This window comes from Pogona vitticeps, chromosome 1, assembly GCF_051106095.1.
Source record: "Pogona vitticeps strain Pit_001003342236 chromosome 1, PviZW2.1, whole genome shotgun sequence".
NCBI classification, from domain to species: Eukaryota; Metazoa; Chordata; class Lepidosauria; order Squamata; family Agamidae; genus Pogona; species Pogona vitticeps.
The window spans coordinates 190,696,927-190,811,218 of record NC_135783.1 but is presented as its reverse complement, the minus strand read 5'-3'; the positions used below and the strand labels follow the sequence as shown (position 1 = coordinate 190,811,218).

Sequence of the window (114,292 nt, the reverse complement as noted above, 5' to 3'; positions counted from 1 at the left end):
TGAAACCATAAAGGTTTGAGAATGGCGGGTGGATAAAACAGAGGGAAGTGGAGAGAGAGTGAAGCAGGCAGTATCTGGACAGATAAAAAGAAGTAGAAGGGGGAGAGCAAACTTTGTGGAGGGCGAGACTTCCAGGAAGTAATAATTCTGAATGTGTGTGGACCGGACGTACCAAGATGATCCAATACATTAAAAATATATATATTTCCCCTGTATGGATGGCAGTACTGGGGTGATGTATTCAAATCTGCAACAAAAACAGACCAGAATGACCCGGAGCAACCCCAGAATGACTGGGGACTATAACACAATGTGGGCATGTCGAAAGCTGCCGCTTCAGTGGGGCAGGACAGCCTCTTTTCCCTCACCCTTGTCTTCCCCAAGGCACTCCAGGGGTCTAGATTCAAAGGCCCATATACAAATGACCACCCGAACTGCATTTTCAGATGTAACAACTATCTTCAAATCAGGTGTGAGGGCAGAAATGGAGGACAACACAAGCACTAGGAGTTGATCACCGTGGAGCCTGTGGTGGCCTCTGAAGAAGGGGGCTGCAGCACTTGAAAACGTACACCGAATAAAGAATGTTAACGTTTAAGGTGCCACAAGACTCTGTGATGCTTTTTTGGTGCGCAGTCTAGATATTCCCCATAAAAAAACCAAATCAATAATAACATTTTTAGAGGAATAATCTAGTGCGCAGAAATCATTGGAGTCCTGGGAAGTCTTAGTGTGTAGGTCAGTGGTGGCCTCTCTTGTAAGTGCTGTGATATGGTAAGACTGGGATTGCTTGAATTCTCCCAGTGTCACAGGGCGGGCAAAGTGGCATTTGAGAGGCCCTGGCATGGCTGATCAGATGCCAGAGAAGGTCTAGCCAACCAAAGAGAAGGATTATTTTTTTAAAAAAAGTATGAGGCAAATATCTCAAAAAGGACTGCATCAAGGCCAATGGGAGCCAGTGGAATCTGGATGAGAAAACTGTTTCTGGGGAAAATAGGAGAGGGGGAAACCACCACCACTACCACTACCACCACAACAACCCAGAGTTGGAGAAATATAGGCCGTTCAGAAGAACATGTATGGCCAGAAGCTACAGAGGTAAGCAGGATTGTGATTCACAAATTTATTTGATCAGTGAGATTGCTGAGTTCTGGATGCCAAGAAGTGAAGAGTCAAAGTGATTATGACATTGTTCCCTCCCCCTCCCCCCATCCACACATATAGGACTGAAAAACTGTCAAACAAAAGAGCAATAGATCTCCACAAATTTTGCCTATGATTCATTCACACCTACTACTACTACTACTACTACTACTACTACTACTACTACTACTACTACTACCACCCAGGCCACTTTGAGTGGTTTACATGGCATAATAAAACAGACAATACAATAACAAAAAAAGTATGCTATTATTCTTTTGCCTCGTGGCATTGAGTCAGGTTGAAAGAAAAAGACAAGCAGTATCATTAATCACATATGCTACACAAGGAGAGTAGTTTTGGTTCTCAAGCTGTAATGGGGATTCTTCATCATGACTAGAAAGGTGATGAAGGATCAGACAGCTGCTGCATTGCAAGCTGTGATGCAGAGAGAATTTCAGATGAATTCAACATACAGAACTAGTTAGATCAGTTCTTCCGGTCATTCTTTTCCCGACACACTTTCCCTTCTGGAAAATCAATGGGACTAGTTAAAAGATGGTTATATCTGTCCCCTCTACTGTGTTGGGATGGGTACATTTGGGCATGCTGTCCTACTTGGAAATTGCTGATCCAGGCTGTCGGGCATAATGTTGCTTCCCTGCCTGTCGTGGGAATGTGTTTCCTGATGATGTTTGGTGCATTATGATATCACTCCCCTCTCATCTGATGTAACCTGTGAATATTGCTGTTCTGGACTATTTTGTGCAATATGGATTTTCTGTCCAGAACAGGTACTGGAATGTTGTTCCTGCAGATGATCTTGCTGCATCTGGTCTCCTCTAGTCACATGTCATGAATTTGGATTGATTATCCTATTCAGAAGCTGCCATTCCAGCCACTGTGTCCTGTTCTGGTGGGTTTGGGGGGCAATAAAGGGTTAATGACTGTGGTTTTTTAAAGGTTTGAGATGTTAAATATTGTTTTGATGTTTGTCCTTTACACCTCACTATTTTTTTACATCAATTTTTATTAAGAAGTCCCCCTTCTGCCCCATTCTATTGTGTTCTGTTCCGGCTTTTACTTAGACCAATATTAATAGCTATAAAGCATAAAATTCACTGTCAAACAGCTGTTTGCTTTACAATATGCTACTTCATGTTGCATGTTGGAGACAAACTGAGACCTTATATGGAGTGTTTATAAACTAACGGTTAATCGGTCTTGCTACAAAAACAGAAGCAAGGAAAAACAACACCTTATAGGAAGGTGGCTGACTGACTCCTAAATCCGCTAGATCTCATTGATCATTTAAAAGCCTTTGCTCCCTCATTTGAGACACAGGTTTTGCCTGTCACTGAAACGCTCGTGTGATATTTTCCTCATGACATTTTAAACAGCCACCATTTGGGTCCTTCTCTTCCTCTGTAGCCACCCATGTCAATCTAACAATTAGCTGTTGGTAAAAATAGTAGCATGACACACAGCGTTCCCTTCAACACCCCCTCAAGGGTTAGATTGTGGTGTTCGGGCCTGAGCTGAGGCTGGCTGGAGACAGCAGAAACAAAAACAAGGGAAATAAGGAAGTCACGTAGTCAATGTACTTGGTAACTTAACCATTCACTCAAGAGTTGAAGTTTCAAGAGAGGTTTCAGCCAGGATTTAGGCAATCCAATAGTAAGCCGCCCTGGCAAACGTGTGGCCTGCCCCTTTCCCCAAAGGTCATGTTTAGTTCCAGACCCAGAGATACCACGGTTAGGCACCACTACAGAAAAGACCCTGATGTTGGGAAAGTGTGAAGGCAGGAGGAGAAGGGGACGACAGAGGACGAGATGGTTGGACAGTGTCATTGAAGCGACCAACATGAATCTGACCCAACTCCGGGAGGCAGTGGAAGACAGGAGGGCCTGGCGTGCTCTGGTCCATGGGGTCACGAAGAGTCAGACATGACAAACGACTACGACGACAGATAACAGCTTGGAAGTAACTCTTCCCCCCCCCCACAAAAAAAACTTTTGTAAGGAGTTGCCTTTTGCACTAGCCAACCAGAAAAAACTTTCTGTTTTTCCATTTAGGGCCATGACCTGAGTTTACAATCTCTCTGTGGCATGAGAAGAGGGCCTCTGACTGTAGCGTGTTACTGGGAGGTATCTCTGTTTGGCCTGAGCGTGTGGGGGAGGAGAACCTTTCACAAGGGTGCCTCGTTGTGTCCTGCTGCCTTGCCTGCCTCTTGGTTGTGAGTGAAGCCCGTCCGCCAGCACAAAGAGCAGACGGGACAACACCCAAGACAGAGAGAGAGAGTGAGCAGCTGGACCAGCGACCTCCATGAAGAGCCCTGGATTGGCTGGGGGGGGGGCGGGGAAGTGCCACCAACTCACCAAGCACCCCCCCCCAAGTTAACATGGAAAGAGCTGCTAGGATTTTGCCAGTTCTTTCTCTTCTCATTCCTGCCTTTCTCTCCACCCTGTTCCTCACCTGTATTTCAAAGCCAATCAACCTCTTTTCAGATAAAACTGAACAAAAGAACAATCCCTGGTTGTTAACCCACCGATATCTAAGGCCAGGAGGGAAAAGTTGTTGTGTAGGGCCATAAGCAATCCTGTCATGCCCACAGAAAGTAGCAAACCACACTCTGGAGGGGGTCAAGGAGGTTCACGTACACAGCAGCATGAAACAAGACTGACACTACAAAAGCTTTCTGACATACAAGGTTGTGAGAAGTATATTCTTCTTAGCTAGCAATACTACCTTCCCAAGATGCAGCTGGATATAAATGAGACTGGTGTTATCTTTTTTGCATTGTCAGTGCTGTTCTTCCTTTCAGCCATTTGCACCCTTAGGCAATGCAGTTGAATTTCTGAATTGTGTGTGTGTGTGTGTGTGTGTGTGTGTGTGTGTGTTACTATAGGTTCAGGTGTCCATTATTTATTTATTTATTTATTTATTTATTTGTTTGTTTGTTTGTTTGATTGATTGATTGATTGATTGATTGATTGATTGATTGAGTAATTGATTGATTGATTGATTTCTACCCTGACAGCCTCTACTCAGGGCGGCTTACAAATATCATAAAATATCACTATGAATACAAGCCTTGATTTCTCTCAGTTTGAGAGAGAGCTGTAGTTGTGATCTTTCGTTTTCATTGGGGCACTGAATTTGCTGCTGACTTACGAGACACACAGAGAAGCTTCCTGTATTCTTGCTTCAATGGGCAAAAGCCTGACATGTGCTAAGATTTGCATGTTCTGTTATCATTCACAAGTCCCCGTTCTAGTGTACCATTCATAACTGTTATACTGAGAATACATCTTTCCTTGACTTTTGTTTGCAGTGGTACTAAAGGCCTGATCCGGAAGCACACTCTGGAGGCAGCGAGGGGAGGCAGTCCTGTGCCTGCTTACCCAGCAGCATGTTCCATTCAGCTCAGTTGGACTCTGAGGAGACAAGTTTAGGTTTGCAAATGTCTAGCTACAAAGCAGGTCCTTCCAGCAAATGGGTTAATGTGAACTGACCTAAAATATAGGGCCCCAGGAACAAGACAGTTGGGCCACTTGCCTGCAACATCAGCTACAATGAAAATACAGGCATGCAAAGCACAGCCACTGGTATTAATTTATTGTCCAGACTCTTATTAATCATTGGTAGGTTTTTCCTTACTTTCCAAACTTAATCATGATCTACTAAGAGCCATAAAGAGTAGTGTTGTGTAGGGATTTAGCTTGTCCACTGGAAGGCTAAATTTGAGGGGAAAACAGGAGCACCCCTGCAACGCTTCCAATGGTTCCATGCCTCCTCCCCCACACATTCTGTCATCTTTAAAATATTTAGAATTAAGTGTGCTTTCCTCCTTTATCAGTTATTTTCTATTCTGCTCTGTTTTGTTGTTGTTGCCTGCGAACTTCATTTTAATTCAAAACTAGCACCGGTGCTCCTCCTTGCATGATTTAGGAGCCCTCAAATCTCTCGTGCTTCCCGCTGCTTCTTCCTTCTCATCTACCGAGGCATACCTGTTCTTGGCTCGTCCTCCCATGGACCCATCCGGTGACCCAGTCTTCCTCTCCACTCAGCTATCATGATTCTTTTTTCCTCCTCCCGAATTCCCAACAATTACCCTTTCTCTTTCTCTCTTCTCTTCCTTTTGTCTCCCACCTCACTTTTTCCCCTTGCAGGTCTATCCTGGGGCTAATTCAGATTTTCACTCTGCTCACTTGTCTCCCACCAGGCCGCAAGGTCTTTTCTCTTTTTCAACATTTGGAAGAGTTATGTTGTAGTCATGTCCAGGGTGATGGTTTCTACTCACCTGAGGATGATCAGGGGACTGGAAATCAAGCCCTATGAAAGATCTGAAAATGTTTAGCCTCAAGAAAAAGGGACCGAGGGCAGATATGATAGCACTTTTAAAATACTTGAAAGGCAGTTGTACTGAGGAGAGGCAGGATCTGTTCTCACTCATCCCAGACCGCAGGACACATGAAAAAAGGCCCAAATTACAGGAAGCCAGATTTAGGCTGAATATAGAGAAAAACTTCTTAACTGATAGAGCTGTATGACATTGGAACCAGCTACCTTGGCAGGTAGTGAGTGCACCTATGTTGGAGGCATTCAAGAGAAAATTCGACAACCTTGTGTCAGATCTGCCTTGACTTGGATTGCAGCATTTAGCAGGGGGTGGGACCCCATGGCCTTGTACGCTCCTTCCAACTCAATTTTTTATGATACTTTGATTCTATGAATTCCACAATCACATGTATCACATTTTGCAATGACAGGAACTACAACATTATTAATGTTTTATTCCAGAGGTGTTAACACTGAATACACTCATATTATTAATATTATATTGGGAAGCTTTGGGAATGTGAGCTCCTCAAGAACATAAGAACGTATAAGAAGAGCCCTGCTGGATCAGGCCAAGGGCCCATCTACTGAAGCTCCCTGTATCTCACTATGGTTCCACCAGATACCTCTGGCAGCACACGGGACAACTAGATACCTGTCTCCTGATACCATCCCCTGCAGTTGGTATTTGGGGGTACCTCCCTTTTAAGTCTGGAGATCACACATCCCCATCATGGCTTGTAACCTGTGATGGACTTTTCCTCCAGGAATCTGTCCAATCCCCTTTTAAAGGCATCTAGGCCAGATGCCATCACTACATCCTGTGGCAAGGCGTTCCACAGACTAACAACACACTCACTCAAGAAATACTTTATTTTGTCTGTTTTCACTCTCCCAAAACTCAATTGGAAAGGATGTCCCCTGGTTCTGGTATTGCGTGAGAGGGAAAAGAGCTTCCATCTATTAATCTGCATAATTTTATAATGCATTCCCCTTCTTGTGTCAGCAGGTGTGTGAGTTCATCTGGCTATGACTTGATTTCAGCATTTTGGTAAGGAAGCAATTTATACGTGTATGCATAACACACTATGTATGTACAAATGTTGCCACAGGGAGTGATTTTGGAACTAGAAAACACAGTTTCTGAATCAGAAAGCACAGTCAGAATCCCATATCTGCGGGGGATTGGTTACAAGCCCCCCCATGGATGCTGAAAACTGTGGATAATAGTGAACACTATAATAATAACTTGCATGGTAAAAGAGCAAAGTCCAAGAATATGTATTTTCACCTATATCACCAGAACTGGCCAACCAAGGGAGCCAGAGACCATGCTATGTATTCTCCAGCAATAACAATACCTAGTATGGTCTCGGGCTCCCTGTAGTGGCCAGTTTGGTTAAATACATTTTGAAAATACTCATTTATAGTTTTTTTTCTTTTTCTTTTACAGTAATCATTTTCAAAATTTCAGACTACAGATAAGTGAAACTGTGGATACTGATCCAGTGGATACAGGGGTCCTACTGTATGTTCAGTCTGAGAGAAACGGATGTCTACCCAACTGTCTGCAGTACCTTTGCAGCAATGTGCTCAATGCTGAAAGGGAGACAGAAAGGAAGCACTTTCTATTTATAGACATTTTAATTGGAATCCTATTGGCACTTGCATAAGATATGAGTAACTTGCCATGGCTACCTGCAGCTGGCACCAGCCTAGAATCCAGCCTAGAATGGTCAGAAGGCCAACACGGTGAGATTTAACAATTAGAGGGATTGGTGACAGGGGATACATTTATAGATCACTAATAAAAAAAAATTGAAAAAATCATGCAAAATGCAAGCTTTTGTGGGTGAATCACATGATCAGAGGGACTGTTGACATCATCTTCAGGACTCAGCCAATCCCGAGGGTGCTGCTGCTGCTGCCTTGGGAACCCAACCCCTTTTCTCCTGGGTCTTTGTGACCTCACAGGGGCCCCACCTCTCTGCTGGCAGATAAAAGGGTCTTACTGGGCAGGGCAGGAGACCAGAAGGGAGGCCAGTGGTCAGAGGGCAGTCCGGTAGGGAGAGCGGCAGTGGCTACAGGGGACCCAGCCCTTCTGCCCAAGGCAAGTTCTCTCCTGAAAGCAGAGGAACTTGCTAAGTGGGCTGGTGAGTTAACAGCTCGAGGCTGGTGGAGATCCGTGGCTTGAAGCTGGCTGATGTCGGCAATGGACCAGGGGGAAGTCGGTGGACGTTGGCAGACAGAAGCTGGTGGAATCTCCCTGCGGAAGCTGGCTGAGGCCGCAAAGCAGAGGCTGGCAGAGGTTGGCGGGTGAAACAGGTGGTGGACGTTAGCCTCCTGAAACCAGCTTGGGGAAGCTTGGTGGATATCGGTGGATGGAAGCCTGGTTGTGTGTGTGAATGGCTGGTGGACTGAAGGTGTGTCATGTGGGAGAAGCTGGTTTGTGCCTGAATGTGTGTGTGAATGGGCTGGCTGGCATTCCATGGGGATGTCACCGGGACATGAGTGTGACCCAAGCATTCGGGAGCTGGCGGAGGTTGGGTTCGGAAGTGGAGTGGAAGAGATGAATGGGTGGATATTCCTGGTGGAAGCCAGGGGATGCTGGCAGACGGAACTTTGGGATGAAGTTGCCAGAACATTGGTCGGTGGATACGCCTGGGTTGAAGCCAGTTGATGGCAGTGGACAAGCTCGCTTCTTAGTTGTTGTTTTTTCTCTCTTTCTCTTGCAGGGCCCGAAGCTTCCTCTTCCCCAGGGGGATGCAAGGGAGCAGAAGGCAGGAGTCCTTCTGGAGCTGAACCAGACCTTTGTCTCTGCTGAGGATACCCATTTATCCTCTTTTCCAAAACGAATAAAAGAATTTTTTCGGAATGGTTTTGAACTGTTGTCTTGTTTGTCAGGGGCTGTCACGGGATTATCTTCCCCATCCCCTCATTATATCCGGGGAACAATGCCTGGGGTGGGTCTTTGTGAAGTCATGGTGTGTGGCCTTGTGATACCACAGGAAATAGGAACATAATATTTCTCCATGCATGTGTGAGGGAGTGAGCTAGGCATTGTGGGCTCCCTGTCTGAGCTCCTAAGCAAGTATATTATGTGTCGTGTTGGACAGACACAGGAAGCCAGTGAGCCCTGGTGCCATTCGGAGAGGGTTGGAGATGGGTACCCAAACACTATGGCCACCCCGTAACAATAAATGAGACTCGCTCCTTCCCTTCCACCACTGCTCCTCACATTTGTTTGCCTGGCCTGGAGACTCAGGGGAGCCCAGCCATTTCCTGGCACAGCAGTTCATTCTCTGAGACCTGGCAAGCCTCATCTTCATCACCAACACCATGAGCACTCCATGGACAGCTCCTTGCAGAGCACAAGTGGGGAGGACATATGGCACTTCAAAGAAGCTTCCAGTCCAACCTCTCACGAAAGTGCCACAACCGAGGAAATGGAGATGCGCAATGATTTGGAGATGAGTGTACATTAAAATTCATGAGGACCCATGCCATGTATAGATGGCAAAAATACTGCAAAATCTGCTGCTTGAGGGCAGTGGCTGCCTCTGAGCGCCTAACCTATTCATTCCCTATGAATGTATTTCTATCATTTAAAAATAATAAAACTGAAATATATCCATTACTATAAGGAATTAATGGGTATTACCCTGGATTCTGCCAGTCTTCTAGAAAATGGATCACTAGTCTAGTCTCCGAGAATTAGAAAATCATAGGAATTCTGAAAAACTCAGACGTGGGTGTAATCTTCCTGGGCGGGTGGGAGGATTTGAGCGTTCATGCCCTAGTCTCGTGGATTTTCTGTGCGAAGTCTGTAACATGCTGCTGAAAGTTGATAGCGAGCATTCCTTCCGCACCTCAGGCAGCAGATTTTAGGTGTCATGAAAAAGCAATAAATAGTTTATTGCTCAGTTTGGTGGTGTTGGTGATCATTTGTTAAAGATAATGGCCTGAAAAGTAACTTGTAACTGAAGAGTAGTGTTCAACGTCTTCTGTACCCCATGTGCAGAGCATTCTGACTGCTGTTCCAATGCAACTTCAAACATAAAATTGGCAGTTTTATTGGTTCTGCTCCAAACTTCATGGAAGAAAATGCCTGGGAGCAGAAATCAAATGCATGCTTAGTCAGTCTCATTGGCTTCCTCTGCTGCTGTGGAGATGCTCAGATTCACAAAACTGATTCCTCATCCTTAGCTCAGGTTCTTGGTCCAATTTCTTGGCAATGGATGTACTGTAAAAGATGATCTTCATGGGGCAGGGAGCAACGGAGGCATAGATTGCCCACATGTTTTCTCCCCTCAGCTTTCCTAGATCTACATGCCGACTAGTGCTCAGTCTTCTTTCTTTCTTTCTTTCTTTCTTTCTTTCTTTCTTTCTTTCTTTCTTTCTTTCTTTCTTTCTTTCTTTCTTTCTTTCTTTCTTTCTTTCTTTCTTTCTTTCTTTATCATCATCATCATCTTAGAACTGCAGAGATGAAAATTACCTTATGGATCATTGAGCCCAGCCCCCATCAAAGAGGCACGGTGGGGAACTGAACTCCCAGCCTCTGGTTCTGGAGCCAGAGAACTAAACCACGGAGCTTCCTTCCCACTGACCTTCCTTCTCATTTCTTATTTCTTTTCCTCTTGTTTGGTTAAACAGAAGCCAACAATGGTTACTAACAGACACTGCAGTCATGGAAGCCATCTCTAGGTTCCTCTGTAGCCATGTTTACTGATCCTTTTCTTCCCTTCCTGGACTATTTTCGAATGGATTTCCAAATTAATAAGCTGTACATTTAGTAATGGTAAGGCCATGCTGTACAACTTGAACACATACTGAGCTTATCTGAGTTTAAAAGCTACGCAGGGTTGGGCCTACAGAGTTGGTGGGTGCTTGGACGGGAGACCACCCGGTCAAAGTAAGGCTCTCTAAGTAAGTCTAAAAATCATCCTGTCCAAAACCTTGGAGGCCACAGCCAGCCATCAATACTGGGTTAGATGGACCAATGGTGAGATTCAGTATAAAGCAACTTCCTACATTTCTAAGGTTTTCTGTCTTTCTTCATGACATGTATCCAGAATAATTTTTTACTTCTATTCAATAGCCATAAGCTCAGCACTAGAACACCACCCTCTGCCAGAAGCACAAATACCAAATAATCCTTTGCATTGTGTGCTGTCAAGTTGGAACTGATGTACGGTGACCCTGATACGGATCTCAAGTAAGTGAGATATCTAAGGAGCAGTTTTACCAGTGCCACCCCACTTCCCACAGAACTTCCCTGTGGCTGAATGGAGATATGAACCCTGGTCTCTTGGAGGCCCTAGTTCATCACTCCGTTCACTGCCCCACACAGGACACAAATGATCCTACTCGGTCTAAACTAGGAAAGCTACTGGATAATAAGGACGCTTGCTCACTTATCTCTTCCAAATTAACCCTAAACAAGTCCTTTCACATCTCTCTCTGTGTTACCTCCCCTCTAGGCATGGCTATTTCTCTTGCTTCAAAGAGGGGGAAGAGTCTTGTCCTTTAATTTGATCCTCAGGATATGTCATTGGGTGTTAGAATAACAGCCCAACTCTTTCAAAGGTTATATAACATAGCAAACGTAGGTCAAATGAACACAAGATAAGTAAGTAAATCTTGCTGAACATGAAAGCGGAGGACTTCAGATGCTTTTTAAAAAGCCTTGCCACAATATTTTCCTTTTATTGTACTCAGAAAATGTGTTCTCAATGAATACACATATATTAGAATATTCTCTCTCTCTTTTTCTTCTTCTTTTTCTTTTTAAAGAGGAGATGGGGGAGAGGGGAAACGGATGCCTATGTGGTAATAGCCACTATGTTCTTTTCAAAAATCCTGCAGTATCTTCTTCAAATAGTCTGCTATTTGGGCAGGTTGGTATTATTTGGACTATTAAGCTCCTGTATATTGAAGTCATTCCACCCACCCCATCCTGAATTAATTAAGCAATCAAGCAACCCAGGTTGTTTTGCAGTGTACTGTATGTAGCAAAACAGTAGTGCTAGCAAACATGGTAGCCCCGGGTTAAATCCTCCTGCTCTGAATCATATGGGCGAGTTTGGATAACAGCCTGCCCAAAGTGGTGTGCTATATGTCTACCTCAGCAGCAGCCAGTCAGACAGGGGAAGGTGGATAAACGTCACCAGCTGAATTAAGGAATGCCATACGGGTCACACCAGGGTCCCATCGTAGTTACAATACTGACCTAAGATTTAGGAGCTCTGCCACCAAGCTATGAAACTGAGCAAGGGCAGACCAAAATCTCCCAATGAAGGAGACCTACCCACAGTATTGTTTTGAGGATACGGCAAAGAAGAGTCATCTGTGCTGCCTGGAGCTCACTGGAGGAAGATGGGATAGAGAGGTCACTATAAATAAATGTTATGGAGAGGGGCTTGACGTGGGTTGCACAGTTTTTGGTAGAGCCATCCCGTGCTTTCTGCAGTACGCCTTTGCGCGTGTTGTTTGTCATAGTCGATGAAGAGGCTAGGGCTTGTTTTTCCTTTTCAACCAGGACCTTTTCAACCAAGGATCATGCGGGTGGCGGTGCTTGAAAGACGTAAGATCTCTGTAGAGCACACATATTTTTTTAAAAATGTTTTAATACTGTTACTATATACACTTCTTGTGAGATAAAGGAGCAGAAAATGGCTGAGAAATGCAGGGAGAAATACATAGATCATATTGAGACATATAATGAAAATCCCATTACAGTGGTGCCTCGCATAGCGATCGCTCCGTATAGCAATGAAATCGCTTTGCAATGGACTTTTGCCATCGCAGGAGCGATCGCTTTGCGATGGTCCCTATGGGGAAAATTCGCTTTGCGATGATCATGGGGAAGCGATCATCGCAAAGCCCCCATTTTCGCACAGCTGATCGGCAGTTTCAAAATGGCCGCCGGAAAAACAAAATGGCCGTCCGCTGTTTTGCCTCATTTTAGAGGCACCGAAAATGGCCGCCCCTATGGAGGATCTTTGATTTAAGGTTAGTTTTTAGCCCATAGCAATGCATTGAAGGGGTTTCAATGCATTTCTATGGGCTTTTTAAAATCGCTTAGCGATGAAATCACTTAGCAGCAATTTTTGCTGCATGGATTAACATCGCTAAGCGAGGCACCACTGTATAGTCTTATTAAAACATGGCTTCAGTATCCTCCCATATCACATCCCCTCTTTTAAAATTCTGACACTAATAAGATGGCGGAATTTAAACTATCATCCCACCGAATGGCGGCAGACCATGTAGAGCGGGAGCAGGAGGGGCAGAGGGAGGAGGACACCGAAAGGACCTTAGCAAGGATGCCGACAACAAAGCAGTGACAACTGAAAGAACTATTCCAATAACAATGTTCTTAAAAGTAGAGAAGTCAAGGAGCCAGGACGTGAGTTTGGACCAATCCCAATTTTCCCAGTTTTTGACATTGAAAGCATCATAAGTCCGTGTGCGGTCCATTTGATGTTTGCGGACAAGAGTCATTAGATTATTATGGTCCAAAATAAGGGCCTTAGATTCATCATGATACATACAGCAGGTTTCGTTAATGCAGGCGCAAAGGCCCCCATATTGTAAGAGCATCATGTCAAGAGCAAGGCGGTGTTGTAAAACCATGCTTTTAACTGAAACTATTTCAGACTGCAATCGGGTCTGGATATCATTGGTGATGTTTTCTAGGGATTCAATGGCCATGGACGTGTTATAGACAAAGTCAGCCAACATGTATATATCTCTATAATTTTGAGCAATACCTAGGGAGGGGAGGAGAATATGGCCAATGAGGGTTCGCAGTGACCACTTCCACCATTTGGATAAAGCCCCGGCTGGTCGATGGGTGGTGCGGGAAGAGTATTGGATTGCAGAAAGTGGCTGGGGGTGCATACCACCAGGCCAAAGCCAACTTATAGTGCATATGCCTTCCCAGTCAGGTGGCAATACTTTCAGAGCCTTGAGGCTGCAAAGCCACCAGAAGCCTGCTTCCAGGCATAAAGGTTTTGCAATATGCAGGATTTGGAGGGCTCAGGGCTGTAATAATCAGTGGTTTCGGCAATTGAGTCCCTTGGGGATATTGGAGGAATAGGGTATATAGAGTGTATTGTGTGCTATTACGGCTATGATTAAGGAAGGGAATGGGATCCTGATCTAGCATCCATGCTTGCCCATCCCACACAAAAGTTAGATTACAATTCCTCCAGAATCCCAGGGGACATGAGTGGCCGAGGGTTCTGTTAAAGCAGATGGGAGCATATTGCTGTGGGCCTTTAAGCGAAAACGGAGAAATGTCAGAGATGCCTACCTCCAAAGCCTGGATGGACTTGTTGTACCAGTCATCCAATGTCAGTGGGACCGGCCAGGACTGTAGGCCGTGAAAAGGGAAGAAACTAGCATGTTGGGAGGGAAGTGTGTTGGACAACTTCCTGGTGTAACCTAACCATGGTGTTGTCTTGGAGTCCCTCCCCCCTTTGGGTCAATGTGAGAATTTCAAGGAGAAAAAGAAGCAAAATTATGGGAGACATAACACAGTCGAATCAGAGATCAAAACCAAAGTCTAATCAGGAGTGGAAGTCGGGGGATGTTTCTTAAAGAGAAAACGTATTCCGTCATGTCCTTGAACAGCCCAGTGATTATACATAGGCCGTGTGGCAGCAGGAACCATCGGGAGTGAGTTCTGGGGAGGTGAGGCCCATTTAATCCTGGTATAGTGGATCCAGGCGGCATGTCCCTCAACTTTGACGCAGGATGGGGTGGTCAGAAGGACCTGGAACAGTCCTTTCCACTTTTCCGATAGTGATTAGTCGGACAGCAATTTTGTATATATCCAGTCTCCAGAAAAGGGATGCAGGGGACGGTCAAGACTTACCAGATCCTTCTTGAGCAGCTGCTTGTGGGTGTCCTGTAAGAGTCGGGAGATTCCCAAAAGATAGTTACATAAATCTCCCTCCCCCCTTTGGATGGCTTGGCCTGGTCACCTGTGTTGATGGTTGTGACCATGAAGGGGCGGCCATACATTGCTTCATAAGGACTGATGGCAAGGAGTCCCCTGGGCAGTATTTGAATGCGGAGCAGGGCCTGGGACAGCAAATCTACCCACCCAAGTCCCGTTTCCTGGGACATTTTGCGAAGGTGCGCCATTGAAGTCTGGTTTAACCTTTCCATCTGGCTGGAAGACTGGGGTCTGGAGGCCGCATGTAGCTTCCACTCAATGCCTAGGTATGCGGAAACTTGTTGGACAATGACCACCACAAAATGTGGGCCGTTGTTCGAGGATAGCCCCTCCCACCATGCCTGGGAATAATGTCACGGAGAAGGAGGCGAACGATCTCTTTCGCTTGAGCAATTTGAGTGGGGAAAGCTTTGGGCCAACCAGTAAGAGTATCTACAAAGACAAGGCAGTATTTGTAGCCCTTACGGGCCTTCTGTTCGGGGAAATCTACTTGCCACTTGACACCCGGCAAGTGGCCCTTTGGTTGGGTTCCCTTCGAGCCCTTTCTCAGTCCTGCGTGGGGGTTGTTTTTACAACAGATTTCACAAACATCAGCGATATCCTGGGTGAGGGAGGATACATAGTTTCGCTATCCTCCCATATCAGTAACTGCCCACAATGAACTATACGGTCTCGGAGGAGCCATCTTGGAAGAGCAGCTTTTTAACACAGAGAACGAGACAGAACCGGATCGACCGATCGGTCTCACTGAAGCGGAGGAAAACCACGAAGAGGAGAGCGAAGGGCCGGCCCAACAAAACAGTTTGCACTTTCATGGCAGGGAATTTCTCTGAGCCGCCCGCTCAAGATATGTGGGGGGGCCAACACACAGCAGCCGCAAGAGGGAGGAGATGGTCGGGACATCCTTCCCTGTGAACCAAAAGGGGCAGCCAGGACTTCTCTCAAGCACTGAAGTGCTGCTTCCTTGATTTCCCGTCCTGAGAAGGTATAGTGATTATTTTAGAATAACACTGATTCAGGAGAAAGGACATGGACTTCTAAAAAGTACTGAACTCAGCCAATTGTTCTGCCAAGTGTAGGTTTGGGATTTTTTTCATCAATAAGTGGACTGTGGGGAAAACTTGCATCCAGACAGTATCTCCGTTCACAGAGTGTCAGCCATAGAAAGATACTCTGCCATCTAAGGCAGAACAGCAAACAGCCTCCTTCCCTCAAAGTTATGGCACATTGCGCCAAAGGCCAAGCAAGTTATTTGAGTACCCGAGGCAGAAAGATGCTCAGATGTCACTTTCTTCCTTAGAAAGGCAGTAATGATGCATTAAGGACTAACAGTTTCCTACCATTTCACGATGCCCTCAGAGCTGCTCCCTGAGGTGACCGCCTCATTCTGCTTAAGGCAACAGCTGGCCCTGACAAAGAGGACCACTCTAAAGGGATGGTCACCTATCTGGCTTGATCACCTTTTTCAGCTTTTCCAACTCAGCTGAAACTAAAGCCATTCACAATTAACTGTTTTAACCTAACTTTTATACTCTAGGGTAAGTGTGTGAAATTTGCATGAAAGTAACTTGCATGGGAGTTGAAGGTTCCGGAAGCAGTTGTGATCCTGCCTGTGACTGCAGTTATCATCTTTCCTGTGTCGTCTTGTGGCTGTTTCACAACTGGCAGATAGCCTGTGATTTCCACAGCACTGCAGAATTTGATACTCAGCACAAAAATCAATATTTTACTCTCAATACTTTTTCTGAAAAATCATAGCCCTAGTTCTCAAGACAGAAAAGGTACTGTGTCCTTAATACTCTGCTCCATTCGTATACATGAGTTACTAAACAGTTTACTCAACTGAGAAAATCTTGGCACAGGTACTTACGTTTCATCACAGAGTAAACACAGTCCCACCTTCAGATGAAATTGCCTATCAATTATGAGAGTAGCCCTGTGGGCCGCACTTTATGGCTTCAAATGCCATCAACTATGTACAATCAGATTCCAAAAGGAAGGTGTAAAACCGGGGAGAGATAAAATACAACAATAGCTAAAACAGACGTCTTTAAGAGGAATATCCTCACATTGCTTGTGTAAGAGCCAAACCATATGCAGAGCTTGCAGCATAACACCCTGGAGTTAACACAATATGGCTACCCCTCTTAAAATTAGAGTTCACAGGTTAATCATCACTGTTATGTTAAGTAGATAGCCTAATCTTTTAAAATTAACTTTTGGAAAATAATGTTAAAAACATTGATTTCGAAACATTATTCTTTCAATGTGCCAGTTGAGGTCTCCTCCTGTTACTCAAAAGCGACTATTTTAATATGTTAGAAGTGTTTTTAATGAGTGCCCTAAAAACCAGTACTGTCACTTTCTTTAGGAAATATAGTTGTGGGGGCTCCACTCTGGCACACGAATGAAAAAAACCATCTGTGGCCATCTTCACCGTGTGCATGCTCAAACATCCTTCCCTCTTGTAAGGTACTATTTGCTGCTTGATAGTGACCTGGTTCATGGGAAATGTGCTAAACTTTCACAAGGCCAGGCCCTACCATTGGGCAGGCTGGAGCAGCTTCCTTCAGATGATACATTTTACAAGTAATGTTAAAAGAGGTGCCAACTGCAAACTTGTTTATTTTTTATGTCAGTATTGTGTGGTTAATTGACCTGTTGTAAGAACAACAGCACTCTTGTGGTGCTACCAGTATGAACAGCTGATTTGGCTGAAGCTTTTGTGGACTGCAGAAGACGCAGGGGGCTTTGTGTGAAAGCTTATTCCAAATAAAACTTGTTAGTCTCAATTTTTAAACATTGTCTCCAGAAGGTCTTTGTTAGCTCAGATTACTATCTCCATGCTAAAGCCATCTTTGCAGTTCAGCAATCAAGCAACCCAGGTTGTTTTGCAGTGTACTGTAGCAAAACAGTAGTGCTAGCAAACATGGTAGCCCCGGCTTAAATCCTCCTGCTCTGAATCATATGGGCTAGTTTGGATAACATCATGCCCAAAGTGGTGTGCTATATGTCTGCCTCAGCAGCAGCCAGTCAGAGAGGGGAAGGTGGGTAAACGTCACCAGCTGAATTAAGGAATGCCATAGGGGTCACACCAGGGTGTCCCTGCATGGCGTAGCCTATAACATCTCTGAATTACTCAAGCCCCTTCGCCACGACTTTGCTATATTTTTAATTGCAATTCAATGTCTCTTCAAATACAAGGGCCTTCAAGAGGCACAACTGTTTACCTGCTAGATTATATTAGAATCCGTATCAAGACAGCACAGCTGTTACTGTAACTAGGGGAAGGTGGAAAGGAGTCAAAGATTTTTAACTACAATGAAAATAGGAAAAAGAAAAGCATGATGTGCCTGGCTATAATATTTTAGAATCTCACCAAAGACGGTCTTTATTCGGTGAGATATGAATTCAGTATCCCGAGACTGTCTGCATCTCAGGTTCCTAGTCTTTGTGATCACAAATGGGGCTTGAAAAGAAATTGGCAGTGCCTGGGGAAGACCTGATATCTGAGTGTCGAGTGGAACTTTCAGAGGCCATGATTTGGGAACTTTTTCTGTGGTTCGGGCAACTATCATTACAGTGCAATTGTGTACATTCTCAAAAATAAGTTTTATTTTTATTTATTTGATTTAGATACTGCCCATCTGACAGCCAGGGCCACTCCGGGCGGTTTACAGCAAATAAAACAACAGAGTAACAAAGTAATACATATACAAAATAATAATAATACAGTACAATTGGGGCATAAATCAAATATCATAAAATGCAGTAAAACAAGCACAATACAATAAATTACAGTTAAAAGCATAAAATATTAAATATTAAGTTTTTGAGACATTCAGTGGAATATGTGTAAGTACGTGTGCATAGAATTTTCCCTAACTGTACCAAAACAAGGTTGATGTCTTAAACCGCTTAATTTCAGTCTGTCATGTTCTTCAGCTTTTCTGGTCATGGATTCTGTGTGCTACAGTCTACAGTGTATGTTCGGTATCTTTGTCTATCAATACTTGAACATATTTTTGTATTTCAAATCCATGGCACGGTGTTCAAAATGCCACTATTCTTCCTTTTTCCTTTTTTTCTTCGGTTTTCCTTCCTTTTTTTCCTTCCTACCTAGGAAAGCCATTCTTTTTTTTAGAACTGAAAAGATCCAAATCCACCATCTCACAGAAGAAGGATTTCAGGAGCAAGGTGAAACAGAGACTGCCAGAGCGTTGGAAGAACGGCGGAGGGTCTGCAGGAGTCCCCAATTTCCATTATGGGGGTGGTGGCCAAGCTGCAAAACCCACAAAAGTAAGAATGTTTCTGTTCCAATTTGACATCCTGACACTGTTTTTATGTTCTTAAATACATTAATGCATAGTTAATGTAGATATGCAAACAAAGCATGCTGTTTGCAAGTAGAAAAACATTCTTCTGGTTTAGACAGAATCTTTTGTCATTTGAAACCCTTTCCTGTGCGGAGGTGAGATACAATATTTATTTGTCAGGCAGTTTATAAGTTTATAATGTCTTTCTGTAATACTCTGCATAACAGGATGTTGTGGCACCTTTCAAGACTAACATGTTTATTTAAGTGTGATATTTTGTTGGCTTTAATCCAGTTCTTCAGGCACATGGACTATAATATTAAAGATAAAGATGAGAATTAATTAACCTTCAGTTTTCTATATGCTGTATACATGGTTTTGGGGGCTGACCAGGTGACCTGTGTCATTATTTGTCTCTGTATTCTGCTTCTCAAGTTGGCCACCCCAACAACAACAATACATGCCATGATAGACAAAGTTCTAGATACTTCACATGTAAACCTGTGTTTCAATATGGCTTTGTATATATAATATGCATATGTATACACTGTGGCCTAAATACTGTATTTTCCCTGTGACTGAGGAAGTAGATTTGAATCCATAGAAGTTCAGGTGGAACTAAATGTATTTACTCTAGGAGACGCCACAGTACTTTGGCTTGGATTGGGTTTTGGCTGTGCATGGTTTAATAAACTAACATGACAATCTTTTTGAAAACTCATGGATGAGGATTTTCAAGGCAGCATAGGTTGGTACGTAAGAGAATGAGCTGTGAACCACATTCACCTAAGCTATGAGCTCATGAAATAGCCATGGGAAATGGTTAATTCCTGAGTCTTACTAGTTCCTCCATTTAAGTCCTATATGCACAACAGGAAATAGTAACGCTCGCCAACTTTTTACAACAGAGATGGACAACAGCAAGCGCAACACGCCCACCTATGAGTGCAGGAGAGACCAGCCTGTCCCCTTCGTACTGTCCTTCCACTGGTAGGTTTTTAATATACCGACGGCTGGTGAGAAAGGGACTTGTCCTTTTGTTTTTGTAAATGTGTTTTAAGTGTGTTTTAACAAGTTTTTATTTAGTACCTTTTAGAATTAATATGTTTAAACTGTTTACAGTGTGAATTTTTGTGAAGATAACTGTTTTAATATTTGAGTTTTTAAATCATCTTAAGCCATCTTGAGTTCCACTACAGGGAGAAAGGCAGTCAGTTAGTTAGTTAGTTAGTTAGTTAGTTAGTTAGTTAGTTAGTTAGTTAGTTAGTTAGTTAGTTAGTTAGTTAGTTAGTTAGTTAGTACACAGTCATGTTTTAAACAAGTTAGACTGTTTTAGAAAGTTATTTGTTGACAACAAATAGCTCTGTGTTGATAATAAGAAAACTACCACATTTCTGCATAGTTAGAGAATTTCTGACATTAATTGGTGGACACTTTGTGCAAAGTTAACCAGAGACCACTTTGCAAAAGAAAAGGGAAAGGGAAATGAATGTCCAGGGGAAAATATGCAAGCCCGTGAAGATATATGCCTAGTCTTCTCAGAAGTAAGCCTCTTAGAATTCCCATCTGGTTTACTCCTAGATCAGAAAGTGTAGGATTGAACCCTCAGTCAGCTACCCTTTGACTTGAAGTTGTAAAGATTGGATCTGTTTCAGAAGTAGGCACATGCCTTGGCTGGAATAAGACTGGCCCAGGTGGCATCACCATCTGTAAACTGGAGGAGTCACTTCCTGATAATGACCAATGCCTCCCCTGAAATGTTTGCAAAAGAGGCTGGATTTTTTTCTCATCCAGGAAAGATCCGTAGAGTATGGTATATCAGACATCTACCCAACTGCATCCACCGCTCCTTGGAGAGATCTGGGTTCTTGTGATGCATTCTGGATTGATTTGCTTTATCATAGGAAGCAGTGATAGACAGACAGACAGACAGACAGACAGACAGACAGACAGACAGACAGACAGACAGACAGATAGATAGATAGATAGATAGATAGATAGATAGATAGATAGATAGATAGTTTTGCCCGATGGAAGAATGGAGGCAAAACTTACAGTTAAAGAAACAAGTATGAACAATTTCTGTCATCACATGAAGATATGCAAGTTATAATGATGGAGTAGTAAGCATTTTGGAAAAACAATGGGGAATAGAAGGTATGAAATTACCGTAATTTGGGAAAATGATTTAAAGATAGAAATTAAAATAGAGGATTGGATAAAAATGTGGAGGATGAGAGTTTTAAGATTAATGTTGACAAGAATAAATGAAAATTTCTTCAAAATCTGTTTAAGATGGTATTTGACTCCTGTAAAACTAAATATAATAAATCCAGCATACCCCAAAACATGTTGGAAATGTGATGAGGAAATTGGTACGTACTTTCATATGTGGTGGGATTGTAAACAGGTTAAGAAATTTTGGAAATTGATTTTTAAGGAAATATGTGATATATTTGTTAAATATATTAATTTTAATGCTAAAATTGTTCTATTGTCAATTTTTGATAATACAGATTTGGATTATTATTCGAAAGAATTAATCAATTTTATAACAAGTGCTAGAATATTGATAGCTAGGTTTTGGAAAGACAAACATGATATTAAATTAGAAGACTGGTATAGTGAACTATGGGACATTGCATTAAATGATAAATTGACTATTGAACTCAAGAGGGGAAATAAGCTCTAATCGTTTTTATGATATTTGGGGTAAATTTGTTGAATCTGTGTTAGTAAAAGGAAGGGGGAAAGCCTCAAAAGAATGATCTATACAATTCTGGAAAGATAATCTGTAATAAAAATATTGTTAAATGGGGTCCCATAGGTATGGGGTGCACATTAGAATTTAGTTTGTAATAGGCACTATTATTTATTTATTTTATTTATTTAATTTATACCCCACCTATCTGGTCGGTGAGGACCACTCTAGGCGGCTAACAACAATAAAATACAATAACAATATAAATAAGCAATTCTAATTAGTAAAAACACTACAATACATTACATAGACTGCAAAACAGAAACAGTAAAGAGGGAAGAAGGAGGTCAAGAGGAATATGATGGAAAGGCCTGCCCAAACATCCATGTCTTCAATTGTTTCTTAAAGATACCCAGCAAGGGAGACCCGCAAATCTCAGGAGGGAGATTGTTCCAGAGGCGAGGAGCCACCGCCGAGAAGGCCCGATTTCTTTTCTCCTCTTTCCAGGCCTCCTTCGGCGTTAGGCTCCTCAACCTCACCTCCTGGCTCGCACGAGTGACACGAGTAGAACTTGGTGGGAGTAGGCGTTCCGCCAGATATCGAGGGCCTAAACCATTTAGGGCTTTTTACGTAAGCGACAGCATTTTGAAGTCGATGCGGAATCGTATGGGCAGCCAATGCAATGCGGCCAGAGTGGGTGAGATATGTTGGAATTTCCTCACTCCACTAAGTAATCTGGCTGCCGCATTCTGCACCACCTGTAGTTTCCGCAGCAGCCTCAAAGGAAGCCCCACGTAGAGCGCATTACAGTGGTCTAATCTTGAGATTACGAGCGCATGTACCAAGATGGTGAGTGCCCCCAAATCAAGGTAGGGCCGCAGCTGGGCTATCCGCCTAAGGTGAAAAAAGGCGGAGCGGACTACCGACGCCACCTGTGATTCCATGGTGAGTGCTGGGTCCAGGTGGATCCCCAAGCTGCGAACCCCATCCTTGGCAGGCAGGGTCACTCCCTCAAAAAAGAGGGAGTTTCCCACCCTCAGTACCTCCGTCTTGTCCGGGTTCAGCCTCAGCCCGTTCTCCTGCATCCATTTCAGTATGGTCCCCAGGCAGCGCTGAAGGGACAGAACGGCATCTCCTGCAGAAGGTGGAAAGGAGATGTAGAGCTGAGTATCATCAGCTTACTGATGACACCGAGCTCCACATCCCCTGATGACCCCACCCAGCGGCCTCATGTAGATGTTAAATAGCATTGGGGAGATAATTGACCCCTGTGGAACCCCACAATTGAGGCTCCACGGGGCCGAGACGCTCTCCCCAAGCTGCACTCTCTGGGGACGGTCCTCCAAGAAGGAACGGAGCCAGGCCAATGCCCGACCACCTATTCCCAGCTCGGAGAGCCTCCCCAGGAGGATACCGTGGTCAATGGTATCAAAGGCTGCTGAGATGTCGAGGAGAACCAACAGGGACACTTTGCCCCTGTCGGCCTCCCTCGGTAGGTCATCGCACAGGGCGACCAATGCCGTTTCTGTACCATGGCGCGGCCTGAAGCCCGACTGAAATGGATCCAGGGCATCTGTTTCATCCAGAAGCGCTTGAAGCTGATTGGCCACCACCCTTGCTTAAGAAAGAAACGTTGGCAACGGGTCTATAATTGCCAGTTTCATCCACCGCCAAACTAGGTTTCTTCCTAATGGGCCTAATGAGTGTCTCCTTGAGGGCAGATGGGAATCTGCCCTCAAGGAGAGATCCATTGATTATTACTGTGGCCCATTCCGTTGTTAAAGGCCTGGCTGCTTTGATTAGCCAGGCCGGGCAAGGGTTCAAGGAGGAGGTGGTGGCACGGCAGCGATCAATCACCCTGGCCACAGAGTCAGGCGTGACAGGCTGAAAAGAGTCAAGTGTCACCGGGCAGGACGGAGCGCTGGACATTCAGCTCGACTCACTGTATTCAAAAAAGGAGAGAGGTCCCGGCGGATGGCCTCCACTTTTGATTTAAAAAATGCTGCAAATTGGTCTGGCGAAAAGCTAGGGGGAGGCCCATCACCCAGACCAATTCCGGATATGTCGCGTACTATGCGGAATAATTCCACCTGCTGATTGAACGCCTCGCTTATCCGGTTAGCGAGGAATGATCTACTGGCAGCCTTTACCTTGGCAACGTAAAGGTTAGTAGCGACCTTGACAGCTATCTTATTGAAATCCGTCGGGTCCTTTCTCCACTTGCGCTCTAGCCGTCTCCTGACCCGCTTCAACGCCCGAAGATCCTGATTAAACTAGGGTGCCGGGCGGTCTCTGCGGCGGAGAGGGCGTTCAGGAGCGATCATGTCAACGGCCCTAGTCGCTGCGGCAAACCAGCCGTCGACCAGAGCCTCGACAGGAGCACCAGCCAGGTCAGCTGGTACACCTCTCATGGCTTCCTGTAATCCAGTCGGATCCAGTAGCCTTCGAGGGTGGACCATAACAATAGGTCCCTGCTCCCTATTTTTTTATTTATGTATTTGTTGTTGTATATGTTTTTTGTCTTAAAAAATAAAAATATTTTTTAAAAAGGAACGAGTGTTAATGTGTGCATCAGGTCTTCTGTCAACACACAGAAGAGAAGACCTTTCCTTTGGCCTAAGGTTCTGTGGACGGTGGGCAACTGGTAGAGTCAGATCTGGAGAAATGGGCTGCGGGCCCTGGGCGCTTCACCCCAAGACAATGTGCCAGCCTCTCGAGTGCCACCAAAGCCTTTGCTGCTTTTGCTGCAACAGACCGCAAGCTCCTCTTCGTAAAAGAGAGGGTATCCGGGATGTCCTCGCCTCTGGGACACAAAGGATTTTGTTTAAATAAAAGAGGGGGATCACAAACATTTTGTGTGGTTTTTTTGTTGTTGTTGCCCTCTTTTGTTAAACCTTTCCTTCACACAAATTGCAGAGGAGATTTTCCTTGCATGGCCACAGCCGCCAGACACCCCCTTTGCCATGCCTGGCCTGCTGTTTCCTCTTCCTCTCCTTGCCTCTTGACCCTAGTCAGGTTCCTTGGGGCTTTATTGAACCAGAGCCAGAAAACAAATGGATGGGAAACGAAACGACACAACACAACATGACATTGAAGCGGTGCTCCTTTTCTTGGTAAAGGATAGGAGAGTTGCACACACACACACAAAAAATCAACAACGAAAACAAAAACATGAAAGAGGTACCAAGTAAAAGAAATTACAGTAGGACCCCATATCTGCTGGGGATAGGTTCCAAGCCTCCCCTCCCCCCGATACTGAAAACTGTGGATTATAACAAACACATAGACACACACACACTCTATATAACACGGTAAAAGGGTGGGGGGACAGAAAAAAACTATCCTCACACGCATTACTAGAACTGGCCACAAGAGGGTACCAGAGACCATGCTATGTATTATTCACTAACAAGTATTCATAGCACCATCTCTGTCTCACTCTAGTGGCCAGTACTGGTAATACATGTAAAAATGGGTTTTTAAAGATTTTTTTCTTTTAATACAGTATTTGTAATATATTGTAAGCCACCCAGAGACCTTTGCGTATTGTGGGAGGCTGCAAGAAAGTGAAGGTTCTCACCTAGAAGGACATTCTGCAGGATGGGAGCCAAAATGTAAAAGGCTTTGTTCTCAGACCCCAGTAGAACCACCACCAGGCTCACCCACTGAAAGCACAGCTCGGTGATCCAGCAGAAGGACAAGGAAGAGCGTATGTTTTCGGGCATCATGATCTAAAATGGCTTAATGCTTTAGCTGAAGACTCCCAGTTTGAGTTTAGGTCCCTTAGGCCACATTCGATGGAGTTCCAAGGTGTAACTTCTGAAATAAAAATCTCACTCTTGACCTTAAAGACCTTGAATTGACAGGAAAAGCTCCTTAAAGCTCAAAGATGTGGTTGAAAATCCCCAGAGGGACCTTCTACGTAGTCAGGGCAAATGTGATTGGAACGATGTGTCTGGTTCAGCATAACCCTCATTTCAAGTGCAAGTATATTTGGTTTTTTGTAAGGCAGAGCTGAGCAAAGTGAATGCTGTGAGGGTACAGCGAGGCTAGCCGTTTTAGCGAGCCTAGCCAGCACTGAAGGATCTGTGGAGCTGCAGTCCAGTAACACCTGTACGGTTCCCCTTTGGGCAGCCTGCAGGGGTTCCCAACCTCGGGTCACCCAGGTGCTCTTGGACTGCAGTTCCCAGAAGCCTTCACCCCCAGCTGTGATGGCCAGGGCTTCTGGGAAATGCAGTCCAAGAACACCCAGGTGACCCAAGGTTGGGAGCCACCAAGAGGGAGACTGCAGCAGACATCAGCATCGCTGAAGATACTGAATACAATCATTAAACATTGTGTTTGTCATTCTAGGAGTTTGACAGTTAGCATTTAAAATAATGGGTTTCCTGGTTACTGAGATCAGTGGCACTTTGACAGTGAAGAGTTTGGTGGGGGTTGCCCCCCCCCTTATGGACCAAAACATTTACCATCGATCTTGCCTTTTAAAAAAATTCTGGAGGCTTCTGGTCTCAGCATTCTGTGTGTGGAGGCGAGTAGCTTGCTGTCTCTTGGCAGCGACCGTCCCAATCCACACTGTCATTTAAGTAGGATACGCAGGAAGGGGGCTCAGAGCTTTCATGTTGGCGTGTGCTACTCCCCCCCCACACACACACAAGGCGCAAAGAAAAGGATAAGATTGAAAGTTACAAAATGAAAATCTCTGCAGGTTGCTGATACGATCTAAGGGACCGGCTTCGAGGCCAAACGCCCACGGCTATGGTTCAGAGCCACGCTTGCTGTTGGTCAGACCAGTTTCTCTCTCCTCCTTTGCTGCCACCTCCAGTATATTTTTTTACAGATCAAAGAACTGCAAGAAAATAAATATTTTTAGCACAATGAGGAATACTAGCTACTCAAAAAGCAAAACTGCTGTAATGGATATTTAGGCAGGGCTACCCTTGAATACAGACAGACACCTCCCCTGCATTAGAATGGAGCAGTGAAAGCTCTGATCATGTGACATTGTTTTTTTTTTTTCATCAGCTTCACTGGTTATCATCACTTTCCTTCTAAGTTCAGGTCAACATGTTGGCATTGATGGGGCCAGCTTTACCATTAAGCAGAGTAAGTCAGAGGCATATGTACCAGATCCTGAGGAGGATCTGGCAGTGACCAAGTACCAGAGGATAGAAGTGGGAGTGCCATGTGAGCACCATGCTCCCCTCCAATGCTAATCTGTTGTCTTTCAGTGCAATGGAAGATGTTGCCCTATGACCGGTGTTGAAATTGTTGCAGAGTTTTCAGTGTTTTGTTAAATTCCTCTAGCCGAGCAGCAGAAATGTAGGGATTCACGGAGCAGAACAGCTTCAAGTTCCCCAGAGTAGTCCCCCCCTTTTTTTCTCTTCAGCCGCTACTTATAGTCTCAGTAACTCACTCTGGGACATTAGTTGGAGAAAGAATTAAAAAAGGTTAATTATTTACAACCAAATAGATCAAACGGCAAACTGACAAACCGTTTTTCTTTTCAGCAAATAGACTTCAACAGACGACTGTTTCCAAAAGACTAAAGAGATTGGAAAAGATCTGAGCCGGGAGACACATCCCTCTTTGAATTCAGAGGCAGGGAAGGAACTATTGATTGCTGCTGGATAGATTGATACAGTGGGGTCTTGACTTGAGAACTTAATCCGTATTGGAAGGCGGTTCTCAAGTCAAAAAGTTCTCAGGTCAAATCTGCATTTCCCATAGGAATGCATTGAAAACCATTTGATCCGTATCTGCTCTTTTCCGTCCATAGAAACTAATGGGAAGCTGCTATTCTGCCTTCGACCACTAGAGGGGGATATTTTGTTTCTTTTTTTTCTTAGGTCAAGAAAGGTTCAGGGAAGGCAGGGAAAATACAGTCCAGGCAGTACAGTACCAGGCAGTCTAAAGACTGTCTCCCAATCCACTCTCTAAACGCTGGGAGGAGTGAGGAAGCAGACAGGCACCCTTTTCACTGGCCAACAGTTAACTGAAAGTTCAACTTTCCCTGCCTCCCACCTGGTTTTTTTTCAGTTCTTAACTCAAATCTAAGTATGTAAGTCAAGTCAATATTTTCCTATGAGAGTGGTTCTTAAGTCAAAATGTTCGTAACTCAAGCCGTTCTTAAGTCAAGACCCCACTGTAGTCACCCCAGGGCAGAAAGGTCCTTACCAGCCACATTTTCTCCAGTTTGCATGCGAGGTTGTAAAAGCTCCAACAGAAATAAGGGTCAAGCAGCAGGTGGGGCAACAGGTGGCCCTTAGTGTGCCTGCACTCTCCAGCACTCCCCCACTCAAAAAAGTTAGTCTCCCCCACCTCCAAAATGGCTCAAAACCTCTCCTTTTACCGTCTACAGAGTATGAGAACAATTTTGCCATGTTTTTAGGGCTTCCCAGAAACTCTGAGGACCTCACATGCCCTCCCCCAAATGTTTTCACAACTCTTTAAAAAAGATTTTTGGCCACTAGAGGGCATATGGGTGCTTTCTCAGTCTTTTAGAAACCATTTTTCTAAGAGAACAATTTTAGAATAGGAATTGTGAGAACACGTGTGGCCTTTCAAGGTCCAGGAAGAAGGGACAGAGTTTGCGCACCCCTGCATCATGAAGGCCGCTTCATTGGAAGAGGGCATTCCTTACATCCTGATTGACACAGCATGGCCCTTTCACACTTCCTCTAGCTTGCAAATTCATCTGCTTTGTTTTGTGCTTGGTCTTCTGGATGTAAACGTGGGCTTCATTTGGAAATGTCTGCTGGAATCATGTCTCTGCAACCCTAACATGATTTCAGCTGGAGAGATGTTTTTATCTGTCGTACTATACAATTTGGCTTTCAGAGTCAGATTCCTTCTCTATGTGGAGTAAGGGTAGAGAGTGATTTCTTACCTTTTACCTCAGGCAGCAAAATACCTTGGGCTGCTCTTGGGTTTTGCTCATGCAGGCCCAACTCGATGAGGGACCCAAATGCTTTCAGAACTTGATTTCCTCCCCTCCCCAAACGTCTTGGCCAAGACCTTCATTTTGATAGTGGAGGCTCTCCTTTGGGTCCCACCATGATGTGAAATAGAGCACATGGTTTTTCCAGCTGTGGCGTCCAGGATTCAGACCCAAATGCCGGGAGAGGCCTTGCTGGCCACATAGCCATCTGCTCTTAGCCAGGTGGTGAAGATTTGCTTTTGGAGGCAGGCTTCTCCGGTCTACTTTTAAGAATTTGTCTCTGTATTTCTGATGGCTGGGCCAAGATGCTGTTTCTGCTCCATCTTAGATGGGGTTTAATAGTTTGCACTTTGTAGAGTGTGGTTTTCACCACTTAAAATTTGCCTAGTACACTTTAGTAGAAGGGTGGACTAGAGATGAGTACGTAGTGGTTCACAAAACCTTTTATTTAAAAGGACATGAGGTTGCACTCAAGCTTAAAGGTGCTTAATCTTCCATTCCCAAAAAGGTGGAATTCCCTTCCTGGTTTTGCTCATCTCACAGTATTGGTGTTATAGTTTCCCCCTTGCCATCTCATTTGTGCTTCAGTCTTATTAAGTCACTGCTTCATACTAGTCAGGAAAGACACAGGAGGGGTCCAGAAAACAGATAAATAGGGTGGTGTAGGTGAGAGGCTGAAGGACATTCGCAAGCCTATGAAAGAGGGAAGCGTTGCTGCACTTTATTTTGGTCAAAAGTTATCTTGTTCTTCCTTCATGCCACAGGCCTTAAATGAGCAGCTTTATGTCACTCAAATTTCTTTCTTTCCCTCAGACACATTAATAGCCCTTTCTCCGTGGTGGCGCTGTGGGCTAAACCGCAGAAGCCTGTGCTGCAGGGTCAGAAGACCAAGCAGTCGTAAGATCGAATCCACGCGACGGAGTGAGCGCCCGTTGCTTGTCCCAGCTCCCGCCAACCTAGCAGTTCGAAAGCATGCAAATGCGAGTAGATAAATAGGTACCATCTCGGTGGGAAGGTAAACAGCGTTCCGTGTCTAAATCACACTGGCCATGTGACCACGGAAAGATTGTCTTCGGACAAACACTGGCTCTATGGCTTGAAGAGCGGGATGAGCGCCGCCCCCTAGAGTTGAACACGACTGGACAAAAATTGTCAAGGGGAACCTTTACCTTTACCTTTACCTTTCACGGAAACCCTCACTGGGTGAGCATGTGAGCCCAAGACCATTACGTGAAATGGGAGACCTCCAGAGATCTCTTCAGGCTTTTGTAGCTACCTCCTGGATGAAAAGCTGCTTCCAGATTGTCTTCAGAGGCTGCCCAGTTAAAAGCACATTCCAGGAATCTAACTTTCTGAGTTGCTCTGTAGGCCTCTTTGTACTCAAGTACAGAATCTGAGAAAACAGCCTCTTTCAGATGGAGCCTGTTCTATGCTGCAAATTTTTTTTTAAAAAAAGGTTTTGATAATGCACATTGTATAATGCTATGTATTCTCAGTAGTACTATATGGCATGAGATGAGGGAACTTAAACAGAGGCTACAAAAGACAGAAACATCTGGATTTATTGCAGCAAGTGAAGAGTTTCTTAGGTTCAGGGGATGACTCAAAAATTACTTTAATTTAATTTAATTCAATTGATTTAAATTAAATAAATTAATAATACTAAAAGTATGTATGTATGTATGTATTTAATGCTGCAACCTGTCAAGTTGATTCAAACTTATGATGACCTTTTTACAAGGTTTTCTAGGTACAGAGATACTTAGACATGATTTACCAGTCCTTTCTTCTGGAACTATGCAGCTTGCCCAGGGCTACACAGGCTGACTCTTTTCCAGGGAGGCACAGGGAACAAACTCCCAACAGCCAGGTGGTCAACTGACTGAGCTATCCAACCAGCTAGAACAAATGAATAAAAAAACAAGCAATCAGGAAATCACATACATTCAGAAGATTAGAATATTTCAGGCATGGAATGAAAAATGGAAAGTACGTATTCTTGCAGCTGATCATCCAAGGCAAGTTAAATCGCAGAAGAGGTACCGGAAAGAGAAGTGTGGCTTGATTGTTCAGAACTGCTGCATCCAAAATCAGGACAGCCACTGTGACATCTGACCTCTGGTAAGAGAAGAAGGAAGGGAAATGGTACCATGATTAGAAGCAAATGAAGTCAAACCAGGCTTCTGTATCATACAGGGTAAAAGAAGGAATTTTCACAGGCGCAACCTATTGTGCAGAAATTAGCAAAGGGAGGCCTACATTTAAAGGGATACATCTTTAAATTTCCAGAAGTATTATCTCTGAAAAGTGGAAGAGAAACTGACAAAGCCTCAGGGCAATTAACACGAACTCATACTAGTCTTCTGTGCAGAATCATGTCTTGATGATCAGGCAAAATCCAAAGAAACAAAACAACACAAAATACAGTAGGGCCTCTTTATCCACGAGATGAGTATCCACTGATTCACTTATCGATGATCTGAAAATATTAAAAATATCAACAGAAAAAAAATCCAGAAAAAAAATCTATTTTCACATGTATTACCAGAACCGGCCACTAGAGAGAGGCAGAGACTGTGCTATGAATACTTGTTAGTGAAGAATACATAACATGCTCTCTGGTTATACACATGAAAATATTTTTTCTGTTTTTCTGCCTTTGACCATTCTCTCTCTCTCTCTCCCATTTGCTATTATCCATGGATTTCAGTACAGTGGTGCCTCGCTTAACTATTGCCTCGCTTAACGAGGAAATCGCTTGACAAATGATGTTTTAAATGGGCTTTTTTCGCTTCCTGATGATCGGTTCCCTGGTTTGGGAACCGATTTTTGCATTACAACGATCTAAAAACAGCTGATCGTCGGGTTTCAAAATGGCTGCCGGGTGTACAAAATGCCCCCCCGCTGTTCTCTAGGATGGATTCTTCGCTTTACAGGCAGTGAAAATGATCATCCCTATGGAGGATCTTCGCTGGATGGTAAGTTTTCAGCCCACTGGAACGCATTGAAGGGTTTTCAATGCGTTTCAATGGGCTTTTTTATTTCGCTTAATGAGGATTTCGTTCTACAGCGATTTTGCTGGAACAGATTATCCTCGTTAAGCGAGGCATCACTGTACTCACCGGGGCACTCGGAACCAATCCCCAGTAGATATGGGGTCTCCTGTAAAACACGTGGCGCCTTAAAGACTAATTATTATATTTTAATATAAGTTTTCATGGGCAAGTCCACTTTATCAGACATAGGGAAGAAAATGAAATGCTGGATGAAACACCAATGCACAAGTAAAATACTGTATACGAAATATTATCTGTCTTGACTAATGGACGTACATACCATTGAGAAGGCTGGCAGATTGGAAACAATTATGTAGCATTAAATTGTATACAGTCTCGATTGCTGGGCGATTAAGGCCAGTTTTAGCCCTGGGAATCAATCATTGTGTGCAGGGTTGTAACTAGGGCAGGGCAACCAGAGATTTGCCCTCCAGGGGCCAAAACTGAGAGATAGCCAAAAGCTGGGGGCCAATCTCTTGGTGTGTGTTAAGAAAATGTATAGACATTATTTCTTCTTTTTCTTCTTCTTCTTCTTCTGAAAGTGTACATTTTCCTTTTGCAGTGTTGGCTAGTTCCACATTCTCTTTCTCCTTTTTCCTGGACAGACTCGCACTCGTGCCTCAGGGTGGAGTGAGCGGCAGATCGTGCTACATGCCTTAAGTGTCATAAATGTTAGTTACGACAATTAATTAACATGGCAACAGAACAGAAGTCCAGGATCTCTTCACTACAGCTGCAGATTTTATTAAAAACAACACCCTTCAAATTCTGTGAGGCAACACGGGGCCAGATTTTCCTTGCTGAAGGATTTGGAGGTTTCTTTGCTGAAAAAGTAGCTTTTCTAGGGTTTGGGGATTTTACATGCTCCTCCGTATGTTCTGCTTGTGGGCTTCTCAGAGGCTTCCGGTTGACCATCCTGGAAATCAAGATGTTGAGCAAGATCTTTCTCTGGTCTAACCCAACATGGTTTGCATAGTCTTGCGTTGTGGAAATGAGATGAGGCATTTAGAAAGGAGAGTTTCATTCTCTGTATTTGTATGCACCTCTGTGTTTTCTCTCTACCTAAAATAAACTTGGGAGTGTGGTTTATCTCTCCCAGCTGATATGTGGTGAGTGGAGTCCTGCCTGCCTTCATACTAGTGGGCTGCACTGAACATCTCTATGTTCTAGACCAGGGGTCTCAAACATGTGGCCCGGGGGCCATTTGCGGGCCCCCCAGATGATAGTTTGTGGCCCTCACCTTGCCTGCCCCCCCAAGCGCCCACACATCCTCTGCTGTCAAGAGTTAAAAAAAGCCTTGCCTCGCCCGCCCGCTCTCTCCCAAGACAGCACCTCTTGCACCCTCCACCCAGAACTGCAGCCTGCCAGCCAGCCCACCTGTCTGCCGGCTAAGGAAACTCCTGGGCGGCTTCCTCGGGGTCTTGCTCCGCTTGGCGGAGAATCGGATGTGGCCCAGCCTCACCCAGACTCTGTCTCTAGCGGCCCCCAGGTAAATTGAGTTTAAAACCCCTGTTCTAGACTGTCTTATTTTTGGACATACTGCAACCTACATATGATGGATCTGGGTAGATGTCAGTCAACTCGGTAGCAGCCAATAGTTGCCTCTCTACATCAGATTCTTTCCCCCGCCTTTTTCCAGTCAGAAGTCTCACTTGGAACGTTGTCAATGGGTGCTATCAGAAACGGACAGTAAGAGGGAAGTGTTCTGTTGCCAGTCATTTAGTTAGTAATGAATCTAGTTAACCAGTTAAGCTCAGTGATACAAGAAGTTAACATTTCCCCACAATATGATGCTTGTTTTTATTAATTAAGAACTGCAAGTAAGCAGAAATATTTCTTTCTCATGACCAGAGGCTGAGCGCATGATTGAGACAGTAAGTGCCAGTTGAGGTAAACTAAAAAATAAGGAGGAGTTTACTCAGGTACATTTGAAGCCAATCCACTTTGTAGGTTCCTAACTGTTTTTATCTACTGTGAAATTAGAGGAAGTTTTATTTTTATTTAAAGCCACACTCAATGGCTCTGCACACACTCTGCCTGCCACAAGACCTATTCTCTCCTACTGTTGTGATTTGTGTGTTTTCACATACTATGGAGAAGGATCACAATCGAATTCTGGTTTACATGTTTTAAGTCATAACTATTTTCTTATTTTGTTATATTAAGTATTACGTTTATCACCATCATCACCAGGTCAAGATGGGAGGAGCATGCCGTCTTCCAAACCATCGTTAGAAGACAGCATGCAGCTCCCTTCCCATCTGCCCTAGAGAACGTAGCCAAGCGTGAGCTTGTGATGTCTGGAGAGTCCTAGTCTCCATCTCAATAAACAAAATCAGTATCTTGCAAAAAGTGAGGCCATCACGTCAGTGGAAGTCAGCCCCGCACGCCCGGCTGTTTGTCCCACCATGCTGGCCCAAGGCTGATGTGGAATCTTGAAGCCCCAGCCCCTCCCCATCCATGCATCAGGGTGCCCGGCCAGATGCTTGAGATAAGCGGTCAAAGCACCTCCCTCGAAGGGCCGTTTCAAGACCCAAACCTAGGCGTGTTCACCCAGCAAGGGAGCTCCGCTGAGCGAAAGGAGAGTCTTGCCTCTGTAAGCCTCTTTTCAGGGTTCCTGGTGAATTTGGGTACTCCCCCCCCCCGCCATCCTTTGTATCTACTGCAAAATCCCTTAGTTGTTGTTTATTAAGAATGCTGTACGGAGAGCATAACGTGCATATGCAAAGACTCACCAGCCTTCTGTATTAACAAGCAAACAGTTGGGAGTGTTTTCTTCACGAGCATCAGTAGCATCTTTGGGAAATATGGTGAAGCATACCCTTTTCAAGGAATAATTCTGTTTGTGCGGTGACCTTATCTAGCAGTAGTAAGCTTGCAGAACTAAACAGACTGTACTTAGGGGGCTGTGCACCATCTACTTCAGTACTTTTACCTCTTCCTCGTAATTTTCTTTTTTTTCCTCCTCCCTCCTCCTCCTCCTCCTCCTCCTCCTCCTCCTCTTCTGGTGCCTGTCAAAAACAAGGAGGAGAACTCTCCACAAGGAACCACACCAGCTGTTCTGCTGGCAGCCTTGTGGACGCCTCTGGATCTCCCCCCCCCCCCGCAGGCTTTAACTTTCCTTACAGCTTCTTCCTGTCAGTTTTCCCTTCATTTCAAAGATCTCGTCTGTGGCAAATCGCTTTTTCACAGTTCACCCATCCTTGCCTGAAGGTATCCTGAGGTGAAGAAAGTGCAATGCTGGAGCCACCATGTCGGCTCTGGTGCTGGTTTTTGTAGCCCCCGGTAGGATTCTGGTCATTTTATTGTCATTTTAAATTTAATGATTTTTCTTAAAAAGTGAAGAATGTGCAATTTATACATATTTTTTTAAAAAAATATAACAGAAAGTTCAAATATGACCAATATCAAAGAACATGCCATTCAAAATGGATCAAATTACAAGTTACAGTTCTTTTCTCATTCTCGCCCTCTTTTGGCTATTGTTCTGATAATAAGAAAAATCGAGGGAACGAGTAAAAGTCCTAGGAACAGTGAAAAGACATGTTTTGTTTGAAGAGTAAAAAACCAACCAACCCAGGCTTGCTTTGAAGAAAGTAATGAAGTGACAGTCCTCCAAAAAGGAACTTTTTGCTATACACGTCCAGGGCATTAGCATACTGCCCCCTCCTCATTCCTAACAAAATTGTCTTTTCCAGTAAGTTCTGCTCAGGTTTTGGAAACGAACAGCTGTGGCTTCCTTTAATGGGGCAATCTGTCTCATGTTAGGTCTCCCTCTCTTTCTACTCCCCACCCCAACTTTTCCCAGCAATATTGTATTTTGTGGTCACTTCTGGGTTTTTATTATCTGCTCTCGGTAGAATAAGCCTCAGTTTACGCATGTTTGCTCTAGTGAGAATTCAAGCTTGATTTAATTGAACACTCGCTTTTCTGCCCTTCTGGCTATCTGTGGTATCTGTAAGGCTCTCTTCGAACACCACAATTCAAATGAATTGATTTTTGTTTCTGTCTTTCGTCCCTGTTTTTCTTTCACATAGTATGGATGATTTTGACCTTGATTTTCAGTGACTGTCTTTGCCAACTCCCAGCTCTCCCATTTTTTAAAAAAAATTCAAAAGGCAAGAGGACATCTTTTGGAAAACACGCACATAACATATTCATAGAGCTTTTGATCTGATACACCTTTTCTTCCTCAGGTTGCCTACCCCAAGGAAAGGGTTTGGGAATTAGAAGATAGCTGCCTAGTCTGCAATGCTGCGGAGTGAGCATGGCAACATTAGAACTACAAGAATGACAGCACTTTTGGTAGACCTGACCAGGACTTGTAAAATATAGCCTTTGAAGAACATGGTAACAACCCTACTGGTCTATTGATTTTTTTTTAAAAAAGTCCCGTTCAGTGGCAAGACTTCTCATAGGGGGCTTAGCTAAGGCGATAAAAAGTGCCATTTTCTAAACATTTCATCAGAAGTAATCCCTGTGATGAAACGCAGTGGGAGATGCTTCTGAAGAGATGTGTATGGGAGTGCAGTTTATATTACTGACATTTCTTTCCTTGCAGAATGCGCCATGATTCCTGGATGAGGCATGATGTGCTTGCATGAGTTTAAGATGAAAAGTCCATGGACTATGATGATATTTTACAGCTTTAATTATCACCACTGTACCGCCTGAGGCAATGTGGAGGGGAAAAAAACTGAGTGGGAAGAAAGAAGTTTGTCCTCTGAACATTCTTGTGGCTTTGTAGGGCAGTCTATTAACACATTTTCTCATGGGAACTCTGTATTGTTGCAGGGAAAAGTCTGCCTATACACTCAAGACTCTTTGGTGTCCTGGGGGCAAGAAAGACAGTGTGGTGTAGTGGTTAGATTGCTGGGCTGGAACTTTGAAAATTGTGATTCAAGCCCCTAGGAAATCATAAAACTCTCAGGGATAGCTTGGACCAGCCACCTTCTCACTGTCTGACCTATCCCATGGGGTTATTGTGAGGACCCCCAGCCTACTTGAGGAGAAGTGGGAAATAAATGTGATTTATTGAGTAAACATAGCACATATCTATTTAAAGATCTCCACACAGAAAGGCAGAACTTTTATGGGTCATTGCAGTGCCTGAAATGGGGTGTGTGTGTGTGTGTGTGTGTGTGTGTGTGTGTGTGTGTGTGTGTGTGTGTGTGTGTGTGTGTGTGTGTGTGTGTGTGTGTGTGTGTGTGTGTGTGTGTGTGTGTACACACACACAGTATATAAAAGAGAGAAAGGCACCAGGATCCATATAAACACGTGGGGGGGGGCTATGTGGATGCCAACGGGGGTGGCCCTGCCCACTTTTGATCATGGCCCTACCCACTACTACTATGTAACAAATATTCACACATGTTCTCCTTCCTGAGAGAAAAAAAAAGTGATTTTAAGCAAGAGGGAGTTGCAGGAAAAATGTATTTTGCAGAAGGCTAGGTGGTACCTTGGAGTACAGGATCCCTCTAGTTATATTTTGCATGCAAAACAGATTTCTTTTCCCTAAAGAAATCATTTCATGTGTTTTTTTTTTTACTACAAAAGCCACAAAATGCAATGCAATGCAATAAAAGGCACACAAAGTTTCCCAATCTTGCACAGAAAAGACAAAGACCTTTTTGAAAATCTCTGTCCTGTTGCCCTGAGAGAATGAGCCCTATGATGATTTAAATCCCTATAAGCACAATACTGTGGTGTCAGCTTGGTTCTCAGTGGCTCCTTAGAAGTTCTATGGGACAATTATGCTAGGATTAAACTTGTGAAACTGTGTCGAAAGAGAGTAAATCTCACTTTCACCTAGTGAAGTTATTTCATCTTCCATTTGAATCAATGGGTGCCACCAATTCTTAGTGGAAACTGAAATATACTTGTTGCTAACATTGTTGCAGAACCAACGAGAACATTCTAAGCGTTTTACTTACAAAATAGGATCGGGCAGAGATACCGAATGCCATGTGGTGCAATCCTTGCATCCAAATAGCATATACACCTCAAGTGAACTTATGGTATTTGATCCACGTCCTTTAGTAAAACGAAAAGAAAACCTGCCTTGCTCCCTCCTGCTTCTGGGAATACGTTTTCTATCTTAATTTTAAAAAAAACAACAGTATAGCACATTAGTGCTATCCCAATAAAGGTGTTGTTTTTTTTAAAAAAAAAATACCTTTTATTTCCTTAATTTTCCAATACTCTGAAATGGTTAAGCTGTGTTCTTAAACCACTTAACAATATTGGGGAATTGAAAGTGGAAAGAGAATTTAAAGCTGCAATCTCCATTTTGATTACTTTCCAGCAATAAAGAGATGCTGGAAAGGAACCAATACAGATCAGTCCTACTTGAACATGAATGCACGCACACTTGCACACCATTAAACTGAAAGGGACCCAGAAAGGTGTGGGTACGGAAACTCTATGGACAGGCTGGTTTGCTCTAGCAATTACATCATGGTACAAATCTGAGCAGCTTTGTAAGAATACATCTAGATCCCGATCTGTAGAGGCTAATGACACTATTCACACCCTGCCTTAACATGCTAGCTTTCCACAGGTGAGGAACTTTGGATCTGTGAGACTTTCAAATTCATGTTTCTCCCATCCACAATCTGAATTTGTACAGACTGTTGATGGATCTTCTACATGCACGGGCTTTACCAATCCTGTTGTAAATTTCAAGATATGGGCGGAAGGGCCTCCATCACAGACTAACTTATTTGCTTGCATGCTAACTAATCAGAGGGGCTTGTTTTTGCCGGGCTAGAGAAACTCTGCCCCTGTTTCTTCCCTTCTCCTCCTCACCTGTTTTGAGAGATTCCGTTTTATCTCAGACCCTTTCTTCACCTTGGAAGGTGCTAGATCTCCAGGCTGGATCTCTGCATCCTAGAGATCCTCCCAACGTGGGCTGAGGAAACAAACCTTATGTTTTTTTTTTTTTTACTATTTTCCTTTCTATCAACTTTAAGCCTAATGAGTTCCTGTTTCAGAAGTGGACTTTGAGTGAGTAAAGTACACAAAACCTTTCATACTTAAAGATCACCTCCTGAGTCTTATTTCCTAAAGTGCTAGGCTTTAGTGAGGGTTAGATACCAAGAACAATTGGGTAAAGAAAGGGACTTCTACAGCTAATGCTAATGTTAAAGAGCTGGCCTTCCGCTGTGCATTTCACTGGAACTTAAGCAAGTCACCAGAACTCTCAACATATGCAATGTTGTCACTGTGAGGAGGCATTAAGGATCCTTCAGGATATGAGTGGCAATATTGTCATTTATTTTTAAATGTAAACATTATTTTAAAACAATGACAAAACATTGTTTTTAATTTCTGTAATAAAAAAAGATTCCATCCATGCATGCATACATGTTAGCACATGTACTGATAAATACTGCATATGTTCTACACAGACATTTTCTGAGCTTTAAGAAGAGTTATAGTTTCATGGCAGAGTGCGCACCTTGCATGCCAGATTAAGCATCTCCACTTTAAAATAAGCTTTCGATACAGTAGGTCCAGAGTTGAGAACTGCATCATTAAAAAGTAGCATGCTAACATTATCCGTGACTTTGGGTTTTCTGAGTTATTCATCATGTGTTACTTTAAAGACGACACATCAGTAATGCATTACTGACATGTTGCTTTAATAATCAATCATATATTTCAACAGTGGAAATTGTGGCCAACCAAACTAGCAATGTTTTAAGGTTAAAAGGTAAACTTTGTTACGTGGGGAAAGTATTTTTTATTTCATAAAAATATGGTTATCTCTTCTGTAAAAATATTAATAATTTTAGCATTACAGGTTACCAGACAACCAGAGCAATCCAACTTGGCATCCTCCAGGTACACTGGACTACAACGCCTACAATCCATCAATCAATAATCCATCATGTCTGGTGGATACTAGGTTGGAGGAAGCTGTCATGCAAGTTTCATTAGTATTAAGCCTCACTGAGTTCAATGGAACATACTCTCAAGAAACTATGCTATGGGATCACAACCTTAATCTCCATAGTATTATTTGGCTTAAAAGATAATCATACTCATTTAGATGAACTGTACTTCTTTCACTCCTTGGAAAAGTTTTGCATATGTACATTTTAAAGAGACCTTCTACAAACACACTGCAGGGCACTGTTGTTATATGCTATCAACTTGCTTCTAATGCAAGGTAGCCCTATAAAGTAAGGACCGCCAAAAGATCCTAACACTAGCTGTCCTCTTACAAGACTGTGGCTTCCATGGTGGAGTCAATCTCTCTCATGTTCAGTCTTCCTCTTTTCTTATGGCCTTCAACTTTTCCCAGTACAGTATTATCTTCTCCTGTGAGCACTGTCATAAGGTACACAAGGTACAGCAATAGCTCACACTACTTAATAGGGTAGAAGAAGAAGAAGAAGAAGAAGAAGAAGAAGAAGAAGAAGAAGAAGAAGAAGAAGAAGAAGAAGAAGAAGAAGAAGAAGAAGAAGAAGAAGAAGAAGAAAAGCATTCCCTAGAATCTTCTGCATTAAAGAAGGCATACCTTTTGGGCAAAGGTGCTGGTCATCTTAGGTACCATAGGATTGGGGAGCATCAATCCCTGGGGCTGAATGTGGCCCTCCTTGGGCCTCGATCCAAGTTTCTGAGGCTCCCCAGAGAGTTACACCCTCTTCCCCATAAAACCATCAGCTTTTGCATGGGTCTCCCCGGAACCCACCCCTTCTCCCCTGAACTTCTCTAGCACCGAATTTGGCAGCTCTTTGCTCGATTTGGTATATATAATTCTTGAAACTGTACCACTGCCAAGAATTTTAGGCTGGGAGGTTACAATTCCATGGGTATCACCAGCGTTAAAACCCCACTGAATGGAATTCAGTATACTGTAAATTCAAAGGGCTGGGTTGCCCGTTCACATAGCCCAGAGAAACGGCAAAAGCGGCGTTTTGGGCGAACGGCGCCCGGCGCCCTTCCCACCCTGGGAGCTGTTGCCCCAAGAAGCGACTTGCGAGGCGAGGCACGGCGGGCAAGGGCGCCTCCCAAGGCACAGCTCCTGTCCCCCCGCCATCAGCCAGGCTTACTCCCGAGGAGGCAGCGCTCGGAAGGGGGGGGGTCGCTCAGGCTCCTCAGCAAAGAGGAGGGGCTTGCTCGCTCCGACAAGAGGCCAGAGGCAGGAACGCCGGCCCGGAGAAGCGGCGGACCTCCTGGCGGGTCCCCCGACTCGAGGGGAGAGGAGTGGGGGGGGGGGTAAGGAACAGTCTAAAGCCAAGGAAGTGATAAAGACGGTGGGACCCGTCGGGGCGCCGGGCGGGCTTCCCCGGTGTGCCCGGGCATCTCCACCCCAGGGGGAGGCGCGCCCTCGGGGAGCTGGAGCGCTCGAGTGAGGGGTCCTCCCACCCCCCACCCCCGGCCGAGGGGCTCCGGCCGGGGCGCCTCCCTGCCCGCGGAGGAAAGACCGGGCGGCTTCGGGGAGCGGCGGTGGGGAAAGGAAAGGGCGGGACGGGACGGAGCGCGCCGCCTCCCTCTAGGCGAGCGCGGGCAGCCTTTTTTGCGCGCCTCTCCCCTTGCCGTCTGCGGCTGCCTCGGTTACTGCCGCTGCTGCTGCGGCGGCAGCGGCGGCTTCAGCCGGACCTCCCCTTGCCACGGCGCCCCCTCCTTCCCGCCGCCGCCCCCGCCCCTCGGGGCTGCATCACGCGGCCGCGCGGGGGAGGGCGGCGCCAGGGCTCGCGGGAGGGCGCGAGCGCGGAATCTCCCCATGTGACGGCGCGGGCGGGCGGGGGGGCGGTGGAGGTGTGTGGGCGGAGGGGAAGGGCGGGAGGCGGCGGCGGCAGCGGAGGAGGAGGAGGAAGACGAAGAAGAAGGAGCGGAGGCTGCAAGCACCATCCCCGCCGCCGCCGCCGCCGCTGCTCTTGTTCCCTCCTCCGTGCAGCCCGGCCACAGCCGCCGCTCCCCGCCGGGCAGAGAGGAGAGAGGAGCCGAGCCGCGCGGTGGGGGCGGAAGGCAGCTCGCCCACGGATGGGAAGGGAGCCGGGGCCCCGCCGGCGGCGGAGGGGACGCTGGCCGTCGTAACTTCTGGGCCGGCGCCGGCCAAGGACGGAAGGAGCCTCGCGCCCTGGGCAGCGGGAGCGCGAGCCGGCGGGTCCCGCCGAGAAGTAAGTGGAGGGTCTCCGGGGGCGGGGGGGGGGAGGGCGCGCGCGCGCGCAAAGGGCTCGGGTCCCCTCGAGCGCACACCGGGCTGGGCGCGCCTCTCTCTCGCTTGGCTCCCAGCGGCGGGGAGGGGAGGGGGGGGACACACGGGCCTTTCCTTCCCGGGATCGCGCTGCAAAAGTTCCGGATGGCTGGCGGAGCGGGGGCTCTCGGTAACACTTCGGCTTTCAGGGAGCCTGCTCTGAAGAAAGGCTGCCCTCGGGAGCGTTGGTGCGCGCTTCGGTCTTCGGGAAGGGAAAGGGGGTCGAGCGATGCCCTGAGCCCCGGGGCGGGGGCGGGGCGGCCCGCCTCCTGGCTGTGTTTTGAGGCGAAGGCGCCCCTCCCTAGTCAGTCGTGCCTCCCTCGCACCCCCTCCCCGCCAAGGAAGGCGCTGCTGCCTCCTCTCCTCTCCCCTCCCCACCGCCCTCGCCCGCCCGTGGTACACGTGTCCAGGAGGAGCCGGACAATCCCGTGCAGGTCTGTGCATGGGAAGAAAGCACCGTCGAATTCCCTGCGAGGTCCTGTCCTGGCCACATCGCGAGGGGCAAGACGGTCGCCGGAATGCCCCGAACCCGAGTCACACACCCCCTTGCCGAACCCTGCTCGGAACGACCCTCGACAACGGACAGCGGGGCCGCCCGGCCGAGTCCCTCCGAGCGGGTGCGAACTTGCCCGCCTGGGTCTCTTTTTTAACTCGAGGAGCCGCAGCCTCGTGTTTCTGAGAGTGCACGTCTGAAGTGGAAACACGAGGGCAGGTACGGTGGGGCAAGACCCGTCCGGCGGCGCGGAATACGTGTGTTGGAACGCGGGGGGGGGGTTGGGGCAGGGGATTCGTTTTCCCTCCAGAGGAGCGTTCCGACGTTCCACGAGGGATGGGAAGGGCAGGAGGGGGTGGGATTTAAAGGGAAGGGAGGAACGGCGGCTGGGGCTCCGTGTCGAGTGGCCCCGTCCTTCTCGGGGGCTGGGGAAGGGGGCCGGGAGTCGGTCCTAAGCGGCGCCCCAGCCATGCCTGCCCCGCCGGGTGTTCTCAGGGGCGGCGGCGGCGGTGCTGCTGCCGCCGTGCGCTCAGGCTGCCGGAGATTGCCGGAAGGCGAGGGCGGGTTCGTGTGTGTGTGTGTGTGTGTGTGTATGTGTGGGTGGCGTGTGGATGATTCCCAGAGAAATCCAGTGCAAAAAAGGGTGAGGCGTGGGAGGAAAGTCCTGAAACATCCGTGTATTGTATTCGCTGCAACTTTGGAGGGAGGGGGCCAGTGCAAGCCCAAGGCTGTCGCCTCCGTCCCTGCTCTGCAGCCCCTTACCCGACAGGTTTTGTAGTCGAAATATTGCTATTTTGATTATTGGAGAAGATTAACATGGCTATTCCCCCCCCCATTTTTAAAAAACAAGAACATTATATTCTGTGCCACTTTTAGGAATTTGTTATGAATCTACCCTAACCTAATTTAAATTGATCATAAAGAGTTTTGCTTCGTTTGGATATTGATTACTGAACCTACAAATGTCTGTTGGCTTTATCTGTGTTGGCAGTGCCCCATGCATTTTTGCACAGACACACCCTGATGGAAGACTGGAGCCAACTTATCTCTCTCATTAATATATATATATATTTCCCTCTCCCCAGGAACACATAGCCTTTCAAATTAAAGAAACTATGGGCACATTATAGGATTTTGAATGTGCAGATTATCCTATTTATTTCACAGTGCTTTGTGAGAGCAAGACAGACTTTTAATAGAGGGCTTGTGTTCATTACAACCTTTAAGCTCTAATATTTGTGGAGGCTGGTGAGAGACACATTCTCTTTGTAGCACAACTGATCATTCAGCAGGCCTGAAAAAATGTTGAGAAACGTTATTACCTATATTCCGGTACCAAAATAGAACATTTAAAAGTTGCTAGATTGTCATAACAGAATATGATGAATTAAAGATGGGACATATCTAGTAAGTCATCAGTAGATCTTAAATGTCACTTTGCCCCAGAATCGACTGCATAATTTGAACGAAGCCCATATCTGTCTGCTATGTACTTTGCTTGTCGGAAGGAAGAAAAAGTACAGGGCTAAATAGACAGCGATTTGGGGGCAAACTAAAAGTGTTTTTTAATGAGTGAATCAAATAGTGCTTTGTTTTAACCATGTCCCTACCTTTACAAGGGCTCAGTGAGTTTTAATGTTTCGTGCTTCAAAGGACCCATATTCACAATTTAGTTGGACCACCCTTTCTGTTGAAGGTAGCAAGGACTGATACCTGAGCGAACCAGGGTAGCATCAAGAATCCATCAGTAGGTTCAGATGTTTAAGTGCCTATCAAGTATAGTACTTAAAAGTATTTACAATTAATAAACCACGATCTGCATGCAGTTTTCTGTCCTGGAGAACCTTTTCAAAATTTTATTTTTTATTTATTTTTATTTATTTTATTTCTATCCCGCCTATCTAATCAATTGAGATTACTCTAGGCGGCTTACAACAGTGAAACAACAACAATATAGTTAAAAACAATTTTACAGAAGAAAAGTTGCAACAGGTTGGGACAGAGCTAGGGAGTAGAAGGAAAGGGGAATCAGGAACTGACAAAGGGGAAGGCCTGCCGATACATCAATGTTTTTAGCTGTTTTTTGAAAGTACCCAGTGAGGGAGCCTTGCGAATGTCAGGGGGAAGGTTATTCCAGAGGCGAGGAGCCACCGCCGAGAAGGCCCTATTTCTTGTCTTTTCTTTCCGGGCCTCCCTCGGCATTAGGCTCCTCAGCCTCACTTCCTGACTCACGCGAGTGACACGGGTAGAACTTGGTGGAAGCAGGCGTTCCGGCAAGTGACGAGGCCCTAAGCCGTTTAGGGCTTTATAAGTAAGTGTCAACACTTTGAAGTCGATGCGGAAACGGATGGGCAGCCAATGCAATGCGGCCAGAGTGGGCGAAATGTGTTGGTATTTTTTCACACCACTAAGAAGTCTGGCCGCCGCATTCTACACCACCTGTAGTTTCCGCAACAACCTCAAAGGCAGCCCCATGTAGAGCGCATTACAGTGGTCTACTCTTGAGATTACGAGCTCATGCACCAATGTAGTGAGCGCCCCCACCTCGAGATAGGGCCGCAGCTGGGCTATCCGCCTAAGATGGTAAAAGGCGGTTCGGACAACCGACGCCACCTGAGATTCCATGGTGAGCGCCGGGTCCAGATGGATCCCCAGGCTGCGGACCCCATCCTTGGCGGGGAGGGTCACCCCCCCAAAAGTGAGGGAGTTTCCCAAACCCCCGACTGTGGGGGCGCCCACCCTCAGTACCTCCGTCTTATCTGGGTTCAGCCTCAACCTGTTCTCCTGCATCCATTGCAGTACGGTCCCCAGGCAGCGCTGGAGGGACAGAATGGCATCTCCTGTGGTAGGTGGAAAGGAGGTGTACAGCTGAGTATCATCAGCATACTGATGACACCGAGCTCCACATCCCCTGATGACCCCACCCAGCGGCCTCATATAGATGTTAAACAGCATTGGGGAGATAATCGACCCCTGTGGAACACCACAGTTGAGGCTCCACGGGGCCGAGACCCTCTCCCCAAGCTGTACTCTCTGGGGGCGGTCCTCCAAGAAGGAACGGAGCCAGGCCAATGCCAGGCCACCAATTCCCAACTCAGAGAGCCTCCCCAGGAGGATACCGTGCTCAATGGTATCAAGATATCGAGGAGGACCAGCAGGGACACTTTTCCCCTGTCAGCCTCCCTCAATAGGTCATTGCACAGGGCGACCAATGCCGTTTCTGTACCATGGCGCGCAGTTTCTGAATGCAGTCTCTGAATGCAGTCTCTGAATGATGATCAGTGGAAAATGGAACAAATGCTTTAGCCATGCAAATCTTACTTTTGTTACTTTTGTTACTTTAAATATTTAACGTGGAGATCCCAATTTGCTCAGAATAGTTGGAAGGAACACTTTTGGGGGGGAGGGGGGAGAGAGATGCCCTTTGTTCCAGCGAAAGCATGATTTGTGCCCAGGTCATATAAGGTGGTGGGGTTTTTGTTTTGTTTTTTGCTCCTGGGCTAAATTGGCTTTCCTGCACTCCTCTCTCTTTTGGGATACAAGCTGGAAGCAATTACGGATACCTGAAATACAGTACAAGGAAGTCCCTGAAATCTTCACACACAGATACTCTACACTGAGAGCCTTCTGTCCCCTTAAATTATCTGGAGGTTTGCTTTTCTTGAGATCCTGCTGTTAGATCTTGCTTGCTTGCGTTGGTTCCACTTCGAACTCGATTTTCACTACGCTTGTGTGCAAAGTACTTAAGCGGTGGAAGGGAAGAGAACTTGGCCAAATGAAAATGGAAGTGGAGGATTAAGTGAGTCAACTGACAGCTGTGCAAACATGTAAAATGTAAAACAGTTTTCAGTTTCCTTCCCTCCTCCTCCCTCCATCTCCCACTTCTCCTACATTCATATTGCAGACAAACTGAAGGAAACATGAATGAAGTATGGTGAAAAAGAAACCCCAAAATCTGGAAATGTGTTGCAGCTAAAAGGCAGTTAGGGCTGGTTTTTCATTTCAGATCAGGCAGCTTAGGTGTGCAGGGTGTGTGCCTTTAAATGAGCCCCTTTTGGGTCCTTTCTGTTTTCTTTCTGCTCATCTTGCCTGGAGATTGATTGCAAAATGTTGATTGCTGAGCATTTCTCGCAGCATCTCTTTAGGCACGTAGATTTTGTTCCTAGTTGCTGTTGCCACCATGATGGCCTTGGAAATCAAGCGACTGATTAATGCATATTCATCCCACCCTTGCAGCCTACGCCAAGAGTTTTCCTTCTCTTCCTTCGCCCACATGAACAACATCATAGCAAAAACACCTCCTCCTTGTAACCTTTGCACAAAATCTTCAAGAGCCTTCTATCCCCTTGGTTGGCAGTTGGGTAGAAAAGGGGGGGGGGTTTAAAATATATGTTCATCTCGGTCTGTTGATTTGGAAGGAGTTCTTAGAGAGGTCTGTGACACAAACCTTTCATTTGACAATCAAACAATTTATGCCACTTAATATTTAAATAGCTCTCTTGGGCTATGATCTTATCCCTCTTTACAGCGTGACTGACCTCTAAGTAGAAATAAATACAAGTATATAAACAATTGCATTACTACAGATTTGAAATACCATATATATGCTGTTGTTGTATCATTAGAGTTAGAACATTGCTTTAGTAATGCCTACATAATTATCTGTAGTTGTGGAGCATGGAAATTTTGCTAGTGCTCTGGGAATACAAGGAACAATTTTGCAACATGCCTCCCAATCCTCTTTAGAAAAATATTTTGCATTTTTTATTTATTTTATTTTTTTAATATAAGGGATTTATACCCTGTTCAGGTTGGTGCCTCCCAGACCAGCTGACATAAAACTCAGAATAAATGCAGTAAAAGTAACAGTCATAAATACAAATAGACATAAACTAGATGCACCACAAATATATACTGGCAGGAAAAGTGGTATATATAAACTGGATCTAAAAAGATTATTGCCACCATGATGGCCTACACCCTGAGAATGGAAAACGTTTCAAAAAGTGTTCTGTTTAATTCCCGAAAGGTTTTATAGCTTTAGAATTAAGGCTGTGCAGTCTCAAATTCATTGAAAATATCAAAGTGAGTAGTAAAAATTGTGCACTAGCTTCTGTAACATTGTGGCAGCTCCTCATAATGCGTTTGATGGAGAGAGAGAGAGAGAGAGAGTAAACTGAAGGACAAAATCAAAGCGTTTTGCTAAAACCTTGGATGCCACTTGATTTAGGTGAAATTAAATGTCATTTGGGCTGCTTCTTTACATTTTTGCAGGGGCTTGCTATACTTCCATAGTATTCTACTGGATGGCCCAGCTGTTATTTTCTCTTGCATCCTCTTTGCACGTTTTCTTGGCTATGTCGTCTTTATCTTCACCTCCCCATCATCTCCTCCAGCTTTAATATACAGTAAGTGGAAGAACAGTGATTGACTTTGGAGAGGGTGCATGGGGCAGGGAAGGAATGGGGTGGTGTGAAATAGTGGAAAGCAAAGCTCCAGATGGTTGTTGTGGGTTTTTCGGGCTTCTTGGCCGTGTTCTAAAGGTGATTTTTCCTAACGTTTTGCCAGTCTCTGTGGCCGGCATCTTCAGAGGGCAGCAAACTGTGCTGTCCTCTGTGCAGAGCACAGTTTGCTGTCCTCTGAAGATGCCGGCCACAGAGACTGGCGAAACATTAGGAAAAACCACCTTCAGAACACGGCCAAGAAGCCCGAAAAACCCACAACAACCATTAGATCCCGGCCGTGAAAGCCTTCGTGAATACAAAGCTCCATATTTGGCCTGGAACATGCTGGAATACTAGCATATCAACTGTCTCTCCATCAGATGGACGTCATAATGGTTGCAGTTGGACAATCTTCCAAATAAGCTTTCTTGAAATTGCAGACTTAAGAGTTTAACTGGCTTCCCGCTGGAGTTGATAGCTAGAAAGCTGAGAGATAAGTGTCATCTACCCTCTTCAGTACAACTCTCAGTTGGGGTGAAAGGAGTCTTCGTCGTCATCATCATCATCTTAGAACTGCATGTCTAGAAGGGACTGTAGAGATGTATTGTTTCAGGAATTTTTGAAACATCTGGGTGTCGGGAGGAAAACATGTACTTTTATTCCAGAAGAGAAAAACTAGAAACTTTGGGGGAAATTGAAATGCTTGGGATCTTTTCTTATCAAATACAAACTTATTTCACATCCTAAGTACCATGAATTAGATTATCTATGGCTTGGTTAGCATGTAGATTTGTAAGGTTTAGCTCAGTCACAACGTGGTACAACTTTTGTTATTTCTTTATCTATTCTGAGGCTGCCTTTAAACCTTCAAGGAAGAGTGTCGCTCACTCTCTGCTTTAATTTGAGTGGAAGAGCCATGATTGATGGTTTTCCACTCATCTGAAAGGTTTGCAGGCTGAAAAATATATATAGTGGTGCCTCGTTTAACGACGAATCCGCATAGTGATGCGTTTTTTGCGATTACTAATGCGATCGAATTGCAATGTTTTAGATAGGGAAAACATTGGAATGCGATGATCGGTAAGCATTTCGCTTACCGATCTTCGCATTGCAATGTTCTACAAACAGCTGATCGGCGGTTCCAAAATGGCCACCGGGTCAACAAAATGGCCACCCACAGCATTTTCGCACCCTGCCTTTGCTTACCGGGTGGCGAAAATGGCAGTCGGATGGAGGATTCCCCGTATAGCGGTGAGTTTTTCCCCAATAGGTACGCATTAAACGGAGTTTAACGCATTCCTATGGGTCCCCCCCCCCCGCATAGCAACGAATCCGGATAGCGACGTTAATCCTGGAATGGATTAACGTCGCTCTGTGGGGCACCACTGTACTCTACTTTTGAACAGGCAAAATTATTAGTCTACTGTTAATATACTCATTACTGTACTAGAGAGAGAGAAAACGTTGCCGTCTACGCTGTCTGAGTATATGTGATTTTGGTCTCAGGAAAAAGGAAAAAAACAAACATTGATTTTTAGAGTTCTGTAGTAAACTTTTGCAATACACTAATTTCAGAGCAAACAAGACAAAGGCCAGAATCAAGTTTTGTCTTTCCAGTGCATTTGAGGTACTCATACTGGCTTGAGGATTGGGAAGCCTATTTGCATGTTTTGTGACATCACAGCAGCCCCGCACCAAAAGGAACTCTTTGTGTTACTGGTATTGCTGCCAGAGAATCCTGTTGTGTTTTGATGTCACGAGAATGTTTGGGAAATACTCAAGTCCTTTCAAAATAATACTATATAAATAAAGGGAGTATCTTTTACTGTTTTTCCAAATGGTCACCCCCCCCCCCCCCCCCCAGTAATCCGCAGGGGGAAATGGTACAGAAACCTGATCTGTTGTTATTCCCTGCACTCCCTCTGCCTTCGCATCTCTAGTCTTGGAGTTTCTCTTTCCTTTGTGTATTGGAAATCCCTGCTGCTCTGAGACAGACACTGATGATTTGGTCCCCATTATGGTTTCAATCCTAGCACGGCCCCTCATGATGTATCCACAGAGTCTCTATTCCAAATGCCATTGCTGGCTGCAAAGCCTTTTTGTCAGGTACAGCTGGTGAATCACAGAGGCAGCATCAAACGATGAAATAAATGGTTGCTTAACCTTGCTTTTACGAAGCAAGATTGGCTTTTAGAAACCATCAGGAGAGAGCATTAGAGGAGCTCTTGTTTATTATTTTGTTTAAAATTGAGTTGGAGCAAAGCCCTTTGGTGTTCGGGAAGGATCCAAGTTTAGAAAGGAGAAGATTTGTAAACTTTGTTCAGCCCAAACAGAAAATCTATAGGATGGATTATTTGGTTCATGAATTGACTTGGGCCACAATGTAATTGGGTTTGAACTGGAGTCTTTTAGGTCCATTGAACCCATTGGGGCTTATATCTGGGTAGGTGTTGGTTGGTTTGTGCTGTGGAGCCCTTCTGATTTCAGCAGAATGAAACACACTGAATTTTTTCTTGTTCCAATAGTTAAGGGACTTCCCTTACTGTACTGTAATAGTTAAGCTGTTTACAAAAACAGGATGATTAATACATAAAGGAAAGATGGGTTGAAAGAGTTCTGAGCTTCTGGTGAGTGATTGTGCCTCTATTATAAAACAGTGTTGTTGGTCCCTTGATATAAAATTAGAGATATCACCAAACCACAAGTTCCACAGAATGTAGTCTGTTGACCAAATATATAAATGTGTGTAGGTTTTACATTGACACAGTTAACATCAGTTATCAACTTGAAGATCAGCTTAATTTAACTTGTTAACTTATTTATTATCATATCTTAGCTGTGTGGCTTTTTAGCTCAACTGGCATTTCAGTCCTTTTATATATACATTTAGTGAAGTGTTGCTTAAATAGCTTGCATGTAAATCCTTGTCTTTAACATTTTCAGTTTCCATCCTATACTTCTTTTCTCTCCCATAATTTTAAAAAACAGAAGTCCATTAGCTCTTGTATGTGTAGAAAAGAACTGACCCCTATCCTTTCTTTTTGGCCGTTCTAAATTGTTCAGCAATTAATAATAAGCCATTAGTGTTCAACATATTTAAGTAAGATGATTCAGGAGAGGGGCACACGATGCTTACCGACTCTGTGTGCTGTGACATTTGGAAAGAACTTTCTGTGTGTATCAGTCATGTGGACCCTAATAATAAACTATTTGTAAAAGCACTTTTCAGGTGCTCAGTGTGGAGGATGTGTGCCCTTCACGCTACTCTCAACCTCCCTATTTTGAATAGGAAGGCCTTAAGGAGAAGCTATAACCATGGTTTCAGTCCTCCCCAGCGGAAAACATATACAGTCAAGTTCCCAATTGCATAACCCCATCTTCTCTTTCTACACATTGCCTTTCCTAATGCTTGAACAGAGTTAAAGCAATCCTCTCCAATGTTTGGTCAAAACGGTGACAAAGGGCTTCATCTACTATCTGCAAGGCCACTTGGAGATATTCTGGAGGCTGTGAGGGGCTGCTCCCTCCCCCCCCCCCCGTGAAATGGTTGTGCTGTGCCCTGGCCTTCGCTGAAGACCTCCCTAGAGCTCTCTTCTCCCTCACCTGCTGTCCAAAGCAGTGGTTCCCAACTTTGGGTCCCCAGATATTCTTGGACTACAACTCCCAGAAAGCCTGGCTAGCACAGCTAGTGATGAAGGCTTCTGAGAGTTTTAGTCCAAGAATCACTGGGGACCTATGGTTGAGAACCACTGGTCTAAAGCAAGAGCTCATCAGTTTAATCCAAGTTCTGACAAAGGTGCTGGAATTTTGGGATGGAATTCCTTCTACTCAATGTTGCCAAATACAACACAACATTACAACGCAACCCTTCTCCCTTCGTCCCCCTCTGTTATCCCTCTGCCTCCAGGACCAGCACAGTGTACCACTGTCACCAGGCAGCCATGTTTCTTGATAGGATGTAAGTTGCCTGACTTCCCATTTTGGTGGCCCCAGATCACTGCTCGGGCAAGCCAGGGAGCCCTGGTTTGGAGAAGGAGAAATGGTTGCAAGAAGGAAAATTGAATAAGAGTGAATCGGAGGCAGAGCACCACATGGGAAGCACGGATGGCCCCCAGTCTCAACATCCCCTGTGGAATTTCCCATAAGTCACAACTGAACCACTGAAAACATCTTTGATATTAGCAGAAGCTGATGGGGGGCGCGAATCAGTATTCTCTTTTAACATTTCAGTGCTCTTCTCTTTTTTTTAACTTGAGCATGAACTCCCTTGACATGTTTATTCTATCATTTTTTTTGTTCCATGATTTTTTCACCTGGTTTCATATCTTTGGAGGAAACAATATTTACAAAAGACGATGAGTGGAAGAGAAATCACAGTTCATACCATTCAATGTGTGAAGGTGGAAGGGCAGAAAAAGGAGCCGTATAATACAGTAGACCTCCAGTCAGAGCATTTGAATGAGGCAGTTGAGAGGTTGTATGCAAGCATAAAAGAGGTGGTATTTGTAGATCCATGGCAGTTTTTCCCTCCCCTTTCCTTCCCGCTTTATACCAGTCTTATAAATGTTCAGTTACTTTCACCATCTACTCTCCTTAAGCATTAAGTGGCCATAGCTCCTTAAGGATTAGGGGAGTTGAAGCCTACTCCCGTGGATTTGGTGGGGAATGGATTTGGGAAGGATGCTTAAGATTGCTCCTGAACTACTAGTGATGGATGAATCAGACTAGAATATTCAATCGAAGGCAAGGGGAAAGCCATTCTTGACACTTCTACATGTTGATTGTACTTTCCCCTCACCATCTAATGTAGGGCAGGAGGGTGTTGACAACCTGTTTGTGTCAGAACAAACTTTCCTTGTGAGAACTTGATGGCAGCTGTAAGGAGGAAAACATGTTTGGATCCCAACCAAGAATGCAGTCCTTTTCCAGGAAGGATGTCCCTCCCCCACTTTCCACTCACAATACTGTGCTACAATTGTTGTGATTGAGTACTAGTTCTAAAACATTCTTAGGAGGCGACCTTATCTTTGGTGGTGGTGGTTTTTTCCAGAACTACACTGTGATGTAGGGCTATTATATATTCTGCCTCACAGATGGGGGAGCTAAGATAGTGACTATGCTCAAGGCCACCTAGTGAGTTGATAGCTAAGCAAGGCCTAATCTGATGTTCAGTCTTGGATTCTTATTTGTGTTTTCTATCACACAAGTTCTCGTAACCACTGCCTCCGCTTATTGTCAGAACACAAACTTATTTTGGAAAGAGCAATGGGTGTTGGAAAACCCATCTGGAAATGGGGATTTATTTTGTTACTCTTCTTGCTTTATTTTGGCAGGACGTTCCGCCCACCATGGCCACAGCGTTACCCAGAACCCTTGGAGAGCTGCAGCTTTATCGGATCCTGCAGAAAGCCAATCTCTTGTTCTACTTCGATGCCTTCATTCAGCAGGGAGGGGATGATGTCCAGCAGTTGTGCGAAGCAGGGGAAGAGGAGTTTCTTGAGATCATGGCCCTCGTAGGCATGGCGAGCAAACCTCTTCACGTCCGAAGACTGCAGAAAGCTTTGAGGGACTGGGTCACAAATCCAAGCCTTTTTAACCAGCCTCTGACTTCCTTACCGGTTAGTAGCATTCCAATATATAAGTTACCGGAAGGTTCTCCAGCTTGGTTGGGAATTTCATGCAATAGTTATGAAAGGAACAGTAATGCCCGGGAGCCTCACTTGAAGATTCCAAAATGTGCTGCCACGACCTGCGTCCAGAGTGTGGGAGCCAGCAAGTCTGAGGGGATGGGAAACTTACCGCTGCAGAGCGGCAGTGACCAGAGACTGTGGCAAGGACACCACACGACAGAGAGTGAACACAGCCTTTCCCCAGCTGACGTTGGCTCTCCAGCCTCACCAAAGGAAAACGCGGAAACGTTGGATGCAGCGGCGGCTTTGTCGGTAACTGAGTGTGTTGAGCGCTTGGTTCCCACTCTTCCCAAAAGTGACTTGAATGAGGTGAAAGAACTGCTGAAAGTCAATAAAAAACTGGCCAAGATGGTTGGTCACATCTTTGAGATGAATGATGATGACCCTCACAAAGAGGAGGAGATTAGGAAGTACAGTGCGATCTATGGCAGATTTGACTCCAAAAGAAAAGATGGCAAACATCTCACCCTCCATGAGGTAAAACGATCAGGGTAAAAATAGGTTTTCTCTGCTCTTTTTCCAATCTCCTTCTGAGAGGTTCCATCTTGCCCTTACCTGAGATTGCAGTTTTGTAGGGGATAAAAACCAGTATAAAAACCAGGATAATAAACATTTCTTGAAACCAGGTAGGCCTTTTGACAGATTATTTGTCAACTGTGCATTTTTAGAAGATTTGTGCGTCTCCTCAGAGAACATGTTACTAATAACATGACACTGGAAACTCATTGTTGTGATGTCTCAGCACCTAGCGTCTAACCAAACTTGGCTCTCTACTTTTAAAATTCCTTTTCTGGATCTATCCTTATCTTTCCGTTTTTTTGTTGTTGTTTTTTTGCAGTTGATAAATACCTTATTTAGATCACTGACACCTTATGTTTTGTTATTGCCAGTAAAGCATTGGAGCTTGATTGGTTAAAGATCAGCTGCTTCACCTCAGCTTTACAAGCAAGTAGCCAATTGTTGTTAGTAAACAGTAACCCAAAAGAAAATACAGTAGTTCTTCGTCAGTTTCCAGACATAGAACTGTTGCATCACCAAAGTTGGGGCCAACCATTCAGGATCTCTGAGTATAATGCTCATCCTGTAAATTAATATTACTGAAAGCAGTCATTTTTCTTCTTAATATAAGTGTGTATTTCTGTGTCTTTCTCTGTAGTTTCTGAGTACTAGCTGTGGACTATAGCGGCCATAGTGTTTTAGTCCTGTTGGAGAACAATCTGGCAGTTGAATATGTACATGATTGTAAAGTTATACAAGCAAATGCTGCACTAGCTTATTTTCACCTGACAGTTGTTACAAAATGTTGTTTTCTTTTGCAACTTAGGGAATATTAGATAAAGATTTCCTTCTGGGGAATTGAAAGAGAGTGTATAGAAGAACTGTGATAGTGGTTGCCTGAACTAGAGTTAAGTGTGCCTAATCTGGGAGAAGTCCATTGCATTTGAGCATAATTAGATGTGTACTGGGTGGCTGTCAAGGCTGTGAATTGACACATTATGCTCTTTCATTGGGATGAAAAGCTTCCCAAACCATTATCAAATGCTGCTTGAAAATCAAATTTTCAGAAGACTTTATGCCACATAACTTTTCATACAAACTTGCCACACAAATACTGTATGTGCTATACTGGGAAAAATTTTGAATGGCAGTGATTCTTGATTTGCTTCTGGTTTACTTTGAGTGACTGTCTAGTTGGCTGGATAGCTCAGTGGCATAGGTGTCTGGCTGCTGAGTCAGAGGTTGAGTGTTCAGTTCCCCCACACTCCATGCCTTCTGCAAAGTAGAACCAGCCTGTGTGGCTGTGGGCCAGCTACTAGGGTGCCCCTCTCCCCAACAAAGGGAATTGCCATAAGACAGAATTTACTTGACAGCACACATTATTTATTAAACGAATGTCTAAGGATCAGCATGGTCATACAAACTTTTGTTAGGTTCTGTGAAAAATGCTCCATGGTCCAGGACAGTAATCAGGGGATGTAGCATGTTAACATCTGGAATTGGCAAGGTGCAACATTTCAGGGTCCTGCTGTCCTAAGGATATTTGATAAATAAAAGGCTTGAGTTTTCAAATATTGTAGTTCTAATTCATCAGATGTTGAAATTGACAAAAGCTGTTTTGTTTAAAAGGAATTGCCTGAGTAGAATTTCCGTGCTATAATATATAACTGTATTAAATGCTGGTGAAAGAAATTGAGTGGAATCTAGTGTCTTGAAATCTTAGCTCAATGATGTTTCCGTGTCTTGTTACCTGTTGTTGTTGTTTAGTTGTTTAGTCATGTCCGACTCTTCGTGACCCCATGGACCAGAGCACGCCAGGCTTTCTTGTCTTCCACTGCCTCCTAGAGTTGGGTCACATTCATTTTGGTAGCTTTGATGACACTGTCCAACCATATCCTCTGTCGTTCAACTGGAATGGCATCACCTCCACTGGCCTTGTTGTTTGCCATGCTTTCTAAGGCTCACTTGACTTCACTCTCCAGGATGTCTGGCTCAAGGTCAGCAACCACACTATCTGGGTTATCAGGGACATCCAGATCTTTCTGGTATAATTCCTCTGTGTATTCTTGCCACCTCTTCTTGGTTTTCTGCTTCTGCGAGGTCCTTACCATTTTTGTCCTTTATCATGTCCATCTTTGCACAAAATGTTCCTTTAATATCTCCAATTTTCTTGAACAAATCACTGGTTTTTCCCTTTCTATTATTTTCTTCTATTTCTTTGCACTGTTTGTTTAAGAAGACCCTCTTGTCTCTCCTTGCTATTCTTTGGAAGTCTGCATTCAATTTTCTGTACCTTTCCCTATCTCCCTTGCATTTTGTTTCCCTTCTCTCTGTTATTTGTAAGGCCTCGTTGGACAGCCACTTTGCTTTCTTGCATTTCCTTTTCTTGTTACATTCTTCCACCTAAATTAATTTGTTCAGGGCATCCACTTTGACGTTCTTGATGGAATGCTCAGAAACTTTGCTTACAAGTTTCTTACTGCTCCATTTATTTTCAGTAGTCTATTTGGAGTGCCAGAAAGCCCTGAAATGTTTGTGGAATTGCCTGGGTAGGAATCTGGCTGGAATGGTGTTGTGTCGCTTTCATTGTTGGGATATGAAACAGTGTTCTTGATGAGAAGCAAATGACGCAAGTATGTCTTCAGCTTGTTGCTGGGTTTATACGTGCCCAGATGTTGGTTTTCTATAGTCAGTTGATTACTAATGAGTTATTGTTTAAAGCTGATTGGCTGCCTAAAAGCTACAGCAGGTTTCCACCACAGTTTTCAGGAGGGCATCATCATATAATGAGGGGCTATAGATCAAGTATGCTTTGCTGTAGTAAAATGATAGTCCAGTATCAATATTCTTGTTGTGTTCCTACAATCTGTGCTAATTTGGGAGGTCATGATGCTCAAGCCTTATTTCTGCTTGTTACGTGTATTGGCTGTTTCCTCTTAGAACCAAAATATGGTTCCTTTTCCACTTCCATTTTATGTATGTAATATAACAGCCACCCATTTACTCCCGAGTGCACAGTAATACCCTTAAAGTACTCCGAAATTGTCTTACCTGCTTCAGACAAAGCTCTGACTTTCAACAGTTACAGTTGGAATATTCAGTTGTTACCTTCTCAGATACACTTGGAGTGTGACAGTTCAGGGAGACTTGGCTTGAAGTTTCGGATGGCAGTTATATTACTTTTGCTGTTCATAAAGAATGCTTAATTATTTGGAGCACCAGTCCACACCACACCTCAAATTGCTACAGCTCTCATTGGGAGGACGGGTCACTCATTTTCCTCTGCTGTTAACACCTCCCTCTTCCCCCACCTTTTGGTACAACAGCAACAGTAGGAACATATCCACAAGCAAGTGGCTTTTGTCTCTCTTCCAAACAGTTTTTAAAATTGGGGTTAACAATTTTAGTACTATGGCGTATAAGTACTGCAGTTTCTCAAGGAGTTATATCTATTCCGTGTTATGACACTTGCATTTCTTTTTTTAAAAATAGACGTTGTACCCTTACTGTCACCCTAGCATACATCTGCCACCACCCTTTTGGACAGTTGAAGTGATCATACATGCCAGAAACATAAAATAGGTGTTCCAGAATTAATTGCTAAAACCAACAACAACAAAACAACAACCCCCAAACCCACTAGCCTTTGTAAATGTCCATTAAAAACTGGGTTTGCTCTCAGCTATGCACCGTGTGGTTGATAGAAGTCAAATTTAACACAATGGAACACGAAACAGCAACAAAGGACAGTGGGACTAAACCCTATCACAGACCCAGATGCCAACTCTGCCCACACATCTATTCTGGCAACACAATTACGAGACCTAACAATGCCACACACAATATCAAAGGCACCTTCACTTGCTCCTCAGCTAATGTGATCTATGCCATATTTTGCCAACATTGTCCCTCTGAACTCTACATAAGACAAACGGCAGTCTCTACAGAAATGGGTCGGCAGTCTCTACAGAAATGGGTCAACAGTCACAAATGAGAAACCAAAAACCACAATACACAGAAACCTGTCTTAAAAATTTTGATCTACCGGGTCACTCCGTGGAAGATTTGAAAGTCACTATTTTAGAATAGAATAATTACAGTACAGAGAGAAACAGCTGAGATAAAATGTATACGCATGATGGAGACCCATATAAATTGATTGACTATAAGCCTAGGTTTCTTAAGTCATCCCCGAATGTAATACATCTACTGCCACTGTTATTTTCTTCATAACTACCAAGCCCATCTCTTACCACAAAGCTCAAAGGCAAAAACTGTCAATATTCCCTACATGAACACATGTGATTCTTCTTTCACTTTTATGTGTACCTTTATATATCCCCCCCCCACACACACACACACTGAATACCCAGCCTTCAACCTGTTCACACTGCTTTTCTCTCTCCTCTCTCATCCTGTCTCCCTGGAGAAAGGGTTACAACAGAGCCACGAATTCCTGTGTGTTACATGAACCTCATACTTCAGACTCCTATAGTCAATGAATATTTAGAATTTTCAATTTGTGAAACTGATTTTGTTCTGTTTGCATATGTCTGATGAAGTGGACAAAAGCTCATACAGTATTAAAATATAATAGCTAGTCTTTAACGTGCCACATGTTTTTATCTTTTTTTTATTGCCTGTATTTTCTTTCTTTGGATTTAGTCTGACAAATTTAACCATGACAACTGCAGGACAAACCGCAGAGTACGTTGTGGTGTAGTCACACTTTTCACTTAGAGAGCTTCTTTCATCTTTTGTTATAGTCTTCTGCACATGGAAAGCAGTGCATATGGATATGAAGAGTTTACATGTGAGCCGTATCCTCTTCTCTGCAAAGTGTTGCTTTCCACAAGCAGAGAACAATGACAAAAGAGGAAGCGCTGACTACTCCCTCTAGGAAGAATGAGGATTATCTGTGGAAGTATTTCTCTGTCTGAATACTCCTCCTCTTGGAATAGTGTGTCTAGCACAAGTAATGGGCCCTTATCCTATTCAGTACAGAGCTTCTTTGAAAGGTATTTTTTCCTATATCAAATTGCAAATGATCATATTTCCTAGAAATAGGCTGAATTTTACCAACAGTACTTTAAGTGCCTCTGGATTTGATTGTCTGCAGCTAGTCTTAACATTTTAAGCATGCTCCTGGGTTGCATACTACTGGTAAATTGATTGTATTTGTAGAATGTTATAAAATAACCCCCCAGGAGCAATTAGGACTGTTTTCAGTCCTTAGGATTCGGAATGAGCGCTGTATACAAGCTGTTTAGAGTGTGATGACCAAGTGCCCCCACCTTTCACTTTTTGTACTTATAATATGGATTTTAACCCAGAGGATCAGAACTTGCAAAAAGGCGGGAAAGAGCTTCTGCTTAGTTGAATAGGACCCCACATCGCTTCTTGGCCTTTTGGCTAAGATCAAGTGTAGCTGCATAGGACCCGACAAATAAGTAAACATAGGCTAGAATTTTATTAATCCATTTCTGCATGTTTTAAGATTGTTAAAATGAATGAATACATGCATGAATAATGGAGCCAAAAAGCTGGCCGATACAGATGGTAGAATTTGAGCTCTGTTTTCTATTATATTTAAATGATTTAAGCAGGTTTGGGGACAAATCTGGATCAGTGAATATCAGTTTGTAATATAAAAATAAGAGTTTTCTAAGAGTAGCACAGCAGAATATATCATAATGTAATATAACAAAATTAAAAATATATGTAATGAATAAGCTAAGGTTATATGTACATATATGTACAGATGAGATTCACCTGGCGCCGACGCTGATGACATTTTGGCGCCACGTCAAAACCTTCCTGTTGCAAATGGCTTTTAACTGAAATAATATCAGCTGTAGGTCTGACGGCAATTTTTAGAATATATATTTTAATTGCATTTTAATTATCTTGCCCTTTTATTTTGCCTTTTTATTGTATTTTAAATGCTGTAAGCCGCCCAGAGACCTTCGGGTAGTGTGGGCAGCATATAAGTTAAATAAATAAATAATAAATAAATTAGTTGTAAGATATTGATCTTAGAGTTGTTTTTTGTTTGTTTGTTTGTTTTTTAGGGAACTTGCTCAATTATTTATAGGTTTTCTGCAGGATGCTAGATCATGCTGCAACATGTTTCTGGTTTTATGTCAAAATATGCAAGAAATAGGACCTATTTCTCTCCCATTCAAATTTGTGTCCAGTGTAAACCTTTTGTTCTTCAGTTTAGCTTAGTTCACATCACATAGTTTTATGGAACTAATATGAATTTAGTGATGCATTTGAAGACTTTCAGTATATGTTTTAGAGTACTTTGATTTGGGAGAATGAAAGTTCTCCCAAGAATGCCACATTGCAATATAATAGAATTGCAGTATAATCCTACATTTGTTTGGTTAGAATTCCCACTGCTTTCATTGGGGCTTACTCCCAGGTGAGTGTTTTATAGGATTGCAGCCTGAATTAGTTGTCTGAGGGGTAAACTATGGCCAGAGTGTTTAACTGGTATGGAAATGAATTTGTGATTGGTAGACACTAGGATCCCCACACAAGGTAATAATGGCTTTCAGGCTTTCTGTATTGCTTCCAACACAAATGCCTTTCCTGCATAAAATAGGATTAATGTACACTGGGTTAATTCCTGTGTGCTCCAAATCATGAATGTGCTTTCCTGGCTTGATTAATGAACATATAAATACTGTTGAGCCGACAGCCTAAATGTCTGCTCGCTTGACTGCTGGTTAAAAAAAATATGATCCATTCTAAATGTAGTGATTTTTTTAAAAAAAGTGCTGCTGAAGGAATTGGCTGCCATAGACCCTGTCATTTACTATAGACATGTATGTTCAGAAATGAATGTGACACTTACATACAAAACGTCTTCTATTTTAAATTAATCATCTATTAAATATTTAACTGCAAAAGTATAACACTGATTTTGAGAGAATGAGATTGAGAGACAATTGGAGAGGGTTGGTTTGTTTTGCTACCTGCTTTGATTAATACTGTACTTTGTAAGAGACTCTTAATAATTTAAAGCTGCTTTTGAAGAACCACCCATTTTAATATCTTTCAGCTTGTTTAAGAAGCAATTAAAAACTAAACAACACCCCCCCCCCCCCATTTAAGAGGTAGCAGATTCATTCTGGTACAGACTTTTGTGAATTATGGTCTACTTTTTCAAACACAATAGTGTTCACATTGAAATAACTTTTTTAGTTTGAAAGATTGTACAAGGTATTTTTCTTTGGTTTTCTTTTGTTGTGCAAGCGGTTTAAAGTGGAAAAATCAATCCGTTCTCTTATGGCAAGCTACTTAAGAAGATAATTAAGTGGAAGAATACGTATCCGTCTTCTCTTACTGAGCTGCTACATAGAAAACCTCCTTGGCATTTACAGTAGCATCTAATGAACAAAACAGATCATGGTTCTTGTGTTTATCTTTATGACAACCATAGCTGCTTCTTTAATACTGGAGTGGCATTTGGTGTCGGAATTTGGTCGGTTGACAGTTGGAAGAGAGAGAGAGAGTAGAAGGAATTAGGTGGGTGTCAGTAGGCTCAGGAGATTTAACAGTTCATCTCTGGCTTTGTTTCCTGTGAATCTGTTTCCATTGTTTCTCAAATAAACAATCTGTTATTAACCCTTCTTAGGGAAACCCACGCTTGAAAGGTTTGAAAACAAGGGTGGGCAATGCCTTCATTAGATCACTAAAATCCTACAAGCAGAAGCTATCTTTCAATTCCTATAGAAATCTTCATTAGGCTGGGTGTTAACAGAGCTGGGAGTAGTGCATGGTTGTGCTTCTTGTAATGTCAATTGTGTACAGGGACTATATGGCTTCTTTACACCTGAATAAATCAGGGGAGCATTGCCATGCAAGCATGTATGCTTAATATTGTCCAAGCAAGACTGTGAACTGAGGAAAGTGTGTTTCTCCAAACATTTGGTGGTACTCTTCATGGATGTTTAATGAGAATGTCTCCTACATTTTACAAGAGGTCCCCTCTCCCACCCGACATGCATTTTCAGCATTCTAAAATAGTTATTCCCACCCTGTTTCAAGTAATGCTTCTTGACTGAGTGCTCGTGTAACCTGTCTGAAGAGGAAAACACAAAACAGGTGACTGTGCTTTCTCCTGCATGGATACTGTATATGTATAGGACTGTGCTTTCTTTGGGGAGAAGAAGAAGAGTTAACCTGCTGATCTGTACTCCTTAAATGTATTTCCTTCTCCTGCCTATCTGAAAATCCTTAAGTGAAGATGCAGGGCAATCCAATTCTATGTTTCACAGAGGCTTATTTAGAAGTGAGGCGTGCATACCACCTCTTTATTGCCAGATAATAAAAGATACTCTGGTGCTGTAATGTGGAACTTGTTTTCTGCTTGGTTTTCTGCAGATAGATAGATAGGTAGGTAGGTAGGTAGGTAGGTAGGTAGGTAGGTAGGTAGGTAGGTAGGTAGGTAGGTAGGTAGGTAGGTAGGTAGATAGGTAGATAGGTAGATAGGTAGATAGATAGATGCATGCATGCATACATACATACATACATACATACATACATACATACATACATACATACATACATACATACATACATACATACATACATACATACATACATACATCGAGTACATCGAGCAGACAGATCTGTTGAATCTGGGAAGAGCAGAGGTGGAGGGGTTTGTGTTTACACAAACGATAATTGGAGCACAGATGTTAAAATACTGGACATTCACTGTTCTCCTGATTTGGAGTATTTGGCAGTGAAATGCCGCCCCTTTTACCTGCCTCGTGAGTTTAATGTTATTATAATAACAGCAGTATATATACCTCCTGATGCTAACACAACCACAGCTTTGAGTTGTTTGTTAACTGCTATCAGCAAACAGCAGCAGGCCTACCCAGATGGAGTGCTGGTGGTAGCAGGTGATTTCAATCAAGCCAATTTAAAGACCGTCCTCCCTAACTTTTATCAGTATGTGGACTGTCCCACTAGAGGGGAAAATACCTTGGATCAGGTATATAGTAACATCATACATGGATATAAGACGAAGCCATTGCCTAGCTTGGGACAGTCAGATCATATATCTCTTTTTTTGATTCCATCATACAGACCTCTTGTTAAAAGAATCAGACCATCAATTAGAGAAATACAAGTGTGGCCAGTGGATGCATCTGAGCAACTTCAAGATTGCTTTAGGAGCACTGATTGGGCACTGTTTGAGGAGGACAATGTTGATACTTATGCCTCAACAGTACTGTTTTATATCAAAAGCTGCATCAATGTTGTTACTACTACCAGACAAGTACGAGTGTTTTCTAATAACAAGCCTTGGCTAAATAGAGAAGTGCGCCTTTTATTAAAAGCCAGAAATGCTGCTTTTCATTCTGGTGATGAACTACAGTACAGAGAGGCTAGAGCTAAACTGAAAAGGGGCATTAAGGATGCCAAAGCTATGTACAGCCAGAGAATTGAACAACACCTTGAAAGTTCTGACACTCGCCGAGTGTGGCACGGCCTAAGACAAATCACTGGTCAGAGTAACAAAAACAGTCTGTGTAGCAGCAGTGATTTTTTGGCTGAGCAGTTAAATCAATTTTTCAGCCGTTTTGAGGTGGAAACAGGAACAACCATTATTCCAGCACCTACTGTCTATAATACATCACTAGAATCTACCATCAACAGACAACCACTAGTACTGCAGATTTCAGATGTGAGACGCGCTTTCCAGAATATTAATGTTCGAAAGGCAGCTGGACCAGATGGAATCATGGGACGAGTTATTAGGGGCTGTGCTGCAGAATTAGCTGGAGTTTTTACGGATATTTTCAATCTATCCTTGTTGCAGTGTTCAGTCCCCACTTGCCTGAAGACATCTATTATAGTGCCAGTCCCCAAGCAGTCAGCTGTGGTATCTCTCAATGATTACAGACCAGTAGCTTTAACATCTGTTGTTATGAAATGTTTTGAGAGATTGGTGCTGGATTACATTAAGGCTAGTCTTCCACCTTCTTTGGACCCATGGCAATTTGCATACAGGAAAAATAGATCTACTGATGATGCTGTGTCCATTGTACTCCATACTGTATTGAGCCACTTAGAACATCAGGGAACTTATGCGAGGCTGTTGTTTGTGGATTATAGCTCTGCTTTTAATACCATTCTACCAAATAGGTTGTTTTTTAAAATGATCAACCTGGGATTACCTCAGGAGATATGCATGTGGATAAAGGATTTTCTGACAGATAGGCCACAGTCAGTAAGGATGGGATCTCACCATTCTTCTACCCTGGTACTAAGTACAGGAGCTCCCCAGGGCTGCGTGCTAAGTCCCTTCCTCTATTCCCTGTACACACATGATTGCACCCCACTGTATAACACCAATGCAATTATTAAATTTGCGGATGATACGACAGTGGTGGGGCTCATAAATAAGAACAATGAGTCTGCTTATAGAAAGGAAGTACAAAGGTTGATACTTTGGTGTAAAGAAAATCATCTCACACTTAACATCAAAAAAACTAAAGAACTCATAATTGATTTTAGGAGGAAGAGATATGTACATTTACCACTGTACATAAACGGTGAGGAAGTGGAGAGAGTTGGTAGTTTTAAATTTCTGGGTACTTACATCTCAGAGGACCTCTCATGGACTATAAATGCCAACATGCTAATGAAGAAGGCACAGAAGAGGCTGTATTTCCTGAGAATGCTCGGCAAGTTAAATTTATCTCAGCATTTGCTTCTGTCATACTATCGTAGCACCATTGAGAGTGTCCTAACCTATGGCATTCTGGCATGGTTTGGGAGTAGCTCTGTAGCGGACAAAAAAGCTCTACAGAGAACCATTAAAATTGCCCAGAATATCATCGGGCTCCAGCTACCAACCCTGGATGACATCTTCACATCCCGCTGTCTAAGGAAATCACATAGCATCCTGAGAGACTCTTCCCATCCTGCTTATAACTTTTTTGAACTGTTACCATCTGGCAGAAGATATAGAACAATTAAGACTCGGACCACACGTTTTCTCAATAGTTTTTATCCCAGAGCTATAATTGCAATTAATAATGAGCTTAAAGACCACCAGTAGTGAATAATTAGTTGAACTGTGTAACTTGGCCTGCGGTGTAGATGTTTGTATTTTTAGTGGGGGACTTTTAGTGGGTGGGGAGTGTTTGGGAATTTTATGTGTGTGCATGTGTCTGGTCTTTGGGTGTCTGTGAATTTCGTTGTATGTGTATATACTTACAATGACAATAAATTATTATTATTATTATTATTATTATTATTATTATTATTATTATTATACATACATACATACATACATACATACATACATACATACATACATACATACATACATACATACATACATGCATGGCTTGTGTAATTTCATACTCTTTCCAATAAAGGAATAGCTGGGAGTTATGGAAACCAGAACGTCTTGAAAAACTCAAAGCTTGGAAAAAGTAGGTCTCCCCCCCCCTCCAACCAGCATGTATTCTGGAATTTACAATGCAAAAAAGTAATTTTCCAAGTTTTGGGGAAATCCCCATACATTTGGCATATCTTCTACTTTTTCAGACTTTGTCAGACAGTAATCAGATGACTGTCAAACCTGCCTTTACTCATAAGAACTAAAAACCTGGTTTATTTTAATGAAAACTCTGATTTTTGAGGATGTGAGAGCTAGTATGGTATGGTGGAGAAAGTATTAGATGTTAGATCATGAAATTCATAATGGAATCATGGAATTGGTTTTATAGGATGTTCAGTTCATTTGAAAGTAGATTTCCAAGCAAATTTGATTAGAATTACAGGCAGAGATTCTAATGCTAACTTGTGATTCAGTTGAGTCAGCAAGAGATTTATTTGTCATACACATTTATTTATTTGATTTGATTTGATTTGATTTGATTTGATTTGTATCCCGCCCATATGGTCTGTTCGACTACTCTGAGCGGCTACACATCCATTTATTTAGAGGGTCTTGGTACTTAGGAAACAGAAAGGAAACTATGTTTCCTCAACCTATTAGTACGGACTAAATCCTTCTAATACAGCTGTCTGGTTTTAAAGTGACTGAATGGTATAAAGCGACTGTCAGCAAATACCACCATAAGCCAGCCAGTACAGCACTGCCTTGACTTCAGCTTTGCTTTCCCAAGGTGAAGGTTGTTTCTGTTAGGCTTGTTAGCTGAGATCTTTGAACCTGTTAAGATGAATTAATGGCTGTTAGTTGCAGAGGCCCTGGTGCACTTTTTAAAAGGTGTGAATTGTCAAAGGGATAGCTGCTCAGCCTTGGCCAATATCATTTCATGCCCCCCTGCCCTTTCTTTAAACAGCAGAGAAATGAATTATGTGGTGCTGTGGAGCTTGTAAGATGTAGAATCCTCTGGCTTTGCATATCAGCCTACTTGCAGTGGTAAAGACCATGGAATATTAAGTGGAACCAACCTGTTTATTGGCACAAATGTAAGAGTGGGATATCCCTTTTATTGGACCACTCAAAAAATATATAAAACAAATTGCAAGTTTTCATGGAATAAGTCCACTTCTTCAGGTTCACCACCACCGCTTCATGGATAGAGCAGAAACATTGTAAACAAAAGTCTAAAAATTGATGGCAAATGTCTGTGAGTGGTGATCTCAGTTGCAATTTTTACACCCCGCTCTTAAAGCCAAAAAAAAATCTCCCAATGACTGTGATTACCTCCCCCACACACACACATACATTGCTTGTTTGAAACATAAAGTTTCTTTTTAGCTGTGGGGTTAGGAAACTGTTTATTGGCAGGCAGCAGAAGCATCCCATGGCAGGAGTCAGCAGTTGTGGCCCTCCAGATGTGTTGGGACTCCACCTTTCATAGTGTCTCAACATTCTAGGATGATGAGGATGATGAGAGCTGTAGGTCAGACGCCTCTGAGGAGGCACTTTTGCCGACCTTCATCCTGTCCACTTTTACAGTGCTGCTACTGCAACCAAATACAGTGGTGCCTCGTTTCAGCAAAATCACTGTAGAGCGAAAACGTCATAAAGTGAAAATAAAAAAACCATTGAAACGCATTAAAACCCGGTTAATGTGTTCCAGTGGGCTAAAAACTCACCGTCCAGCGAAGATCATACGGCGGCCATTTTTGTTGCCTATATAGCGAGGAATCCGTCCCTAAGCAAAGCGGGGAGCCATTTTGAGCACCCGGTGGCCATTTTGAAAACTCAACAATCAGCTGCTTTGATCGTCGTAATGCGAAGAATTGGTTCCCGAAGCAGAGAACCGATCTTCACAAAGTGAAAAAAAACATTTAAAACATCGTTGTGAAGCGGATTCATCGTAATGTGGGGTAATCGTTAAGCGGGGCACGACTGTATTGTAAATGGGAAGTTGGCTTAGCTGAGAGTCTAGTTACCTATTTTAGTCCTGTTCCTTATAGAACTTGCGCTTCCCTTCCCTTTCCAAATTAGTTGGATGTTTTATTTATATTTATTTATTTATTTATTGGACTTATATACCGCCCCATAGCGCTACAACCACTCTCCGGGCGTTTTACAATTTAATTATACAGGCTACACATTGCCCCCCCAGCAAGCTGGGTACTCATTTTACCGACCTCGGAAGGATGGAAGGCCGAGTCAACCTTGAGCCGGCTACCTGGGATTTGAACCCAGGTCATGAACACAGTTTTAGCTGCAGTACAGCGTTTTAACCACTGCGCCACGAGGCTCAATGTTTTGTGGTATAGTGGATACAGTGATATACTAGGACTTTGGAGACAAATCCCCACTTGGCCATGGAATCTCACTGGGGGAGTGGAACTGTTAACGTTACTCCTTAAATATCTCACTTACCTTGAAAACCCTATTAGGGTCCTATACGTTCGCTCTGACTTGATGTCACATAACTAACCAAATTTTAAAAGGAAATACCATTGCTGCTTTGAATTACTAAGGAGAAAAGAACCTAAGAAGAGCCATGCTAGATCAGATCAGAAGCCTGTCTAATCTAGCATTCTACTTCCCTTGTGGCCAACTAGGTGCTCATGTTGCACAGTTGTTGGTAGTCAGAGGCATGCTGCCTCTTATGCTCTTCCACAGTTTCCATGGATGATCCAGGTTCTGGTATTATGAGGGAAGGAGAAGAACGCTTCCTGTTGCATTTCCCTGTACCACACATAATTTATACAATTCTCTTACATGCCCCTTTACTTGCCTTTTGTTTCTAAAACAAAACTGAAATTTAATTCCCATTCTGATGAACTCCAGTCCTCTTGTGCGTGAGATGGGTAATAGCTGACAAATGTAGAACATACAGTGAATAGATGTTGGCAGGTTTCTGTGAACTTAAGTGCAAAAGAAGAGGGAATGGAAGTACTAGGTAGTTTGTTTTTCCTTCATAGACTAGTGGGGTAAATCAAAAAAAGTTGCTTTGAAATAAAAATTACTTCCCTTGCCTTTTCTCTACTTATTATAATTTTGTCATGGAGAAGAGACTATATCTGGCATCTGCCCTGTTTTATGCATGTTCTGTAAAAATTAAATGAGCAGAAGGAGAAAATACATCATTAAACTCTTGCACTAGTGTAGGAATTCCCAGTGAAGGGCACAGTCTGTTGGGAAATCCGTTGTCTTCAGTGTACAAAGGAACATTAACTTGGAAGGTACACAGGTGATACATGCTGTAGTGCAGTGGTCCCCAACCTTGGGCCTCCAGATGTTCTTGGACTTCAACTCCCAGAAATCCTGGCCAGCAGAGGTGGTGGTGAAGGCTTCTGGGAGTTGTAGTCCAAGAACATCTGGAAGCCCAAGGTTGGGGATCACTGCTGTAGTGCATAAACTCTAGCAACCCACACCAACTTTTAAGCAGTGGTTTGTGCGAACTGTAGACAGATTGAAATTTTTGGTTGGTATCTGGATAACTTAGGTAGATCGGAAAGGCTTTGTGCTTTCCTCTTGCTTTAACGCCAGCAACAACAAAAGTACATTTCCTTCCCCAAATTAGGATTCTCTCATTCTTCTGAATTAAATTTCCCTTTGTAAAGGATGGAGAATATGTAGCCCTCCATATACCAGCTCTTACACTGGCTGTGCTGGTGGGAGTCAGGGGTCTAAAACATCTGGAGGAGCTCAGGTCTACTGCTGTATATGCATTTCTTATTATGGTTTTATACATGGCAACGTATTCTTAAGGTGATGAGATTTGCCTCTTTTCCATGCTCCAGGATTGATAGGGCTTAAAGCACTGAAATTTGCCTTGTGTTTTGTTCTTTAGCTCACAGTTAATGAAGCAGCTGCTCAGTTGTGCGTAAAGGATAATGCGCTGTTGACCCGAAGGGATGAGCTCTTTGCACTGGCGCGGCAAATCTCTCGAGAAGTCACATACAAGTACACTTACCGGACCACCAAGTAAGCAACTCTTGTTTGTGTTTTTTTAGCAACCCAATTGCTCTCATGGGGGTTTATCATGAAGCATTAGAAATCTGTTTCTAGTCTTGCTTTGTTTTCAGGGCCTGATTCATCATATGTATGACTAACTGTAGGTGTGGTGGGAAGGCGTGAAAACCTGTGCATTTCCACTACACCTATAATGCTACACCTGTGACACACTAATGTCTTGGCGTGTGTCATGGAATCTCCCACCATTTTTGAGACGAGAGGACGCTACAGAGTACTCGTATACCAAGCCACATCATATGTTGTGCAGATGGGTTTTGAGCACTTTTTTTACTGTTGTTACAGAAAAGTGTGCTTGTCATAGACCAAAGGACTTCAGAAGGATTTACGAGTTTTATCTTCACGGAGAGGTTAAAAATCCATCCTATCAGTGTTAGAAAATCCTCACTTTCGTCCTAGAGAGAATTTTGTCACAACATTGTCCTAAAACATCTAATCCAGGAGCAATGTTTAGCCCTCAACAATTCTCATGAACCCTTACCTTTCTAGGATCAAGTCTGCTATTTATTATCTCCGCATGTTGCTGTGAGCATGTATGTATATAGGCAGACTCCGTTTGAGAAATGCAATTTTTTGTAGACTGAATATCACGGGAGATAGAAAGAGTAGCCTAAACAGCTTGCACAGAAGCACCTGGAAGGCCAGATAATTGGGGCCCCGGCCCAAGACATATTGGACCATTTTTACAAAACTTACTTCAGAAGTTTATGAATATGTTGTCTCATAATGTAGATTTAGGATTTATATTTCTATTCCATAATGCAGTCTTTGAGCCAACTAAAATCATATGGGTCTTTTTTTTTTTTTTGAAAAACCAAAAAGCATTTTAACAATTAAAATGGGAATGTAATATCCAACTTAAGAAGTTCAGTTTTTTTTTAATTGCTTTTTGTCCACTCACAAGGGTGAACCACATGGTTCCACTGATCATGTAATTAAATCATATGAAAATTGTTTGTGAAGCTTTCTTATAATTCATATCACCACCCTATTCATTTCATAAGTAAGAACTTTTCTGACAATTTTTCCCCTGAAAATACTTTAAATATCTAGTGTAAAAAAAGTGTTCTTATATCCTAGGTCTAAATGTGGAGAAAGGGAAGAGCTGTCACCAAAGAGAATTAAAATAGAGGTACTGTACTTTAGCTTTTTCTGTGTGGTTGTAACTCCTGATATTGGCTTGTGTAAGGGGGAATGCATTATTAAGACATAAATTAGAGGATGGATGTGTGCTGCCTGGTTCCATTACTGAAATTAGGAACAGGACTTTGATGTTTAAATGAATGGCACAAAACCCAAAAGACGTTCTCTTTTGTTCCATCGGCATTCTTTCACTGACTGCCAAAATAAAGACTCTAAAACACAAATGACTTTTACAAAAGGGGTACACATCTGTTTAATATTTCTTTCATGTTCCCTCTTTTGTGTAATCTTTTGGCATCCTTCCCCCCCCCCACCATCATTTCTCTTTCAAATTGCCTAAGAAATTTTTTAATCCAACAGCATTACAAAGACTTCCATCAGCAGTCAATCAGAATGTCTAGGGGGAAGTGAATGGCAATTTTGTATGTATAAAAAGGCCTGGATTGGTAGGGACTTTGGAGGGGTGCTCTTTGTTTCAGCCATTGTTTTGAGATTCCTGTATGCTGAGCTCCTGGTGCTCTCCATCTTGGATTGTGCTGCCTGCCTGCCTGCTTGCTGTGCCTCCATCTTGGATCCATCCCTTCTTTTTTTGCTTCCCCCCCTTCATTTTTGGGTAGGTTTCCCCATTTCTTTGGTTTATTTTTGCTGCTGCAAGGATTAATAATCTTAGGAATTTTGGGGGGATTTTCCCATCCTGACAATTTGGGGATATTTTTCTCTTTCCTTTTTTTGGGACCTCTCTTGTTTATTTTTCATCCTGCTGTTTCATGTGTGCTTTCCCTGGTTGATATATATTTTTAACTTGTTCTTTGGTTGCTTTAGTGTGTATTTGTTCTCATAAAGGTATATATTTTGGTGGATTTTTGTGTACTGGGCAGGTGGGGTTTATGACTATGCCAGTGTGGTTGTTGCTGCTTGGGCACAGTTTGGGGCTTCTCCCTCTTGTTACTCTTGGTGTTGTGGTGTAGGCAGTTGTTTAAGTGGGTGGGTGTCTCTGAGTGCCTGACAGCCAGTGCCTGACCAGTTGGCTGCTTCATTGCCTTTTTTTCCCTGTTGGTTTATCCAGACCCAGAAGGGTCTGTTGTGCTGAGAAGGTGGCAATGGACTCATACTGTGTTTTTCTCTCTTTTTCAATCTTTGATAGTTTTTTAATTGGTTGGTGGGTGAATGAGGTATTTTTTTGCTCTGTACATAGGACTGGTGGGAGGCACCTTGGCTATCTTGTATGTGACAATATAGGTTAGTGCCTGAATCAGTCTGCTGATGATTTTTTCCCCCTCATGTAGTATTGCTTGCTTTGGAGTGGACTGATTCTCTGTTGCCTTTCCTCTGTCCTTCTGGAGTAGTCTTTAAGGCTTTTGGAGTGTCATAAAACACAAATGAAGAAGTATAAAATAAATTGACTTAAAAAAAGCTTTTCCTTTAATTTAAAATGAAAGGATCAGTGCATGAAAAAATATGAAAATGCAAGTGACATCCACAAAAAGAATCCAAAATCAAATAGATATAAATAATTTTACTGTGGAAGTCCCTGACTAAAATCTCATAAAATGCAGTGCATTCTGACTTAAATATACTGTAATACGTTTTAGCAAGACTCTGTTGAAATTAACCACTCAATGTTATTTGAACAGCCTGGTGGAAACTGCCAATTTTTGGTATTTTTGTGTCATTCAGGAGAGGCAGCTGTACATCTCCAGGTATTTCTGGCCCATGGTCCTATAACCTCTTCATTGTTATGCTGTCTTAAGGCTGTTGAGAGTTCTAAGCCAAAAATACCTGGAGAAGCTCAATGGTGGCCCATACCTAGCATCCTAATATATTACAAAAATCTCCTGCAAGTATAGATCTTTCCATTAAGTGACAATATCATTGTTGTTGTTTAGTCGTTGTGTCCAACTCTGTGACCCCATGGACCCGAGCACGCCAGTATAATACAATATAATTACAGATATATAATTAGTCCTTTCCACATAAACAGCTCAATCTTTATTATTGTGAATGAGGAGGAGGAAAAAACCTTGTGGATACCAGATCCCTTCCCCTCAAAGGATTGCAAAGTTTGAGGTGGAGCTGGATGTGGGGAGGTTACCTGCAAGAGAAAGAAACATCTTCTTTAATTTGTTTGATAGGAAAAAAATCAAGTCAATTTATTATTTCAATATAAGATTTGTAGAGAAAATACCAATTTGAATTTAAGTACTTCACTATCAAACATTGGATTCATTGTACGAATTTTTTCCTCCTCAGGAATGAATTTGAATACTGTTACATCTGATATCTTTATCCTACAAATCCTATTCAGCTCTTGTTCCAGTAAAGGAAATTACTGCTGTATAACATAAACATTTTTCTAGTATAGCTTCCTGACCTTTCATTCAGCTGTTGCAACTTATTATCCTCTGTTCCTTTAAGTTCACTGTGACAGTTTTCCGCAGGTTATAATTTGTGTTCGTTCTCAATGCTGAGCCAAGAATCCTGTCTAAAAAAAGTCAGGCTGTACATGAATGGTGTGTGGTTGCCTAAAGCAGTGGTTCTTAACGTGGGCGATAATGCCCCCCAGGGGGCGATTTCATTTTTCAGGGGGGCAGTAGAACGAAAAGGGGCGGTGTGGGGGCGCTGGAGCAAGCTAAACCTGTGAAAATGGCTGCAGCCTTTTTACAGTGTGCATGAATATATATTTTCCTCCAATCTTAATTTAGTTTCAGAGTTTTTGTCTTGAAATTTTTAGTTCCTGCATTGCGGTTTGTTTTTATGCCCTTTTTATACTGTATTTCTTTTTGCATCTTAAAATTAGCTTGCAACTAAATTATTAAATGTTACTTTTTGGGGGCATTTCATTTTCTTGGAATTGAATTTTGTTTTCAGGGGTCATTGGATTTAAGTGTCTTAAATAAATAAATAAATAGATAGATAGAAAGATAGATAAATAAATAAATAAATAAATAAACAAACAAACAAATAAATAAATATCATCACCATGGGGAGGGGGGCGATGATAACTTCCTCAATGGCTCAAGGGGGCGTTTCTTTCAAAAAGGTTAAGAACCACTGGCCTAAAGCTCAGTCTTTCCATTTTGCTTTTTTCCTTTGTGCCACAAGAGAAACTGGCTAGGTATCCCCAAATATGTGTGATGTAAGCTGCATTAACAAAAGTAAAGTCTCCAAATCCCACAAGATATACAGTGGGGTCTTGACTTAAGAACGGCTTGAGTTAAGAACATTTTGACTTAAGAACCACTCTCATAGGAAAATATTGACTTGACTTACATACTTAGATTTGAGTTAAGAACTGAAAAAAAAACCACATGGGAGGCAGGGAAAGTGCAAAATGTGAACTTTCAATTAACTGTTGGCCAGTGAAAAGGGTGCCTGTCTGCTTCCTCACTCCTCCCAGCGTTTAGAGAGTGGATTGGGAGACAGTCTTCAGACTGCCTGGTACTGTACTGCCTGGACTGTATTTTCCCTGCCTTCCCTGAACCTTTCTTGACCTAAGAAAAAAAGAAACAAAATATCCCCCTCTAGTGGTCGAAGGCAGAATAGCAGCTTCCCATTAGTTTCTATGGACGGAAAAGAGCAGATACGGATTAAATGGTTTTCAATGCATTCCTATGGGAAATGCAGATTTGACTTGAGAACTTTTTGACTTGAGAACCGCCTTCCAATACGGATTAAGTTCTCAAGTCAAGACCCCACTGTAGTTCCCCTATATTCAGCACTGGTTAGGCCTCATCTTGAGTAATGTGTCCAGTTCTGGACACCACCCTTTAAGAAGGATGCTGACAAATTGGAAGGGCGAGGAGGAGGGTAATGATGATCAGGGCTTCGGAAACAAAGCCCTAGGAGGAAAGAACTGGGCCTATTTAGCCTTGAGAAAAGAAGATTGAGGGGAGATGGGGTAGCACTTTTCAAATACTTGAAAGGCTGTCATTCAGAGAAGGGGCAGGATCTGTTCTCGATCATCTCAGAGTGCAGGGCACACAAGAATGGATTCAAGTTACAGGAAGCCAGATTTCGGTTGAATATCAGGGAAAACTTTTTAATTGTTAGAGCAGTACAGCAGTGGAACCAGTGACCTCAAGAGGTGGTGAGTGCTCCAACACTGGAGGCATTCAACAGAAATTTAGAGGACTGCCTGGATCCTTTGAATTGGATTCCTGCATTGAGCAGGGGTTGGACTTGATATCCTTATAGGCCCCTTCCAAATTCATGATTCTATGTAATATATGTGAGCCAGGGATCATACTTAATTGTGTCTAAAAATGCCAGGAATTGTTGGCTAAATACATGCTTTATTAATCCAGAACCTTTTGAATTGACTTTGTTTTTTTGTTTGTTTTGTTTTTTTTAAGGATCACTCAGTTAGCTCTGCTTCTTTGTTCAGCTCTTCTTAACAAGAGGAAAAACTCACAAAGAACAACCTGCTAGTAGTACTGGTATTGGGGGTTAGGATTCTATCTAATAGACCATACGGTATTACCCTTTGCAATCTGGTTGCTGGTAGCTACAGAAATACAGTGGTGCCCCGCATAGCGAAGTTAATCTGTTCCAGGATTAATGTCGCTATCCGGAAACATCACTAAACGGAACTGAAAACCCTGTAGGAACGCATTAAACGGAGTGAAAACTCACAGGTAAGCGAAGATTCCCCATCCGGCCGCCATTTTCACCGCCTCGGTAAGCGAGGGCAGGGCGCGAAAACGGAGCGGGCAGCCATTTTATTCTTCCGGCGGCCATTTTGGAACCGCCGATCAGCTGTTTTTAGAACATCGCAATGCGAAGATCGGGATCATCGCAATGCAATTTTTGGACTATCTAAACATCGCAATGCAATCGCATTAGCAATCGCAAAAAACGCATCGCTATGCGGATTCGTCGTTAAACGGTGCGCTCATTAAGCGAGGCACCACTGTAAGGGCAAGGTGCAGCAGTCTTATGTATTCTTTAACCATTTTGTTTCAGAATAGTTTTGGGATTTTTTCTCTAAGAGGCTTGATAAGGGATCGAGGATTCAGGAGTTGTACCCACCTAGTGGTATGCTGGCAACACAGAGTTCTCCGAATCTCCTACAACTTCAGGATTGGAAGGGGCATGTGTGACAGCTTGATCAGCAGTTAGCAGATTTCAGATCTCTGAGTCTGTTTTGCTTTTCTCTAGAATGCTAAGGCCTGCCACCCAGGGCCAGACAGAAAATGGTGCCCAGGAAGGGAAGACTTAGTTCGGTGCTGCAGCCCATGCCACTGAGATATATACAAAGGTTATTATGGATCAGAGTTACTAACATCATTATGAAATGAGCCAGCACAGCTGAAGGCCCAGGTCAAAATTAACTAGTTGAGATGTGAACAGTTAGCACCAGGCCAGCCATGGTAGAGGTGGATTTCAAAAACAAACAAACCACACAACTCTTGTTGATTTTGGACTCAGGAACCCTTGGAAAACCAGCCAAAGCTATGCTGGCATATCCCACTCTGCAAACTGCCTGTCCTTATATTAAACAGAACAGCAAGTACCCTGTACTTGAAGTTATCCATGGCAGGTGCTCCTCTGTATAGTTGTTTGGATTTCACATGTTCATTCGAGGAAAAAATCACAACCATTATATGTTTGGAGATCTGCTTCTGTTTGGATTCTTAGGTCTTCTTTGGGGCCTATCTAATGGTTTATCCACACACAGTGAGAGTTCAGCTCCCTTATCCTTTTGAATAGCAATTCTTCTCATGCTATATCACCAGCATAAGGGACAATGCAGATTTCTCCTTTTCAAATCTTTCAGTCAGTTTGTTGGAATGGTTACTCTACAGGCATGCACACACACACACACACGCACACACAGAGAGAGAGAGAGAGAGAGAGAGAGAGAGAGAGAGAGAGAGAGAGAGAGAGAGAGAAGAGCTTTCAGTCAGATTTTTGCCTGTCTACTCTTTCCTTAATACAGTGGTGCTCCGCTTAACGATTACCCCATATAACAACAAATCTGCTTCACAACGATGTTTTTGCGATCGCAAAACGATGTTTGAATGGGTTTTTTTCGCTTAGAGACAATCAGTTTCCTGCTTCAGGAACCGATTTTTCGCTTTACGATGATTTTCCAACAGCTGATCATCAGGTTTCAAAATGGCCACCGCTGTGCAAAATCCCCCCCCCCGCTGGTTTTAGGACTGATTTTTCGCTCTACAGGCACTGGAAAATGGCTGCCCTATGGAGGATCTTTGCTGGACGATTAGGTATTTTGCCCATTGGAACGCATTAACCGGTTTTTAATGCGTTTCAGTGGTGTGTTTTTTTAAATTTCGTTTGACGACGATTTCATTCTACAGCGATTTCGCTGGAATGAATTAACGTTGTCAAGTGAGGCACCACTGTATCACAAGAATCTTAAAGGCTTTCTCTATGCATTTTGTCAGCCAGGAGAAAGCCTTATATTAACCCTTCTTCCCAGCATGTTATCCCTGTCTACCCAGAAAGGGAAAATGAATGGTGTTATAATTCAGTAGCCTCATGAGGATGAAGTAGAAGAGTCGATGCTTTCTTGTTGTGGAATCTTGAGAATTTCTGAGAAGATGCTCTTTGAAAGCTTTTTAGAAATAAGGAGGCTGATACCCATGGGCTTGCCTCTTGTGAGAGAATAGTGAACCGGGAACAAAAGGAAAATCAATCAAAAAAGTGGAGCATTATATACTTGAGGAACAAGGTTTCTGTGCATGTTTAAAGCTTTGAACCTTCTGTGAGGAATACCATAATCTATCTGGCATGAAAACAGTCAAAGAATAAAAGAATGCATTTGTTCCATACTTATTCCTCACAGAATCTGACCGTGTATGTGTGATGAAACCAACAATACGCTAGGTTTTGGGTCCCTTGTTGGGAGAAATGCCACATATAAATAAAACTACTAAATAAATAAATAGGTTGATTTTCACAATTTCTTAAAGGAGGAAAGGATTGTTGATGTTCTCCCCACACACACAAGATGCAGTACAAGAGTTTTTATTTTGACTTTCTGTCTGCTAGCTTGTGTAATATATTTGGATACTCTGAGGAAGAATAGAACTTTTATTCGTCTTTACTTCATATACGCCAAGGGAGGCCTGGAGAGAAAGAACAAGAAACCGGGCAGTGGCCCCTCACCTTTGGAACCGTCTCCCCTCAGAGATCTGTCTGGCTCCCTCGCTGGGTGTTTTTAAGAGCCAACTTAAGACCTGGCTCTTTAGGCAGGCTTTCCCTCCTGTCCTCACTTGATTAGTTTTTATTCCCCCCCCCCAATCTTGGATTATACAGTATTATTACTGTTGTTTTTTTTCTTTTATTATACTGTTTTTATTCTATTTTTATTGTTAGCCACCTAGTAGAGTAGACATGTATCTAGATGGGCGGGGTATAAATTTAACAAATAAATAAATAAAAATACATATACAAAAGTGCTGCCCTCTGAAGATGCCGGCCACAGAGACTGGCGAAACGTTAGGAAGAACAACCTTCAGAACACGGCCAAAGAGCCCGAAAAACCCACAACAACCAAATATACAAAAGCTAGTAAAAAAAAAACCTGCCCAGACCAAATAGGGGGAGATGACTCTCTGTGTCTCTGTGTGTGCGTGTCCACCTTCACCCCTAAAATGCCTGAGCAGCTCTCTAGGCATGGGTGAATGGGTGCTCAGCACTGCCCTTTTGATCTTTTTAGGCATGTTAACCTCTCTTTTTCACAAGTAGAAATAATAGCGTTAGGCACAACTTGAAATGCTTTTTCTGTATAATTCGGGGTCCCGCTTCCACCCATTCCCTCCAACGAGGGAGGTGCCTCAGCAAAACTGTGTGGGCCAACCTACAGGCAGCCTCTTTCTTTCTAGCGGGGAGTGGTGGGCTTTGCCTTAACGATGCAAGCTGGTTTTTGCTGGGGGGGGGGGAGATCACAAATTGCGTCCAATTACCTGTGAATGCCTTCGGCTTCCCGCATGTGACTTTCCCCCTTCCTTATTGATGGAGTGGGTGGGTAAACCGTGGGAGGAAAATAGAGAAGCAGAGGAGGAGGAGGAGAGATTGGGAATCCAGGAAAATGACAAGCATTGGGAGCAAGAGTGAGTGGGAGAAAGAATGTAGCAAACTCCTGTTAGACTTGGAATGGGGAGTGATTATTAATGAGATGTGGTGAGGTCCCTGAATACATTCTGAAATTAAAAGAAACCGAAAAAGGGGGGAAAGGGTGGGGAGAGGAGGAGCAGCAGTATGCGGGACAGAAATCGCCTCCTTCCCCAAGCCGCTGCCTTCTTCTGCCGAGAGGGTTCTTGTGGGCTTGGTGTGGGCGTCCCTGTTCTTTGTCACCTTTTGAGCCTGTGGCTGCAACACGGCACAAAGCCACGAGCTGTTCCGGGAGAGTCTGGGGGTGGGAGGCCGAGGCAAGGCAAGGCATTGACCGCTTAGTGAGGCAAGGCATGGCAGGGCGTCCTTCACTCCCGTCAGCATGATTCACTTGCATTGAAACAGCACGTAAAGAGGTTTCCTCTCCAAAGTACTGTTGGCAGCCAGGAGGAGGAAGAGGGGTGCTCTGTGTGTGCATGTATGCGTGTGTGCATGTTGAGGGGGCAAAGCTTGACAGTCTTGCCCTCCTGGGGGCTAGCAGTACAAAAGTGTCATGGAAATGAATGGCAGCCCTGGCAGAAGTGAAGCCGGATGCCGCTTGCAAAGCTTAGAAGGCTCAGTGGGAGTAGGAGAAAATTGAAGGGGTTGTGGAGGGTGGGGGGGAGGGGAGGGGAGAGAGAGTGCGAGAGAAGAGGCTCAGCGTTTAATGTCAGCCAGTAGGTATAGGGTGGGAGGGAGAAAAGGAAAGAGCGGGTATGTGCCCACCCACGCCACTTGCCAAGCAGGGTTGAAAAGAGAGAGTGGGGGATTTCTTTCTCTCCCTGAAGATCAAAGGAACAGAAGCAATGCAATCTGGTGTTCGTGTAGGAGCAGTGTTGGTGGAGAGGAAGAAAGCGCCTGTGGGACTGGGAACATCTGTTCTAAGAAATCGCTTCAAGAACAGTTGGAAGGAAGCACTCTCGTGCACGCCCATGTGCTTTCATAGAGAAGACCACAGGCAGCAGTGAAGAGGAAGGACAGCTTGGGTTGCAGGAGCAGTCCTCCACCATTTCTGTTTTGGTGCATACATTTTTTATTTTGATAAGCTTCACAGGAAAAAGTTGGCATGAAATGATGTTCCTTCCTTCCTTCCTTCCTTCCTTCCTTCCTTCCTTCCTTCCTTCCTTCCTTCCTTCCTTCCTTCCTTCCTTCCTTCCTTCCTTCCTACCTACCTACCTACCTACCTACCTACCTACCTACCTACCTACCTACCTACCTACCTACCTACCTACCTACCTACCTAATGAAAGCATGTTATCTAGTTCTTGCTTGTAGGTAGGCCTGCAGTATTTATATTTCTGGATGATACAAGTGCTTGCTTCATGGTCATTAAAAGACACAGAAAGAAAGAACATAAAGCCAAGGTGGTAATTATGAGGCCTTTCCATTGTGACTTGTTGAACTGTAACAGTTTGCATTTGCTTCTTTTACGCCACAAGTAGCTGCCACTTGATCATGTAGTAAAGCTATGGCAACATTGACAAGCAAGGCAATGAAGATGGACAACCGACTCAGTGATGGGCAGACTTTTTCTGTGCATTCTATATTCAACAACTGTTCAGATACAGTTGTGGGATTTTAAGGCTTCGAAAAATCTCTTTGTAGCTTCTTTGTCTTACATATCTTCTCTTTCTTTTGTCTTTATTAGGAAAACTGGATAATGGGCTTTTTAAAAAAATCTAAGTTGGGTTTGAGGTAATTTAGCATCAGATTAGAAACCTGCAGCCAAGGAACTGAGTAGTTACTTTAGACCAGGGTGCAGAACGGGTGTGTGGGGGGGGGATCAGCCATTCTGTCGGTGCTGGCTACTGTAGGGTTTCTGGATCACAGTGCTGGAGTTTGCAGCACAATTTAGTGGCAGTACATCCTAAAATTCCTGTTCAGTCTCAAAGCAAGTGGGTCAGCATTTAGGTCTAGCCATTTTCTTCCTTTTTCTTCTTATTGCCAGTCCTCTTGCTTTTTGGTCTGCAGGACACGGCCTCTGCTGTATGGAGGGCTACACACGAACCCCTTGTCTATGTCCCCTCCTTTCTTCTGTTCTGTCCCTTTCACGATTTTTCTCTTCAAGTCTCTTCCCAATACCCTGTACCCTGCTTAAGCCTACCCCCTCTGTTTAGCATCTTTCTGGGCCTGTCTCGTTCCTTCCCTCTTCACATAAAGTACTGTAATAACTCCCTCATCTGAAGGAGACATGAGGTTACTTCTGTACTTCTTCTCCTTAATTTATCAGACTGGCTGTTTCTGTCGTCTCTCTCCAAACACCTCCTCCTCCTCCTCCTGATTTCCCATTAGGTTCTCAGTATGTTACCTAGTCTGCATTCCTCCTTCAAGTTACGTTGCCCCCTTTCTCTGTGTCCCTTAGACTCTCTCTCTCTCTTTAGGCTACTTTGTAGAGCTGTACCTTTCCCTAAAGATTTTAATCTCATCCAAATTGACTTCTTTCCCTTTTCTCCCAAAAGGCAAAGTGCACATAATCCCACAGCTTTACTCCAGCCTGGGAACGTTCTGTATCTTAATACCAGCTCTGTCAATTAGCATCCAGAGCTTTGCCGCCACAGCCATATTCTTGCTTGGACAGTCTGGGTGATGTAGTCAGTACAGCTGCACTTGAGACTCATATTTGAATTTAATTGGAAGAGAGATAAAGAGGCCATGATGTTGTTGCATGACAGCTTGTTGCTGCAAAGACCTGTTTTTGGGTGCAGAAGCTTACATTGGTTTTCTGAAGGTTGGTTTCCCAACAGAGGAAAGCTCTCTGGACTCATGTGTATCCAGCAACTCTATAGTGATAATTCTGAATGTTTCTTTGTGTTATCTGTTGTTGTTGTTTTCTAAATCTTCCTTTTTCTAGCTTTCTTGGTGTTTTCCTAAGTGTTGTTATCCTCTCTTTCTTTTGTGTTCTGTAGCAGTGGCTTTCAGTTTTCCCCAGGGTGGATTTGATTTAAATTGAATCATTTATTTCCTTCAATGAAAGGCAGATGTTGCCATAAAGTCATTTAAACCAGTGGTTCTTAATCTTTGTTACTCAGGTGTTTTTGAACTGCAACTCCCAGAAACCCCAGCCAGCAGAGCTGATGGTGAAGGCTTCTGGGAGTTGCAGTCCAAAAACATCTGAGTAACAAAGGTTAAGAACCAGTGATTTAAACCATGATTTAATTTTTTTATTGATTTTTTTAGAATTTAAATTTAAAAAAAATCAGTTTTTAAAAATTCAAATCATGATTTAAATCAATTTGATTTTTTAAAAAAATCACTGATTTTTATCCACCCTGATCTTAATTCTTCCAGATGACTGAAAGTCAGGTTTCAGAACTTGCAGCCAGGTTGGCCAAAGACCCAAACATCTGGGGGACCCAAACATCTGAAGAACCGCTGTTCTTTAGCACATTTTACCTGTATAACTTTTGTATGCCACCCTGTCTCCCAAGGAAATCAAGGCATCACACAGAGGGCTTATCCAACTTCACTTTTGCGACAATTGTGTGACATTGCTCAATGGGCTGTTGAATTATCACCATACCCTATGGGCTCAGTTCTCTCTCTCTCTCTCTCTCTCTCTCTCTCTCTGTGTGTGTGTGTGTGTGAGAGAGAGAGAGAGAGAGAGAGAGAGATCCTGTTCTCTGTGTTAGGCCCTCTGGCAGTGAGCATATTTGAACCAAGCCTTTTGAAACTCTGACTGCGGAGATACGGATTTTATAGGAAACTGTACTATTATTACTATTATTCATGTGTTGCAAATGTGGGTATTTTGTATGTGTGTGCAAAAGAGAGACCAAGAGCTACACTGACCAAGTGCAATTGTTTCTGTACAGCTTGCTTTCCAAGACAGCTGCAACACCACATTTTGGAACACAAAATGGCTCTGTAGCAGTGTTTGCCTTTCAATGGGAAAAAAATGATTCATGGCCTCCATTCTGTTATGTCTTCTGACCAGAATGAGTGCACAGCAGCCCTTTTACATAACTGTGTAGTGATGAAGGTCTGTATGCAATAAGTATTTCTCCACATCCCTGGAGTTGTAACTTTCACAAGACAAAATGTATGAAATTTACTTTTTTCAAAAGGATTGTTGCTGGAACAGTCTCCACTGGCAACATTTTGTGTCTACAAAAGATCCTGTTTTTACCTTGGTTTCATGTGACCTCCAAATCGCCCTGTCATTAACAACCCTGCTCGGTTCTTTCAGACGAAAGGCTGTTGCTTCTTTTATTAGAGTCGATCCATCTCATGTTAAATTTCCTTCTTCAGTGATTCCTAGCATTGCCTTTTCCGGTGAAGCTCATTTTCTTATGATCTGTTCAAAGTACTCTTGCACCGCCACTCCTTCCTTACATGTAATGAAGACCTATTTCCACCTTCCTTCCTATTATTATGGTGATTAATAAAAAGAATATTATCAAGTTTATGAATTTTCCCCAAAAAATATCCTGAGACAGTAATCATTCACTTTCTCCCTCTTGCATATTCACAGGATGGCTTTCCTGATTTCCAGGATGCAGTCCAGAATTTCTATCAGCAGGATTCTGTCAAAATTCAGCAAGCATTGTCAAAAGGAAAGTGTGAAGACCTGGCAGCACTTGGTTCACAGGTAAACTGACAACAAGCCACAATAGTCTATTTTTTTCCTATTAGGATTTGTTCCAGAAAAAACAACACTACCACAGTGCTTTCTTTATGGGACAGTCTGTCATGATCTTCCAATTTCAAAGGTTCTGGTGACCTGGCTGTGATGGTCGCTGCTTTAATGTCAGTGTGTGACTCAAGGAATAATTATTTTAGACAACAGTAGCAAAACCAGCTACAGCTTTTCTTTTGTTATTAGTAGTCAAGATTTTAACTGTGTGTGTGTGTGTGTGTGTGTGTGAGAGAGAGAGAGAGAGAGAGATCGTGATGGGGGTTAGGATCTGGTCTAAACCAGGACAACCTTTGTATCTCACCTCATGCTGCATTGCATTTGGACAGTAGGGAGTCACTTACAAGAGCAGACATGCTGACCCTTCTTTGTTTGTTTGTTTATTCTTTAAAACAAAGCAAGATGTTCTTTTAAACACTGGACAAACCCAGAGTTTGGCAGCATGTTTGAGCCTAAGTTAAATGATGAGTATGAAGGCCTTTGCTATACTACTTATTTCAATTTGTAAGTAAATGCCACATTTAAATATTAGTTTCACGAAATCATTTTCATGCAGTTGAGGAAGTGGGCTGCAGTCCATGAACGCTTGTGACAAATGAAACACATTTATTTCTAAATACCACAAGACTTCACTATTTTCAGTAGAGTGGAAGGGAAAAAATTGGACTTCATTTTGGAGTGGTTTGTAGCATCTATTCTCATCCATCTATGTGTCTGTCTGTCTATCTATCTAAAATGTCTAATCAGCCTTTAAAAACTTACCCAGATTTGTGCCACCTTCTCTGCCTTCTTTAATGACATGAACTGAACAGAAGTCTAGAATTCCTCTGGCTACCTTTAACATGATAAGTATTCCATTGGCCTTTGGGTGAGGGTGATAAAGCATGCCCTTCCTTCTAAAGTATGGGAAAAATATATTTCAAGAAAAAGAAGTAAAAAGGACGGTGCTTGTCTATTTGGGTGCTCAACACTATGCACCCTTCTGTCTGGCCTGCAAACCACCCCAAGCCTTCCTTCTCTGCAACTAGTGACAGACGCAGGCTGTCTAGGGTCTAAACAAATACGAAGCTGGAGAAGCAAGCATGGTTGTCCCTCCAGTTCCATTGGGCATGGAGGTTCTCTGTATCTACTACAACGGAAGGGAACCCATCCTCTTTCCGGTGCCAGGTTTCAGCGTGGGTGTAGGAGAACAGGAGGGCGGGTGTATCTCACTTTCAATGGAGAAGTCCTGGTGCAAAGTCAGGAACTCAAAGACTAATTCTGTAGCTGCCTTCTCAGAAGCAAGCAGAGGACCTTACTCCCAGTTAAGCATACATATGATGGCAGCCAAAGAATGCAACCTTCAGTGCCCTTACTTTTAGAATTAGCCCTGATGAACATAGCAGGGCTTACTGCTCAGTGGATTTTCCTATGCTTGTGTTATGGGAAGAGTCTGGAGGACCATGAATAGGGGTATCCAAACTTTTTGGAACTCTAGAAATGAGTCTCCAGCAGCTCTTGTGTTCTCTTGAGTCCGGAACTGTCAGTGTAACAGGAGTGGATCATCCTTTATAACCAGTTCTGACTTATACATACAAAGCCATCTTTTACTGCTTCGGGTGACTCATCTGGCTCAATATTCAGTATTTGTTTTGATTGGCAAACACCCATCCAAAGTCTTAGGCAGAAACCTTCTAGCACCTTCCTACCTCAAAATCTTTCTGCTCATTGACTTCTAACAAATTATGGTGCTTGTGCAAGCATTGTCATTGGGCTGCTGCTGGTGGTGTCAGTGTTTTTCATGGCAGTCGTTGCTTTTACAATGGCAGTGCCCATGCAAGCCTCACAGTGTGGTGTCACTGCACTGATGAAACTCTCCTGCTCAGTGGAAGTTCAATAGGATCCTGGTTAGGACGTCTAGTTCCAGCACACAGGCTGGGCTTAGGAGGCAATGTGTGGGTCCAGCACTAGTTCTCAAGTTACTAAACTGTGGTTTATTAGACTAAGACTTTTCCAGCTGATCCAGTCTGTGAAGTTGACCTCATTACACAAAGAACATGGAATCTAGCTGCCACTAACTGACCTAGGGTTCTTCCTCAGGAGTCAGAAAAGTAGCCTTTTTTGGGGGAGGGGGGAGAACAACAGCTCCTGGAATTCCCCAATCACCATGACCAGTGAGCATGCTAGCTAGGGGATTCTGGGAGCTGTAATACCAAACAGTAATTTTTCTGAGCTTTGCTACCATTTGTGATGCTTTGTTTTTAAATTGTATGCATAAAATTGGGAGGGGGGCAAGCAATAATAGGGAAGCTCATTGGGAGTTGGTGTAGGTTTATTACTGCGTGCACCGAAAGAGACTACTTAGTTTAGTCTCCCTACTAAATACATTTGATTTGTCCACTACTCTGGGAATGGACTCTCTACCCACCTTAAGGGTGAAGAGTGGGTAGTAAAGATGTGGAATAAAATAGAAAAACGAACTGTATGTCCCCACAAAAGGCTTAGCTTTGGAATATATCTTTTGCGCAAACAAACAAGCATGACAAATGTTTCTTGCTGCCTGCAGTATGAGAGGTTGCGTTGACCTGTTGTGGGTGTTCCTTCTAAGGCAATGTTGTTGCAGCTTTACCGTCATGGCTTGTAGGCGACTAGGGATTTTAGTTTTGAGAGAGGGGGTGGATCTTCATCCAGTTGAGCAAACGGAGTCTCTGGATATTTGCTTTGCGGCACATGTGCAAGTCTTTTCAGCTGCTGTGTTTCGTACTTTGTCAAGGAGCACAGTGTTAGAAAAATGCAAAGGAGTACACAAACTAACTAACAGGGGGAAGTAATTTAGGTATTTAGTAATAGTTATTGTACGTGTATCTTGAGATTTTCTGTTTCAGCTTTATACAAGACTGATTCCCAAGTGTGACAGTTCCTCCGTTAGGGCTCCCTCTCTGTAGCCACTGAGCTATACTACCCTTCTTATCCTGGAGTGGGTGAGCCTAGGAAAGAGCCAGTTGTGCTGCTGACTAAGGAGCCTGACGAGAACCATGTCACTTGCAACCCCTGCCAACGACTACTCAGAGCTGGCGGTTTCTGCAGGGAGTCCAAAGTAATCCCCAAGGATTAAAAGGGTGTAAAACATGTGCAAGCACCAACACTGATATCATGGGAGATGATCAAAGAAAGACCCAAATTTTAGTATTACAAACCTTCTGAGCCAAAACTTCAGGCAACTGGGTTAAGATTTCTTTAATGTTTTATTAGAAGAAGAAAAAAAACAGGGGGGCCCATTAAAAAGACAAAAAGTCTCACTGGGTTACAAGAAGGTTTCAGAATTACTTGGAACAAAGTACAGAGATAGTCTAAACCAAACTTCACACCAGAAAATGACAAAGGCTAAACCCGTCTACCTGATACTCAAGCCTTAGTGCAGGGTTAGCGTAGCTCTTAGTTAGGCATGCACAGAATGCATTTTTCCTGGCATCTTGGCCAGCTGGGAGCAAAGCCCCTTGTTCCATGGAGACAAGCCGGCCGAAGCTAACCTGTTTTTCTGAAACCCTTTCATACATCAAATGACCTATTCCGGATCTTCCCACTCCATGTATGAATTTACTTCAATGTTTCCCGGGGCAAAAACTCCTTCTTCCCCTCTTCTTTCCTACAGCTGTAGTCATCCCTCCATCTGCATGGAAGGAAGTAGAATGGCTGTTGATGACAGGTGCTTGATCCTTCAGTACTGCTCTGATGTCCTGTCAGGCAGGCAGTCAATTGAAGATGCTCTCTTGCTTTTTGTTCTTGGCCAGTACTGACTCTTGTCTTCTCAGCCAGCTTCGCAGGTCCTGACAGAGAAGCCTCCATACAGATTCTATGTCCCATGCTCCCCGAGTTTCTCAGTTTCCTTGCACCAAGTGTTTGGTGTTTATGCGTGATGTCCAGGAACTGGAAGTAGTTTTTTACCCCTCAACACTGTAGTTGTTTTCCCTTATATTTTCTTTAAGTACTGTATATTTAAGTGAACAGAATATTGTATATTTTCCGTTTATTTTCAAAATGGTAATCTTATCACAACAATGAAAGTATCACATTTAGAATTTGGAATATATTTTATAATGCCCTCTACCAGGTTGCTTTGCGTTAATTAGTGATCTTTCTCCTGTAGTGTGGGCTTTTTCCCCTCTTCCTCTTAGGCATATTTTGCGTGCTATTATTCTCCACAAATATACTGCCATCCTCCACTTTTTAGAATGGCAGATGGTTGGGATTTTTTAAAAATGTAGTTGGTACTGTTCCCAAAAATAGAGCTTGAGTGAAATCTTGGCATTGTTCTTGTTGTTTGGGGGGAAAAGCAGATGTTCTTGTTGCTCTTGAAATATTTATGTGTATATACATACTATATTTCAAAAGGAGTGAAGAGTTTTAAGAGTTGAGAGGGAATTTATTTATTGTTATTCAGGGGCCGAATTCCAATCTCAAGCATGTAGCTGAAGCAGAGTAGGAAACATCAAAATTAATTTCTTACCTCTGTGGTAAGAAACACCTTCTTGAGCTTTAAATAGTTTACATTTTGGTTCATATAACCTCCAGCCATTGGCGAAACATAACAACAGAAGGAGCTCTCTGGGCTGGATGGAAACCCCCCCTCATTGTTCCTCATAGCCCGGTTCCCCATTCCTGTTTGAGACAGAGCTGTGCCGCTGTGCAGTGGATGTGAGTAGCACTGTTAAGGTGAAGTTTCCCACTTTGTTTTATTAAGACTCACCTTGCTCTTTTGCACTGTGAATGAAATTGAGTACTTCGTTTGATTCTGGTTTATTGAGTCGAGGACAGTTCATGTCACTTGAAAGGATATTTCATTATCTATAAGGTCATTCTGAAAATACAGTTGTATGAGCCAATGAAGTTTAAATTTAAATTAAAAAAAAAAAGTCTAGTGTATTTCCACATCCTACTAACAGTGTGAATTCTGAGGCAGTGCCTCAGTGCCCTAAAACTTCCTCAAACTAGCTGTCTGCATTGTTGTGCCTCCGCAGATGCCTGGCATGTTAATCTGACCTTGTGGTTTGGCTGTTTTAAAACTGCTGGTGTTGGTAGGGCAGTATAAAAATAATGTTATCAGCCCTGTCTATATTGTACATCTAACAAGCATATTCAGACCAAGAGGAAGTGAAACCACTTACCAGGGTCACCTGCCAACGCTCCTCAGACTGAAGAAGCTACTTGGATGAGTAGCGAAACGTTTCAGCTTAATAAGGAAGATGTCCAGTTTCCATGACTCAGCTTCCAGATAATCTCACCTGGATGACTGAGAACCTTCACAGATATATTAGTCTTATCTGTGCATGGAATATCTGCAGCTGATTGGAAATCCTGGAAAATGAGGGTAATGTTGGCCAGGATTGCTGGCATAGCAGAACAGCATAATGATTAGAAGTGAATTGCTGTTAAAAAATCTCTCTAGACATTTTCTTTGGAATACGGAGTTAGGTGGCTTAGCATGCAACGGATAATGTCTTCAGAGATTCCCTAACTGGAGGCAGTTTGCCTCCCAAAGTTACTCCAAATGTGTAACGAGGCAAGAGGATTTCAGCCATCGTGTGAAGCATCTCCACATGTAGAAAAGATCATCACAAGAAGAAGGCAAGGATGGAGAAGGCAAGCAGGCTTCCCTTCTTGCCTGTTTATTTTCATTATTTTTATAGTGTCTGAATAGAGCTTATCTATTAACCAGTTATTTCACTTTCAAATTACACTTTGAAAATTGGTGAAAGATGGAAGTTTGACCTTTTGAGTGATACTCAAAAGTTCATCTTTAGAATTACCCCCCTCCTGCTTTTTGAGGGGTTGTTTGTTTATAATATTTATATTCCTCCCTGAATCTTAGGATCTCAGGGTGAAGTACAATAAACAATATATAATCAATATTTAAAACATATTAAAAGCACTAAAAGTACTTAAAATGTTTTAAAAGATAGTAAACAATCCTCCACAGCCTATTAAAGGCATGATCCTTGTGGGGCAACTGGGGTATATGAAATATGAAATTCAGTTACTGGAAGCTTCTTCTTTGTAGATTCCTGGGATGTTGGTTGAACAGGCAGAGTTTAGTATGCACTCATAACAGGACAATTAACACCTTAACTTTGCCTCCTGTTAATGAAGACTGCAAAGAAAGGACTGAGAGGGGAACAGATACTGCCATTCTTATCTTTCATCAGAGGATGTATCAAAACAGCCCAAAAAAGGAATCTAATCTTTTCACTTTAACAATTTGACTTGATAAAGCCAATCCATGTCCTTCCTCCAGGATGCTTTTGTTTTGAGGGGATATGAATGGGGAATTAAGATGTTGCTTGTGATAGATATGTAATAGTTCATTTATTTGTATAAAAGGGATTAAGCTAGTTAGATAGTTTAGCTTGCCTCTAAGAAGGGGCTTTTGCTCATCTATTCTACAAAGTCATACTGGGAAAGGATGCATTCTGTATATGTCCCAGATCCAAGGTACCTCTGTGTTAAGGTAGAATATTAGGTAGATTAGCCTTTGTTGGGATCGTGTGTGTGTGTGCATGCATGTGTGTGAGAGTTCTTTTGAATTAGCTGAGAGACTGTGTATATCTGTTGCACCTTTTTGTAACATGTCCTTTTCCATATTTTTTTCCTTTAATAAAATACAAAACTCCTTTCAAGGAGTTGGATTTTTGGCTAAGGGAGTTAGTGGTACTAAAACCAGGTCTTGCCTTGACCAAACTGCTGGGATTTTGGTGTTTGTGACTGAGTGTGGTGGCAGCTCTCTACTTGCATGGTTAGTGCATGTTCTGAGTGACTAACCTTGTGAATTCCCTGGAGATACTGCCAGAACATAGTAAACTGGAGTGTTTGGGAGTAATATGGACTCCATCAAGCTCCATAGTCTCCCTCTCTAGCTTGCTCTTCCCTGGGCTTACTCACCACAGGACAAGAAAGGCAGTGTGTCAGGGTGGTTATCAAAGGGGAAACAAGATCAGTATCATCACAATCCCCCAAGACCTTGATGAATAATAGTATCACGTTTTAACTTGATACTGAAGTGAGATTAGTGCTGACACCCCTCTAAGGGAAGGGCATTTCATAAGAGAGGTGCTACAGCCCAGAAAGCCCTTTCCGACATGTCTCTAGGTAGTGGATTTTTCTCCACATTAAGACATGGAGGAGCTGTTTCCCAACAAATCATAATGATTGGACAGGTATCTATAAGGAGAGGCATTCCCCAAACTATCCTGCCCCAAAGTATCCTGATCCCATGATGTTCAGAGCTATATAGATTATCATCAATACCTTGAACTTGGATCAGGAACCAGTGCAATTCTTTTAGAACCGGTGATATATGGATTTTGGAAAGGTGTTCTCACTAGTAGTCTGGCTGCCACATTTTGCATTCACTGCAGCATCTGTCATCTTCAAGGGCTGCCCTACATAAAGTACATTACACAATATTGCCACTATATGAACTTCTGTAGCCAGGTTGTCCTTATCCAGGAATTGTTGCAGGTGGTGGGCCAATCAGTGATGGCGCCCAGGCACTCTGAGCCTCTGCACTCACCTGCACCTTAAGTGAAAAAGATGGCTCAGTGGGTACCTCCAAGCTATGTATATGGTAGCCTTGTACTCGCATGGCTCAAAATGTGTGCAGATGGTGCTCTCATACTGGGGCTGACCAAACTTTATATTTAGATACATGTTCTTTTTCGTGTTGCTATAGTGAAACCTGTAAATTTCAAAAATTTAGTAACTTTGTTTCATCTACAAGTTTTCTAATGTTGTGTGCTTATGTTTGTTAAAAAGTAAATGAACTTGTGTACTCTTAATTTTTGCTGACTCTGATTTCTCTCTGCATTTAGAGATCAGTAGTAGAATTTCCATCTCTAATGCTGTCAGTCTCCCTCTCTGAGAGTAGCTGGTCTTCTGTAGATTATTGAACTGCTGGAAAAAACCCAGTGGTTGAGGCACCTGGCTGCAGAGCCAGAGGTTAGCAAATTGATTCCCCACTGGGCCTCCTTGACAATAGGGTCCCTTCCAGCTCTGCAGTTCTAAGATGATGTTGATGATGATCATGACTATAAAATGACTGGTAGGGAAGGACTGTGCCATTTCTCTATTCTGTCCTGAGTTTATCATCTGGGTTGGTGCAAAAATATCTGCACTTGATGGTAATAAGAACGTTTGCCATGTGCATAACAATGTGCTGTTTTTAATTTCAGCCTGAAAAGATGATGGCCAAGCAGATGGAGTTTCTTTGCACTCAAGCTGGTCTGGAAAGGCGTCTTTCTGCAGGGCTTTACAGACAAAGCTCAGAAGAACACAGTCCCAATGGCTTGACATCAGATCTTACTGATGGGCAAGGTACAGTAGTTTCCATGTATTTGCCGTCCCACATCTCTTTTGCAGCTCTTTTATTATTTGTGATGTCCGTACAGTAGTGATCCTTGCTAAATTGTAGCGTGGTGCTGTTTTGATGTGGGTAAAGTTTATTACATAGAGCATCAAAGAAAAAACAACAACAACCCACACACAGGTGTATTGCGAAAAGGAAGACATAAAAAGAGCCCTGCTGGATTCGACAGAAGGATTACCTGGTTTACTATTGTATTCACACAGTGGCCAATGAATTACGCATAAGACGTTTGCCATGCATTAGCTATTTAGAAGTTGGATTTGTCTTCTGAAACCTAAGAGAGAGTCTAGCTTGAAATACACTTCAGTAGCTTCTCTGTGGGATCCACAGAAAAGGAACCTGTTTTGATCAGGTCCCCTTTGCCTCCCCCTCCCCTTTCTTTTCTCTCACATATAGGCCCAGCTGCCTTCTCTTATGCCTTCCCTTTCTGTCTCTCACACAAACACCCTCCCGGGTGGGTTTTTTTTGGCTCCAGACCATGCCAATGAGGCTGTTGGATGAAGTAGGGCAGAATCAGTCAGTCAAGTCAGATGGGTGGAGGCCTCCTACCGTGACTTCAGTAACATTGTGTGTGACTGAGAAGGGGCACGGTGGCTTCTGTACCTTTGAGCTACTGTTGTTGACAGTGGCCCTGCTTCTTTTTTTCATGGTGGCAATGTTGGCAGCACTGAATGAATCTCTTGGTGGCCATGTCTTTTAGGTGAAAGGCCTTTAAATCTCCGCATGTCAGGTCTACCAAATAGGCACATGCCTCACATTTCGTTAGAAGGGGAGCCTCATGGAGTGAAGCCGCTGTGCGGTGACTTGAGCCGGCTCTATGCCAGTGGTGAGGCCAAGTCACAACCTTCAGGTAAGGAATTTGTTTTCTTGACTTAATAAGTCATACTGTGAGCCTTCTGGCGTAGATAAGACCATGGAATGAAGCTCTCTCTTGTCTTTATGTTTGTGCGTTCAGTCTACGGCCTACAAGATTATGTTACTGCCACTGAAAACCACTTCAGCATGCTCAGTGTCCATATTGCGACAGAAATATACACAAGTGCTACTGCTGTGGTTGCAGAAAAGCATCTTAATTCCTTACATCTGAGATTTTTTGTGTTGACCAGTTCCAGACAAACATATTTTATATTTGAGTACCTATAAATACCTTAGTTCATGGCATGTTCATTGAAATAACATCATCAAGTGGCTCCATATGTATGTTTTAATCTACACAAATTGCTCAGCAGTAGATGCAGATAGATTTTCATTTCTTCCCCCAAAGACACACACACACACACAAAGAACAAACCACATCTGCAACAATCCCTAAAATTGTTTTGAAGTGTTAGGCTTGTTCTGTTGTAGACCCGTTGTAGCTTATGGCAAAGTGATAAAATAGCCTTTAACTACATGGCTAATGCAGCCCACTGATGATTCATAGCGGGAAGGAAAAAAAGCTGGTGATATATTCAGGTCTCTCTGTGTGTTTGTGTGTGTGTGTATTTGTATGTATGTGCTGGGATGAAAATCAACAAGTGCACTATCAGGCTTCTGCTTGTCTGATTGGACCTATTTGTACCAAGTGAGACAACCCTTTTAATCACTTTTAAAAGGTTCGGTCAAGATTTTGGGTGCTAATGGTATTCAGAACAAGGACTTGTGGGCTGGGAAATTCTGGCTTGTGGAAATGCAAACTTCTTGTTACTAACAATGTGCCATGGCCCTTGTATGACTGCAGAGTAGCGATGGGCACAAACTGCTGGTTTGTGCTGGTTTGTTTAGTGCCCAAACAGGTGTTCAGTGCTTTAAAGTCCTTCCTCTGCTGGTGTTCAACCACTCGGAGGCAGTGGCTTGGCTTCCCTGCCCCACATCCTCCTGACGCTGCCTCTGAGTTGGTGCCTGCCAGTGGAGGTGTGGCTTTGAAATGCCAAACAACTGTTTATATGCTAAGTGAACCTGCACAGACCTCCGAACTGGCGGTTCATGCCCATCTCTACTGCATAGTTACATACAACTTAAACTGTTTCAGTGTGGCCCTCTCTATTAATGCATGGTCCGTGTTGAACAACAGCAGAACTACTTAGAAACTTTCCTTTCTCAAACTACAACTCCCAGAATCCCCTAGCCAGCAGATTCTGGAAATTGTCAACCAAAAATAAGTAGCGTTTCTGCTTTCTGATCCAGCTATCTGTCATGCTTCCTATATAATATCCCTAGTGTGGTGGTAATTGCGAGGAATGTGCTGCACTTAAACTACCACACATGTTCGTATGTGTTAGGATGTCATACCCAGTTGATAGACAACGACTGATATTCTAAAAGACAGTCTCCTCTTGGCTCAGTGTTTTTATAAAAATAATGCTTTGTTGTTGTTGTTTCAGAAGGTCTTGGTATCTTGAAAGATTTTCCTCACTCAGCTTTCAGCAGCCTTGAGAGAAAGGTCATAAAGACAGAACCAGAAGATACAAGATAGCCATGCTGCTTTATTGAAGAAAAAAAGCTTCAAACAAGAAACCAGCCTTAATAACCAGTGTTGCCTCATTGAAATAAGTGATTTCATAGCCAAAGCCTAAGAACAGGGACGGTTATCCCGAAAACTGACACAAAAAGCCAACCAACCCTTTTGGACAGTGAAACTGCCATGACAAGTGGGTGCAAACATTATGAACATGAGGTGGGAAAGGCTCACAAACTAATATTGTGAGCCCTTGTTATTTAAGAATGTATTATGTATTTGTATAACTTAAAAGTAAAAACCTAGGTGTCAGAATGTGTATTAAACTCAGTAGATGTGGCTGCCATTATTTTTACTTGAAATTTTAATGTCTACTTTACTTGTAGATATGATAGATATTAGTCTGGCTTTTTTAAAAAAACAACTTTGTTTGGGGGACGGGGGCAGGATGGTGAAGGCGGGAGGAGCCATGTATAACACACTTTAATAGCAGGTTTGCAATGTTTATTTTTAAAAGCAAAAAAAGCAATTACATAAAAAGTTACAGGGATATAGCATTTGGAAGAGCTGATTGTATTATAACACACATTTTTATTCTTATTGGTGTTGTCTCATTCTCAAAGACTTCAAGAACACGTATCTGTAATGTATTTATTTACGTTTTATTCCTATCTGCTGTTTAGAGACTGATGGGAAGAGGAAGAAACATATTATTGTTTCATAAGAAATACTCTATAGACAGGGAGGGGAAAATCTCTCCCGTCACAAAGGAATTTAATTCTCTAGGCATTTTGATTAAGGCTGCCAGAGGAACTGCTGAACAACTGGCAAAGCTTATGGAACTTTTCTTCTCAGTTTTTAAGTCAGAGGGCTTCAGATATCAGAAGAGATTGGAAAAGTAGTGTGAGAAATTTACATGCTCTAAAACAGCCAATAAAATGATACGGAAAAGAGAAATGGGAAGATGGAGATGCTACTGGTAGACAAATAGTTCATAGCAGCTTTATAGTCTACTTGACTTTACACTTATATTGGTACATTTCTTTTTTATTTGTATGAACAAGTGTACCCTTTATTTATTTTATGGTATGTGTGTGGGTATGTATGGTGTGTATCTGTATGTGGATGAGCTATTCTTAAGATCGCCCCATTTTGTCAATAATGTAATGGTTCATTTGTAAGAGACATCTTGGTATTTACCTCTGGGATATTTTCAATATTGTGTCTCCACGTGATGCAATGCACACTGTCATGATGACATGGGTTTACAGAACAGCCTTCTTTCCTCAGTATGACTAACAGGGTCTGATCACCTTAATTCAGTCTTCCCAGCCCAGTGCCTTCCAGGTGTATTGGACTACATTTCCCATCTGTGTAGTCTGGGGATAGCAGGAGTTGTGGTTCAACACACTGAGAGGTGCCCTGGCTGGGGAGGGCTGCTTTTTAAAAAATAATGCTTAATTTGCCTAAAGTAACAGGAGAGGAAAAGGTAATGAAAATGCCACAAGTTCTTATGTTTTCACTATACAGTATTGCTCTTCATAGCTGAAGATTTTGCTCTGTGTACCAGTGAGTCATTCTGTATGCCATATTGAAACTATCAGTGTATCGTGAGGTGACATCTTCACACAGCAGTCCTAGATCATAGTGGGACATGTTTAATAATTATCACTTGTCTTGTTGCAACAAAGCGTGATGCTAGAAAACACCACTCCACATGTTTCTAATATGAGCAAAAAGCCGTTTTTTAAAAAAATAAAAGAGCAGCAAAGTCTTGTTTCTTGAATTATATAGTATCATTTGATTGAGTAACCATTGAATATATTCCAAGAAGCTGTATTCAAAGGAGCCTGCAGCTTAGTGGATCAAAATGAAAGTGATGTATGTGTAGCTTAAAGTAGATCATTTCTTCTTGTTTTGTGAACTAATAACACAAATATGTGTTTCCTTGTTTCCGAAGATGCACATAACACTGCTTGCTATATGAGCAGTTTCACAAACAAGGACGGTAAATCCAGGCACAGAAAGCTCACTTCACTCCTAGTAGCAGAGAGCATCTTGTTTTGTAAAGGCCAATGTAATGTAGTGTACATTTTAAATCTGTAGTATATCTCTCTATTTTTTTTTAATTTTAATTTTGAATGACTTGACCAAGTTGGGTTTTTTTAGTATTTGAGGTACTTAGCTCCCCCCCCCCCGCCGCCGCCACCCACAGTCCAGCAAACCATTTCAGACCTAATAGGCTTCTTCTTTCATTTTTAACTGTTCTTCGGTTGCAGGAGGTTTATACACCTTTTTTAATTTCTATCAAAATAAGCCTGAACCAGCTAAATCTACCAGGAATTTTTAACCTGGCATGGAGTGCATTGTGAAGTATTTTCTGAAGTGATGGGAATTCTGGTGTATTAAAATTTAGTAGTAGGGTTAAGGTGAGTTTAAGGTGCACATTTGTAAATCTTGAACCTAATGAGAATTCCATTGTCACCCTGAGCAGGGCCAACCAATTGACAATGGGGGCATGCTTTTTCTGCTTCTTGGCATCATGGTTTGCTGAAAAACAGCACGGGACACTGCAGGATAATGGCTAAAATCCAGCTCTGTAACTTAAATTACCATGTAAAGCAGATGAAATCATCTGGGTTTTTTTTTAGAAATTAAAAGTTCTAACCACCCCCTCCCAAAGACTCTTAAGACTTCCTTGGGATCTCTTCAGTTGTGCAGAAGCCATTAGAGCTGTGGAATAAGGGGGGGTAGGTTTTGGTTTTTTCCAGAAAATCAGTGAAATCACCTATTGATGGTGGGTTTTTTTGTCCTTCAGCCCTCAACATCTTCAGGGATTGGAAATGTTTAACTTCTAAAAAACTGTTGTAGGTGATGACCTCATCGGCTGATATCACAGGATAACTACATAAACAAGATTTCCGCCAACACGTTTTGTTGACTGGGATAAAAAAGTACCTCAGTGGCAAAAGGCAATAAATTTATTGAGATAGTTTTTGCTTGAACAGGTTTTGTGTGTGTGTGTGTATGTGTGTGTTATTTTGAAGGGGGTGGGGGTGGGGAAGGACACTCACTCTCAGTAGCTATAACTTGGGGACAGTAACAACACTACAGACTTGTAGGTTTGTTTGGTTATGAGCAGATTCTGTGACAATATGTAACTCTGGGAGACTAAATATTTAAACCTGGAGAATGAGGGTTTCATCTCTTACCTATTAGTTGTATGTTACTGTTGAAAATAATAGCTGTTTCAGTGTCGTCCACCTGAGTAGACCCCTCCCTCAGAGAAGAATGTGATGAAGGATGCTGTGACAATCCCATCCCTCGAAATCTCCCCCCCCCCCGCATGTGTTAAGCTCATATCTCAGGAAGAAGTCTCTTCTCATCTTGTAGACTGAGTGTCTTCCCAAAAGATTTACCTTTACACATGCTGGGAGACTTATTTGGGGTACACTTAACCACCAGCCCTTTATCTGCCCTACCATGTGCAGCCAAGTGTGTTGGGCTTAAGGACACTTGGAATTCCTGAATTCTTTTTGAATACCTGAACAGGCTCCCCTCCCCCCCCAAAAAAAACCACCCACAACTTTTCAAAGACACAAATTTTGCTTACTTTTCAATCTTAGTACATAATTTTCTTTTAAAATGCTAATAATTAAGACTTTGTTGTCAATAAACTGCAAGTGCTGCTGTTCTAGCCCTTCATTTGTTTTGTTTTGTTTTTGGAGGGTGGTGGTGGTGGTAATAAGGGAGCTTGAGCACTTAGCTGCAGCAGGATTTTTTTTTGACCAAAGTGTGATCAGTGTTTGTCTGCCTTTGTATTCTCGTTTGTCTGCATTTGTGTGCCTTGTTGGTTATAAAATAAAAATCAGACTGTCAAAGATTTTTTCTTTCTTTCTCATTTGCCTTTAAATCTTTTTTTTTTTTTTTTTTTTTTTTTTTTTTTTTTTTGAAATGAAGAAGAAGGGTACCGGCTCTGTCACAGGTGTCAAAAAATGGCCCACTTTTTTCCCAGTGAGCTGTCCTGCTTTGCATGCCCTTTATGGCAATTGCTGAGATCTGGAACTGAAATGGAAAACCAAGCCATTCACTAGTAATGGGCTTTTAAGTTACAATCATGTTTCTCTCAACATATCATACGAACTCCAATAAGACTGGGAGGAAAACTTTTGCAATGAACTTCAAGGTGGGAAAAGTACAGTATATGTCTTCTAAAGGAGACGTAACTAACTTCATTTGTGTTCATCAAAGCCCTAGAAAATGGGATTGCCATTTTTTTACTGCATTCATGATTTCTATGCTTGCTTAAATGATTCTCAATTATTCTTCCAACCCACACAACAACTGACACGCCCCCACTGATAGCGTACAGAAAACCAGTGGCCTCAATCCAGTGGAAGGTAGACAGATTAAAATCGGGTAAGTTCTGAAGTGCTTATGCAAATATAATGTGTCTGCATGTGTAACAAGACACTGAAGCCAGTTCTTAATGGAAAGCACCCTTGGGAGAAGTGGGGTGGGCAGGTTTGAGAGTGTACTTAACCCTTTCCCTGCCTGATAAACTATTGGCCTTCTGATGGGACGTGGTGGCGCTGCAGGTTAAACCGCCTCTGTGCTGCAGGGTCAGAAGGCCAGCAGTTGTAAGATCAAATCCACGCAATGGAGTGAGCTCCCGTCGCTTGTCCCGGCTCCTTGCCAACCTAGCAGTTCAAAAGCATGTAAAAATGCGAGTAGATAAATAGGTACCACCTCGGTGGGAAGGTAACGGCGTTCCATATCTAGTCGTGCTGGCCACGTGACCACGGAAACTGTCTTCGGACAAAATGCTCGCTCTATGTCTTGGAAACGGAGATGAGCACCGCACCCTAGAGTTGGACATGACTGAATGTCAAGGGCCACCTTTACCTTTACCTATTGGCCTTCTGCCACAAACACAATTACATTCTTAATTGTAATTGCCTCATTTTGATTGTGCTGTCGTGGTCTTATATGTACTGTATAATGTATCAATAAAGAGTTCATTAAAATCCAGGATGCTGGGACTTGTGAAAACAGCTGTCTCCTTAAGAACCTGAACAGATACTGTATTAGGAACTTGGTTTCAGGCTTTGTAAAGTAGCTCACTTAAGACAGATCAATTCAGAACCCGTCTGCATTGATTGGGGTCCTGAGTGTGAGTCAAGACTTCAGACACTTAGAGGTTTGTGCTTCCCATTGACTATCAATAGAACACTAAAAATAACTGGCTTTTTTTTTTGTCTCTGTGAGAACTGAATGAAATCTGCTGTCAGTTAGCCCTGGGTGGGTAGGTGGGTGGCTATATGTGAGATGCCTGCCAAATTGGAGACAAATAAGTTCACAGTGTGTAGGTGCATGGTTTCAATGCCTTAAAAAAATTAGAATTGCCAGTAACACCTCCCTTGTTAATTTTCTTGCTTACTTATTGGCAGAAATGGAGAATTGCCTCTTTTGAATGAAACAAAGCAAGGAAGCCTTTCTTTTTGGAATCTTTAAAAAAAGGGGGGGGGGTGCATCTTCCCTTAGGTTCCTGAAAATGGCCGACAACAGAGACATGGGTTAAAGTGACAGATCTGACTTACTTCAGAAACAAATGCAGCAGCATATGTGGAAGAGCACAGGAATAGTCCAAAGTGGCTTGATTTGGCTTGGGCTTTATCCAGCTGGATACATGCAAACACAGAATGTTGAGGGCTTGAGACATGATGCTTTCTCAGTAATAATACAAGTAGTAGTACAGTATGTTCAACAAACGGCTCTATGTAGGCACATAGATGCATACACACAATGCACATGTCTCTACAATTTCTTCATATCTGTATTGGGGGGATCTGACTTCCCAACATTTTGAAGCCGCATGGACAAATTGGGTGGTCCAGGCCTATTCATCTGGCCCTAAGGGCCCCGAGGAGCCAGCCCCACCCCTCTAGACGCAACGAGAAATGAATGATGGCTCACTCCCAGGGGGTTGGACATGTGATCTCCAGCATGGGGTAATAATATGAGCTAGGGAAACAGGTTATGTACACAATTTTAAATTGAAAAGGCTTTTATTTCTCCTTTTAAAATTTAATTCCATACCACTGATAAACAATCCATTTCTTAGGAATGCAGTAAAAATTTTTTTAGAAAGATTAGCAAAATAAATTGTTTTCTGCTCCTTCTCCATTTCCCCTCCCCTTCTTCAGCCATCTCTTACTTCATGATGTTGACAAATGGCTTCAATTTAAATCGTGGAAAGATTTGTATAATAGTTCTGGCCCCAAACCAGGGAAGCAATTATTAAATCAAGCAAGTACTATCCCTCACCCTCCTGGTTTCAAATATTTCAGGTTGTTAATTTTTCTTCCCTGTCAGTAGTGAAAGTGTAGACCACTAGACAATTAATTGCATTTTGAAACATTGCTAACTAGCCTCAGAAAATATCCAGCAGGGGCTGGCTTCAAAATTATATGAAACAGTAAATGAATCCCACCATGGCTGTGAAGTAGGGCTCAAAATAGTTTGGGGAAGTGATTTGGGGATGTGTGTGACCATATCTGATGGAAAATGGCAGGCTCTATGGAACAAGACTCTACAGGATCACTCTCCAAATTTAAGGAGACTTATATTAAGCTTCTGTGTCAATGGAATTTTACACCACTCTTAAGTTCCATCAATAAATCCATCCTGTTGGAGGAAATGTAGGAATATTGGTACATACTTTCATATGTGGTGGACATGCCCTCCAATCCAGTTGTTCTGGGTCACAGTTTTTACAGATACAGTGGACCCTTGACTTACAGACGGCTTGACTTACAGACTTTTTGAGTTACAGACTTCTCTGGCCGCAAAATTTAGGTTTGACTTGCAGACTGAGATTTGACTTACAGACCAGAAAAAAACCAAAATGGAACAAAAACGGCCTGTTACAGGATTAATCGGTTTTCAATGCACTGTAGGTCAATGGAGACTTGACTTACAGACTTTTTGACTTGAGAACCGCCTTCCAATACGGATTAAGTTCTCAAGTCAAGACCCCACTGTATAGAATCAAATCACAGGGCAAAAGTTTATAAGGTAACTAAATCTAACTTTTCTATCCTTATGTTTAGACAATAATAAACAGCTATTTTATAAACAGTTGATTATCTTTTTCTGTATGGCAGCATGTCTGGAAAGTTACAGGAAGCTAGATTTCGGTTGAATATCAGGAAAAACTTCCTAACTGTTAGAGCAGTACAGCAATGGAATCAATTACTTCAGGAGGTGGTGACTTCCAACACTGGAGGCATTCAAGAGAAATTTAGACAACCTTCTGTCAGATATCCTTTGATTTGTATTCCTGCACTGAGCAGAGTTGGACTCGATGGCCTTATAGGGCTCTTCTGTGATTCTATGAAATTGCCACAAATTATAAGGGAACTTGTAATTTATATTTACATGCACGGAGAAACAGAATATGGGATGTTGCCGTAATGGAAAAATTAACACACCAATTCAAATTACTTAATCAACCTCATTTCCAACACATGCTGACATTTTCAACACATGGTTTCCCTTTTTAAAAAAAATGTTAATAAGACTTGTTTTCCACTAGCCTCTGACGTCAATCTTTGGTGCAATCTTCTAGTGTGATATAGATATAGTGCCTACAGACTTGCACTGTTATTTTATTGTTTCCATTTTCATTCAATAAAGTTTTTTTTAAAAAAAAAACTATTCACACATCACATCCACAAGGCAATGAAAATGAAAGCTGTCATTTAAAAAAACAACAACAAACAATTCTGTAGTAATTTCAAAGGCCTGTTTGGAATACATGTCCACCCTCCACATCTCTGCAAATTTGTTCTTCAGCTGTCTTGAGACAAACTGAATTAGGATGTGCATCATATTTACACATTTTGAAACCCACAGTGAGTCATTTATGTGCCATTAAAAGTTTACACTTCATACATTTTGAGTTCATCTGTTTCTAAAGTGCTGTGTTCCACACCCACGGGATCCTGGGAAGGCAGGCCTGTTCTTGTTTTACTTTTTGCATTCACTGACTGATAGGGTCGCTCAGAAACAAGTGCGTAGGACGAGGCTGAGTGGTGTGAGTGTAGGTGGAATCTCATTGCTCCCCACAGTCGTCTTGGATGGACATTTGTGAGGTACACAACTGGCTGCTAAATGCAGTGAAGGTCTGGCAATTAAGCTGTAGGGGTTTATTTTATTTTTCATGAGTGGAAAAACACAGACCTCTCATTAAGAGAATTACTAAAACAGAATCTTCTTGAACATTGATTTACATACCCAGTTCTGTTGACTGCTCAATTTGTTGTTGTTTAGTCATTCAGTCGTGTCCGACTCTTTGTGACCCCATGGACCAGAGCGTGCCAGGCCCTCCTCTCTTCTAACTGCTCAATATATGTGTTAAATGATAACACTTTTGTTTTCTCATAGCCTCAGCACAACTGGAGCTAGATCTGGGGTAGCCCAACTATTGGGCTCCAACTATTGATGCTAAGGAAGGTAAAATAGAAAGTTTTTATGCAAGCATCCAGGAGAAAATTGAGCAAACACCAAAACAAGACATGCTTATAAGCTTAGGTGACTGGAACATGAAAGTAGGGGACAAAGCATAACCAAATGTAGTTGGAAAATTTGGCCTAGGGAACAGACATGAAGCAGGAGAATGACTTACAGAGTTCTGCAAAGCCAACAATCTGTTTATTACAAATATAGCTTCAAGCAACCAAATAGACAACCGTACACATAGACATCACAGATGGCCAAAATTAAATACCAAAAAAATCCAAATAATTGGAAGCAGGAGATGGAAAGCTATATTCTCTCTGCCAAAACAAGACTAGGAGCACATGGTGCTACTGATCATGAACTGTTAATATCCAATATTAGAGTAAAGCTGAAAATGAACACTAAGAGAACCATAGTGCCAAAATATAATTTAAACAATGTTTCTGATGAATGTAAAGTCCACATAAGGAACAGATTTATATTACTAAACTCAATTGACTGTAAATCAGAAGAACTGTGGAGTAAAAAGAAAGATATTATTAGGACAAATGCAAAAAGACAGTTCCTGTAGTAATAGAAGAAGAAATGGATGATGGAAAAACACTTACAATTGTAAAGGACAGATGAGAAACAAAAGTAAAAGGTGACACAAATGGGTCAGAATCATGAATGCAGTTTTTCAGTGACTGTCATGTAGAGACAAAGAAAACTATTACAATAGCCAGTGCAAAGAAATGAGGAGAAAAACAAAAAGGGAAAACTAAGAGGTCTCTTCCAGAACATTCAAGAAATCAAAGAGAAATTTAAGTCCACATTAGGAATGCTGAATAACCAACAGGAAAGCACAGTATGACAGAGATACAGAAGAGATAAAAAACGGCAGACTTCTTTGAAGAGGAATCCTATGATGAAGAACCTGTAATTTGAAAAGGAGAGGCGAAAGCTGTTCTGAAGTCACAGGGCTTCTGAAGCCAAAGCTGCTCTGAAGCCACAGGGAAAAAATAAATCATGAAGGGTAGATGGGATATCAATAAAACTATTTCAAGCCACAGAAACTGAATCTGTCAAAATCCTAATAAGAATATGCCAAAGACTGGAAATGTTCAATATACATTCCAATGATTGTTGTGGGTTTTTCGGGCTCTTTGGCCATGTTCTGAAGTTTGTTCTTCCTAACGTTTTGCCAGTCTCTGTGGCCGGCATCTTCAGAGGACAGCACTCTGTGCATGGAAAATTTGGCCTAGGGGACAGCGCACAGAGCGCTGTCCTCTGAAGATGCCAGCCGCAGAGACTGGCAAAACATTAGGAAGAATAAAGTTCAGAACATGGCCAAAGAGTCCAAAAAACCCGCAAACAACCATTTGATCCTGGCCATGAAAACCTTCATGAATATACATTTCAATCCTCAAGAAAAAAAAGATGCCAAGGAGTGTAGTGTCTATAGAACACTTTCTTTAATTTCCCATGCAAGCAAAGTGATGCCCAAGTTGTTGCAAAAAATAATAACTTTTTACCTTATATGAAATGAGAAATGCCTGATGTTCAATCTGGATTCTGAAAAGGAAGAGGCTCCTGAGATTATATAGCAAATATACACTGGCTACTGGAGTGAATCAAAGAGTTTCATAAGAAGATCAGTCTATGCTTGATAGACTACACCAAAGCCTTTGACTGTGTGGATTATGAGAAACTATGGCTTGTTCTGAAAGAAACAGATGTGCCTCAGCACTTGGTTGCCTTGATGGGTAACTTATATTGTGGACAAGAAGCTACCATTAGGACAGAATATGGAGAGGCAGAATGGTTCCCTACTGGTAATGGTGTCCATCTGAACGCAGAACATTAAGATGGACACCATTCCATCTGAACGCAGAACGTATTTGGGAAGCTGCAATAAATTCAGATGAAGGAGGGGTGAAAATTGAGGGAAGAAACATCAATAATTTAAAATACTGTATGCAGCTGACACCATCTTACTGGCAGAAAGCAGCAATGATTTGAAACAACTTTTAATGGAGTCTATTGGATCTAGACATTTCCTTAGCTGACCTTTGTTGCCGTTGCAGGAAGGTTGCAGAAGAACATCTTTCTCCAATAACTTTTCCAATGGGTAGGCTCTAGCGCTCTTTTTGAAGGCTGGAGGTCCCTCTTGAATACTGTAGGAGGTAAGCAGCTTTGGGCTACAAGCAAGAAGGGAAAACTGAAGGACAATGCCATCCCATTCCCCCGCTAGCAGGAAGTCTCTGCTGGATCTCACTCCTCTCCTTGCAAGGAAGGCATTTCCTCCTACCAGAGATCTGAACTTCTGACTTTATGCAAAAGAAACCCAGCATATCGAGGCGCTATGTTGGGCTCCACTCTGTGTTCTGCCACTTCACTGAGCTAACATCTGCCCCAGCATTCAAAAAAGCTGAGCAAGAAGTAATGAAAAATGGTTGCAAAACATGGCCAGGAAGGAAGGAAGGAAGGAAGGAAGGAAGGAAGGAAGGAAGGAAGGAAGGAAGGAAGGAAGGAAGGAAGGAAGGAAGGAAGGAAGGAAACTGGAATTTAATTACTGTAGTCAATGACACCACATCAGCTATAGGCAAAAGAAACAGATACTGTATACAGTAGCTAATTTCAAGCATCAAAGCTACTGGGAGGCAACCTGATCAAATTCAGATCCGGCCACACCTCTCCTCTCCACACACAGTTCTCCATGTTTGAAATTGCTTACTGGGTGGCCTCCCAATTATACTATAAAATGAACTTGAACATTTTGTTTTGTTATATTGTTTGTTTCTAACTAGGACAGCCACTGGACATGTTAGCTGAAGGGTTACAGGATCTTAAATTGCTCCTCCATCCCTTTTCCAAAAGACACACGCACTCATACTCAGTCATTTCCACAGCAGCTTTGCATTTTTTAAAAAGTTTCCTTTCCTTTTATTAATAAGTTGACAAATCAACAGAGGAACAGATAAATATCCATGCAATGAATTTTCCCAAGCAGAAAAGGGAGACAGTCTGTGTGAATCAAAGGAAAAAAGGCAAGATTCACAGCCTAACCAGTCTGTGGTTCACGAACATGCAGGCCTGTCATCTGAGCGATGAACCACACAACAAATGAAAACAAGACACAATTAGTACCTACAATGTACTAACATAAAAAGCTGAAAACATGTCAACTCTGACATACATACAGTCCTCAAGTAATACTAAATAAAGTAGGACTCCCTTATCCATGGGATCAGTATTCACTGATTCACTTATCCCCAGTCTGAAAATGTTAAAAATATTCAAAGAAAACCCCACAAAAAAACTATTTTGACATGTATTACCAGAACTGGCTACTAGAGGGATCCCAGAGACTATGTTATGAATACACAATTGTTAATGAAGAATACATAGCATTGTCTCTGGAGCCTTCTAGTGGATAGTTCTGGCAATGCATGTGAAAATAATTTTTTTTGATTTTTTTTCCTTTTACCATACTATATACATAAATATTGTGTGTGCACGTGCACATGTGTACATGCATGTGTGTGTCTTTTGTTCTTTAGTTGTTAAGTTGTGTCCAACACCTCGTGACCCCATGTACCCAACTTCAGGATCTGTCCTTCCAATGAGCACTCAGGGTTGATTTCCTGTGTGTATCCTACTGTACCGTAAATCACTAACTCAGAGCCTGTCCACACTGGCATATAGTTATGCTATACAGTTCCCTGATAACACTGTCTGACAGAGGAAAAAAAAGACTGGCTTTACTTGTATTTCTATTTAAAAGAATCCATCCTTCCCCTTTAAGAGCTGGCCCATCTCTTTCTGGCATAGAGCTAGGGCATGCAATCTTTTTGGTATCATTCATTGAGTTGCAAAATAGCTCTTTGTTCTTCCTTTGTGGATGGGTACCAAGAGACAAAATAGATTGCACTGAAGATAAAGACCTTTTAAGCACCGGTCGGATCACATCAGTTTTCACAAAATGGACTGGCCCTCATCACTTTCACCCATGGAAAGTCCATTTCAGTAATATTTATCAAGCACATACAAATGGCACTTTTTAAAAATCACTCAAGAAAAGTTATTTCTAGCTTCCAGTCTGAATTATTAGTTAGTTCTAGGACATACACACACACCCAATTTTACAGCAGGTGCAATACAGTACTTCACATCTGCAGTCACTCCTTGTCTCTTACCCTTCTTTTGCTCACTGCAGTCAGACTCTTGCATATTTTTATTTTAGCTAGGAATGCTCAATGGAAGAATAATCTGCCAAACTCTTATTTTATTTTATGTTATGCTAATGTTCACTTTAAGATGAAAAAAAATGTGGCAGAGTCTCCCCCTTCTTTGTTTAAATTCGTGTTTCAAGTGTTCATCACGATTTCACTATTCAATATTCCGCTTACAATATTGTACTCACCTGAGAAACTAAGCATTGTCCCGTCTTTCCTCTTCACCATTAATTCTCACTGTCTTTTGCCTTGGCACAGGATTGTGGGAATATTTATTCATTATGTATTTGTGTGTGTGTGTGTGTGTGTGTTTCCGCACACACGTTTATTACTTGAGGATGCAGTATGTTTCGTTTCATATTAATTTCTTTGGCCCATACCAGCCCACACACATATTAGAAGCAAATCCTTTCCTTTCTTTGGTTCCCACCCCCTGCTTCTTGCTTGATTAGGCAGTGACTGTGTACCACGACATCATGCATGTTTTGACAGATCCTGACAGGCCTGTGAGACTGTCAGGAATCTCTGAGAGTCTAGAAAGTGCTGAATCTCCTCAGAGTGTTCTCGCATAGTTATAATATAGTTATAATAAACCTTATTTTTTTAAGAAGGTTCAGGTATGGCATTGCTATGTGGTTCATAGTTGGAGAAGACATATATCCTGCTTGAATCAGGAAATGCACAAGTAAAAGACAGAGCCCCTTGTGCCTTGAATAGCTGCACAACAAGCAGAGTGCCAGCAGATGAACCTATTTGCGGCTGCACACAGAGACAAGGAGGGAAATTCACACAAGCTGCAACCCTGCCTCTCAGGTACCCTATTAAAAGTGTGAGAGTTCGGTCAGGAAAACCGCGCATTAGCAAATGTACCTTATACCAGTTGACAGCAGCAGCTTCCCGTTTCGGAGGCGTTAGGTTTCAGCTGTCCTGTGTCTGCGCTTGTCTTTTCCCATCTTATAAAATGCACAAGGGCTGCCGACGTGGTCTCTCTACTTTGGAGAAGCCATTTTTGCTATAGCTTTCTCTTCCTTACAGACACGGCCCACCATATTAACCCAATGGATTCCCTCAAACCAATGGTTCCCAACTTCGGGTAGCCCCAGGGGTTCTTGGACTAAAACTCCCAGAAGCCTCCACCACTAACTGTGCTGGCCGGGATGTCTGGGAGCTGTAGTGCAAGAATATCTGGGTGGGGGCCAAGTTTAGGAAGCATGGCCTTAAACTAAACATTCTATTAATAATATTTCAGTTAGTCACTCTGGCTCTGAATATTCTGCCACGGTGGGTCAGTTGTGTCACCTTTGTATCAGCTTATGGGCCATCTCTTGTGAAGACCACATATTATGTGTTTTGTGTGCTAGCAAGTGAAATCTGACTCATAATGGCCCTAATAAGGCTTTGAAGGTAAGCGAGATAATTAAAGAGTGGTTTTACTTGTGCCACGCCCCTGCCCATGATTTTCCATGGCCGAGCAGCGATTTGTCTGTCACTCCATCGACTGTAACACACTGGGTGCACTAAGACCACATAACTCTGTGTAATAACAGAAGATCCCAGCTCAACAGATGGTAGAAACCTGTGCGAAGTGTCAATATGTTAGAAGAAGCTGTACAAATCAAGCAAAAGACACTTCTAAATGGCAAGGATGGGGGCTTGAGTCACAGGACTTGCTGTGAAGTCAGACTTAAGTTGCACTAATGACTCAACTTGGACTCAACTTGGGTTGGTTTGTTTTTTCAATGAGTTGGACTCGATCTGTGACTCAGAACCCACCCACCACCTCCCTTTTTTTTCTGGGGGAAAAATCTTGTTTTTATTAGAGACTTGGAGCTTGGGACTTGGTACTCAGACTCAGACTTGGGACTCGGACCCAAAGGCTTGCCATCATCCCTGCTAAATGGATACCAAAGGGGAGATCAGCAAAGAATTACAATAAAGGTGAACTAGTCCTCCTTCTTCTCTCGTCCTACTCTTCGTTGACCTTCATCTTGGGAAAAAGATCTCCATTATGAAATATTTTTCACATCTGAAATAATTTTTACACACAGAACAAGGGGCCTAGAGTTAAAGAAATTGGCCAGGATCCTATTGGGGGTTGATGCCAGCGTAAGTGCAAATCTATACCGAGGCACCAAATGGTCACTAATTGAAAAGCTGCTGCTTCCATTCCTGGCCATGCACCAGTTGTCTTACTTGATGCAAGACCAGGAGTGGGAGCCAAAACATGCTAAATAGCAGCAGTTCTCTGCCTCAGTTCATGCAATGATGGTTACACCACTGGAAATCCCAAATAAGATTGTGGCCATTAAACTTCTGCATTGTACACAGTACTAGCAAATCCTGCATAATGAGTGAAGCTTTCCAAAACATGTAATAGGGTTGCCAGGGCAACACCATTCCATTCCCTGAGATTTCAGGGCCCAGACCTGAGATTGGGGAGCAGGCCCTTGTGATGAAATAGATGTGAAGCAGATAAAGTTAGGGAGAGGGAATGAGCACAGCTTCTGGGCCAAATAATTGTGAAAAAGGCACAAGAGACTGAATTTAGTCCAAGGTACTACATTAGACCTCCCTAGACCAGTGCCCTCCTAACGTGTTGGGCTAGGAACTCCACCACCTTCCATTTGATGGCACCGTGTTGGGGGAGGCTGTATGGCACTGTGAAATTGGAGATGTGCAACTGTGAGGCCCCCAAGATGGAGGCAATGATAGGAGTGCCGTCGCTCCCGAAGAATACCCATCACACCCAGACATCCCCCCCACCATCCCCACCGCGTCAGGAAGAGAAAGGTGTGGAGACCCCTGATTGGGGGAAGGAGAGCACCGGACCCCTTACCCTGAACAAAGGGGTAGACACCCAAGATTTGGAGGCGGTCCTGAAGGAGTTAACCATTACCCGGGAACCGGGGAGTATTCTGGTGGGAAACCGAGGGGTGGAGATTGAGGCTGGGGTAGGGGATATAAGAGAAAAGTCGAGGGATATACCAGGGGGTTGGGAGTGGATATGGATGGAGGATCCCTGGACCCATAAGTGGGAGCAGGTCCGGGTTCCTCGCGAAGAGGCGGAGAAGCGTCGTCAGTTGGGACTGAAGCCCCGGCCTTCGTATTGGGGGGAAACGGAGGCAAGGGAGTGGAGAAGAAAGCTCCGCGAGGAATGGGAGGCAGTGGCCCGTGAGTTAGAGAGAAAAAGGCAATGGCATATGGCCGAACTGAGGAAGCTGGGGGGTTACCCGGCCCCTGGGGGGCAGAAGGAGAAGATGGGTCATCCTGGGATGGCTGGAGTGGAGATGAAGAAACACTACCGTTAATTTCGTTGGAAGAAGCATTGGACCCTGGGCTGGGATCTGTGCCGCCTATAACAGATCCCTGGAATCCAGAGACGACAAACCCATTTGTAAATAGTTTATGGACACCGTTAAAACCAAGCCATGTTTTGCAAGAGTCTTTAAACCCCTTTGTGGGGGGAAATCCTGTTGGTGTTAATGTGGCAATAAATACAGAACCTTTTGATGTATCTCCACCGCCTCGTCCGCTTTTTGGGGAACAGACAGCCTTACCAAACGAACCTTCACAGCAACACAAACTTTTTAATGATGTATCTTTTCTGTGCAATGCTAATTATCCATAAATTACTCATGTAACTCTAAAATCTAGCTTAATCCCAATTTTAATGATGGAAATCATAATATCCAAATAGAGCGGAGTATATTGGGGAGGGGGCACTTCCCACCACACTATCATTGATACATGTTAAATGTCTCCTGATAACATTTCAGGATTGGCCTTATCATTAGGTTGAATAAGATGGCCAACTCAGCTTTTTTAAAAAATGTCCTTTGGAATCAATTCTGCCTTACGGCAACCATTTCCGGAGTTTCCTGGTAGAAAATACTCAGATGTGGTTTGCCATTCTCTTCTTCTGGGGGTATCTTGGGACTGTGCAGCTTGCCCAAGGCAAGCAAGAAATTGAACCAACTAGTTTGATTTTTAATGTCATGAAAAGGCTGCAAATGTCTTCACACACACAATATACAAGCTCATACACACAATATACAAGCTCATGCACACATGATTAAAAAGAAAGCCCAGTCAAAATATCAATCCAAAACATTCAACTAACAAAGCTAAGAAATTTTATTCTTTGTCAACGGAGGGAAGAGACTGCTAAATCTAAAGGAAAGCCAACATTTAGAGAGAATGTTTGTTACAGGGCTTTTCCATACAGTAACCCACTGGTTCTTAACCTTGGGTTACTCAGGAGTTTTGGACTGCAACCCCCAGAAGCCTTCACCACCAGCTGTGCTGGCTGGGGTTTCTGGGAGCTGCAGTTCAAAAGCATCCGAGTAACAAAGGTTAAGAACCACTGCAGTAACCAATGGGAGAACTCTTCTGTGTTGTCAATGGCCTTATCTCTTCCAGACAAAAACAATCTTCACATCCAACAATCCAGCAACCGACTGGCAGTTCATTTTAGATCTCAGGTTGAAACCATCCATTGGGACCTTGACTCCTTGTTGACCCCAGTAGATCTGAAGGAGATGTCCAGAGCACCCTCTGGTCACGTTGAATTGGATCCATTTCAGTTAGTTCAGCCAGAAGATGTCAATAAGGCCCACTTGCACAACTGCAAAGCCCTCTCCTCTCTAGATCCTTACCCACTGTGACTCTTTAAATCAGGTTGATTGTGGAATGGGCTCTGCCTGTCATTAATGCATCTCTACGAAAAGGTCAGTTACCTTCTCATTTGAAGGAAACTATTATAAGGCCCATTCCAAATAAACCAAATTTAGCAATGGATGGTTTTCATAACTATAAGCCCACTGCTAATATTCCATTCGGATCAAGAGAATGGTGGCCAACCGGCAGCAGCTGTTTTTGGAAGAATCAGATAGCCTAGATCCATTTCAGTCGGGATTCAGGCTGTGCCATGGAACTGAGACAGCATTGGTTGCCCTGCAAAACTGTCTTTTGAGGGAGGCAAACAGGGATGTAACCCTGTTGGTCCTCCTGGATCTTTCTACATCATTTGATATTGTCAATCACAGTAGCTTTCTGAGATGGCTATTGAGTTTAGGACTTGTACGCGCCATTGTTGGGTGGTTCTAGCCTTTCCTCGAGGGTTGATCTCAAAGGGTACTGCTTGGGGGAGGCAATGCCCACTCCATTATAGGATTCCTCAAGAATCAGCCATTTCCCTATAATTCTATTAAAATGCATGCAGGATTTTAGTTTCCCAAACGCTGGTATTCCTTGTATTCCTACTCCCCATTCGATTCCTAAACTTACAACTTCTTGGGTAAGTTATGTACGAATGGGATTTCCCAAAGATAAAGCAAGAGGATGCCAGACGACTATTACAAAAGTCAACGGAGCAGTCATCTTCCTGCTGTGAAAGAATTGTGTCTTCCCTACACACTTGCTCCAGGGCTTGTTGCATCTTAATTTTAGAGGCACTCGATCCAAAGGAAACTTTCACGAAGCTCTTTTATCATGTTTAGTGTTACAGTGCTAAAGTTATCTTAAGGGATAAACGTAGTGTTGTTTCATTTTCTCACCATGTATTTATCTTCCTTGCAGGAGGCTGCCATTTGTGCTAATTAGTGGAACATGGACACATTTATGTATGCTCCAGATCCTTCTTGGTGCTGAAGGGTGCGGTGAAGGAAAATAAAGTGAAAACTGGTGAATGACTTGAGCCAGCCAATGCCATAATGTTTTCCTCAGCACTTCATCATATTTTCCTCTGCTCTGCCTCCAACTGCAAGCCTGGACAGATCTGGATGCTCAAAGCAGTAGTTGTCAAGTATGAAACATTTTTTTCATTAGGACTAAAGACTTCCTGTGCAAACTGGAAATGTTAAGATAAATGTATGGGAAATGTTGAAAGAAAGCCAGATCTGGTTTTCTTTCCAGAGCCAGACCAATCCATTCACTTATTGGGATTTCTGCTAAAGGCAGAGAAGCCTGATGGAGGGGAAAGAAAATGTTTCTGTGATTTCATGGTGTGGGGTGCAGACCCTGCCCTAGAATAAATGGCACCTTGGGGAAAGGATGCTTTCCCCAGCAGTCAGCTTTCCAGTCACCCAGAGGTTTATGGGTTCTCCAGCGGGCATAATATTGGGAGGCCTGCCAAGGCTGTGCCTTGCAAAGACCAATACCCATGGACACCACTTTGTGTGCCACTCATCAGGACCAACGGCAACGTACTGCAAACTGGAGAAGCTAAAAAGATCCGTTGAAAGCCACTTGAAGGAAGATGATGGTTGCAGGTAGAGCCCAAACACCTTGTTGAATCCAGGGGTTGGGCGAAATCATTCATACTTGTGTTTCGTCCCTTTAGATCATTTCATACAGTGTTACCTACCGTCACATTAGAACTGATTAATAGAAATCCTAATACGGACTTCAAAGCAAGTGCGATGTCTAAGGATTCGTTTTATCAGTTCCACACCCCCTCCGGTGGATTTCCATGGCTGTGTGGGGATTTGAATCCAGACCTTCAGAATCCTGTGACTGTATTCACTACACTCTACTGGGCATTGCAGTTTGAAAGAAGAAGAAGAAGAAGAAGAAGAAGAAGAAGAAGAAGAAGAAGAAGAAGAAGAAGAAGAAGAAGAGCCCATGAGTTCAGCATTGTGCCCCCGTCTGCTCTTCTTGGCACCCCCTTCAGCTTGGCAACCTGGGGGACTACCAAGCTTGTCCAACCCTAACGCCGGTACTGTTACAGTGGACCAAACAGCTGATTCCACCACAACTGTGTGCATTGACAAAGCATGCTAAAGGGGCACCTGAGATCACAAATTCAGCCGGTAATCCTATACGTATATGGTACATGTATGTATCCGGAAGGAGGGATGTGAAAGAAATCATCTTGTTTTGGCAGAGCACGAGCTGTCTCAGCAGCCTGTTGAGGACTTTCAAACCCTCCCATGAAACCTCAGTCCTAGCAGAGGCTGAGTCACTACATCACGTTTCCCCCTTGGGGCTTCACAATTTGTACCAACGACGCCTTGGCACAAAACGATTGCCTTTTCTCTTTCTGAAACCAACACCCAAGGAGAGCGAGGACCAGAGGGCAGGCTGATGGGTCACAACCACCCCTCCCGTTCTTCTAACAGAATAAGGCAACAGCCCTTCCACTTTTCTCCAGTGTGTATTTTACAGAAACAGGCCAAAGCAAGTCCTTAAAGATGGGTAAAATATTTCTGAGAATAGCAAACAAATTCCCATTGGCTCACTTGGAAGGGAAAAAATATTGGAAACACTTGGACCCCGCAGAAAGGTGCCTCTTGAGAAAAGCAGCTTGGGTTGTAGCAGCCAATGGCTTGTGGGCCTTAGCTGAGGATGACAAAGCAACTCGAGGTCTGAGGGAGGCACTCACATTGTCATACCAGTGTGGGGTCTCCCCCATCCCTCACTCCGGTCATAGGCCACCTAGGGTATCACATCAGCCATGTGCCTTTCCTTTCCTAGCCATTGTGGCAACTGAAGTCTCTCCCGGAAAGCTCAAGAATATCTGTAAATGTATATTACAAAACACTTTGGTAGCAAACAGAAAAGACAACGCCTCTCTTTGTAATT

At 43.0% G+C, this 114,292-nt stretch overlaps 1 protein-coding gene across 4 annotated transcripts; it reads left to right on the top strand.

The window, feature by feature from the left end:
• Positions 1-41,198: 41,198 nt before the first annotated feature.
• Positions 41,199-97,854, top strand: NAB1 (NGFI-A binding protein 1). Of its 4 annotated transcripts, none has more exons than XM_072979759.2 (8): positions 41,199-41,592; positions 52,940-53,773; positions 69,061-69,194; positions 70,323-70,374; positions 82,975-83,091; positions 91,341-91,482; positions 92,235-92,384; positions 93,901-94,928. In XM_072979759.2, exons 2-8 carry the CDS (start codon positions 52,955-52,957, stop codon positions 93,987-93,989), a joined length of 1,503 nt encoding a protein of 500 aa, XP_072835860.1. In that variant the 5' UTR covers positions 41,199-41,592; positions 52,940-52,954; the 3' UTR covers positions 93,990-94,928. The 4 variants fall into 4 exon arrangements, with proteins under 4 accessions (XP_072835860.1, XP_072835854.1, XP_072835868.1 ...); XM_072979753.2 differs by having other exon boundaries at positions 41,206-41,592; positions 93,898-97,854; XM_072979767.2 differs by having other exon boundaries at positions 41,208-41,592; positions 52,940-53,224; positions 93,898-95,757.
• The last annotated feature ends 16,438 nt before the right edge of the window (positions 97,855-114,292 follow it).

Excerpts from the sequence above, each read along its gene's own strand:
- NAB1 (XM_072979753.2), top strand. The coding sequence starts at position 52,955 with ATGGCCACAGCGTTACCCAGAACCCTTGGAGAGCTGCAGCTTTATCGG. Across the intron at positions 53,774-69,060 it reads AACATCTCACCCTCCATGAG|CTCACAGTTAATGAAGCAGC; the intron begins GTAAAACGATCA and ends TTTGTTCTTTAG. Across the intron at positions 92,385-93,897 it reads GGCCAAGTCACAACCTTCAG|AAGGTCTTGGTATCTTGAAA; the intron begins GTAAGGAATTTG and ends TTGTTGTTTCAG.